This window comes from Fusarium redolens, assembly GCF_020744475.1.
Source record: "Fusarium redolens strain MPI-CAGE-AT-0023 chromosome Unknown BKA55scaffold_14, whole genome shotgun sequence".
In the NCBI taxonomy this organism is placed as follows: Eukaryota; Fungi; Ascomycota; class Sordariomycetes; order Hypocreales; family Nectriaceae; genus Fusarium; species Fusarium redolens.
The window spans coordinates 9,473-144,565 of record NW_025763677.1 but is presented as its reverse complement, the minus strand read 5'-3'; the positions used below and the strand labels follow the sequence as shown (position 1 = coordinate 144,565).

Sequence of the window (135,093 nt, the reverse complement as noted above, 5' to 3'; positions counted from 1 at the left end):
TTAGTATAGCCATCAGCCATAAAAGCATCATGACACATACCTCAGCGTTGTGAACACCAATGCTACTGATAGCACCGAACGAGCGAACCAAGTCAAATGCTGTTCGAAGTGCTGGCGAGAGCCCGACCACTTCCACCACTATATCAGCGCCTCTGCCATCAGTAACTGACTTTACGCGTTCAATCATTTCACCCCTGCTCTCCATGAAGTTGAGAGGTTCAGCACCAAGCTTCGCAGCCTGCTCAAGTCTGCTCTGAACGCTATCCACAGCAAACAGATGCTTTGGCTTGAGTACTGCAGCAGCAGCAATGGCGCAAAGTCCAACAGGGCCACATCCAATTACCACGATAGTAGAATCTCGTAGCTCTAGCTTCGGCATCATCTCAACTCCACTCTTGACACCAAAATAACCGGTGGGGAAGATATCGGCCATCAGAATAAGGGCCTGGTCGTGGATTCCCTCAGGTGCCTTGATAACAGTTCCGTCTGCGAACGGTACGCGGACATATTCGGCTTGAGCTCCATCGAGATTGGGAGAATCAAGAGCCTGGCTCTTGACGCATCGTGCCGAGCCACCGTTCTGACAGTAGTAGCATTCACCACTGTGTAATGTCAATATTTGCATAGAAAAAGCTCTCATGACCAAAAGGCAATTGTAGGAAGTCTCACCAAGAAGCAGTAAAGGGGGAGACTACTTTGTCTCCAATCTTCACGGTCTTGACTTCAGAGCCCAAAGCAACAACAGTACCCGTGAATTCGTGACCCATGATAAAATCTGGTTCTGTTGGCTCAACGCCTCGGTACAAGTGTAGCTCTCTGATATCTTGTCAGCCCTCTATCAATGAGAAGTTGTTGTCAGATACTACACACGATCCACACAAAGCAGTCATGTTGACCTTCACGATGATATCCTGAGAACTCTGGACTAGTAGCAGTTAGCTAAGTTTGATATAGAAACCCATTTCAGCATTCCATACTCTGAGGAACGGGTCTGTCCCGTACAGAAATCTTATATGGGCCATCAAAAACGACGGCCTTCATCACTTCTGAGGTTGCCATCTTGGTAGAACAGATAGGGCTTAAACGTATTGTTGATTTGCACTTAAAGAACATACGTTATTTATCACGCGATAATGACAGTGACAGTAATAAATGACTTTAAGTGATAAAAGGCTTTAGGTCTCAACCTAAGTATACTCACTGTTCTACTTATGCCGCAATTATTTCTGCTAAGGCCGGAACTTCCAGATCTCCTAGGAAGTTCCTTAACAATTTTCATTGAGATTTATCCAATCAGCAATGCTTTTTGATGATCATGTGAGCGGAACTCCTTCTGGTTAGATATGGAGACAGAACAATCCACAAGTATGATTGGCGGAAGTTCAGCAAGCCTCCATTATTCACGTGCCATGTCTGCTCAGAAAAGCTCCGCGGAACCTGCTTTCTCCGCCCTCCACCATGGCTGACCCCTTCAATAACTAATCAACTCAATGACATCAGAAGCCCAGACCCGCCGAAGCCGTCGGGCTTGTGAGCCATGTCGGTAAGTACAGAGCTACTGTGAGGAAAAATCGGCCAGCTAACCTGTAAATCCAGTGGCAAGAAGTCAAAGTGCACTGGAGAGCGACCGATTTGCTCATTTTGTGAACGACTTAAACTTCCATGCAAGTATGCAGCAAGGGGAAGCTCATCGCAGGTTAGAACTACCAAAGTCGAGAAAGTTCAGAAGTCAGACGCTTCCAAATTTTACCCTCAGATTATTAATCTGACCGAAGTCGCAGGAAATCTACCAAAGACAGGATCCAGATGCTTGAATCGCAAATGTCATCTCTATCTGAGTTACTTAGGTGAGTAGGAAGCCACGTAGTGACGGATCTATAAATAATAATGAGCCACTTGTTAGTTCGCGAAAAGACAACGAAGCTGAGACTTCTGTAACTTCGCAGCCCCTTCCTTCAACGACAAGCCCGGATGGGAGTGCCCTCTTAAGTGGGCAGGTTGTTCCGAATGAGCGACAAACTGCCTCTTTCTCAGAAGCCCAGTACGACTCTTATTATGACTCATCTGCCATCAGTTTGACTAATTCTGATCTCAAACCTGACCCGCCACAAGATGTACTGACTCACTTTGTACAGAGCTATAGTAGGACAGTGCATCTTCAACCTCTACCATTGTTTGACCTCCCCACCCTAGGAAGGAGACTCGATAATGCCCCTCAGTACTTTCTGCATAGCTTCCTAGCACTGATGCTCGAATTCACAACTCATGAATACTACCGGAACAAACACTCAGAAGCATGCAGCTACTACAGCCGCTCGGCAGCTACTACCATACAGCGACTTGCTGCTGAAGGAAAGCACTGTGTTGAAGTTGTTCAAGCTCTATGTATGATGGCGCTTAGAGAAATTGCAGGGAAGCGCGATATGGAATCCTTTGGCGTGTTTTGCTAATGGATCTATAGTGAGCGATTTGCCCCGGGCATGGATGTCGATTGGCACAGCGACACGGCTGGAGAGTATCCGTAACCTCTGGAAAAACAATCCAACCCCAAATCAGGAACCAGAAGAAGACAACAGATGTTACTGGAGCATTTACATAATTGAGGCTGTGTTCTTTCCTCACATGCCACGGGCCACAACCCATGACCAAGTTCGGAAACATCCTCCCAGCGTTGAGCCTCCGCCACCGATCCCCCTCGATGCAAACGATTTCAATGCACCTGACTTCGATAATGCCGTTGGTTCATCTGAAGACCTGGGAATCAATACGCACGCCGGAAGAATGATCTCAGTCTGGAGTCAAGTTGCTTGCCATCTCCATGAAATCAGAAGTGGAGAGGTTCAGATACCCTGGCTGCCAGAGTCTACGTACTCCAAGCTCAATCTTGCTCTTTTTGAGTACGAGGCTCAATTTAACCAAAGACACCTGATGAGGAGCCTTTTTCCCTTTAAGAGAACTTCAGATGAGATACGGGCATACCATCAGTATTGGAATCCCTGGTTGACCACGCATTTAATATTGCATGCATCCCTCGCCCTATTAAACCATCCTTTCATTCACCTGGTAGCTTTGCGCCGTAACAGAGGTATGAGTCAGTCCAGACTGTTTTTACAACAAGTCGTGGATCAGGCTCTCTTTCACTCTGGATGGGTGTTCTGGCTTGTTGGAATATTTGAAGATTTGAACATCGAGATAGCCAACCCCCTCATCGGGTTAGCTGTTGCAGCAACATCGACAATTCCATGGCTTTACCAATTTGTGAAAAATGCCAAGGTTGCTTACAAAGCCAGCCAGAATTTAGCCAAGGGACAGAGATTCCTACAACGCCTATCGAAGACTTGGCCATGCATGTCACATAAAGTATGTTCTTCCACTGAGACCACGATGGCTACTAATCAAAATACCCAGCTCGAAAGTCTCCATCGACTGCAATCACTTGTCATTGGAAAGTCGCCCGAAGCCGGTGCTGCTGGTACCACGATTAACTTTCCACCGTCTATGATATGGGAACTTCTCGACCCAATCATTCATAATACCAGACTACCCGCTGATAGGTCAGTCCTACCCACAGACGGTCTCCCTTACGTGAGCATACATGTTACAACAGACTTTTTGCATCCTCTAGCGGATGACGAAGACGAACAGACATTGAGTCACTTCAACTGGGAGGACAGTCTCATGTATGGGAACGATCTTCTGCAGGATAATTACCCTGCATCACTTGTTCCCTTTGATTTCAGTGTCACCTAGTCTCCAGTGCAAGAATGACCATTTCTTGTATCTCATTGGTGACAAGAGTGAATAGGAAATTATTGGTACCAAAACCCTTTAGACATTGACATCGGGGAACGGGATTTAACAGTTCCGATTATTAAGCTAGGAACGGAATGTGCCGTGGCCGATCATAGAAGCTAATTGAAAACCCGCCCATATCCATCAGCTGTCATAATCACGCAACTATAGAGCTAGCGCAAGCTCAGAAATTTTCAACAAGCCTCGTGATTTAGGAAATGGCATGCAAACTTTAAGGGAGATGATAATTACTGTCGGTAACTCCATTATGACAATTCGCTTAGCTTATCTTGCAGCACCATCTACTGTGACGTAGTCACGATCTTCGGAAAAGCGTCATGTCGGCTCACTGTCAGAAGCTAATTACATGTGATGTTCGGGCTAGACTACAAAAACCTCGGGCACTAGCAAATCACCAACGGACTTCTCAACAATCAGATCATATCGTGAGAAGGAGTTTGCTTCCGTCCCGCAAACTGGAAATGAGGATAAATTCAAGGAGTTGGCCACAGTAGGTGAAGTTATTCTTAATATAATCATCACACATAAATCCCACTATATTCCAATAACTTAAATACCACTTCGCTCTTCACCATGTATTATAGCAAAGGCAACTATGAAGCCTTTGCGCGGCCACTCAAGCCTGAAGGCATTGAGTCCAAGACGGCATGGATTGTTGGCTCTGGCATCGCTGGTCTCTCAACCGCTGCATTCCTTGTGCGCGATGCCCAAATGCCAGGAAAGAACATCACCATTCTTGAAGAACTCAAAATCCCAGGCGGTGCCTTAGATGGTATCAAAGAGCCCGAGAAAGGGTTCGTCATCCGGGGGGGCCGCGAGATGGAATCTCATTTCGAGTGCCTTTGGGATCTCTTTCGTTCTGTTCCCTCGATCGAGCAGGATGGAGTTAGTGTTCTCGATGAGTTTTATTGGCTCAACAAACGAGATCCGAACTTCTCGCTCCGGCGCGCTACCATCAATCAAGGCCAAGATGCAGAGACTGGAAAGCTGTTTACTCTGACCGAAAAGGCCCAGTCGGAGATGACGAGACTTTTCCTTGCTACCAGAACTGAAGTTGAAAACAAGCGCATCGACCAAGTCTTCAGCGAAGACTTCTTCAAAAGTAACTTTTGGCTGTACTGGCAGACTATGTTTGCTTTTCAGACCTGGCACTCTGCTTTGGAGATGAAGCTGTACCTCCATCGCTTTGTCAATCACATCAAAGGCATGCCCGACTTTTCGACCCTGAAGTTTACCAAGTACAATCAGTATGAGTCTCTTGTGCTGCCATTGCATAAGTGGCTCGAGGATCAGGGTGTTGTATTCCAGTATGCCACTGAGGTACAGGACGTTGACTTCGATATCGAGGAGAACAAGAAGACTGCAACTTTCATTCATTGGATCAGAGACGGACAGAAAGGTGGCCAATCTCTCGGAGTAAACGACCTCGTCTTTATGACCATTGGTTCTTTGACGGAGAACTCTGGCTTGGGCGATCAACATACCCCAGCTATACTACATGACGGCCCAGCTCCCGCCTGGGACTTGTGGCGTCGCATCGCAGCTAAAGACCCTTCCTTCGGCCGCCCAGAGGTTTTCTGCGACAACATCCCTGCGACAAAGTGGATGTCAGCAACAGTCACGACTTTAGACAAACGTGTTCCCGAGTATATCCAGAAGATCTGTAAACGAGACCCATTCAGTGGAAAAGTTGTAACTGGAGGTATTGTCACAGTTCGGGATTCTAGCTGGCTCATGAGCTGGACGGTCAATCGTCAGCCTCACTTCAAGAACCAGCCCAAGGATCAGATTGTTGTCTGGGTCTACGGCCTTCTTGTCGAGAAGAAGGGTGACTACGTCAAAAAGCCTATGCAAGACTGCACTGGCGAGGAGATCACCCAGGAGTGGCTATATCACATGGGAGTCCCAGAGAGCGATATCCCTGTTCTTGCGGCTGAAGGCGCTAAATGTGTTCCAGTAATGATGCCGTACGTCACATCCTTCTTCATGCCACGAAAAACAGGTGATCGTCCCGATATTGTTCCAGCCGGAGCAGAGAACTTTGCCTTCCTCGGGCAATTTTCAGAGACTACACGCGATACCATTTTCACTACAGAATATTCTGTTCGTACGGGTATGGAGTCAGTATATCAACTTACTGGAGTGGATCGTGGTGTTCCGGAAGTGTTTGGTTCGACCTACGATGTGAGAGTTTTGCTTGATGCGATGTGTCAGTTACGAGATGGCAAGGAGTTGGTTACGTGGCTGCCAGAGCGTATCCGAAGGTTTCTTGTCAACAAGTTGGAAGGATCACAGATTGGCCAGTTGATGCATGAGTATCATCTTATTTAGATAAACATTGTCTATGAGAGTATATGTATATATAGAGTTAAATATTGTCGTTATGAAAGCATGATCTCGTAGTCGGAATAACTTTAGACCCTGCGACAGTTATGCTTAACCTCCGTAAAATAACGGAGATGAGTCTAAGTTTAAGAGAGCCCGGTTGCTGAATATCTCTATGGGGCTCGTGGGATTAAGAACGGGCCTCCGCTATTCGGTTAGCTGTTATGCAAGGGATGTCGTGGAGATCCTTCAATCATTCTTTTATCATAGATGCAGAAACAATCCCAACTCAGTGATTGAACGAGGATAATACTATTTGTGCTTATCTAGTTATTTTATTGATTAGTTTAGATGGATAAATAAAATCGTGGGACCACAGTCTGGGAATTGCGTTATACTTGCTAAGACGTTCAACAAGCAGGGTTCAGCCACAAAGCCCAAGGCTTACCCTAATTCAGGGGACCATGAGATGGAGGCGTGCCAATTCCGCCAACTCCCCTAAGTTTATTTTTAAGCTTATTGCTTGTTTCCACTTTGAGCTTTACTCACATCACGCGCTGAAATCTGCGGGTTTGGAACTTTGGTATGGATTAAGAGGAGAGCCAGCTGAAAAGAAGTCAGTCTGCCATGGTAGTTACGGTCTAGACCCCCGTATAGACCGCCAGCCGCCTTGGCAGTTTACCCTGCCAAGATTTTATTCACTACCAAAGCTTATGCCACATTTATCGCACAAGGTCATGAGCCCGAGAAAGTCATGCAAAAGGATAAGAGGCTGTCTCAAGGGGCCTAGCTAGACTTTTAAGTTTAACGCCACCCAATCTCTGACAGCTTACCTCGCTTAATGAACACTCTTTTGAGCGACTTCCGCTTCCAAGGGCTGAATACCATTTCGAAACTATCGATTATGGTGGAGGAGCTACATGCGCCACCGAGTTCAGCTTGATGGGCTGGCGGTGACCAGACCTGGGAAAAGTCTCAAATTGCCAACGAGGCACTTTCACTTATTTACGGGGTGTTCACAGCAGGCAGTGAGATTGATACAGTCCTGCATTCATCCAAAGTCCCCTCAACGATGAAAGTCTGCCTTATTTTGGCTCCGCTGGTGCTGCTGGGTGATGTTGTTTCAGCACAAACCAGTTTAACTGATATCTGTACTGGCAGCGCCAACAATGGCTGTAAAACAACTATCACTGTACCAAACGGCTTCAAGATCGTCACAACAAAGAAGAAAGTCGAGACAGTATGTTTCATATGGAGGGAAAGCAAGAAGTGAATACTAACAAGTTACCAACAGCCAAACAAGTGTAAGACCAAAAAGCAGGTCAATTACAACTGCGGCACACAGACAAAGCCCAAGACATGCAAAAAGAGTGTTTGTGTAGCAGGTAAGAACGAATTGTACAATAGATACATTATACTCACAGTCTAGGCGTCGACGTCACGAACAAGAATGTTCGTTCCATCCAATTCAACTACATCAAGGTCAACGTCTGCGATCAAATCCGTAAAGCCCTCGGCACAACGCTCGGCAACAAATTCCTCAAGGCCAGGGACCCTATCTGCAATTGCTTCACCAAGTTGCGCACTCTTAACTCCGAGGGCAAGTTTGCGTCTTCCTCGGCTGGTAACTTTGACTTGGCGAATAACTACTATCTTGATCAGGCCGGGACCCTGGAAAAGGTATCGCTGCAGCACGTTTCTTTCAAGTTGTTTCCAGCTAACTGAGTCTAGTGTTTGACGGATGGCGGTCTTAAATATTCTCAAACTCGTGATGCTACCTTGAACAAACTCAAGGCGACCGGCTGGGCAGTTGCCCTAGGGGCTGATGTACGCATTCTGTCTATACCTCACATAGCTTGACTGACTTTCTTCAGATGGCCCGCGGAACCTTCCGTGCCATGATCACCGTGATTCATCCCTGCCGAGTCACAGGTGTCTGCAACTCCGAACAAATTTATGCTGTCTTTAGTAATTACCTCATCGCCTCGTACAGAATTCTTCTTGTCCCTATCATCCCCATACTCAACCGCTGGAGAGACAACCTCGACCTCATCACAAAGTCTACTGGTTACGTTATGACTGCTACAGACGAGGTCAAAGAAGCCTTTAATGGCGTTGAGTCGACCCTTAGCGGCTATTATGACTCAATTTGCAACGGCCTGGACTATTGCGGGAATGATCGCCCCAATGTCAAAAGATTCATGACAAATGTTCAAACCGTTATCAATTTGTCCGAAAAGCTCAGTACAGCTAGGCAGATATTCAGTTTCAACTCCAAAGCCAGCAATTTGTTAGACGATGTCAACAAGCTCAGGTCAAATTGGGCTTATATCCCACCAGTCAATGAAATGATCAGCAGAATTCAGAACAACGAGATCAAAGTCGCCAAGGATGTCTTCAAGTTCATGCCCGTCGTTGACGGAATGTCAGTTACCTCTAAGAAGGTCGCCACTGAGCTTGCCCCCCTGAAGTCATTTGTCACCGAATATCTGGCGGATTCCAAAGCTCTTCATGAACTGATCACTAGTATGTTGGCCATTGACTGGGAAAAGGTCAATCAGGCGGAATTTGATAATAGCGACCAAAATGGCTATTACGTGCGCAATGGTCTCATCTCAATCCAGGTTAACATCAAGAAAGAGCTCGCTGAGGCAGTCAAGCTCTACTTCTGGCTTATTCGGGCAACAGACGCTCAGTTGAAGGAATTCACCCTGACCAATGGTCGCTGGAAGATGGAGTACGGTACCGTGGCTTTCCAGCGATGGAGCACCATTGATATTGACATGCCTTGCACCAAGATGACCACCAAGACGGAAAGGAAGGATGGTCTGACGAAGACATCTAACCAGTATCGGACCTACTGGAAGTGTCATTTTGGTCCTCACACGTCTCAGTATCCTGCCGCTCATGTTCCTTATGTGAGGATGTATGAATGATCTGAGAGCTATGTTTACTTGGTACATGCAATCGCGCCTAGCCCGGCTTGAGCTGGCTATACAGAGCACCGCTTTAAGTCATGTGCATGACTTTCAAGAGGTATCAGGAGAAGCCTTCCAAGGTCAATTGCTTTCCTCCCAAGAATTAAGGATAGCTTTAGTACTTAAATTTAGTTACAGTATATCAGTCACCTTGACTTCGTATTCACCAGTGCGGGCTACAGTTTGATCCATTTTCTGAGGAGATAGTGATGAGGATTACTTTTATTGATGTAAGGCGTGAATATGATTTCCTGTGGTGCTTCTCTAAGTAGCCGATGCCGTTGTAGCTTGACTGAGAGCAGGTGTGGCTGTTGCTGTTTGTGACGCAGTTGCACTACCACTAGGCTCTTCATCGTCATCGTCTCCAGAACCACTACCGCCACCCTTTACGACCATGGCTTGAACAATCTGACCAGCTTTATTAAAGACAATGTTTACAAGAGCACTGAGCTCCTTATACTCATATGTCCTTTGCGTAAGACCATTATTCAGAGTCTTCTCATCGCCAGTGAAAGTCATATTTTGCTTGTAGTTTCCGATAATCGAACTAACAACATCGCTACCCGTTTTAGTGACTTCTTGCACAATGTTTCCAAGATTGTCAATAAGAAAATTGAGCTTCGTGTCGCCTTGGGTGATAGAGCCAAGTAGACCATCTACAGCGCCGATAACGCCCTCGACTATGTCGCCGACCGAGTCGAGTAGGTTGATTAGAGCAGGGTTCAAATCGAGGGAAGCCAGAGTGCGGTTGACAATCTCGACCAAGTGGCCCAAACGGACAACAAGCTCAAGTTCGGCCTCTACATCCGCGATCGTGATGTTGACTTTATCGATCCCGATTTGGATACCTGCGTTGATCTGAACGAGCTTCGCGATATCAGCGTTGAGGTTGATATCTGCATGGAGATTGTCGACGTCTAGCTCAATGCGGCCAACAGAGAGTTCTGGGACTTTGAGATGAACATCGGGAGGACCAAGTGAGGAGTTGCTTGAGCCTCCTCCTCCTCCAGGCGCAGCTGTTGGTTGAGCTGTGCTGTCGCTGTTGGTATCACCACTCCCAGACGGCGAGGCTGTTGGGGGAATCGAGATGCTCTCTGCAGTAGTAGCTGGATCTGTTGAATCAGGTGTTTGGGCAATGCCCAGACTGAATAGGTGAGCAAGGACCAAAGGCTGAAAAATGGAGAGACGCATGTTGACGTTTGATAGAAATGGCTTTGGAAGATAATGGTCAAGTTTGATACTATAACGACGAGACAGTGTTGGTATGTCGAGACATTTCTTGCTCATCGTCCTTCCCTAGGTCTTCGATGATTACACCCATGCCATAAAGTGGACCTTTGTCACACGGCCTTGGAACCAGCGCAATCTCCCGTCGGATCCTTAGCGCTCGGCCTTATGAGCTTATTCGGATGGTTATATCGCGGGTGTTATCCGTCCTTTGAGCTGCAAGCGATGGAAAAAACCGGATTTTGGTAATTGGAAAGAAATTACTGATATGTTTTACGGGGTAATCGATCGAGATTGAGTTCATGCATTGACGTTGTGACAGGGGTCTGTCGGAAATACAGCCCTCTCAGGCTTCAACTACACCGAATATGCTCCACTCGTTGTGATTGCCCCTGCATCAATGAAACCTTGGAGGCTGGAGATCAGGGCCGGAACTATCCTACCGGGGTTACATCTGTTTCAAGTTCGCTTGCCGTCTAATCTGTGCCCTCCATCCAAGCTGGATTGGGTGATATATTACCATTATTTGGCAGGGATCTTTGGGTACTACAAGCTTGGTTGGGATGCTCTGTGAAGGAGGGTCGCTTGCGTTTCTTTCTATTCTACGCCTTATGCCCGTCTGAAGGGTATCTCATTCAAGCCTGCACAGCTGTTTCATTCATTCTCACTCTTTTTTTCACCAGCAGCAAACTCAAATTCACAATGAAGCATTATTCAGTATTCGGCGCTTTAGCTTTAGCCTCGTTCGCAAGCTTTGCTACTGCAAAAGCGAAAGGCGACGGCTACTATGGCTATCGTCTGAACCGACGAGGCGATGATGAGTCCGCCATTTACGAGACCGAAAACACCAACAGCGGTGTTGCGCCTCTCAACGAGGAACCCGACGTCTACCTCAACGCCAATGTCTCAGTAGGCGAGATCTCTATCGAGGTACAGAACATTACTGCCAAAATCAACCTAGACGCAAAGGTCCTCAATCTGCTTAATTTCAACGCTGGTGTCGATCTCGGTATTGATCGCGTAAAGCTCGGCATTTATAACGTCACAGCCAAGGTCGAGCTCGAGGCGCGTCTTGGAAATATCCTGCGCATGGTCGATGATGTCATGGAAAGCATCGACCTGAACCCGATTATTGCCACTCTGGGTGATACTGTCAAGGACGTCGTAGATGATGTAGGCGATGTCGTCGGCGGAGGCAGTGGAGGCAATGGATCTGGCGAAGATGCTGAGGCTTTAGAGAAGAGAGATCTTACTGTCCGCCTCGAGAAGAACATTCTCTACTCCGTCAACGATTTTTCAGGCTCGACAAACAGGAACCGTGTCTTGACACAAGACGGATTCCTATATGATATCTACCTAAACAATAATGGACTCGAGAAGCGTCGAAAGGAAGTTGGGTTTTACAGTAAAGACATGAAGTTTACAGGCCACAACAAGACAATCACTGGAGATGAAGGGGTGGAGTATGAGCTGCAGTACACATATGCACCGTATCATGGTCTCAGTGCTTATTGTAACATCTACACCGATCAGAGTGGGAAGGTGTTGAGGACAAAGATTGTTGCTGAGGCGGAGGGTGGAGGTGCCGCGACTATTGTGAATAAGGAGGAGGAAATTTAGTTATTCTTATTAGAAGTACCATTAACACTGCTGCTGTTTCGCGTTCAATGGCAATGCCTAGGCAGACAAGATGCGCCAACTATATGCCCAACAGACTGTGTATTGCGCGACGCTCTGTGTATAATAGCAACCTCGTCCAGGCGTGTGAGCAATATGGTGTATTTAATAAGTATAATAAATAGAGCTTGTAAGTACTACTACTTGGTGGGACGAGAGGTAAAGACAAGGTGAAGGTTTGGGGTAGCCAATGTAAATGTATCCATCTTGGACTTTAGGAAACCCTCTTGAGTCTGTCCATCACCGAGACTCACATCGAATGCCCGTATAATATGTGCTATAACATATCTTACCTCCATCAAACCAAGCTGCTTCCCAACACAAGAATATCGCCCTGACTAGAGTCAGCATGGATTTTAAAGGTAGACATATCCAACTTTACCAATTGAGAAAGGTGCATAGACCGTCTTATCTTTGACTAACTCAGGAGATGTCGTCCAACGCTCTGGGATGTACTCCAGTGGTCTCACAAAATAGCGTTCATCTTATTCAACCTGATTAGTTGTTTCTCTGTAGATAGACATGTGGGATACAACCTACCTCGTTGAATTGTATGCATGGGAACCTGAACAATTGTATTACCTGGTATCATAGTGTCGCCTACCATCAGTCCTTGGGGAGGAGTAACTCTCTGCAAACCTGAAGGGACAGGTGGATGCAAACGAAGGGACTCATCGATGACAGCATTTAAGTGAGTGAGGTTGGAGAGTGATGTATGATCTACGTGTTCTCTCTGACTGAAGTACCTGTCAATCTCTTCTCTCAGCTTAGTAATCTGAGAGGGATTCATTGCCAGCTCGAAGAGAAGACCAGTCAAAGTCGCAGAGGTTGTGTCGCTGTAATTCAATAAGTCTTGAGGCAAGCCTAAGTGCTAACATTGACATAAAGTACATACCTTCCAGCAACTGCGATTAAATAAGCCTCGGCCTCAACATTAAGCTTTGCTTGGTGTGTTTTTGGATTGCGCTCGTACTCTTCGAGGATCCAAGCGAAGACATCGGGGTTATCAGGCTTCATCTACTCGTCATCTGTATTAGTTCTGTCACAAGTTTGCCAAGAGAGAGAAGTGTACCTTTGATCGTTCCTCAACTTGACTCTCAATCCAAACCCAGAACTTTCGGTCCTCAGCACTGACTGCAGGGATGAGCTTCAGGATGGGGATAATCCATGATATATGAGCGAGAGCCCCAACCATCTTCATTGAGTCGTGCAGTGAAGTCAGGAAATAATGATTCACACCGTCACGTAACATATTAAAGGACTTGCCAAATGCAAGATCGCCCATAACGTCGAAGCTGTAAAAGTTCAACCAGTTCGAGGCGTTAATCGTCGTACCTTGCATCTCATAAAGGCGATCGAGTAACTGTGTAGTGTACTTCGTGACGCGAGGTTCGTAGTCCCGTAAAGCTTTCTACTTGTTAGCTGATCAATAAGTAAACAGACAACGAGGATTGCTCTCACATTTGGAGCTCAGCGCTCTGTCCCAAATCTTCCGCCTGTGGCTGTGCTCTTTGTGATCGCGAATCATATGCAACGAGACGCGAGGATGGAGAATATTGTAGAATGGGCCTTTGGTGCATGGTGATTTGGCAGAGTAGATCGCTTCAATCGCCTTGGGATGAATAATAGAAAGCTGTGATGGTCCTAGTGCCTAATTCTTAGTTCAACGTCAGAAACTAAATAGAAGATACTGACCTAGTCTAACAAAATCACCGTATTTATGATGGAGCTGCTCTACCTCTTCATAGAGGTGCGCGTTCTTGGTAGTGAGATAGGTCGGATACAAGTTTGATACTCGAGCACGGAGGGGTCCAGGGAATCGGTTCAAGGGGTGAAATATCATGCGATAACAGAGGATACTGCTCAAAAGCCCCGCAATATGGGCACCTTCGAGCACTAGAACAGATGCAGCTGAAAATCTGATGTTATTCTGCCATCCCTTGATTTCAGCCAAGTGCAACAACCCGCTCACAATAATCGGCAATGCAGCATAGGCCTGAAGGATACGAAGGGCAAGCAAGTCCCATTCTCCCCTACGGTAGCAGAGAATGTGTAGGATGCAGCCACTTGCGAAAGCGACCGCAATGGCCTCGGGGCTTTTGGGTTCGACCATCATGGTCTGGTCCATGTCGAGAAGGTAGTTTAGTGAGAATAGCTTTTGAAAGGAAATATAAAAGAAGGTTGATTCAATTAATCGGACAAAAGGGCTGTTGAAGGGCGGTTTAAAACAGCGATCTCATCCATGGTGGTGATACAAACGCTAGATCAGGTGAACCAAGCCAAACGTTGGCTTTGTGGCATGAAATTTGGCCTCGGCAACTTTCATTAGTTAAACTCAACTTGATAAGGGGAGAAACTGAGGATCGTCACGCGGGGTCATCTCAATAGGCATAGCACAAAGATTAGCGTATACTGGGGAATTGCGGGGAATCTGGGGAAGAGTGGACTGAGCAAAGGTGCTTTGATTCGTAAAGGCGATTCATGAGTGGCTTGTTTTGTGCCGGTAACCGTGAGCCGTGAATAGTGACTCACTAACTTGGCTAAAAAACGGAATTGCCGTATGCACTCAACGACTTGCAACGGAGCAGTGGGCATGAATAGTTTGCTTGTTCTTCTTAAGATGCTTGGCTTAAATATTCCCAGCTCTCTGAGTAAGGAAAGGTGCAAAAAGTACTTCACAGTTGCATTACAAGTTGTTAAGTATATACAGTGGTTTAGGCGTTAAAACATCACCCCAAGTGTTTTAAAATAAGTGATTAAATCTGTTTTCACGCCATAATAATCCGTGACTGTCTACATAGTGATTCTACTTGGTTCTTTTAATAAAAAATGTCTTGGAGTTGCAATAACCTCGCAGTCCATCAACCCCCCATTCGCGCCCTAAACCGCTCTTTTTGTGACCTCCGAACGTAGCTGTAGGTTCAATGGCTAGATGCTCATTGAACCAAACACTACCAACATCAAGACCCTCAGCGATGCGCATGCCAAGCTCCTCATCAGCCGTCCAAATTGAAGCTCCCAAGCCCATGTCACTTGCGTTGACACGGGATAAGACCTCGTTTACACCAGACCACTTTAGCAAAGGCACTACTGGCCCGAATGGTTCCTCGGTGACGATTTTGCTATCATCCGGCGGGTTATCCACAAGGGTGGGTTGGATAAAGAACCCTTTCTGCTGACCCTCTGGCATATCTCCACCCTGCAAGACAGCATAATTGTTTTTTGCTATCTCATCCAGGTGTACCTTCACACGCTCAAATTGGAGTTCGTTCTGAACTGGCCCCATAAAGGTGCCATCTGCGAATCCATCGCCGACTTTGAGCTGCGATAAGTGCCTGATGAGGCAGGCCTTGAAAGTGTCATATATATCTTGATGCACGTAAATGCGTTTGACAGCAATACAGATCTGGCCTGCATTCATAAATGCAGCTACTGCAATCTGAGAAGCTGAATTCTCTACGTCTGCATCTGGGCATACAATCGCAGCATCATTTCCTCCCCTATCTCATGTCAGCTGTTGTGTTCTGCCGTGATAGGCTCAACTGGACTTAGATGTACTTACAGTTCCAGAGTAACTCTAGTCAGATTCTTGCTGGCACTCTCCATGACCTTTTTACCTGTTGCCGTCGAGCCTGTGAAGCTGATCTTGTCAATGCCTGGATGAGCTGTTAACATTGGACCTAGATCATCGCCTCCACTGAGGACCTGTACTACGCCAGGTGGGAAGAAATGCTGTGCAAGCTCGACGATTTTGATGCCGCAATAGGGTGTAAAGGGAGAAGGCTTAACGATGATACAGTTGCCTGCCATCAGTGCCGGGCCAAGCTTTCCGCACAGAAGCATAATGGGATCTACAACGCCAAGTTAACTTGAGACTTGAAGACGAGACAGGGCTCTCGAGACGTACAATTCCATGGAACGATTCCGACAACCACTCCCAGAGGTACATAACGAGTGAAGATGCGTCTCTCTGGGTCGTTATCTACCTCGTCCACAGGCATCTCAAGCTCGCAGGTCCCAGTAAGCCAGTGAGCTCCCCGGACGATCTCATGGTCGGCAAACATAGTCTAGAGTGAATCTGTGAGCTTCTTCGACCTATCATTTAAACCAAGATTCTAGACTTACAGGCTTTCCCTGCTCCTTTATAAGCAGACGTGAGAAATCTTCCTTCTGTGCCAAGAGTGCAGCTGCCAAACCCTTGATGTTCTCTTTTCGAACCTCAATAGGCGTCGTTTTCCAAAGTTTGAATGCAGAGCGGGCTGCTTGTACAGCTTCTTCAACGTCTGCTTGGGTTGACACGGGACATGGTGGCAACGTCTCGAATGTTGAAGGGTTGACACCATGTCGTGTTACCGCGGTACCTCTGACTTGGCCATTGATAATGTTGGAAAAGGTTGAGAAATCCAGCTTCTCTGGATAAGTAGCGGCAGTCATTGTGGTTCCTATAATTTGTAGGGTTAATAGTTCGGGACGTGTCTTCTGCTCAAAGAAATGCCTTTGAAAGATTGGTAATAGGTAGTTTATGTATATCACTTCTGCCTCGAGGCTTGATATAAGTCTTCTTTACTCGTGCGAAGTTTAGCCAAGGCTTTACCCCGCAACCCCAGGGTGCCTCAGCCGACAGCCATATCCATAATGAGCTAGTTACATGCCATCACGAGACTAAGTTATTCGCCCCGGTTGGCTTGGTATTTCTGCCGAGGGCTTTTCGCGTCGGTTGAACTGAACCGTGGGGATAAGATTCTCACTAGCTTGATTTAGGCTAGTCATGTTGCACATGGTTTCTTCAATAAATCGTGATCCTTACTTGTTTAGAGACATCAACTTAAATTTCGTGTCCAAACAGCTTTGTCATTCGCAATTATGAACACCAAAATCATCGCAGCATACGAGCCTCAAGGCACTACGCCTGACTTGAAACTCGTACACGGGTCTCTGCGGGCAATTCGTCGCAGTGAACTCCTTGTTCGAGTCGTTGCTACTGGCATTTGTCACACAGACCTCATCTTTGCCACCTGGCCTGCCGATCAGATCCCATACCCCAAAGTCTTAGGGCACGAAGGTGAGGTCAAAATATAACCCTGTTCTTAGCGCCATGATAACTGATATTCGTGTTTAGGTGCAGGTGTTGTAGTGGAAGTAGGGCCGGGGGTAACGAAAGCTCGCGCTGGTGACTTTGTGCTTCTCTCTTTTCACAATTGCAAAGACTGCCATGACTGCAAAGAAGATCATCCGTCTTTTTGCAGCAAGTTTACCGAAGTCAATTATGGCGGCGAGGATGCAACTTATACCGCAGAGGGGTCCGATTTGCGTGGCAACTTCTTCGGTCAGTCGTCCTTTGCTGAACTGGCAGTTGTCAAGGAAACGTCTGTTGTAAATGTGACCAATATCATTGAAACTGAAGAGGAATTGAAGTTATTCGCGCCGCTTGGTTGCGGATTTCAGACTGGTGCGGCGACAGTTGAAAATGTTGCCAAAGCAAACGAGAAAGACAGAATCGCAGTTATAGGTCTTGGGGGCGTCGGATTGGTTTCGATAATGGTGAGAGATGACGCTCAAGAACGCGAAGGACAAGCTAATGGGTCTTCCAGGCAGCAAAGATGCAGGCTTGCCAGACTATCATCGGTATTGATCGCGTACCGGAGAGACTGAAATTAGCGTCAGCCCTTGGAGCAACTCATGTGATCAACACAGCTGATGAGAACATTGACATAAAAGAGGAGATCCAAAGAGTCACTGGTGGAAGAGGATCTTCCATAACGATTGACACGACAGGGAATATGGGCCTCATCAGAGCAGGTCTAGATTTTACTGCCAACAGAGGCCAACTAATCTTTGTTGGAGTACCACCACTCGATGCCATGATGGATCTTCATCTTGTTACATTTATGCAGGTATGTACTCGATATTATTTATCTTTGAGATGCTAATAGAAGACAGACTGGGAAAATCATTCGAGGAACTATTGAAGGCGATGCTATCCCTTCCGAGGTACGAACTCAAACATTACAGGCAACAGTCCGGGCTCTAATATAATTATAGTATCTACCATTAATGATCCAATGGTATCGAGAAGGAAAGCTCCCAATCGATAAGCTGATTAGCTTCTATAAGGTGTGTCTATTTATTCTTATAGTAAGTAAGGTGAACTAACAATCCTGTAAAGCCAGAAGATTTTGAGACTGCTTTAAAAGACATGAAAACTGGAAAAACAGTTAAACCAGTTATTACTTGGTAGTTGTTATCTTACCGCCATTTCATTATAAACTTGTAGTTATTATAACCTTCTAAAAGTGAAAGCCATAAAACCCAGATCCCAGATATGGTTACATTCACTGACGTTGCCTCAGAGCTTGAGATAGTCCTGGCTGAGGGTTTGCATTACTGACTCTGAAAACATGAATTGATTGGCAGGAATTCAACCTCGGCAGAAAATGAGTGCTCAGGTGTCAAGTCTTGTGGCTGATGTAAATCTTGTTTTGCACCCTGACTTACTACTTTAGGAAATAGCGTGGATTGGCAAAACAGAGCGGAGTTAGAACTCACGCATGCTGACTCAATACAGTCGAGTCAACAGAGCAAATTACTGAATTTAATAGAGAACATTACTTTGTAGCTAGACTAAGTATGGATAGAGTTTACGTTTCCCCGCGCTTTACCCCGCGTTCAGAAGTGGTCTCCTTGTTGCCGCGAAATAGTTTAGGAAGGGGGAGTTCAGAACTTTCACCTAACTTACTTGATCCAAAATCCATCATCATCGCTACCGAAACATTACTCAGAACCCACAATGCAGGAAGTGATATCCCCCAGCATAAATCCCCGGCGGAAGCGAGCCAGCAAAGCTTGTGTAGCCTGTCGCTCTCGCAAGGTCCGGTGCGATGTCACCCATAGACCACATCAGTGCACCAATTGTGCCCTTGATAACATTCAGTGTGTTGTCAAAGACAGACGCACCAAGTAGTAGGTTTCCTGGATAAACAGCACCAACATAAGCTAACCTAGCCAAGTCGCAAACGGCCTCCAGTCGTTGTTGAAAAACAGCAGCGGACACAGTTCAGAAACAGCTTGCAGGTCCTTCTACCAAAAGACCCAAGCCTTCCTGCATCAGATGATGCAGATTCGCCGAAGGATTCATGTCTAGAGCCGGGGCTCTCAGTAGAATGTGGTCCCGAAAGCCCATCTATGTGCTTTGAGGCAATCTGGGATCAAGCTGAGATAGATTACCCTGTTGAAAGACTCATTCAGGGTCCAGCAGAAGAAACCGATAAAGGACCTGGCAAGTTTGAAATGACTATAAACCATCGCAAAAATTCTGATCTCACAATTATCTCAGAAAGTCCAAGGTTCCATCAAACCGAGCCCAAGCCAACCTCAACCTCAGATGCGAAGCTATGCAGTCAATCCCACATCATATACTCCTATTATTCTTTTCTCGATCTTGATCTCTCCGGATTATTACCCGATGATATAAACTATCTTGAGGCCCAGGGCTGCTTTCGAGTCCCAACTCCAGAGGCTTTAGATGAGTTCGTTAAAGAGTACTTCTTACATGTTCACCCAGCGCTTCCGCTCTTGGATGAAGCCTGGTTCTGGGACATTTATGGACGACCTATACGCTCCAGATCAAATTTATCTCTCTTTGTTTTTCAAGCCATGCTATTCACTGCATGTAGTGTATGTCACGAGCTCTATGTTTCTTAATACTGGATTTGCTAATTTTATAGTTCCTTCCTTTTTCAACTCTCCGAAGTCTTGGATTTGCCTCAGTACACAATGCAAGAGACACGTACTACCGTCGCAGTAAGGTAGGTTCATCCTAACTGTTCCCTTGACCTGGCAAGCGCATCCCGACTGACCTACAGCTGCAGCTCTTGTTCGATCTTTGTAGTGAGAGGAACCTTGTGTCTAGCGCGCAGGGAGCACTTCTACTCTCTTATAATGGAACAATGAAGGACCGAAAACGCACCAATTCTATTTGGCTCTCGACTGCCATCCACCTAGCGCAGGCCGCAGGTGCAGATCAATTTCATACGAGCTTGAACCAGAGTTTGACTCCGGTAACTGAGTTAAAACGCCTGTGGTGGTGCTGTATATTACGGGATCGAATTTTGCCTCTTGGTATGCGAAGACAATTACATATTACGTCGCTCGATCTAGCTCAAGGGAGCTATTTGCCTACCGAGAAAGACTTCGCACGAGAGATTGACGGGTCTCGGGTCTATGGATCACAGACAAAACGAACCCTAGTCCGGTTATTTATCACGCTATGTGAGCTGGCTGTTCCGCTCACTGATGTCATTAAGATCGTCTATCCTACAGGCCGCTTAACTGGTGTCGAGTCCCCAGTGGTCTGTGACTCTCAACAAGCAAGCAAATCCCTGCAGTCTTGTGAAGCTGGCTTGGAGGCTTGGTTTGAAAGAGCAACTATTCAGTTTCCAACCCCTGCTGGTATCATAACTCGCGAAGAATCTCTTGTTTTGTACACAAACTTACTATATATATACTATTAGTAAGTAACCTCATCAAGGTATATTTATGTAGTCACTCATCTCTAACAATCACAAAGCGCTGCTTGCTTTGCACTGTATCAACACAAGGCCTTCATTATCAGTCAGGGGCTGGCAGAAGCAACTTCAGAACTGCAACAAACAAAAAGCAGAATTGAGGATGCTGCCCTCGGAATTACAGAAAATCTCAAAGAACTTATCCAACTGAGGTTGGAAAGGTTCTTGCCAATTAGCATGTGAGTCGATACCTGATTTGTAATTTACTATTGCTGATATTCTATCGCTAGTGCTGCATATATCGCTGTTCCACTGGTGCTACATATCCTTGATGTTAGACTTGCAAAAAGGCCACTACAGATAGCCCAGAAGCAAGGAAAGCTTAATGTATATGTTGAAACAATGAAGGCTATGCAGAAGCTCTACGATGGAGTTGATGATGTATGGACCTTTATCAGAACGGCTATCGATTATGCAACTGTACAGGATGCCGAACATGAGACCGTCTCCCAGAACGGTCATAGCAGAAATGCCGTTCAGTATCTCGGATTAAAGTCGCAACTTATCAACGATAGCGAGTATGCCAATGACTGGGGTAACGTCCTTGTAAAAGAACCCGTTCTATACTTCCGGCTTTCTCGAACTATTGACCACTCGTTAGCTCTCGGGCGATACTCAGAGGACTCAACGCTTGGCCTCGCTGCAACTCGTTCAGCGCGTTTGCCATCTCCTAGACTATTTTTCATGGACATGGGTTCCCCGGATCAAAACGTCGATGCTAGCACTTACGAGCATGATAAGGCTTGTGCAGATGGGGATAAAGCGTCCGAGGAGGCCAGCCAGGATCAGTTTTCACTGACAACTCAAATGCTAGAGGATATAAATGAGTTTGTCACCTATGACTTTGGAATCGATGATCTGCAGGTTCCAATAGAGTTTGACAGGTCTGAGCTGGAGGTTGGAGAAGTTGAGAGCTCTATTGTATAGTAAATTATGAATGAGGCTTTGCATTTTCTTCTACTTCAACAGTGCAGTTAATTTTCAAAATGAATCCGCTAGGCTTTTATGGATATATAGAAATAGGTACATAGGCGATGGAGTTTATGATTTATTCATGGAAGAGGTTGCAGATAGTTAGAGACTCAAATTTAGTCGAAGACGCTGGGTCTTTTGTATAGCCGAGCATACAAGCGAAAGAATAAGGTTTCCGGTAACCATGAGCTACGCACAACAATAAGTCCCAGCAATCCAAAGAGAGGACAGCGCATTTTGGATGCCGTTGATGAGCCGGAAACTTCATGATTCAAATTTCCAAGAGTCCATTGATTTTACTCTGTCCTTGCCAATTGCGGGGTGGCTACAGATAGACCAGCGAATGTTTTTGGCGAGGAGCTCTTGTCCAACTACCCCAACTCAAAAGTCATTCTTAATTGACGCCGAAATGTGGATGCTTGGTATGAAAGCTTGAAGAAGACATGCCTCGAAGTCTTCAGCTGGCTTATGCGGGTGCTAAATTGGTTCGACACGAGTATTTGATGGCTTTAGTGGAATTTTGAACTTGTTATGAAGGACTCCTACAGAGGAGACTTCGAGCAGTATGGCAAGCAAGTTTTTGAAGAACATTATAAGCGGCTCAAGAGAAGATTGGCAGACGACCAGCGACCCTTCCTGGAGTGGAGCGTGGAAGACAAATGGTAAGTCCACCCATTCGATTGAGCTACTAGAAAAAAACCCGTCTCACATTCTTGTAGGGAGCCACTTTGCAAATTTCTGGGAACGGCTATTCCTGATGTTGCGTTTCCCGATGGAAATAAAGGAAGTGGGCAGTTCCAAGAAAACATGGAAGAGGCCACAAAGGATATCGTGATGAACGCGCTTCGAAATATGGGTATTTGTTTAGCACTTATCCTGTCTGTAGTAATGGGATTTATATACATTAACAGGTAAGAAGCCTAATAAGATATAAAATATTATCAGCAGCCTATAATAAAGTTATCTCTTTGACCGGCACAAGACTGCAAAATGTAACTTACCCCGCTTTTTTTCAGGTACCTGCAGGGTACGTAAAGTTCCCCGTCAGACAGCTGCTTCTTTCAACACCACCAAAATCATCAAAATCCTCATATAAATTGACCCTAACAAGTCTCAATTGAAACGATGAGCTCCCAAGAGATACATATACTAGATGATCATAGCTTTGATAGCCTGCCTTTTATAGCAGCTGCTAATGATCCCACCGGCGCACCTGATATTCCGCCCGAAGAGGGCTGCGGTGATGATTTTCAACCTTTCAGCCTAGAATATCGTGATTTTCCGACTGCCTAGCTTGCAAAGGCTTCCGGCAAGGGCAGCCTCGACCCTTCAAAAAAAGAAGCAAACAAGGAGGTTATCTACAGCCAATATCAGGAAATCAGCAGCGGTCACAGACCCGATACGGCTGCAAAGTATGTAAGGTAGCTATTTGTAACACAGCGAGCTGCTGGTACTTCTATTACACGCAAAATTAGGTGCGTGGGGATGTACCTTGAGTTGTGCTAATTTTGATTGGCTCTAGACCCCTGTCGTGACCCCGTTGCAGTCTTGTGCCAGTCAAAGAGATAATATAAAATATAAAGTTTAATATTAATATAAAGTTAGGCTTTAAGAGCAGTGCTCTGTGCTTCTTGCGGAGCCCATTATGCATGTATCTCTTCTACGGTCACAAGTCTACCACGGGGTCACCCGTCCCACTTTTTCCGCTTACTAGGCTAGTACCTGCGGGGTACGAAAGGTTCCCTGTCAGACAACTGCTTCAAAAAACACCACCAAATTCATCAAAATCCTTATACAAATTACTCCTACAGTGTCTCCAAGGAAACAATGAGCTCTCAAAAGATACAAGATTTCATAGACGATAGCAGCTTTAACCCCCTGCCTTTAAGAGCGGCTAATGACCCCACCGGCGTGCCTAATTTTCCGCCCGAAGAGAGCTGCGGCCGTGATTTTCAACCTTTCCACCTGCAGTATCGTGATTTCAAGATCGAAGCCCTGCCCCAAGAACCACTTGAATTATTCCAGCTTTTCCTACCTATTTCCCTTATACAGTCATGGATTAAATACACCAACAGCTGGGTCGCTTACTTGATCGAAAATGCCGTTATTGATAACTGGAACACCCCCCTGACCGAACATTCGCGTATCCTCAAGTGGGAAGGCCTCTCTACTGCAACAGCCTATGTATGTCTTGGAATCATGATTTACCTAGGAATTCATAGGGAAACAACGATAAGGGACCATTGGAAATCCCCTAGCCTAGGAGATCAACGCCCCCTTCACTCAATCATCAAGTTCATGCCCCTGACGAAGTTCGAGCTTATCACAAGGTATTTCCGTACCTTTGACCACACCAAGCTTGATGTGACGAATGAGGGGGACCTTCCAAAGACCTTCCAAGCGGCTGAAGAGTGGTCTAAACACATACAAAAGGTGTCGTGTGAGCTCTATCATCCTGGGACTAACCTCACTGTAGATGAGTGTATGGTCCCTTTTATAGGCAGATCAAAAGAGACAACAGTCGTCAAGAATAAGCCTACGCCGGTAGGCTTCAAAGTCTGGGCTGTTGCGCAACAGGGCTACTTTTTACAGTGGCTTTGGCATGTGAAGGCATCACCATACAAAGCTGTTATCGTCGAGCTACCTTTAGCGAAGCCCTATGGCAAGAAAGGAAAGCTACAAACCGAGATTTCTCTAAGCAATACACAGAGCGTCGTGGTTCACCTGCTAAAAAGGCTGCCTACTCAGACATATCACGTCTTTACAGATAATCTCTTCTCATCGCCGCAGCTCTTCCGTCATCTTCGGCAGCTTGGTATCGGGGCCACAGGCACGGCACGGCCTAACTGTGGTATCAACACCAAGATGAAGCAGATAAAAGAGACCGGAAAGGCCCCTGATGGCTCTATTTTAAAGTATAATGAGGTAGTATTTATCCCTACAGAAGATGACAAGGTAAAGACATCTTCTCTATATATTTCCCTTACTGATCTGTCTCTTTGATGTCCCCCTAGGTCATCCAAATTGCTTGGAAAGATAGTAATATCGTGCTTTTCCTTTCGACTGTGCATAGCGGAGCTTCTCATGAGCGCACACCAAAAAAGAGGAAAATGCCCGCCAAAAGAGGCACAAAGGCAGAGCAACAACGCCTACAAGAGTACTTCAACGGGGAAAGCTTCAAGATAATCCCTATCCCTACTGTTGCTGCTCAGTATAACGATGAAATGAATCACGTGGACCGCAGCGATCAGATACGGTCATATACAACGTATGAGCATCGCTTTCGCCGAGGGCCTTGGCAGGCGTTGCTATGGTCTTTCCTCCTTGAAGTCACACTTGCGAATAGCTTCATTTTACAGCGAGAAACGACACAGCCCCATTGGAAGCCCTACACAACACTAAAGGATTGGAAGGAATGTATCTATAATGCCATTTTTAATAAGTATGCTGCTGAAGGTCACACAAGAAAGAGAGGTTGCACAGGGAAAGAAGAAGACACCGAGGATATTAAAGCACGGCAAAATCACATACAAAGAGATATTAATCATGTCTACAGAGGCAGAAATAACCCTTCCCCTTGCCTAGCTTGCAAAGGCTTCCGCCAAGGGCAGCCTCGACCCTTCAAAAAAAGGAAGGGAAAAGGGGGCCCTCTACAGCCTCTATCAGGAAATGCGCGAGGCCCACTGAGCAGGTACGGTTGTAAGGTATGCGATGTAGCTTTATGTAACAATGCTGACTGTTGGTACCTATATCATACACCAATTTAGGTGTGAGCAGAGGTACCGGCTGTCACGGTCATTTTGATTGGCTCCCCGCCCCAGTCGTGACATCGTGGTAGACTTGTGACCGCGAAAGAGATAAGAACTTGCAAAAAGGTTTAGGCGTGTGCCTGAAGGATGCTCTGCCACGTGTTTCGGCCATCTAAGCCCTTTCCCACGATGCGATAGTCTCTTTGTGAGACTATGTCTTTATGGTTAATTGAAGTGGGTATAGCTCTGGTGGCTTTGCTGCTTGCGGCCCTGTATACTCGCCTTCTCTCCAGCCTGTCGCTTCCTTTACTGATCGATCTGCGTGATCTCGGTATCTAGTCTTTGCGATCGGAGATCGTCGATCTGTTGCGTAATCCTCTTGAGCAGGTATGCGCCTGATTTGCAAAGGCTCAAGTCAGGACACATTCAGTAGCATTGCGTAACCACTTATCTTGAGGTCCGGAAGCACTGGGATTTAATGCTTCGCCGCTAATTGGCCGGCTTTGTTGCCTAACAGTAAGCACTAACAAAACTTGAGCAGGCTTATTGCGACACCAAAGTCCTTTACTTACGCCCCCACTCAAAATCCAAAGTTGACCGACCGCTCCTCGCAGTACCTTATTTCTCAATCAACTTCGGGTTGTAATCTCATCCGATATTTTCACGAAGTTCACTGGAGAATTCGTATCACACCAGCTGCATTAACACTTAGCAGACCGAGATGGGCCACACCGATGGAAGCTCAGTCATTGGCATCGCCAAAATCTGGTGCTTCCTTCTATTCACCTTTGCTGCGACTCTTGTGTTTGTGCCAAAGAATGCAACTCTCCTTCGTGTTGGAGCAACTCTAGCCCTGGGCTACCTCCAGTACAGCTTCTACATAGCGGTCTTGGATACGTCTATTACCGCCGCCCAGAAATCCAATATCTGTCTCCTCAGTTGGGGCTTCTTTACTAGCAGCGCGGAGCAGATCCTCATTTCGCAAATTCATACCGTCGATTTATTCACTAAGACGGAAAAGGACGGCGTTAATCACGTCAGCACTGTGGCGCTTCTTTTTCGGGCTGCAGGTATGTATTTCAATCTGCGGCGTTTTGGGGTACGAGGCGAGACCTCAATGATTCACCGACGCGCAATAACACGAGCTCGTCTCGTATATACCAAGGTCGCCGAGATTTTCATCTTGTATCTAATTATGGATGCGGCGATGAGCGGACCACCTCCAGAGACCCATCTAATCACGAGAGAAAAACAAACGCTTTTCAGGCTATCGAATTTATCATTAGAGGATTTGCTATTTCGATTCTTCAGCACACTTGGGTACTGGTTGGTAACATTCGTCTGCAACCGACTCAATCATGCTTGCGCAGTTGTCGTATCCCTCGTGATTGGCTTGAGCCACCCAGAAGACTGGCCGCATCTTAATGGGCCAATAAGCGCCTGTTACACTGTTCGTGGTTTCTGGGGGTAAGTGATCTATCCACTGTACCAGCCTTTGGGTTACCTGCTAAAGTGTTTTATAGAAAGTTCTGGCATCAGCTTTACCGCAAGACATTCACAGGTCTGGGAGATTTTCTTCCAGACAAAACTTTTTGCCTTAGTCGTGGCACTCTCCTCTCGCGATATACACGCCTTTTTCTTACTTTCCTGGTGTCCGGCCTCATGCATCACTGCATGGGTCGCTTGTATTCTTTTGCCGCCGATGAGGCTTTTGTTAGTGAAAAGTTCTATGCCCTGCAGGCCGTCGGGATTGCGTTCGAAGACGCCGTGCAAGCAGTGACTGCGGACGTTCCTCTCCCGATGTCAGTCCGCCGAGTAGTAGGGTATATATGGGTTCTGATGTTTCTATCGTGGTCGACACCGACATGTTCATATCCCTCAATGCGCGCGGGAGATATTGGACAAATGGTCCCTTTCCGAGTGATAGGCCATTTGATACAGTCTTAGAAAAGACAAGCCCAAGTTCTTTGTCAAATCCAGGAGGTTTTATGCTGCATTTGATCATGATTGTGAATATGAACGAGAGAGAGCCTTAGCTACGATGCAGCTGTCGACACATCACAGTGATTGAAACGTGGCTTTGCTTGACCATGGAGCGCCCTATTTACTTCAGTATTTAAATCCTTGACAGAGTTAGCCGCCTATATTCCTTAGGGCTTCTGTCATGTTCTGACTTGATTTCTGTATATAGTTCAAAGTCAATTATCCGTGAGATACCTTGTTACTGTTCTCTTAAAGTATTTTTTAGGTTTATAAGGCGATGCCCTAAGTATGTATATCTACTAACACTTTTCCGTTGTTTAATAGCTGCTTGTGATCTTGTTGTGGCGAAGGAAGGCGTACAACTTTCCGATGAGCTACATCTTTATGTCTTGGACTATGGGTGAGGTATAGGATTTGTACGCCTTATCGTCATCTGTGGATTTGTAGGGGATGTAGATTATATAACGACGCGTTTTGTGGTAGAATGGTTATTTTTCTTTATTTATGATTGAGCATTGATGTTGATGGTGGAGATGAAATTGGGGTTGTCAAGCCTAGGGAAGCCTTCTTTTATGCTTATGGATTTAGGGTACTTGTTCAGTTGAATTATAAGGTTGAGGCATTAGCTGTGTGGGCAGCCGATAACTCTAATGCGAAGGTTATTGCGTTTATCAAGCGTTGGCGCATCAACTCCACCTATTATGTTATAAATCTGCTGTATTATTTTAAACGTGATCTCCCCAACCTAAGTGCTGTGGAGGAACTACACACATTGAATAGAGCTAATATTTACTAATTACCTATGCTAAACATAAACACTGACGGCTTCGAGCTGGCAGTTTGGGCGGCAACACGCCACGTCTTTTCGAGGGAATGGTTGCCAGGACTGTAGATCTACCAAGAAATCATGCTGGCTCGTAGCATTAGTTTGTTTTGTGGCCAGGAATGTCTTGATTGGGAGGACCTTGACAACGCTTATAAGTTGCTGACCCCGTTACTTTCTCCCCACAACGGGCTGTATCGCGGCAGTGTAGGTACAGGTCCAGCTGTCGTCATGCAGATGTCTAATTGAACGTCGATGGTGGCCAATCGTGCATGGGGTTCTCAAATACAGCCAAGAATGCTGCATCTTGTGCAAAGCTGTTTAACCCGACAGAGTACTGATCCAAGAGACCGCTTTTGCGCGGTCTTGGGATTAGCAAGTGATGCTCGCGATTTGGGAAACTTTCTCATACGGTTTCAGCCGAGGGAGTCTTCGAGAACTTTGCTCGGAAGATCATCAATCAGGAAAAGCCGCTTAAGCTTCTTTCTTATGCGAGAAGCGAACTCATCACCCCAGAGGAAGGAATATTGTGTAATCTTGATTTCTCTATTTAGGCATCTCTTGTACCCCATTGGTATTGTGGAACGAAGTCATTTAGGATCGATCGGACTTGTTACCAAGCTAGAGCATCGGTACAACCATGCTTTCATTTTGAGCCGAGAACACTCCTTATCAACGGATTCATGGAATACATGGTCAGCGAGATTGTCACCCAGCCTTTTCTATCCAAGGAGAAGTTTTTTTTACTCTGTTGCGTTGTGCATCTAATCTGTACGCACCGGGCTCCAAGCGGTCGCCAACAGTCCAGATATGCGTGCCCTGGACTACTTCATGATCTTTCGATAGCACTGCAGCTAGCTTCTCAGTTCGTCTCTTATCAGTTGAACTTGGAAACAGTGAGGTTAAAGCCAAACATCTGTCCCATATTTTATCTAAAAATTATGCGCTATTTATCCAGCTGTGGATTACGGATGTTTATGAGGCTCGATTAGCCCAGGTAGCTAAAACGAAATTGTTCAAAGTGGCTCACGGATCTGACAAGCCCCAGCATCAAAAACCGCCGTATTCCAATCTTCGAAAAGCCCCTGTTGGGCACTTAGATCGAGTGCAATAATCGGCACTGTCGTTGAATCCGGTCCTGGTCCCATCACAGGCGTGCCTGCTAGAGTCGACTCTGCTCTAGTAGAACAATCACCGATCAGCGACGGAGGTTGTGAAAAGCCCCCATTCTGCATAGCCGTGAACCTCTCTTTGAAATTCTTTGCTTCTAACCTACAGTTAGGTCAAACTATTTAGAAGATCAGAAAAAATACTAACCTTCATCTGTCTCGAACGTTATGTGCAACTGCCTCGAACCTCGCTGAGATGGCATGAGATTAACTGAGTTGGACTCGACTCGCCTTCCAATGTCCCACGACAGACGTCGAATACGTGGAATTGTGACAGAAGTTTGGAATTCAGCTAGGTTAATCTCATCATATTCTCCAGCAGAGGTGCCTGATGATATGTAGTAGGTGACGGTGTTAGTCATGGTACCATCGCGCTCAGCCCTATGCCAGAATCGTATCATTTGTCTTCGAGCAACGATCCGACCATTGACTTTGATCTCGACAGCCTCAAAAGCGCCGCGGACTTCTCTCTCGCGAAGTGTTGACTGGAACCTATCACATGCTTCATGGTCCTCGAATTTGTATTTTGGATCGAGGCGATATATATGGTAGCCCTCGCTGTCGACGACGGTGACGAGATGTTTCTTGAGGAAGGAAACTCTCTTGGAGGACTTGTTGCGAGTCCAAGGTATAGAACCGTAAGGTACTGAAAGCATCAGTCAAGGGTCTTCTCTGGCAGGACGTAGACAACGGTACCGACGTGTGTGACGTGTATAGTACAATCGTCATTCTGATATTGCAAGATGCGAGACGCATCATCTCGAGCCATAATATGAAGTCGTCTTAGACGCAGTCGTCTATGTTGTTGCGGCGCACTCTCCAACTCCCTGAGAAAGGTCAGTGAACGAGGGACTATGTCGCCACAATCACGTACAATGTAGTTGGTGCGTCTTCGTAACTGAGTGTTGATCGACCTATAGTAAGTACAACCGTTAGTAAATCATCCTTAGCACTCAAGTCTAGGAATAGGCAGCCATACGTTTAATGTTTGGCATTGGGTAGTCGATGAGATCGTCGAGATCCTCCTCCACTAGGCCCAGCTCTGTCCAGCATGTTCTCAATCCGTAGTCGATGCTTCGAAGTGTCTCCTCGATAGCGTCCTTACCGTCGGCAGTCTTGAGCTTCTCAAGCCTTTCGGTTATTTGTTGTATATGCTCTGGCGCGACTTGGTATTGCGATGGCGATACATGCTGCGCTGAGTCTATCAGGGTATTGTTGTAGATTTCTGTGGCGGCGGATGTATCATCTTCCTCGCCTAATAGAAGAGGAGGCTTGGGATTATGCCTGCCACTAAAAGAAACCCTATTAGTGACATGTTTTGGAGTGAACTGGTGGAGCAGGCTTGCCTTAAAGAACTCAACCAACACGGCACCAAAATCTGGGTATAGTGCGTATCAATACGAGTCTTGTACTTGACAAGCTTCTGATTATTCCTAAATGTCCAAACACCTCGGATAACAGTCGTGACAACCGGGCCCTTCGATGAAGTAACCTGTTGCTGAAGAAGGTCTTTACACAACGTCAGTGTCTCTTCAATCTCGTGAACATCATCCTCATGCAAGATATCTCCCGAGGGATAATATGAAACATCGTTTTGGAAAGCCTCGAGATGGCGCTGCAGGCGCACGGCAGATTGGCGAAAGTCTCTTAGCTCCTGTGGAGAGTTTTTTAGTCGCTCGAAGCTCTCGATAACTTGGTCCGCTAGTTTGATGACCTGCAGTACCAGCGAGACAACCGCTAAGACAGTCCCAAGTTCCATGTCTGCAGGGACATGTTGTAAGTCATTGCAATAAGCGCGGGCTTGTGTGATGGGATTGTCGAAGTTAAAGTCGCTGAGGGTCCGTGAGGAAATCAGGGTAGCGATCGTCCTGTCTCAGAACTGGGGGCGAGGGATCCATTTCTTGGTCACATTATCACCTCCGATATAATCTGCCTTGAAGCGGCAACCAATGCGGTGCCAATGCAGCCACTTTGTTGCGGTTCTTATAATATCGATGGCGATAGTCCAATATCTAACCCACGGGGTTGTGTGGGGCTCTGTGATTCGAGGGATAAATATGTCAGCAAGGCGCTCTGCGACTAGGTGGAATGATTGCGGCTGAGAATGCAACAGAAGGCAAACCCTTGTCAGCCTAAGCGACTAATTGATCAGTTAATTAAATCAGGAACCCTTTGTCCTTCCAAATGTCGCTCATCATCTCTATCATGCATCAACTTCACCATGGATCCCCATCCTACTCATATCGAGTCTAATTCTGCAAAGAAGTCCAGAAGACGATGTCGCTTCTGGATTGACTACAACGAGGAAGTGAAACATTTGGTTGAGATCGACTATGTAAGTGTCCACTATCCAAGCCGATGGCTTCTAATCCTCTTTTAGAGCACGCGTGAACGGGAAAAGCAAATCACAAAGATCGTCGACGATGGCGGCTTCAAGATCAGAGTCTTTTTCGTCGCTGCTTCCGGCTTCCTTGCATCCTCTTACTCTCTCTTTTCCGTTGACATCTTATCCATTGCCCTCTTTTATGTCTTTCCACCCTGCAACAGACTCGGACAGGACCCTGGCCTTATCATCGATGAACTCACCCTGACCGGTACGATCTTGGGGATGCTCTTGATGGGGCATCTTGCTGATCGATCGGGAAGAAAGAAGTGGTACGGAGCCGAGTTGACAATCTTGATCGTCGCTACCATCGGCATGGTTCAAGCTTCTGAGGGCTATACAGCCGTCAAAATGTCAAAAAGCTCAATGAATATCTATTCCTGGATAGCCTGGTGGAGGTTTCTACTTGGATTTGGTATAGGGGCAGAAGTAAATCTCATTTCCATCTCGAGAAACAGGAGCGCGAGCTAATCAACATTTATAGTATCCTCTATCCAGTATCATTACTGCAGAGTGGGCGTCGACCGAGTCCAGGGGAGTTATGCTCTCAGCAGTCTTCTCCATGCAATCGGTGGGACGTCTCCTATCTTACGCAGTCAGTCTGGGCGCCTTGCGCGGGTCACATCCGGGTGATGATGAAGAAACAAGAAGACTAGCGATAGACAGGGTGTGGCGATGGACCGTTGGAGTCGCTCTCATTCCTGCAGCAATAGCTATATTGCTTCGTCTAACTATACCCGAAACTCCGAGATTCCACGCTGGAATTATGAAGGATCCGCGCAAAGGTGTTTCCAACGCGATGAAATTGTATGGTCGGAACAAGAACATCCAAGAGATTGGTACAGACAGCGATCTTTCGACAGGTGGACCAACTGATGAAGATGAGCCATGGTACACTTGGTACGGAAAGGCGTGTGACTACTTGACTGGACCAAAGAAAGGATGGAGACCACTGGTTCTCATATCTCTTCTCTGGGCTATTATGGATGTTCCCTGGTACGGCTTGACGATGGACTTGAGCAATACGCTGGCCACATTGGTTCATGATCCAAGTTCCCCCACTGGAGTGATGCACCACTTTCGACGGGCTTCCGATAATGTTGTTAAAGGATGTGGAGATGACCCATGGAATAAAGACTATTGGAATTCTAACAACACCATCTCCAACATGATCGAGCAGAATGCCCTCAGATCTATTGTTATTGTTTCTATTGGCTCACTGGTCGGTAGCATCGGGTCAATTCTCATTATTGACTTCTTCCGAAGAAAGGTGATTCTGATTGCGACATTCCTGGCCATTACAGTCCTTCTTGCTATTGCAGGAGGAACGCTGGTTGGTAGTGAAGCTAGCGATCGTCACCATGTCGCTGTTGTCTGTTATGGGATCCTTCAATTCTTCTTCAACTTGGGTCCCAACACCCTCATTTTTGTGCTCGCCGCGGAGATCTTCCCAACTACCTATCGAGGCACATTCAACGGCATAGCTGCAGCTTCAGGAAAGGTCGGTGCCGTTATAATCCGCGTTATCATCTTTGCAACGAGACACGGGGACAAAGAAAAAAACCTTGGAATAAGGCTGCTCGCTCTGATGCCTTTGATGCTTATATCTGCATGGCTGTCTTGGTATCTACCCGATGTGCAGGTCGTTACAGAGACTAAACCTGTGGAAATAGTGTCTGAGCAGCACGAATCAGTTGCTGAGAACTTGCCTCCTTCACATATGCTTCAGGTTGAGACCCCTTACTCGAATGCTGCCTCGGTAACCTCTTCAGACAGTGGCTCTTCGTCAGTTCCAAGGATTGAAGACAGTAAGCGGTCTCATCTGCTGAAAAGGCTTAATAATATTCCACTTGAGGATATTGCGCGGAATCCAAGTCGGTATCATATGGGTAGAAGGCTAAAGAGAACAACCGAAGTGACAGTGGGAAGTGCAAACTGAACTTAATATGGCAGTAAGTAGTTTCTTGCTTTTTAATAATATAGCAATTGGATACCTTAATACTTTACTATATTGGTAATATTGCTATCTCTTAAACTGTAAATGTTAAGACTGGCCACTAACATAGTATATACGCTTTAAGACGAGGCAATATGCTCTATCTCCTTAAATGATTATTATCTAGTTAGATGACCTCCACTTTCCGCAATACCCATTGCTCAATGAAAACAGCTATTTGCCGCTAGACCGAGAATAATAAATCCCACTGAACTGACCAACTCTGTGCGCCACACATAGAAGTGCTGCGTTGGAAAACGAGCTAGCATTTATTACTCAGATAAGCTGCAAGGAATCTGCTGAAGCAACCTCTGCACTACATGCGCTAATGGCAACAATCTTCCAGAGATATAATGGCTGCAATATAGGGTTAATACTATGAAAAGTCTACTTGAGGAGTATAAAATACAGTTAAGATAGGTAGTCCCCTTTAGTAGAGTTAAGGATATTAATACTCCGGTATGCTTAATAGCTAGTAATAAAATTAGAACTTCCTTTTATTTATTTATTAAGCTATACCTAATAAAGAATTAATTAAGGCAACTTAAACGTGTTAGCAACTTAAGTATTATTAAAAGGCAATTTAACTTAAAATATTTAATAAAATAAATTATCTTACTTATATTTTTAAGTTAAATTATTTAAAGTAGAACTAAATTACTAATTAATTTAAATAAATTTTATTTTATACTTAAAGTTAATAAATATTATTTAAAGTTAATATTTATAAATTAAAATTAAAATATTATAAAAATAAAAGATTTAAATTTATAAAAATAAAAATAAAACTATTTATCTATTTATTTTATATTATTAAAATATAAGATATAATATTAATTAATATTATATAATATTATATAATATAATTAAAATTATTAAATATTAATATTAAATTCTATTAAGTAGCTATTTAATTAGGCTTAAATATTAAATTATATTGTTTTATAAATATTAATTAAAAAGCTAAATACTTAAAGATATTAAAATTTACTTTAATATTATAATAAGTTAATTATAAATAAAGAAATAAAAGTCTTTTTAATTTATTTTTTTTACTTTTAATTTTATAAAAAGCTATTTAGCTTTATAGATTTTTTACTAATAACTTTAAAAGAGAGATTATTATAATATATTATTATAATAAAGGTTAATATTAAATAAGGTTTATTTATCTTAATAATATAATTATTACCTTTATTAAATAATATATATATTAGCTTATAATAGTTAAATTAATTATTATAAGATAATTATTTAGTATTTTATATATCTTATATTTTTACTAATTACTTATAATTAATATAAAATATAATAATTACAATTCCTTAAGAAATAAACTAATATATATTAAGTCTATATTATAAAGTTTATAAGGCAAATACTAATTAAATAATAATTATTATATTTATTAATAATTATATAATATATTTTAAGCTTGTTAATATAAGAAAGTCTTATTAATAATTAATAAGTTAGAATTTATAAAAGTATTAGTATATATAATTTATATATTAAAAGTAGTTATATAGCTTAATAAGAAATAAAAGTAATCTAAAAGCTGGATTTATAAGAATTAGAAGTAATTTATAATAATTTAGCTTTAAAGTATTTTAATTTAAGTAATCTAATAGAAGAGGGTTATAAGTAAGAGAGGTAATCCTTATATAATTAATAGAATTTATAGGAGCTATATATTATAGCTGCAGGGGTGGTAATAAAAGGTAGGAAGCAATATCAAGAAAATACAACATAAAATAACTATATTATATATCTTCTTAACTACAAGCTGAATTACATCCTGTAATTCAGGTTTAATTAAGACCGGGTTTTCTTTACATGATATAAAACAGAATGGTTAGTCTATTAATTAGAAGTTAAGTTAAAAAGCATATTGAATTTGGTATAAAAAAAAGAATTAAAAGAAGTATGTATCCTAAGCTATAACTAGAATTGCATCCCTTTTGCCTATTACTATAGATAACTATGTAATTTCTCTATCCTAGCTTGACTTTCTTATCCCTTGCATATTTACTATTTCTGTTATAATACTATGTATTAGTATTAAACTAATAAAACCTAATAAAAAATAAGTAAATTAAAACTTTTTAAAAGAGTTTTTAAAGGTATTTTTAATTTTATTATAAAGCCTAATTATAATATATATATAATATTATATATAATTAACTTTTATATTATATATAAACTAACTATAATTATAATAATATTTAAATTAATTATATATTTAGGCTAAGAGGTATATAAATATATTAAGGCCTTAAAGCTAAATAAGGCAAGGGGGTTAATAAAGGCTAATAAGGTTAAAACCATAAAGAGATAATAAAATAGGCCAGTCTTAAAAGAAATAAATTATATTATTAAAATAATACTATAAGCTTATTATATAAATATCTTTACTTTATTAATTATTATTAATTATTATTAATTATTATTAATTATTATTAATTATTATTAATTATTATTAATTATTATTAATTATTATTAATTATTATTAATTATTATTAATTATATAATTTATTAATAGTATTACTAAGGCTTCTATCTACTATATTAATAATAATTATACCTTGGTAAAGGGCTGCAGTGGGTAACCTTGCGCTTGGTATAACTGCTGAGGCGGCGCATTGAAAGGTTGAGATTGATGATTAACGATGGTTACAGGAGGTCCTCCAGGGAGAGGGCATGCACCAGCCATGTCAATGTGCTTGTTGCCATTTTCCTTGCTCCACGCCGATGGTGACATAATGAGGCTGCTTGAGTCCGTATGGAAAATCGACGTCAAGAGTCGCCCAATAGCTACTTGCTTAAGTCTATGCCTAAGGAGGTCCAGGCTCGATTTGCCTACCACAGTCATTGCCGTAACACTAAGAATAATGAGGCCTATGACCAAGACAAGGATGAATGCGGGTATGCCGAAAACCCAGTGGTACTTGATCTTGCGAACAGACGGTATTACTTTTAGTCGAGCTGCTTGATCAGGCTCCTCGTTCCGGGCCCCGAGTACACCCTTGGATCCCACCAAGGCGGAAGCCGCAAGGTCATTCCAGAGCAGCTTAAAGACCATAGGCATCGAGTCTTCAGAGGAAGAGAGCCTTTTCCACTTCAGCCACAAACTCATGCTTCGCTGAGCAGTGAAGTCAATGACTGGCTCTGAGCTATCGCGGCTATTGACAATAGTCGCGAGTGCAGAGATAGGTACAATTGACCCAGGGATGTTCATCTCGGAGAACCCAGGGTTGAAGCCCGACGTTCCAAACAAATTCTCTTGGGCTGATCCAAGCATAAATAGCGATGGCGCTCGGAGAGTGCTAATGTTGCGAAGGTCTTTGAACACAGGATCCACTATACCCCAGATTGGTTGAAACTGAGCGAGGCCCAGGGACGAGTCCTCAACACCCCAAAGCGGCATGTCATCCACGTTCTTGTACTCCTTCTCCTTCACCTCCTTGATAGTCAATCGTTCGACAGTGTCGCTAGTACCGTTGTGGAAGAATGTGACTGCCTTGACGGTGGCCTTGACAGCTGAAGCGCATGTATACAGGGGCGAAGACCATTTGCTGCCATCTTCGAACAGGTTTGGAGGGCCATCATCAACCCTGTTGGGGACACCGCGGACTAGACTGCAGGATACATATGTATTGTTAAGCTTAGGAGGAGCATTAAGTGTGGTGGCTTGGCAAATGAATTCTTGAAATCTAGGTCAGTAACGCAAGAAAATGACTCCGTATGCTAGGGAGAAACTTACTTGCAGCGTCATAGTCTGCAGCCGTGATCGTATAGGGATTATCATAAATTTGTTCCGTTTTTGAAGAGTTACCCGACGACTTATCCACACCCATCATGTTACCAAACTCGTTGAAGAACTCTAACGACTGGTAGTTTGTATGGTAGATCTCTGTGATAGGCAACTTCCACTTTTTGCCCATCTTGGAGTCAATTCTGTCGAATGCCTTTACCCCTTTGATCTTATCGGTAGGGTCCGAGATATTCATAAAGAGCATATTGATGCCATTGGTGTACCAGGCCGCTTGATATGCTCGTGTTTTTAGATCTGGCTTATTGCCGTTGTTCTCTGCGTCATGCTCGGGGTTGGTCTTGTTGATATGAACGAAGCCACCGTGGTCGGTCATGAAAAGCTTGGTGACGGCTATACCAGAGCTCGACTTGGAGCTGGTGCTAATCTCAAAATCTATAGAGACATTGAGATTCACGCACTCTGTCTCAGGCTCAAGGAAAAGCAAGTCTTCGGTCCAGGTAGCGCCCTGCGTGTGGCCGACGGGTAATGTATGGTTCCTTAGGCCAACGCCACCATTTTCGCTATCGACGATGAGACCTTCAACTGGTCGAATGTCTTCTCTCAATGCGAACGACTCCAGGGGACGGAAGACACCAACTGCAATAGGTGTGCCGTTGTTGTAGTTTTTGTTATACTGTGCGGTCAGCTGGCGCCATTGGATGTCGAAGTAATTGGAGATGGTGGTTCGACGCTTCTTGGTTCCGCTCATATAGATGTCGTGGAGGATGTTCGGCACAGTTGTATTAGTGCCGTAGAGTATTGAACAGTTAGACTGCAGACCGTCGGATGAAACAATGGTGACATCAGAAGTGTACGGACAGGGAGCAAGGCACATTGGTGAATAATTGCAAGTCCGTGTGAAGGTCTTGTTATCGCGCGGTGAGGTGCCTTGCAGGAAGGTACTCGTGTCTTTCACGTACTGAAAGGTTGCTGAGATAGATTCGCTGGCATTTTCATCTTGTTCATACAATCCCAGGGGAGTGATCACACCAGCAAGGGAGATGAGCAAAGCCAGCAACGGTACCATCGAGGCCATCAAAGAAATAGACGTGCGGACACCCTTTTGTTGGGTCGAGTCGGCTCGGAGAAGGGTAGGCCAAAGGGAGCTTTGAAGAACCCGCCCTGCAGTCGTCCTATACTTTGTCAGACTACTTCAAAGTAGGGAGGGGTTGCACGAATTTACCATGTCCCCGCTGTCTCACGATCGCGCAGCTGGCCAGCAATAATTAGGGTGATGGCTGTTGGACAAAACAGTTGGGCTGCCAACCGAGTTAGCAAGCCTCTGATGTTCTTATTTTCGCGCAAAAGTCTTCTCAGATCAGGAAGCAAAACTTACCAATCACGATGCCAAAGGCAATGATACCAGCAACGTAGCCCACGGTCAGCTCAGTCATTGTGTTTCTGGACCCGGCTGTAACGCCTTAGTGATCAGTACTGTTCAAACTGTTTTCACTGTGAAGTTTTGAGTTCTGAGTGACAAGAGAGGTGTCTATGTTAGTAATTATTATAAGCGCTCCTTTTTGGCAGCATGCTGGTCCTGGCTTAATTTAGGAACCTGTGCGAGATTTACTCTAGCTGTTCGCCTTACATGGTTCATTCAAAAACTAGTAAGCCATTTTAATCATATTTCTCGGCTGGTGGACATTACTGACTGACCATTAGTCTTCGAGAATTTGACCTTTCTCCAGTTTTCATGAAGATCAGCTATAGCCACTAGTGATCCAAGTGCCGACAAGATGTGCGACTCCTGAAAAAGTGTCGCTGGAAGAAGATTGGGAGCGTAGTATTTGCGAGTATCATAGTAAGACGGGTTGAAATTTATCCCGTCATGACCCATATTTGCCCTGGCGCGGCACAGATAACCTATCAGAATCAGAGTAACATGCAGCTAAACGTAGAAAATAAAGCCGGGCGTTTGGGATCAACGCCACCAATTTAAAGCTTGCAGACTATTCCAGGGACCTTCTCAATGTGTCATAAAGCGTGGGTTTAGTCTGCCAGGGCTGAATTTCTTGTGGCCAAGGATCGATGCTTAATTTAACGAACTTGAAGTCTTTTAATAGATCGGGTATGTGTACACAGTTTTCAAACTCTCACATTTACAGGATCGCAACTGAGAGATCATAATGGGGCTAAGCGTGTTTCGTAGAGTGCTAATTAGCCTCTTCATCGCCCATTTGTCTATCGCCTTGATTAGTGAAGAGGGCCGCGAATACTGCACAGGAAAAGGCTCTATTTGCGAAGCATACAACAACGTCGATCGAAAATGCAGAGATGAGACCGGCCCCAAGTATTATGACTGCACCTGCAAGTCAGGATGGGTTCCTTTGCAGAAAGCGTAAGAGCAGCCGGATGCCAAAGTTTACACCAAAGTCATTGTTAACACCAGAGTTGTAGTTGTTACGATTGCAGAAGCGTTATGGGTGAATTCATGTTCGATACAGACGAGAGGAACCGAGCGAGCTGCAAAGATGATGGATATACGGTTGCGCCAATCCCTTCCAGCATTATCTCTCAGCAAAAGGAATACAACAAAACTGCCAAGCTCCCGATAATGTCAGCGACGGATTCATCGACAGATTCTGCAACCGAGATCAACTCAGCTCATGCAACCCTCAGTCATGATCCATATACAATGACATTATACGGGCAGAGTGCATCAGTCACTTTACCAGATATTCCCGTTCAAACTGAACAAAATGAAGATAAAGAGAATGCAGCAGGAGGCAATGGCAATGGTGTTTTAATAATATCTGTTTATGCAATTGTGTTAGTAATGTTCATTACTTAATGTTGGATGTCTATTTTGCCTTATACTTATATATATTATTTTTTCTAATTACTTTATTAATGAATACTTTTTTAACTAGCGTCTTTAATATAATCTATTAAAGTTTTAGTTCTTAGAATTTAAATAATATTATTATGTCTTAGTAAATATAAGAAGGGAATAAATATAGGTTGATTTAATATTATATTAATTAATTCCCTAGTTTAAATTACTACCTTTTTACTAATTTTACTTTATCTGTTTTTATATATAAGGTTAATTAGTTACATGTCTTACTATATGTATTTAATTAATTAACTTTTAGTACCTAACTTATATAAACAGACTTAATATAATTCCTTTATAAAACCCATGTTATTACCTTGTATTTATCCTTACTAATTTAATAGCATCTCTCTAATAATATTAGCTGCCCTTATAAATATACTAAGAAGCTACTCTTTATATATAATTAAATTTAGGCTTATAAAGGCAATAAGGAGAGCTGCCTTATCTAATTAAAAAAGAAAACCTCCCTTTAGAACTATTTCTAAATCTTTAAGACCTAATATCTTATTATTAACTTAATTTAAATTAATTAAATTAATATAATATCTCTTTTTTATATAATTAATTAATTAAATTAGGCTATAATTTTTAATAATTATTTTAATAAAATTAAATCTATTATTTAATAAGAAGTTATTTATAATAATAGTAATTAGTATATATATTATATTATAATTCTTTTATTAACTACCTTTAAGGTAAGTTTAATAATTAAATTAAAATTATAGCTAATTATATAATAAATATAATTATATACTTATAAGTTATTTTATAGAGGTATTAAGGTAGTATAGTTATTATACTATTAGTAAAAAGGGTTAAAAGAGAGAAGGCTAGCTTAGATAATATACTTAAGTATAATAAATAAATTAGATATAATATTTCTTTAAGTAGGTTTAAGAAAGAAAGTTATTTTAGCTATTAAGAAACTTATAGCTAATATTTATATTACTTAATTAAGATAGTAATTATAATATTAAGGCAAATAAACCTTCTTTAATATTAACTTCTATTATAATAGCCTGCTATAAAGATCTCTTTATTTAAGTTATTAGTAAAACAGCGAAAAAGCTAAATAGCCTTTTATAAAGTTAAATATAAAAAAAAAAAAAACTTAAGGGTATTTATTTAATTAAATCTTAAGATTTAAGGTAATTATTATATAATTTACTAAAACTTAATATTAAGGTTATTATATTTTTTTAATATAATATATAATACCTTTTAATATTATATTAAAAAAACACTTTTATTATATTATTTTACTTTTATCTATTTAGCTTTACTTTTTATATTATTAAATTAGTATTTTAATATTAAAGTATTCTTTTTTATATTTTTTTTTAAAGTTATATAATATACTATTTTTTTAATTAAACTTAATTAAACCCTAGTTTAAATTATTACTTTTTTACTAATTTTATTTTATTTATTTTTATATATAGGGTTAATTAGTTATATGCCCTATTATATATATTTAATTTATTAAGTTATAACTTTAAGTAAATTTAACGTTTACTAACTAATTTATATAAAACTTAATATAATTTCTTTAAATTTCTAAACCCTCCCTTTACCCTGTATTTATTTAACTTTATATATAAACTCCGTGTCTTTATGCTCTTATAATCTAAGACTATAACTTGCCTAATTTATATATTATTTATATCTAATAAGAAGGATATAAGATACCTATTTTGCCTTTATAATTATAGTAATAAGCTACTTTTTGTATTAGGCTAAGTTACTTCTAAAGGCAATATTTATTACTGCCTCTTTTCCTATTAGAGGCTAGTTATACCTTAAGGCTTTTTTCTAGCTTTTTTAATTTAAATAGCTTTTAGTTAATTTAAGCTAGAAATATTATATCTCCTAGATAACCTAGATTTATATAACTAATTAACTTAATTAAATTCTAATTAAAAATAGCTATTTTAATTAGGCTAGATTTCTTTTTTAATAAGAAGTTCTTTTTTATAGTTATAGCTATTATATATAATATAAAGTAATTTCTATTTATAGCCTACTTTAAGGCTAGTTTAATTATAATAATAAGATTATAATTAATTATATAATAGCTTTAATTAGGCTATAGGCTATTATAATTAAATATTATAATAATAACTATAATTAATATTAATAAGTATAACTAATAAGTATAAAAAGTTAAGTTAGGTAATATACTTTATAATAAATAAATTAGGCATAATATTCTTTTAAGTAAGTTAAATAAAAAAGATTAATTTAGCTATTAAGATATAACTAGTATTAGTACTGCTTAGTTAAGGCAGTAATTATATTATTAAGGCAGATAAATCTTATTTAATTTTGATTTTTCTAATAATAGCCTGCTATAAGGGTCTTATTATTTAAGTTATTAATAAAAAAGCTAAAAAGCTTAATAGCCTTATATAAGGCTAAAGGTAAGGGAAAAAAAAAACCTTAATTAAAAATAATTATCTTTTTATAATATTATACCTTATAATATTAATAGTATTATTATTTTAAATAATTTAATAATAAATATACTTTTTATTTATTTAAATTTATAATATAACCTTATTATAATAGTTATATAAGCTATTAAACTATAAGGCAAAAGATTAGGCTATAATTATTATATAAGTAATTATAAATTATAATACTTATTTTATTAGATTATTATTATTTTATATTTTATTTCTTTTTAATAATAAATAATATTATTTTATATTACTTAAAGATACTTAATATAATTATATTTTTTTATTATTAAATGTTATTAAATAATTATAGTATTATATCTTATAAGCTTTAAATTACTTAAATTTACTAAATCTCTTTTAATATAATAATTAGTAATATTTTATTATATATTATTAATTAATTAATATATTTATTAAAAGTATTTTATATATATATTTAATTAATATATTATTATATATTTTTTATAACAAAGTAAATAATACTTATTATTAATTTTAATATACTTATTTATTATAATTAAATAATAGTTAAAGTATATATATTAATATTATATAATAAAGTAGTAAATATTATTATAAATTAATTTTATATTATAAAACCTTTTTTATTAGAATATTATAAATTTTAAAGATAATACGAACCTAAAATAACCCTAATTAACATTAAATAGAAAATTTAACTAATGAAAAGCTTAGCTTAATAATAAGTAATATTATAATAATATATAACTTAAAGAATTATATTTATATAAATAAGTTTATTAAAATTATATAAAAATAGATCTTTAGCTATTTTTGCCTTATTATTTAATACTTTTATAGTTATATTTTAAGTAATTAAGTTATTAAAATAACTTTAAAAAGCTAAACTAAATATATTATATATCTTAAATAACTTAAATACTTTAATTAGTAATATTATAGTCTAATTAAGAAAAGCACTTATATTATATTTACTTTATAAGAACTTACTTATTATAAGCCTTGCTTCCCTAATTATAAGCTATTATAATATATATATATATATATATTTACTTAATAGTAAATAAACCTTAATATACTAGCTATTAATAAAATCTCTTTATAATAATAAGCCTAACTTATATTACTAAATTATTAAGATATAAAATAATTTATTAATACTTAATATAAATACTTTATAACTTTATAAATATAAACTTAATAGAAACTAATTTATTTATTTTAAAGCCCCTTTTATTACAGGTAAATAAATACTTATTAAAAAGGCTAATATTAAATACTTATTCTTAATAAGTATAAGAGCTATATTAATATAAAATATAATAAATATTATAAGGCTAATAATATTATACTACGTTGCTTATTAAGTTATGTTATATATTTAACTTAGCCACTTAATATTAGTATTATTAACCTATTAAAAAAGGTATATAATAGCTAAATATTATTCTTAGCCTAGGCTAATAATATATATGCTAATAGACCTATATTTACCATTATAAAATTAACCCTTGTCCTATAGCTAATAACCTTAATAAATTTAATTTTATTATATATAATATAAAGTAAAATAAATTAATGTTACTAAGTTAATATTAGTTATATTAGGGAATATAATACTTAACCAAGAGTTACTTTATTATAATATATTATACTATATAATATATAATAATATTAAATTAATTAAAATAAAATTTTACTTTTAATACTCTTTACACTAATAAAATATAAATTAGGATTTACCTTAGCTAGATAATTAAAGCTAATTTTAAGACTTAAGTTATATTTAGCTAGTAAAGTATAATAATATACTTTAGAAATAAATATACTTCTTTAACTTAAAACAAAACAAACCCAATAAAATAAACCTTATAATAACCCATGTGATACAACTAATGGCTGCTCTTCATCGGACCTTGTATAAGTTATACATTGTCTACCTTGTTGAAACAACCACTTAATTCCATAAGACAAGTGACAAAGAAGTGCCATAACCATCGACGAAAGTGCGACATTCTGAATAAAGCTGGACAGTCCATCAGATACTAAACGAACCGTGATCACGGTGAAACACCCATTAAAAAGCATCCAGTGCGGTTGTAACCGGTGAAGAGTTACCGCAGCAAGTGTAAAGAAAGTGATCATCACCAATACCATGCGTGGCGTCGAAGGGAATAAAAACCGGCCGTAATACCGACGCAGAAACCTATTTGCCGGGTCGTCATCACCTACATTGGTTAGCTTGACCCGTTAACAAAAATAAGTTTCCGAATAATCCGTACCCTTATCTTCTTCATGGTAGCTCAGTATCGGCGGTGCGAGAATCCACATCAGAACGACGAGGATGGTTGTGATAAATGACTCTATCCACGTTCGGCATGGCTCGTCTTGATTCTCTTCGGATGGGCTCGACAAGGTGGTCTGGGTGCCTGCAGTCCTCGGAGGCGCCTCTATCTGAATTAAAGCATCTCCGCTATTGCTGGATGGGAGATTTGATTTTCGATCGATTGCCATGGCTGTCGTTTGGACCGCAGACTATCCTGCCCAAGATGATTTTGGATGCCTTGAGAAAAAAGGTTGTTGCGTGAGGGGTAAGAGGTAGAAGGTTATATATAGGCTTAACAAGGCAGACTATCTCCTAAGAGGTCATAAGGCTCCACTCCATACCCTGCCCCACCCTATCCCTATTATTACGCTAATACAAGCAGAGTACCAATATCTTCAATTTCTGTTAAACCGACCACAGGGCCAAAAACTAGGCGCGCCACTTAGTTAGTAACCTTCTAGGTATTTCGGTATATCTCCGGTTCAACAATTTCCAACCTTTCACAGCCAAATTACTATATAATTCACGGCAATTCAATTAATAAATACATCTTCAGATCCCGATTAAAGACAGGAGGTTAATTCTTATAATAATAAGAGCTTCTACAAGGAACACAAGGGCCCCTATATAGACCCTAAGAACTATGCCAGGGCTAATAATTTTCTACTTAATAAGACCTGCGGCTTTAACTTTAGCCTATTTATGATATAAATTATTAAAAAGTAGTAATAAAGGAAGGATAGTATAACTGGGGATTAGGTAATATAGAATATATAATAAGACTAGGCAAAATATAAAAACCTATTAAGAGGGTATTAAAGCCTTTAGAGATAAGTATATTAACTTATTTTAATTTATTAAAAAGCCTATTATATTTTTATTTTAATTTCTATATTAAAAGTTAAGATTTTTATTATAGTTATATATTTATAATAGTTACTTATTTATAGTAGTTACTTATTTATAGTAGTTACTTATTTATAATAGTTACTTATTTATAATAGTTACTTATTTATAATAGTTACTTATTTATAATAGTTACTTATTTATAATAGTTACTTATTTATAATAGTTACTTATTTATAATAGTTACTTATTATATATATATATTACTAATAACTATTTTTTTTAAGGTAGCCTATTTAATATAAAAGATATATCACAGTTTAATATTAAGTAATGGTTTATTATGTTTACCTAAAATCCAAACGCATTTTCCTGCGAAACTACCCCCTTACGAACCGCTGCTGCCATAGTGCCCAAGGTATCCCCGATAATAACCAGGTTGCTGATTTTCAGGCCGTGTGGCCCGCTAGAATCCTCCACGAAGGTAAGATGATAAGCTCTCGGAATCTAAATCACGTTTAGTAGTTGGCCGGTGGACTCGCATATCCGAAACAATATACTAACCCGCAGCTCCCAATTAATTCCCTTATTATCCGCATAGTTCTTCTCTCCTGGTTCTATGAAGTTGGTGTATATATTCCCGTACACCATACCATCATATCCACCTTCTGTATCCTGGATGAAAGCGGAGAGGGGCTCCATTGAAAATTTGTCATAGAACCTGGACGTATGAACCAACCTCTTCCAGGCCTCCTCTCCTCTAAGGGTCTGCCCACTTTGGGCTTGGAACTCGAAGTCCTGGGTGAACCACTTAGTATGCGGCTCCGAGTGGGCAACCTTGGTCTCGCAGAAGTCAGTGTTGAGGTTGCTCAAGTATCGCATAATAGGATGTTTCAGTGCCTCATCGTCCCAGCCCTTAAAAGAACCGACGAAGCAAGGCTTGGTTGGGTAAGACATCGCGACGAGGAGGAATGAATTTGGTGCTGAGCGAGACGGAAAGCCTTATTTGTTGCTAGTGATAGATTCTAAACATAGAAAAGGCGGAGAAGATTATAATCTTGGAGGTCTGGGGATGATGGTTATATATATGACAGAGAGACTGATCACATGCATTTGCTCAGATCGTATTTTCGTTGCTCATCTAGTAAATGTCCTCTAGACCACTATTGAATGATTCTGCAAAGCATATACTTTCTCATTACGTATTTTACATTAATATTTTGTCAGGTATCTGTTACCTACTCTTCTCCTTATTGTAAACCTTCGATCCACTCCAAGAGGAAAAGCCCTTTAGCTGTATTTTGGATAACAGGGCGACATAGACCTCTTGGTATTCTTGACATCTTCTTGCTACTCAAAGAGGGAAAATCACATGAACAAGACTGCCGCTGACAACGAAGATAGTCAACGTAATTAACTGATCATTCTCCCAAGCCACTTACTCTCGCAGCAGGAATGAAGGCGCGCTTCCAGCCCCGAAGCCTAAACCTCCCAAGGATTCCTACAGCAGCCACCTGACTTGCCCATAATTCAAATGAGTGGATGAGAAGATTGGATTTTCGCAAGATCGAGAGGGTGGTATGATGACGCAACCAGGCGTTAATTGGACGCAAGAGACTCGTGTCAATTAGCCACTGGCCGTCTAGATTTGATATAGAAGTAAAATTCAAAACCTTATTAAAAACGTTCATCCGCTTATTAGCCGCCGATTGCGAAAAGAGAGGTGCACGGGCTATAAAAATCGGTATTGGGGTCCCATTACCAGTGCTAATTAGTATAGTAAGGATAAGACGCAGAACATCGAATTTGTCACGTTGTATATTTTACATAATGGGGCGTGCGATTATTATAGCAGCAATACTCCAGTCAGACCTAGTATAAAGATGTATATAGGACTTAGACCCGGGAAGCAACTGAACCAAGAATATACACACATCCAATGAGATATATCAGAGAATCAGGGCTCGTGACAGAATTCACACAATTCATCCAAATATCTGATACCAACGAATAACAAGGCAATATTTATGTAACAGATCAGTACGATAACGACCCACACTACCCTCTGACACCTGTGTGCCAGCCGCTCTGCCCCCGTCAATGCTCGGAACTTTCCATGTTGTCTGAAGAATGACCGCCGCCCTTTATCGCGATTCGGTCCCTAATCAAGGCTGGTGGGCAAATGAGTCACTGCACATGCTCTCCCTTTCTCTGCGCGTGATTAGTGGAGTTTACCGCGCCAGCTACTGCTGGACTGCCCAATAAGCGTATTCCAGTCCTAACCCAAACGTATGTGTACTAGTGCCTCTATAAGAATGCAGCGCCACATGCATCACATGCTTGTATATAGGGCCGCGAAGTAAGATATAAGAGACTGTAACTTAAAAAAGTACATTTTCAGTCTTCGCAGGGCGTAGCAAAAGCTTAGAATTCTCCAAGGGTTCTGAAAAGAGATGCACCTGCTAAGGTTTAACGATGCGTATTGGCAAAGCTTTATCGAGTTTTAGTAAGTGGGTATATAGACGTGCCCCATCTCGAATCTAGGCCCAAAAATCCTCCCAGCAACAGTGTTCGTTTCTAGATCGACCGTTTTCTCATTACTATAACGATATTACCCCCCCTATACCGGTAGCTTCTATAGTTACCTATCACATACAAACGTCACACAAGTATCCCCAGCATGCCATCGACAGGTGGCACACACGTGGCCGATGCCGAGAAGGACCCCAAACAGGATTCGCCGGATACGCCTTCCACCGTAATTACAGAGGATATCATAGCAAGAAATCCCACCAATAGCGTGCCGATAAATATAGATAGCGAAGCACAGATTAGCAACCCGACACGCAAGACAGCTGCTACTGAAGGAGATGGCGGCAGCGGCGATAGTCATGAGTATCCGTCTGGCCTGAATCTAGGGTTCATCATCATCGCCCTATTCCTCAGCATATTCTTGGTGATTCTGGACGTAACTATCGTTGCTACAGCGATACCGAAGATTACAGATGAATTCCAACGCCTCGATGAGGTCTCTTGGTATGGTGCTGCCTTCCTTATATGCAGTGCTGCCTTCCAATCAACTTGTAAGTGACCCTGCCCTACTTATTGAAATGGCGGTTCGTTGTGTCCCAAGACTAACGCCTGAATAGGGGGCAAGGCTTACAAGTACTTTCCTCTCAAAATTAGCTTCCTGATCTCCATCTTCATCTTTGAAGTCGGTTCCCTCATCTGTGGAGTCGCTCCTCAAAGTGTGACGTTAATTATAGGCCGCGCCATTGCTGGTATCGGCTGCGCTGGTATCAGCTCGGGGGCATATATCATCATCGGTTTCAGCGCCCGTCCGGCGAAGCGCCCAGTCCTCACAGGTGTTCTAGGGGCGTCCTATGGTATCGCTTCGGTTTTAGGGCCCCTGATAGGTAAGTTCATCCATTTTTTTGGACTCTGGTCTTTGTCACCTATTACACGGCTATTAGCGTATTCAAATAGTAACTGACGTTCCGAACCAGGTGGCGCATTTACTGACCAAGTGAGCTGGCGATGGTGTTTTTACATCAACTTACCAATCGGAGGCGTCTCGGCCGCCATCATATCGCTCTGCTTCTCTACACCGCCCCAAGCCGTCCCGTCGGCTGCACCTCTTCGGGAGAAGTTCCTACAGATGGACCCTCTTGGGACGGCACTTATCATGGGCTTTATTATCTCCTTCCTGCTCGCTCTGCAATACGGAGGCATCCAGCACCCTTGGCACTCCTCCGTGGTCATCGGCCTCTTCACCGGCTCCGGTCTCATGCTTGCAGCCTTTGTGGCACTCGAGTTGTTCCAGGGCGAGCGATCAATGATTGCACCTCGCCTCCTCAAGGATCGGACGCTCTACATCTCGTCTTTGTATGCTTTCCTCTTCGCCGGTGGCTTTTTCGTTTTGATTTACTATCTTCCCATTTATTTTCAGTCTATCCACAATGTCTCACCAATAATGTCTGGTGTTCGTAACCTACCGTTCATCATAGCAGTCACTATCGCTACCATGGTGTCTGGTGCTTCAATCACCAACACCGGAATTTATGCACCGATTTTAGTCACTAGTGCAGCTATTGCGACAGTCGCAGCGGGCTTGATCTACACCCTTGATATCGGAACCAGTTCCACCAAATGGATTGGCTACCAGGTCCTCGCCGGTCTTGCCTGGGGTGCCGGCATACAGGTCCCAATGATTGGCACCCAGGGAACATCGAGAGATTTGGACCTGGCTTCTAAGACCGCCATCCTACTCTGTAAGTCTCCTCAGCTACCCTTATCTTGATATTCTCCCATATCACTATCGACCTCAACAACTAAAAATTCTCCAACAGTCTTTCAAACTGTAGGAGGTGCCTTCCTCATTGGTAAGTTCATGTCGATCAGCTATGTTCCTTAAATATGCTCTAGAAACGAGGGTACCGTGTCCCATCACCGAAATCGCGTATTGCAATAAATGCAAGATATTACGCGTAGTTTCTACCTCATATACTCTCAAGATCCCTTAAAAATTGTATATATTAACTCTTATAGCTGTCGCTCAAACCAGTTTCCTCCAAACCATGCTTAAGCAGATGCGCGAGATGGCACCTCAGGTCTCCCAGTCGCAGCTCGTCCAAACCGGCGCAACTGAAATCCGGTATATTTTTGATGCAAACGTAATACTATTGGTTATTCGAAGCTACATGGATGGACTAAAGGTTGCGTTTGCCCTTGTCATTGCTGCTACTGGTGTTGCATTCGCAGTGAGCTTAGGGTCGAGATGGTCGAAGTTGGAAACGAGCTAATTGGTGGTGCGCCTTTAGCACCCCCTCCACTGACTGATTAAGGGAACGAGAGGGAGAAGACGTTTAGGCAGTTGGGTTCGCGTTGTTAAGTGACGCAGTGATAAGTGCATAAGATGAGTATGATTTAAAATAAATAAATGAATTAACTTAACAAGGTCTAAAATATGTTAAACATCTGCTAAATTAATAAAATAAGGGGCTTAATAGCTAAATATTTATTCTAATAGGTAAATACTCTCTCTTAAGAGCCTATAAAACTTTAATTTATACCCTGCCCTTTTCATCCTTATTACCCCAATTCGATACAACGTCGTCGACTTATCGAAGGCCATTCACATTCCCCTGATCTTGTTACGACACGACGTGCGCTTGGCCTCCAGATGGCGGCTGCCACGTGCGTCGGAGGAGCTGTCAGATAAGAATCACGCCTGAATTACAACGAACTTTAAGTGAGCCAACAGCAGAATCAGCTCCCAGGACTCGCTCTTGCGATTGTGACTGACCTATGGACCAGGCGATACCCTGATCCATCCGCAATATCGAATCCGACCTTCCTATCTTCCCGAAACAGAAGCAATCAGATCAGCAATCAGATTAGCATAAGAGGTTAAGGCGGGATAGCGCCGGCAAAACCTCCCGCTTTTGATGCTGCTGCGTTGCCTAAGCCGCGCCCCCGGAAGCGAGGCGAATTAATGCAAGATTGCCGAAAGCTTAAGATTGGTTATGAACGGAATCTGGCTGAAGTCCGCGGAGACTTTCCTCCTCTCCACCAAGCGTACGAGCCAAAGGAAGCCTCGCCCCCCTAAGGTCAGCCAGCGCCATTCCCCAACCGTTCTGGCGGAACTTTGCCCCGGTAACTTATGGTCCATTTTATGGCATGGGGTATTATGCGGGGGGGATAAGAACTGGGGAACAGAGGATAGTTACGCAACTTTGGGGTAGCTGTCCAACGTAACTGGGAGTCTTCCCCGCACTCCCTGACAAAACATGGTTGACTAATGGCGCTAACCATGTTTCATGGGTATGCCGGCTCATAAATCGAGAGCAAATCTGTCACAACAGCTACGAATAGGTGGATTCTAACTCGTGATCTTGCGCTAACGCCCCAGACTCAGACAGCAATCCGGGGTGGGCCCACCCAAAGACCAAGTATATAAACAATCTCCACCCTTCCCCAGGACAACCTTCTTAATCAGAGGCATTCCCCAGCTTCATGAAAGTCCACTACAATTGAACTCAGAACTTTGGCAACATGGCAAAAGAACTTAAGAGCTCGCCTCCCGACCTGCACGCCGATCATGCTGGTGGGATGGTGGAAGACGTCGAACACGACGCCGTCTTTGGAGAAATCACCGAAGGGGGCCCCAACTATCGCAATGTATGTAATCTGACCCCTTATTCCGGCTGTGTTCGCAATCTGACATATCATCTAGGTTGGTTGGATCGGCACAGCAGGCTTGATGATGAAGACTCAGATCGGTCTGGGTGTCTTGTCATTCCCATCTGTGTTCGATACACTTGGTATGATTCCCGGTGTGATTGTGCTCTGCACCATCGCCGGCATCACCACCTGGTCAGACTATATCGTCGGAATTTTCAAGCTTAACCATCGCCATATTTACGGCGTGGACGACGTTGGGCAACTGATATTTGGACGCACCGGGAAAGAACTGTTGGCTTTCGCCTTCATGGGTCGTGAGTATTTCCTAGAGTTAGCAGTGTCGGGCGTCTTTTGATAACCGTGATCAGAATACGTGATGACGGCCGGATCAGCCATGCTTAGTCTTTCGATTGGTCTCAACGCTCTCTCAGAGCACGGGGCCTGCACCGCGATTTTCGTCGCCGTCGCTTTCATTCTGGTTTTTGTTCTTTCCAGCATCCGCACACTCGGCCGCATTACTTGGCTCGCGATAATCGGTGTTGTCGCCATTATTGTTGCGGGTAAGTAAACGTATCCCTCTATTTGCCATTTTTACTAACAGTGTCCCAAAGTCTTCATTGTCACGATCGCCGTAGGCATCTAGGGCCGGTCTCCGACTGCCCCTCAAAATGTCGAATGGAAGTCTGACTACAAGCTCTTTGCCAACCCGACCTTCCCCCAGGCCATTTCGGCCGTCTCAAGTATCATTTTCGCGTACGCCGGTACGGGTGCATTTTTCCCTATCATCCCTGAGATGAGAAATCCTCGTCTCTACACCCGAGCCCTGGCACTCTGCCAAACGGTCGTTACTGTCATCTATTTGGTTGTCGGTATCATCGTCTACTACTACTGCGGATCCTATGTTGCCTCCCCTGCACTCGGATCCGCTGGAAAGATGATCAAGAAGGTCTCATATGGTATTGCCTTCCCTGGATTGCTCGTTAGCGGTGTCCTTCTCGCTCATGTAAGCCCCATCTTCTTACACCCTGTAGTGGGTATTGATTAAGTTTGATGTTAGGTATCAAGCAAATATATCTTCGTCCGTATGCTGCGTGGATCGAGACACCTTACGTCCAATTCACTCACTCACTGGGCTACATGGCTGGGCTGCAGCTTCGGTGTCTGCCTCGTCGCCTACATCCTCGCCAGCGCTATCCCCGTGTTCAACGGCATCGTGTCCCTGGCCGGAGCGCTCTTTGGCACCCTTCTATCATTCCAGCCCATGGGTTGCATGTGGCTGTATGACAACTGGAGTCGCGGTAAGGAGAACCCTACTATGCGCTGGCGTCTGATGGTCGGCTGGAGTATCTTTGTCATTGTTTCTGGTACTTTCCTGATGATTGCTGGTACCTATGGCGCCATTGTTGGTATCATTGATTCGTATAACGCTGATGGAGGGACGACTGCTTGGTCATGCGCCGATAACTCCAACTCTAGCTAGATTCTGCATGTCCGGAGACCTCTACTATCTTCTGTATTCAGTCTGTCCGTACCGTCTTTTTTCCCACCCGCCTGGGCTCCTGTCGCTGCAGTCCAGTGGCGGCGGTGAGGTTACCACAGGGAAGCGGAATTGGACCTATTCTTACTTTCGTTGATCGCAACCCAGCCTGGGTGATACTTTTTTGTTTCGTTCCACTCTGAACGTGCTACCCATCTGGCCACCTCAAGATCCGACATGTTCAGAAGGGACGAAGTGATCCATGTCCTCCCATGTGTATTCAAGCCCTTCAGTGCTGTCGATAATCCTTCGATTTGGTCTCGGCCGAGGAGCCAATCTCCGTCGTCCACAACACCGTCCCGGTAGTACCTCGCGGCACGTAATCGTATAAGCTCGCCACTTCCTCTACCGATTCCTCACCCTGGCTACGCGATGCGCCGGGGGACGTCCGGGCGGCGATGCCAAATAGCGCTAGGTCGTCGGCGTTGTCAAGGACGAGCAGCCATCGCGGCCCGCTTTCGATGCGCTCGCGAACGGCCATAAGCAACTTTTCGCCATCTAGATCATCCGCAACGCCTAACCTCCTCGCAATGGTCTTGTAATCCTGCGTGAACGTTGTCTCGTTAGCGGCCTGGACCCAGAAGACGGAGCAAGCGGGATCGCGGCATCGGCGGTAGGCATATTCGAGCGCCACCTGGGTTTTCCTTTTGGTGGTTTGTTAGACTGGAATAGCTACTGCAGGAGCATTATCGACGTACCCGGAGCCGCTGGGGCCGTAGAGAGCGGCGCTCTGGTATTCGGAGGTCGGCGGTACGAGGGTCTCGAGCTAGGCGAAGATGTGGGCGCGATCAGTGATATGCTCGTTGCGGGGGAGGGGCATCACGAGGTGGGATTTGGGAGGGCTGCCTGATCCCACACAACGTTAGACACAAAGAACTTCCGAGTAGGAACATAGAACTAACTCTTAGTATGAATATTCTTCACACGAATTACTATATACTCTCGACATTAGGACTCCACGTCGTCCTGCTCCTCTCATGCAGACTTCTTGGGCGGGATCGTACCAAATTCTGATCTCCTTTCGCTTAAAAGTAGTTACCGTCGACGTTTTTCTGCGTGCCTGCCCCGAAATTGTTATACTGGCGATTCCAGTCGCCGTACTGGTTGGCACCATTGGGGTTGCTCGAGAGTGGTGGATTCGCATGGCGTCTCTCGGCTGCGTCTGCGTCTCTGAGCCACCGTTGCAGCTCTCCACAAACAACCACAAGCCCAGGATCATTCGTACTGGCGAACTTGGTCATACCCATATTGTCGCTGTGGATTCCGATGGGAACATACCCAGGTAGAATCGCTGAATCTTGTGGCACAACCTGTTGCCGACCGTCAGCATTTGGGGACTAGCCTAACTTTGCCTGACTTACTAAACCAACTCCCGGCAAAGGCAGTTCCTCGTAGAAGCAACTAATCTCGATCGACGGCAGTCCTTCCGTGGCGCGTGCCTTGACCATGGTGTGAAAGCTGTCCTGGATCCGCGCAAGCACCTCAGAATCGCGTCTGGCTGCTTCTAGGTTGCTTAGGGCGGCTTTCGTCCAGCAAACCTCGACAGCGACATTTCTCAAGCCAGGTTTTGTCGATCGTTTCGGCTAGCCGCTTTTCTAGGCCCAACTCGTTACTCCATAATTTCCCCAAAGGCAACCTTAGCAGCCTCAATTTGGAGCTCCTCATAAGGGCTTTGAATTACGCAGACCAGATGAACGGCATTCATGATAAAATCAACACCTCAACTGGTTGCAAACGCTACCACCGGCAGAAATCATCCAAACTTGTGGCTACGCGGGACGGACTGTGGATCCTTTGCGCAACGACTGCTACGGGCGGCTGCTTTCACCGTCAGGCGAAACAAGCAGTGGGCTTTAAGATTCTGGTGATGTTAAACTCAGACCAAGTCTGCGTTGTTGTCTGTTAGTATAGATTGGATATAGATATCAGCCACTGGATGGAAAATCGTGAGTTTTCACTTGTCAATGCAGTTCAGACCGAGTCGCAAAGAACTGTGAATACTGTCACTCGTGCCAGCCTCTTCTCACCTCTCTCCTCACCTGCTTTACCAGGCACTTTCCACTTCCAACATGACAGAGCCCTGCGATTGACCTGGCGCAGCTGCATATCCCATTGCTCGGCAACCCTATTGGGCTCACAAACTGCGCCTAGTTACAGGGGGCCCTTTCAGGGTCGCGAGCGGAGAACGGTTGCGCCGACTCGACGGGTCTCCGTTGCGGTGGCGGGCGGGCGGGCTCGGCGTCGTTAGCCGATGGTCAGTGGGCGATGACATTTGAAAGGCGGGCTTCTGTCCCCATATGTCGAGCGTAATGCCGCCTCATTATGATATTATTTTTCTTACCTCTGGTGGCGTCTCGCTTACACAACCGCGTCCGTTCTGTTACGACGAATGCGTGATAACGGTGTTCCCCAGCACAGCCCAGCTGTTCCGCCGCCACAGCTACAGGAAAGCCATGATTAAGAGTTCCTTACGAGTGGCTGCTTTCAACGCCAGGGGAAACAAGCTATTGGAAATGCTAGTGATAGTAAGCTCAGGCCAAGTCTGTCTGTTGGATTGTGGTATCGGGTGCAAGACATGGGTGTCAACCACTGGATGAAAATCATGGGAAAGCGTTCACTTGTCGATGAAGTTCAAACCGAGTCGCGAACAGAGAAATAACATTTATCTTCAGGGAGTCTTGATGTCCTATCGAGCCAACCTAATGTCTGACCTCATCAACCCGTTTTGTTTAATTTAGTCAAATACCGGACTTGGATCGAGCCCTGGGAACGATGGGGAAGGGCACGCTGTATCTCGGCCCAAGAACGATCACCTTGTTTCATTCTGCGCACAGTATCATCCTCTTCTGACGTCCACCTGCCACCAGACGGCGTTGCAGTCGAAAGCAAAGCCTTAGGCGGTCCTCTGTCCTTCTTAGGATGCGTTACCGATCGGTCAGCATATGGTGGCTAACATGGCTCAAGGGTCTATTCAAACTGCAATTAAAATGTCGCCTTGTTGCCCTCGGTAATGCATTTTAATAAAACATTACTAAAAGGCCATTCCTTGAATCGAGCAAGAAACGTGCTGGCCTCGGAGGGGACTGGTCTTGCCTGTGATAGTGTTTGACTCTTAATGTCACATATAGACATTCGGCGACCTCTCGGCAACTCAGCGGTACGTCTTGTCGATCGTCTTTGGCGAGGGCTCCGAGCACTAGCAGGGGTACTGCGAACCGAGTTGTGGGGAGATTGAGATACCCTGCGACGCTTGCGACCATGCTGTTCTTCATCATCGGAATCGTCTCCAGAGCCATGTCCCCGAACTTCCGCAGGCGAAGGACAATAGTCCTCGTCACGCACGCATTCTAGAACGCCGAGGCCATCCTCACTGCCAGAGCCTTCAGTGTCTACATTGCTATCCTTGTCTTGCACTGTTTCATATGCATGTGAGGATCTGCGACGAGAACGGCGCTGGGACGGCAACTCCTGAGACGGGGGAGACACTCGGGCTCCGAATGGCGGTCCGGATCTAGCCTCCCTGGCCTCGGACTCGGCATCCCTGGACGCGCAGCTTGCGTCATCCGGGTCTTGTTCTCGATACGGTTCGGGTGAGTATCTTACGGGAGTTAGGGTACCGGCTTCAGGAATGCCATCATCGCATGAATTGCCCACAAACGCTTCGTTCTCCTGGAGTGGCGGCTGGGCTTCCTCCACGGGACTGGCAGTATGTGGATAGTGTGTGCATACTGAGGGGGGATCCGGAGGACTCTGGGCCTCCTGACAAGGCCCCTGGTCAGAGATAGCATCGGCTGTCATGATGCCCGGCTCGCTGCTGGCTCCGGTGGCAAGCTGTTGTTCGTCTGACACGCCCAGACGTGGCTGACTGTCGGGGCTCGTAGGCGAGATGTCGAAGCTGGCATCTATACAAGCCGCCGTGTCTCCAGCGGACGTGAAATTCGTCTGGCAAGGAGATCGCTGATTCGGTACAGGATCAGGAGGAGGGTCGGGACTATAACCTGTGATATCTATAGATAGGATGTCAGGGCCTACATCGGAAAGAATCACAGCGGGGAGAACTTACCCAGATAGTCCACAGTGCTGATCGTCGTTGTAGGTGTTGCGCGTGATTGTGAGTTGTCGAAATGTCGACCCTCATCGTCGTCCTCATCTTCTGTGACGCTTTCGTCGTCAGAAATCCAAATAGGGGTGTCCCTGGATTCTCCGGCAGCTGAGGATGCCTCTTCGTCGCACAGCGATGGAGCGACTGCTGGAGAAGCGGCGAAGGTGAGGCTTTGCTGCGGCTTCTGCTGCCTGGCATCAGAGGTTGTCGATGTCATGTTGGATTTGTCGTGGGTTTGGAAGTCAAAGGACAGGTCGAACCCTAGATGGATTCTGGTAGGGGCATCTAAGAGCTCCTGTTTGACCCTGTCCTTCTTATACTCGTGCATTTCATCCAACAGACGGCTTATCGATTGCCGAATCTATGGTATCTGGTCAGATAGTTGAGAGTGAAAATGCCAGGTAAGTTAGAAGAATATATTGCTAACAAAAGAAAAAGGAATATTGGTATTGATCAGCAGTCCTAGGCTCAGTTCTCGGATTACCCTGACTCTTGCATGCGGCATGGCGCTGTACTGCAATCGCCGTCGCTTAGGCCGTTCAGTTTTATTGGTTAACGGATCTGTATTAGCGCCTTTACTGCTCTCGAAAATCCTATGGGATCTACATTGGTCAATGGTGTTCGAGCTCGCGACGTCACATTCACATGCTTACAGAGGTGATCAGCTGCCGAACTCGTAGCCGCAGCGGCGAAGAACTTAGGCTGACCTTTCGCATCGCATAAACGACAGGCCTAGTAAGGGCTTAGCAAACTATTATTAGTATTAATCTTAATAAGAATAAAATCTATGGTGCTTAATCCAGCTCTTCCGGCCCTTAGAGCCTTTCTGATATAAGGACTCTTCCAGAATATATCATTTGTTCCTCTATACTGCTTACAGAAGATCTGTAATAGTAAGATAGTCCGGTAAAGGCACCCATATCGTCAGTTCGAACTGACTCGCCAAATCTCTTGGTGGGCGGAGAGGAGCCAAGGCGGAAGGTAGAGGCGAAGGAAGCATGATATCGTTGGATTCCATCGGGTTAGGCGTCGATCGGTAGGGAATGGTACGCATCGAGAAGAGGTAAGTCAACAGACGGGCACTGATGCGCTCGACAGCTTGGCAGATACGATCCTCAATTATGTATCGTGTATCATGCATCAAATATACTAATTGTTATTTTAAATCCATGGAATTGGATTTGTTTGTTTGATATAAGATCTTGGCATATTTGATCGGTATATTTTGCAGTTTGTTTGATTGCATTTGATTTGTTGGCAGCGCTAAAGCCAGCTCACCGGCGTCTACCGTCACACCCACGACAGCACCATTAGCTATGAAGAAGAACAAAGCAACACGATTCACTCAAACCCAACACAAGCTGTTGAATCAGTCACTTCGAAGCAATGGTACAAAGGTACATTTATGATGCTGCAAGGGGCCTTTGGATTCAATTAGCGGCTTCGAGCCAGTAGTCGATGGCCAATCCTAGCTTTGAGCCATTATGTAGTATAACCCTGTCTTCGGTCCATCTACCTCGCGTCATTTTCATTGTCTGTCCAATTCGTTCTGGGCATGGGAAGGAAGCAAATGCTGTACAAGGCTTTACACCTTTCGTGTTCGAAGATCCGAGGCGATCTCAAATCATCGTTAGATCTACAAGGCAGCAGTCAGCAATCTTTAAGGCACGAACACGATTACTAGGTGAAATGCGCAGATGCGTTAGCGACTGTACCTGTCGAGGGCCACAAGGGCACCAGCGCCATCCATTAGAGCCAGCGGAGCCAGCACAGATACAGGCGCGCTTCTCGACATCACCGCGAGCTTCGAGGGCGGGCTCGGGGTTAGTAGCGAGGAAATTCTTGATTTCGTCCACCTCGAATGGAGGACAGACCGACTGTGCGGACTTGGGAAGTCCAACCGCACAGCTGGAGGCGACGAGAGCGCTGAGAAGCCAAACGCACTTCATGTTGAGACAGACGAATGTGAGAAAGACAGATTGGCAAGAGGTGGTGACTTCGTATGAGCGATGGTGACAGAGTTGGGAAAGGTGTATGTTATGGGAAGGTGACGTGTTGTAGGCCGCAACTAGGGACGGCCTTAAATATATTTTGGAGGTGTATATGCTTGGAAGGCAAGAGTCGCAGTTACAACTCCTCTGAGTCAAGTCAGTTGCTACTGACTAAGGCCTTAGCCTAGATGGGAAACCTTACGGCATGCATATAATCCCATACTCGCAAATGAAGGTTGCGGACATTCCCATCCCAGTTGTTCTCAGCTCTATTGCTACCACAAGATGCTTCCGGGCCGATGAAGCGGCCGACAGCACCAATGATCAAGACGTGGGTAGGACGGAAAGCTCGCGATCGAGGTCAGCACTCGGACATCACTTCGTAATCCCTAGGGTTCGATATGAGCGACTTACAAGGACTAGATGATTACGGAGGGGTTGGTAATCCGTCGAAATGCTGGGGCCTGACAAGGCTTTCACGGTACTTCACCGCTAACACCGAGGGGCCTTATGGAGATAACGATGAAAATCGGGCATTGTGTGTAAGCATCAGTAACTAATGTCCTATCGGCTAGAGCAAGCCGTTGATTGTGGTAAATTGTAGTGTATCAATGTAGCGACCTCAGTAGCTCTGACAGTTTATTTATATCGTGACGCTATGCACCAGCTCGATACTACTGACGTCCTGCATAGAATCTTCGCTACTCAGTATCAAGGGAGCAACGTTATGATGAGCTGCCCCCTCGTTTCCTTCATTATAGTCTGCACATTTTGTATCGCCCTTCTCATCCCGTTGGGCGTCTCTGTCTACAGACCCATCCTTCATTCTTCCCATCTTGGCATTTCCCCTGAAGCGTTCATTGTATCTGGATATGGAGAGCAAAACGCGTCTCATTGCGGTCCTAATCGTGCCTCCGCTCTTGATAAAGGGTGTCGTTTTGACCCTATGAGCTTCTCCTGGCTTCCCGTCGCCTGTTACGACCAGGATCTAATTGACGATTTTCTTGACGCGGACGACTGGCGCTGGTATATGGACATGCATATGAGTAAGCAGGCCGACCGGGCCGGGGTGCTCACAGGTCAGCATGGGTCCCTCTATGTGACGCACAGATACCACATGTACCACTGTCTGTATATGTGGAGGAAACTACACCGGGCGATGGAGAGTGGCAGGCCCATTGATGGTTACATTCGCGACTACCACCACACAGTGCATTGTGGTGAAATGCTTCTATTGAACGACACCGCAGACCAGGACGTGGACTCCATCATCGTCACTAAATACCCTACTTGTTTAGGATGAGGTTAGATTATATGAAGAGTTGGTACTGGGAAGTGGCCTCCAGATACTTCGAAAACAACCTACCAAATCTACATTCATAATAATTCGGGTTCAATCATGTCGGAACTGCCGGTGTCGGTCGCAGTCTCCTCAAACCCCTAGTCCAGGCAGAGGAAGCACTAAAATGCCATCTATGCTCTTAGGAGGAACAAGCACTTCTTCTCGTGGCAAACAAAGCCTAAGAGGAGAATGTCGCCCAATATCTGACACTCGATTACTCAGCTACGGCTACCTCATCCGACCCAGCTATGATAAGGACCGGAAGCGCGGTCACCCACCAAATTTGCTATGAATCTGACTTGCAGTGTCGATCAAGTATTTGTCAATTTGTAGCGATGGTCGAGCTTTAGCAATTAGATAGGCGGAAGTATGAACTTTTTTTTATATGCCGGGGATATTAAAATGTTTAGGACTTGGTGAATCTTTTTATGAATTTGGACTCGAAGGACATGAAAACGGACGAAAGACTATCAGATGATAAAGTGCATCCAGCTCAATTTGATTCACCCGAGTTATCCTCGCGGGCAAAATGCTTTCCTGGCCGAAACACGCCCAGAAGCTGCAAGCCCCCCTCCGCCCTCAAACCATACCATCCAATAACGTGGTAAGACAAGAAGATGCGACCGAAACCGAGAAACCGATCACCAAGACCCCCTCTGGTTCAGAAAGAAACCAAAAAGGTTGCCACAAAGTACATTGTCTATGATGTAAGACAGAGTGACATGCTCTTCCATTGATACAGGAAAATGAGTTTACCAACAGTAGGCACTGGGAGCACCGAGTGATCGGCAGCACTTGACAAAGAGCCCGCTGTCAAGGCAGTTGGGAGAAACCCCGCCAGCGGAACACTGGAGCTGGAGGATCTCCCAAATTTCGTTGCGTTTTACCCATCTGGTGATGTTGACTCCTGTGATATTTCACGGTGCCGGACGCGCAACTGTGAGCAAATATCATACCTAGTGACACCATGATAAAAAGCCAAGAAATGATCGGGGTATATTACTAAGCCCAGGGCTCCAGCATCTGCCATGCAGAGTCGGAGCTGCTTACTGAAATAGTGTATGGATGGATACATTCGAGTGGTGACGATGGCCTCATTGCACATCCAAGCACCTACTCGTCATGGGTATGAGGGCCCATATTGTACGTCAGGGAATTCACAGTTGAGTGTCATATTTGAGCTAGACTAGATACTACATTGGGAAGAAGCAATTGTCAATGAATTGACACGGAATCACCAGCCATCTTTTCCAAGCTCTGTGTGGCGCTCTCACTTTCATCTAGTCCCCCTCGGCATGGACAAAGCGCACCCTTAATATCTCAGCCCGTTTTACCAGACTCTCTTGCATTAACTGGGTAAGCGTCTTTCGGGACACGGTCTGCACTTCTTGCGATCCAGAATCGCCTACTGGAGCACAGGACGTGCTGAGCTAAACTATCTACAATCGCTGCCGTACTGATCCTCGCTCAGGTCATCTGCAAGGCCTCTTGGAACGGAGCCGTATACATGCTCGAGCCTTTTCTCTACTCAACACTCCCAAAAGGCACCTCTCTACTCGTAGCCAGCCCTACAGTAGTTATCGGCGAGGCACGTCCTATAGGACATCAATACAGCTGATCTTAGCAGAGCTTCCCTCCAGCAGCGCCTCCATCTAGTTCATCCAGCATATCATCGGCACAAAGGCGCATTACTTCAAGAGGGCATCCCGTCAGCGGGAACACATCCCTCTCCAGCCAAGAATTCTCTTACACAGATAGATCTTTCCACACCCTGGGGCAGGAAATTCATGACCCCTAAGATCGCCAGTAGCTGCAACCTAGAACCGTGCATCCTTGGGGAAAACCCTCACAGGAGAAAAACCCAAGGCGGCCAGAACGCTGTTCTGTGGACAAGGCATTCGCCTCGTTCCACGATCTCCAGGTAAGCTCTATACCATTTCGACCCAGCGGTTATGTCTAGTCGTCTCAGCCAGTGAGACGAATCATCGAGGCCTGGTTATGTTCCGGGCGGCAGCCGAGGCTGCAAAGGAAAAGAGGTTCTCTGGGCAGTGTACGAACTGCAGAGGTCGGTTATGTAGCTTCCGAGCTGCAAAAAGGGCAGCGAGCCATTTGGGGCCCGTGCGTCGAGATAGGGGCCCAAGAAGTCAAGCAGCTGACGGCTGCTGGTATTGTTCGGGCAGCAAAAGCTGCCGAGGTCGGTCGAGGCAACGTAAAGCTGTAGGTGAGGGTGCGATGACCTCCAATGTCGAGCGATAGGATGCCGCGAATGTCGTCTGGGCAGCCAGGGCTGCAGAGGTCGGTCGTACGGGGAATCGAGGGCGCAGAGCCCGGATGTCGAGGGCTCGCGAAGCCGGAATGCCGAGGTAAAAAGAAGCCGCAAAAACCACGTAGGAAATAGCGCCCGAGGGCGATGTCAGGAGCTCGCGAAACTCATTGTCGTTGGGGACACTCGTCACGAAGAAAGGTCAACTCTCTGAATCCCTTTCTTCTGGTAGCTATTAGGGCCCCACAGCTGCACTTACTGATTTTGGCCTGTAAAATTTCTTTGCCCTAGCAGAGCGCTAACAGCGGGTGCCAAGGAAAACATTTTAAAGGAGAGAGTTTCCTCACCGAGATAATCGAGAATTGCTCGTATTATAGGGTAGTTTAGCCGCACCGATGCCAGCCTGTAAAGCAAAATGCTGGCGTTTTGGAATCGATACGAGAAGTCATATCGTGCTGCCGTACTTAATTGCATTAACATAATCCAAAATCTGGCGTGAGACTGACTGAGACTGACTGGGGTCCGAGTCAAAATCTTCGTATGGTTGAACACATGGATTCATTACGAACTCTCAGTTTTGCGAATCTGTAAATCCTTAAGTATATTAAATAATCTACTATTAGTCTACTCTGTAGTGCTTAAGAGTTTAATAATAGTAAGAAACCGGGTAATAGAGATATAGAGCAGATTGTGCCTGTAAGTAACCTACTAGAAGATGTCTTAGCTGACTTCACTCCGGCTGTAGAGCAAGTCGAAGTCTTTGACTTTTCGATGGTAGATTATACAGAATAACTTGACTACACCAGCTCGCTCGGCCTAGCCACAGACTTGCAACCTAACTCCAGTTTTAACTCTAACTTAATACCTTGTTTTTATAATGCAAACTCCTACTTTTAGGATTAGGGTTTGGATAGGGTTAGTATTAACTATCTAAGCTACTTTGCCCAAAGGTTTTTTTTAACTAAAAATATAGCTTATAAGATATAAGGAAAATAAAAGAGAGACCTAAGAGATAGAGAAAGTAGGGGAATAGCTAAGAAAGAATAAAAAGTAAATAACTAATAGAGAGATAAGAAAGAGGTAAAAAGAGAGATATAAGAATAAGAGAGAGAAGTGTTAGGGTTAGAGAGTTAGTATTTACTATCTAAGCTATTCGGCCTATGGGTTTTCCTCTAACTAAAGATATAGTTTAAAGAGAATAAAATAAAATAAGGAAGAAAGATAAAAAGAGAGATTTTCTTTAAAGATCCTCTTTGAGATCCTTATCTCTTAAAAGCTATTATAAGCTAAATATAAGAGAGAGCCTGCTTCCTACAGCTATAAGAGACTTAGAGTCGGCAAAAAGTGGTTTTATAAAAGGCACGACTCCAGGCCTCACACAGCCAAGGCAGCTAGCTTCTCCTAGCCCAGCCTGGTATTGTATCCATTGAGCAAGCTTAACCATCGCTACCTAAAAAGGCAACTAGGCGGCTAGCTCTAGTCTCCTTCCTCTCTTTTCCACTTACTGCTAGATTCTCTGCTAAGAAGGATAGAGCTAGATCGAAGAATAGGAGGCTCTTTTAAACCTCCAGCCTTATATAGCCTAGGTCTCTTCTTCCTAACCTCTAGCTCTTAGTAGGAGAGAGGGGACTGAAAGAGGTAAATAAGTGGGTAGCGAGAGGGGTATGTATGTATGTATATTTTTCGTCCGAGGGCCATAGGCCCCAAAAAGTTCCCTACTTGGGCACTGGACGTGCTGAGCTAAGGCAGTCTATCTCCACACTAATTACAAAATGTCATTGTCTGCGAAAAGTGTCAACAGACCGCACTATCCAGCATATCGCCGGCACATACGGCGCATCGTATCAAGCTTGTTACCCGTCAGCGGGAGGACGAGGCGCCACTCTAGTAGAGTTAGTTTTGTAATTATTAGTATAGGGTACCCCTGCCTCCTTTCGCCTCAAAAGACAATTCCTGCTCTTTCTGACGAGTCGGATCTTATTTACCATTATCTTAGTTTCAGCTCGGTAGGATATAAGTTCGAATACTATGAGACTACTTGCAAACTATAAAGGAATCTACTCTGAACGATGCATGGCTCTCCTTTGACAACCGCCCTGATCCCTAGGCCCCCGCATTGCAAATAACATCAAAACCCGAGGCCAGCAATCCTCCAACGGCAGGAACTTTTTCGAGAGCAGTTTTTACTGCGTCAGCCGCAAATGAACCGCAGCCAGGATTTGATGGCTTCGAGCAGGAAACATCAATCGACACTTCCATCTGCGCCTTGTTGTTTCCCGCATCATCTTGGAGAACCACCTGGATGAAGCCTGGCATTTGAGCTTCGGCCAGGTCTGGGTTGCCGAACCCGTCAACAGACGCATGGTCAACAGAGCCTGCCGTGAGCGCAGACGTCGAGATAAGCTGTGTCATATAATCGCGCTCGTTGGTGTTGTCGTAGTTACCGCGGGCAGTGCCAGTCACTATGCACTTGCTGGACCCAGGGAAGTTCTTAAGTGTTCTCTTGAATGGCGCATTTGGGTCGCAGCCAGTGCCGCCGCAAGCACCCTTAAGCGCCCCGTCTGTAATTTCGAAGGACTTGACTTCGTTGAAGTGTACTATAGAGCTGCCAATGCTGACTTGAGCCTTGATGTTCGCAAGTGGGTTTTCAAAAGACTCTTGGCTGAAGCAGATGGCGCCCCGCCCGATGAGGGTCTCACATTGAGAGATCGATTCGACGGAGGCCAGAAAGTTTTGGCAGGCAGTGTCTGCGTAAACATTACATTTGAAGCCTGAATCGACACTGGCAAGCCCAGCTGACTGGAATGTACTTGTGGCAATGCAGCCGCTCCCGGCATGCTCATTCGCCGGGTTTGAGTGAACGTTGCTGATGATATCTCCGGTGCACTGTGCGTCACTGAAGAGTAAGAGAGAGACGTCGGCCGCCGACGTCAGGCCAAGGAGAAGGGAGGCGTCCAGAAGCCCACGCATGACGGTGAAAAGTATTTGGGCGATAGCGTTAAAAGTTGTCGGGTGTTCTCGCGTTGCCGTCAAAGACCAAATACGAGGCGAAAATTGCTCAAGCACGAATGAAGTCCAAGAGTGCTTTCCGCATCGGGGAAAAAGTGAGTCTTTATAGTCTGACATAAACTAATAGCCCTGTGAAGACAGCCAATACAGCTTTAGCAGGTATTCGTTGACATGGCCCAATCTGTGCAGTCTAGGTACATGTAGTCTAGAGTACGAACTGGCTTTGCCTTGCTAGGCTCACCTTAGCTTACTAAGTTCCAGAGAACATGTACTCCTTGTAAATTTCATTTCTTGCTCCTCGTCTAGCTAGGTTGGCTGCCCTCAAGCTTTAGTAAGCACCTCCGAACGACGTGAGAGTATAGTGCGCTAAGACTCCTTTCATACTGGAAATTGGGACTTTGGTGCGGGTGGATCCTGTCCCTTGACCTTTTCTTCACAATGGGCGTTCTGGTTTAAGTGCCGCTTAGCCGAAAGATCTGGGATACAGTGGGTCAGTAACGTAGCCAAGATGTCTAAATATAATTGGTGGCTATGTGATTGAGACTCAGGCGCAGGAACCCGTCCAATGACGTCTAGCTGGCTGAGCTTACCGTTCGATAACTAATCAAGATATTATAGGGTGGTCTGGCCATACGTGGATTCTCAACCTTAGTGTCGATCCGCAATTGACCATAATGTCGGTTTCGGGTCTCTTGGTGCTCATCTCAGCAGTTCCGACCTACTAACACGCTCTAGACCCTTGTTGGTTCCGTCAGGCTCACGACAGTGGGGGCAGACACCTCTGTTGACCCTAGATGGAAGCCTGGGGTTAGCACACCAAACACCGTCAGACCAGGCCCGCCCAGCTGGGCCTTGATCCATGGATGTGCATGGTATAACTAGATATTTCACAGATCGATGCCTACTCACTTTGTCGCCAAAACCAGCCCGAAAGACAACCTACCTTTTCGCTTATTTAACAGTTGCCCAGCTTTCACGCCTCTACCACGCTTCTAGTTGCCACAACAATGGATTATAACCACAATACCGCATATGAGCCTTTCGCTCGCACCGCTTATGCCGTCGAGGAACCACAAGATGGCCCTCTAGAGCTTAACACCGACGAACAGCAACTTATTAAGAAACAAAATACACGCCGGCGCAAAGTGCAAGCTCCGTCCAGCTACTCCAGCGCCTTCGCCCGTGGTATTTCGCTCCTCATTGCTACTACCGTGGCAGCGGTCCAATCCGGAGCTCTCTCTGTGTGGTTCAGAACACGGAACGACGCCATGACTAATCCCCAGGGCAAGTTCAAGCCTAAGGCGTGGCCAGCTGTTCTTGACGTTAAGCCAACTCATACCATACTCTGTGTCGCCCTCATTACTATTGTCTTTCAACTGTTCGCAATACTAACTCATGTCGGCCCCGTACGTTACCAATTTCCATGTTGACGAAGGGTTATGATGCCTCGAGTTTTTCTTTGTTATTTGCCAACTAACGTTGCGCTAGTTCCGAGGTCTTCGTCAGGCTCGGTGGCACTCTATTGCGACTTACTTTTCTTCCAGTGTCCTGATTGTAGCCTGGATTGGTGGATTGGTCTACTTCAAACTGGCTGATACGTTGGCGGCGAAGAAGAGCATTTGGGACATCTGGTCCTGGAGCTGCAAGCGCAAGTCGGCCAAGAACCCTGATATTCCTTGGGCCACGATGTGCACCACCAACGTACGTTGCTATATGCGCCGAGCCGTTGTCCTCAACTCCTTCGCCTCTTTATTAAGACTCCTATGCATAAGTTCGAATGCTAACAAAAATATCACAGACGTACACCTTCTATGTCGCCATTGCTGTGGTAATTTTGGAGATTGGCAGCTTGATATACTTCATCATCAAGCAGCGTCATGCTAAAGCTTGGAACAGCAAAGCCAGCTACCCTTACGCTAATATTACTAAGGCATCCGTTACTCGCTAAGCCAAATGCTGAGCTGTTAACGAGGTTCCCATTCTCCAGCAAAGGGTATGTTAAGCTGTTCATGTCTTCGGAGTCTCTCATATTGGCAACCACAAACTCTGAATTAGTGCTACGAAACCAAACAGACCGACAGTCTTATAGACGAGCCACGCTGTTGAGAAACATAATGTTCCGAACAATTCGAATGAAGTTCAGATTATGGGTTGCTCAGGTAACGGCAAACTGAAAAAAAGACTGTTTCGTTCTCCATCCTGGGCATGGCCATGGCGCTAGGATCGGTATCTAACAATTTTATAAGTCGGCAGAGAGGGTTTGTTATATCTTTTGTGTACTTAGCAAGTCTGCCAAGGGCTCCCAAGAGGCGCAGGAGTCACCTGATCCGTGGAGGCAGGTAATTAAAGGATGGGTACTGTTGCAGTTTCAGACTATTCTAAAGTTGTTCATGGTATTCTCTATTGTTGGCAACATTTTTACGTGGTGTTGAAGACGTGTTTGTCGAGAGCGAACTCGATCAAACGGTGAAAGTGTATCTATATATCGTATATGAAGTCGAACTAATAAGTAATTTCCTGACTTATATTAGATCCTGCATATTATTCGAAAGAGAATTAGGGCCTATGTTATCGCATTTTATACTGATTATTTTATGCTGTATGTTACCGCTTGGCTCACCGTAAGTGTTGAACAGTGCTGGGGTATCACGTCGAAGCAGGGATACTAAGATTAACAGTAAAGCCTTCAAGGGGCAGATTTTACACACAACGCAAGATGAATACACCAACCTGCATCAATGGACCGAATACACGTAATGTCTGACACCACCTTACGTCGTCGACGGGACCGTGTCCCTGCACGACGCAACTGCACACCTAGATCTCGAAAATGAACTAATCGAGAGGACCATCGAAGAACTGGTCAAGTTGAAAAAGTAAGCGATAAAATGACATGCTTCTCAAGTGGCCTTTGGTTATTAATCTTTTGGTAAAAGTGAGGGCAAGATCAAGTACATCGGTATCTCGGAATGTTCCTCTCAGTCACTGAGCAGGGCATACGCAGTTCACCCGATTCACGCAGTGCAGGTTGAGCATAACCCATGGACTCTGGATATTGAGGGAGCTCCCGGAGCTCACCTTCCGCAAACTGCGCGTGAGCTAGGTGTCGCCATTGTAGCGTACTCTCCGCTTAGACGTAGCATAATGACAGGAAAGTACACGTCGATAGATGATTTTGACAAAGATGATTTTCGTCGTCTGATCCCGCGGTATCAAGGCGATAATTTCGCCAAGAATCTGACGCTCGTTGACGACTTCCAGAGGATAGCGATGGAGAAGGGAATCACGCCAGGTCAGCTGGCTCTAAACGAATAACATCAAGTACTTGGAGGATAACACGGCTGCCCTGAATGTCGACTTGTCTCCGGAGGATCTCAAGAAGCTAAGAGACCTGGTGGATGCAGCGGATGTTAAGAGTGCTAGAGGTACTGGTGGTATTCCTTTCGCCGATACCCCAGAACCTTAAGCTAAAATATAGTACCTCAGAAATATTCTGAAATTCAAGTTTTGAATTGAACTATATTATTATTATTTCTAACTCAGTGACTCTATGATGAGATTGATAACAGCTTTTATTAAGGTACGATAAAGTTAACACATATTAAACCATATTAATAGATTTAATAGATACTTCTAAATATCGCCTTTAAAGGTAGGGCGTAGAGATATCTTATTTCATTAACTATTTACCAGACAATTCAATATGCCTTAGATATTCAACTATTCATCTGATTAGCTTCACCTTTCCTAAAGTCATCTTAGTAATTAGAAATAGATACCTCCAACAGCCCATCTCTCGCTGAAGCAGCGAAGTGTTGGCAATAATTCCTCCAAGTCTTCCACTACCACATCAAGCCCTAACGAGTCCGATAGGACTACAGCAGCTCGAAAGACATAGCACATCCCAACAAATGACAATTGCGACACACTGGACGGATTGATCATTTCCATGGAAACTTTGCATATCTCCCAAGCCATGCGCTGTGATGACCGCAGAGCCAAGTGCTCCTGAGAGCCCAAGGGGGCGTTTGCCTGCTTGACCACAGTCTGGTGAAGAGCTAGAAGGCAGCTTATATGTATAAACAAAAAATAAGTCTGTGCTAGGGATAGAAAAGTCCTAAGAAGATCCTTACCTCAAACCCATGGCAATGCCGTCGCAAAACATCCATGAATGACTCTGCTTCTCTCTCATCAAGGCCGCTACCATATTTTCTACCCTGCGGACGTGAACATCAAGTTCGGTTGATAAATTGTTGCCGTCTTTGACTTCATAGAGGTACTGAAATGCTTGCCCAGTTGTCAATGCAACTTGGCAAGTCAACTGAAGCCTTTTGAGTGTGTCATCCAAAGACATTGACAAAGTCCTGTTTAGAGAGGGTAAATCAAATTGGAAGCCCTCATCAGTGGATTCTTGTGGATAGCAATTGAGGGGAGTTGGGTGGTCCAAGCCAGACCAAGATATCGTCCTAACATCTTGTTAGTTAAAATATGTTGTAGGGCGTATGATTATACTACCTGTCCAGTATCAAGATTATATTTTCGTAGTGACTAATATCTGGGATATATGCCTCACTGGACCTTATCTGTCTCATGAAAGAAGAGGCCAACTTCTGCAGTGCGACGCTCGAGCCTAGTGTCAGAAATGCCTCGTTGGTCAATCCTTGCCCGTACTCATATAGGGCAATCAGGAGATTGCATTGGAGAAGATCACAGCACGAATCTGCAACCGGCCTTGAAGTCACCACAAGTTGTTTGAGAGTCGTGTATAACACGCTTGTAGTGGGATGTTCTTCTGGACCACAGGGGTGACGAGTAACGAGAAGGATGGCCAGAAGACGTAACAGTGACGACGGTTTCGAACCTATAGACAAGGTGGAACAACTTTCCTGTAATAAGTTCCTTCCGAGCACTGGAAACCATGGATGGATTTTGACGAAGTAGTCCTGAATAAGGTGAGGAACGGTGACTCCGGTAAGGTCTAAAATGCGATATACTAGATTTATGAAGCTGGACTGTTGAATTTCATATACCGCCTGAAGCAAACCGGCTGAGCTTCGCCAAGACAGGTCATATCCAGAAGGACGACGCTGTATGAGAGCCTCAACGGGCTGGTCGTTGTATGCATGGCATGAGAGGTTGGTGTGTACGGTATAATCGCAGTGTTTTAACTTCCTGTTGTTATGTCATTAGAAAAATCGCCGTCGAGCCTTGAGCCTAAGAATTCATGGTAGAAAGCTTACGCAGCACATCGAGAGCATTTCGGGAGAGCCCGATCGCATTTTTGTTTCCGGACCCGGCAGGACAAGCAGACATTGGATGCTTTCACCGATACCTGGATAGAAGCTGCCATGGCGATGTCTGATTGATTTCACACCATATACATCGGCCGTTGCAGGTTTCCAATTGACCTTCTTCTCCTCACAATCATGCATCGGTCAACGTTTTTCGCCCCCCCGTCTAGTTCTTTGAGATGCCGATGGAGCCGGGCTTACAAATGAAAGGCTGAAGAACAAGGTCAGCAGCCCCACTAATGAGCGACTTAAGATGGAGTGTGCAGGGGAGAGGCCGATGCATGGCTTACAGTAACTTAGTCGGCTGTTAGCGGCAGTCTAGCCTGTTGTCAATGCTGATAGAGCCATCTTTCGAATGGAATCCGTAAAAAGGAATGGGGCCGAGTCTGATGACTAAGTTGTTATTTGAGTGCGCAGGGGAGCGGCCGATACAGCATTTACTCTTGTCAGTAAACATCTGGTCCATACCAAAGCTAACTGTTGAGATGCAACAAGGGCATGGTAGGCTAAGAAGGTTTAGCTTTGTACACGCGTATATATTGGGATGTGTAGCCGCCTTGGCCAAAGGTACAATCAGGATTCCAGTTTCCAAGCCAAGTTGCAATGTCTGTCATCAAGAAAGTTGCCATCCTCGGCGTAAGTCCTATATATAAGGGAACATGATATGGCGCCTACTAACAAGACTTTCTGATAGGCCTCGGGCAACTTGGGCCAGGTCATCGTCCCAGCCCTGCTACAAGCTGAATTCGAGGTTACAATCGTCGCACGCCCAGGAGCAAGCCAACATGTGCACACGGGCATAACTGTCAAAAAGGCCCTCTATGGTGACCTACCCGCAATGACTACTGCGCTCCAGGGTCAGCATGCTGTTGTCGAAGCATTCAACCCTGCGGGCGCTGCTCACCAGGAGACAATCGTCCTGGCTGCGCTAGCAGCGGGCGTATCTCACTTGATCACGCCAGATTTCAGCTCCGATACGTTTAATCCCCATGCGGATGAGCTCCAGATCTTTGAGCCTAAGAGACAGGCTCAGCAGAAGCTCGAGGAGCTTGTATCTGGTTCAAACGGCACGCTTGCATGGACGGCCGTCATTGTGGGTGGGTGGTTTGACTGGGGAATCAAAACCGGTAAATTCTGGATTGATCAAAAGGCTCGTACTATCACCAGATTTGGATCGGGGGATCAGAAGTACAGCATGAGCCGTCTTGCGCTCACGGGAGACGCTGTTGTAGCGGTGCTGAACGACCCTGCTCGGTTCCACAATAAGCCTGCATATTTTGCAAGCCATACTGTATCGACCAATCAGCTGGCAGCCATAATCAAGGAGTCGTGTGGCGGAGGTTGGAAAGTCATTGACATCCCTCTAGATGGGTTTGTCGACAAGGCCAGGGTACTTTGGGAACAGGACACAGTTAAGGGGGTTAAAGACCGAATCAATTCCCCAGCGTACCAGATGCTTGGGACGGCAGCATTATTTGACGAGCATAACCGCTACGGGGCTAACTTCGGCGATAAACTAGAGCCTGGATGGGACGAAGGCGAGGACGCTTTGAGAGACAATCTCAAACGACTCATTAACTAGATGAATTAGCTCAGTGTTTACCGGTAATATCTAGTGATAGACGGAACTGGTATTAGATGGCCATGAAGATGTCAGAAGATGAGTTATATGAAGTTGTGATGCCCGATTGTTTCCGTTTATCCTCATATGATCAGACACTACTACAAGAAACACTGAAGAGTAACAAATCATCAACCAATGTACTAATCAGAATCCTAGGGCAGCTACTGGGAATACAATAGGCTGCCACAACACTCCATCAAGCGTCAATATTAGTAGAGCTAAAAACTATCCTCGTCCCAAACAGGGCGGAGAGTGTTAAAGGATGTATGGCACATCAGGGACTCAGAAGCGAACGATCTCATGCACAAGGAAATCAATGGCCAGTTCATATATTCTGCCGTCGTGGTTAGAGTACCCTTACCAAGCCTACCTAACACACAACGTTTTGTTGTTAAGCAGCGCGCCCTTCGAAACGCCCGTCTCGTTACGCTTGATCCCTCGTTCTGTGAATAATAGCAGCGACTTATAATTGCTTGCTTCTTCCCAACAAGTTCTAGATATTAATGCCCTAGAAGACTTAAGCCCTCCCTGCTGTGTGGGGGGCCTTGGGAGGTCCTGAACTTTTCGGATGTAGTGGACATACCGGCTTATCAGCATCAGCGAGAAGAATGTGGTCCAGCTCGCCACGACTATGGAGATGTATTAAAGCTGAAGGTAACTAACATTGTAAGAACTCGGAAGGGGATGTTTTGTGTAAGGGCCGAAAGAAAGCTATCATACGGTGCGCTGATTCTCTGATAGTAGCATATAATAGATGTTTTAAAAGTGCCTTGATCAGGTAATCTGGAATCGACGGTTAAGTTTGTAACCTGCAAGTTAGATATTATAGTAATATGGAACAAGAATTTGTTAACTAATACGTGGAAGGGCTTTTAAGTCGCTATTACATACCTAGATCTTATCCTTTATAATTTTACCCTATGTTAAACTTCTGGTTTATGGCAACAAAAGTCTGGGCACACCCTGACAGGCGAGACGGTCATAGTATGCCCAGAAGATAACTATGAGAGCAATTTTTAAACCTTTTGAGAGTCAGAGCAAGCGATGTGGGCTTGCAGCGGCGATCTGTAACTTTAGTGGGCTTGCACTGATGCCATTCACACGCGCATAACGAGCCCTCAGTGTTTGGTAGCGAAAGTTCAGCTTTCCAAAGGTTTAATTTCTGATCAAGCAAAGAGGAAATATCACGCAGGTGCTGATAGTTATTGGCCATTCATAGCCTTGCGCCAGGTAAATAGCGACTTGATATAACGTTGAGTAGAGGTTATCTGATCTCACCAGATAACTTGGGTACATATGCATAGATTATATGCGTTCATTTGCTGGTACCGATCAGATCAATATCATAATTACCCTGGTCAAACATTTTTATCTATTTATCTTTAACTGTATCAGTATGATTGCTTTTCTACTGTTGTTTTAAATATCATCGGCTGTGGTATTGGTGTGGCTTACGCAGCGTATACGCACCTCCTCCGCATCTTATTTCTTCCGCTGTAGCAGCCCTTCAGAAAAGCCATTATAGTAGCTCTAGAATAATCTAGATGCAATGAGCAAGAGGTGCCTAGTTTCCCACCCAATGCATACAGTGCTAAAAGTCCTGGCAGTGCTAGTTATCACCTCGCACCAAGCACTTTTATACCTACTTCTCGTGTCTAGCTCCTGTTGCTCTGATTAAACTAGAATAGCCCGGTAGATTGAGGTATCTGATGAAGAGCTAAATCATTAGCCCATAAGAAACGAAATGCAATTCAAAAGGCACGCTCTTATGCGCATCTTATGCATAACTTGTATACGAGATATGCACTTATATATAAACCCCATATACATGGCCATGAGCATGTCATCAAGGTCTCTCAAATCACTCATGTATATACATACCTTAGCCTAGTTAACTACCAAAGCCGCTAGTTATATGTTCCACCTAGTCGAGGCTAGGCTTTTATCAAACAGGCCTCTGACTGCTAGCCCCGATTATCTAGAGACCCTCGAGCCAGAGCCATAAACAACAGTAACAAGAAAAAGGTATATACCGACTCTTTGATAATAAAGGCTTGTTCTTTATATGCTATACTAGGCATATGACCACAAATAAGCAGGTCCTACCAAAAACTGTGGTAGATTTAGTGCAGGCAGTAGCAATAAGTGCGACCCAGGGTAGTGCTGACTCCCAAAAAGAAGACTTTCGCCAGAGGAGGCAAAGTGCCAGAGAACAAAACATGCCGTGGCCACCACTCATGCTACTAATAATGATAAAAATGAGAGTGATGATAGAGAGACCCGCCGAGAGGCAGAGACCAATAGAGGACCTGAGACGGAACCTCTGACGGCGGCCTGGATCTTGGACACATGAGTTGTGACTATAATTTTGGATATATTATACATGGGAATAACAAGATCAATAGGAGCAGCATCATTTATAGGATTAATACCATGCATGGAAATGCATGCACTATAACTTACTAATACGGTTCTAAAAATAACATCATGAATGGACATCGGGATGGATATGGGCACAGCATGGAACATTGAGATATCATAAAAACAAGCAAACACCAGTCAGAACACAGTACAGCTAGACCGGGCATATTATAGGGTTGATTCTTTACCCTAGCATAATAAAGATACCCGAGCAGTTACTGTCCAATGCTTGGCAACAACGGTGTTAGTATTGGTGATAAGTGCAGCGGGTAATTTCGATTATTCAGTTGTTCTACGGGCTTGTTCCCATTACTGGTCGTTAGGCAATCTACTAACTAGCATATTTACAGAAGCAATGCTTGTATGAATCGCATCGTCGGGGCCTTTGGCGCCAAAACCTGACAGGGGGGAGGTGCGTCAACGATATTAATGAGCTTGACCCGGAAAAGACGAAGAATTCTGGCCTTGAAACTACACGTGACTATACGAATGAAGGCTGTAATATGTGGTGGGAAAAGTTATCGTGGCAGTTTCTATTACTAGAACAATACTCTTCGAAAAGCCACAGGCATCACCATTTCAGCTGTTGTCTCATATCGTCTGGAGCAGAGTGTAAAGACTTGACTTTGGGCCTGATGGCTCATTCGCAAGTGTTGTCCTTATCTAATCAGCCGATATATCACATCGTTTCACCAAGGCCGCTCTGACATACGGGCTGTATGACCAAGAAGAGTCAAAACTTGGATGAAACAGATCGTAAGGAAAACTTCACAATAGCTGACGAATACAATCTGATCTAAGAAGGTATAAAACAGAAGAACTTCAGTCATTCAGTCAGAGATCAAGAGCTTCAACGCATAGTCAACATCCCTCGTCAATTTTGATACGATATAACTCGCCGCTCCTACACACAATATCTAAAGTCGGAATTCTCCCCATTGGTCAATTCACTATATTAAGGAAGCAGATGGCATAATAGCCAATAAACGTGAACTCTGCAGGCTTCCAGCTCATAGCTTGAAAGGTCTATGGCCTGATAGTATTACCTATGCAGTAAGCTATTAAGTATATAATGACTATTATGGTTTTCTTTATATAGCCTCTAATATTAGTAGATACTAGAGATAAAATAGTAATAAATGGATAGATAGTAGCTTAGTTTAAATAGAAGTAAGCTAGTTTGCCGATATTGCTATACTCTAGAGAAAATATAATTAAAGGTATTCCTATAATAGTAATAAGAAGGCTAAAGGAGGTTACTAGAAGATAAGTATATAATTAGTCTCCTAGATAGCCTAATAGTTATAATCTAAATAGCCTTATTAGGAGCACTATAAAGTAATGTATATTCTGCTATATATTTAAATAAGCTAATAAGAGGCAAGAAGAAATTAGTTATAGCCCTATTTAGGATTAACTTTATAAATAGTAGTATATTTAAGAGGGAATATAAGAATATGCCCAAGGTATTCTATCTTATTATTAGATTTATCTTAGCACCCCTTACCTTAGGTATTTTCTAATATAAATACTTTAAAAGTATAAAAGTTTATATATAATATATACTTATAGCCTTTTTTTTAGCTTTAAATTTAAACTTTCTTAAACTAGTTTTTATATATACTTTAAAAGTAAAAAGCAATAATAAAAAGAAGACTATATAAAATAATATATATTAATACTTCTTAATTATAAGCTAAGTATAAACTATTAGTTAAGTTTAATTAAAATAAGGTCTTTATTATAAAATAAAGAATTAAATAATTAATTTAATAATATTAAATATAAAGGAAAAGAGTATAAAATTATATATAAAAAAAGCATAAAAAGGAAAAAAAAACATAAAAGTATAAAAAAGTATATTTATTAAAGACCTTAGGGGAATTTATCCCTTTATATTAGTTATTATAAATATCTACTTAACCCTACTAACTAGCTTAGACCTCTTACCCTAGAATGCTTGCTATAACTATTATAATATCTTTATATATATATATTAAAGGCCTTAAATACTTCTTTTTAACTTATCTCTTAATAATTCTTTTTTTAAATTAGGCCTTTTTAATAATATTTAAAATAGCCTTTATAATCTTATTAAGGGACTTTTTTAATAGGCATAAGACTTTATTTATAATTAATCTTTTATTTTTTAGATATTTTTAAATTTACTAATATATACTTTAAAAAAGCTAATAAAGTTATAGTAATTAAAGTTTAAATTTCCTTTTTATAAAGTATTTTATAGCCTTTTTTAAAATATATCTTTTAATTATTAAAGAATACTAAGATTTATTAATTAAAGTATATAAGTTAAATAAAAAAGAATGTAAATAATAAGAATATTAAATTTTATATAATATTTCTAAAAGGCAAAAAAGCTCTAATTAAAAAAGCTGTTAATAATAAATAACTACTATATAAAATCCTCTTTAGCCTTTCCTTTTATATTTAAAGGATTATTATATAAAGTAATAGTATTAAAAAAGCTTTTTAAATACTTATTATACTTAAACTATATTTTAAAATCTAGCTAATAATATTAAATTACTATAAATTTCTCTTAAAACTTTTAGTTAAAGTTTCTTACTTATTTAAGTATTATATTATTATTTAAGAATATTATATTTAAGTATATAAACTATATCTTAAAATCCCCTTTTATATTTACTTTTTTAAGTATTAGAAAATCTTTAAAAATAAGCTATAATAAAGTAGTTTTTTTAATAGTATTTCCTATATTAATTATAATATAAGTTTATTAATTATTAAGGAAATATATATTATAACCCTAATAGTTTTATTATATATACCCCACATTTTCCACTAATTACTATATCTCCCACTAAAGACAATTAGCACTAAGACTTTATAATTAGAAATAATCTACTATAATTAGTATTAATCTACCTAAATTATTACTAATTCCTTAATAACCTTACTAATTACCTAAAGATATATTTAATATATAGAGTTTACTTATTAGCACTTTTATAGATTTAAGCTTACTAGCTATTAATAAAATATCTTTATATTAATTAAGCCTAATATATATTAAATTTACTATTAAGATATATAATACTTTAATAAGCTTAGTTATATGCCTTATATAATCTATTAATAATAAACTTAATATAGCTTAATTTAATATAATTAGACTTAACTATTATATATTAATAGCTCTTATTTAGACTGTATTATATAAAGGCTAAGTAATATAAATATAATAGCTATACTAGTTACTCCTATTTAGTAAAATGCTATTATTAATATTGCCCTAACTCTAGTTAATAATAATTTACCTATTAACTAGGATATAAGAGAAAATAATAATAACTTATTTAAAAATAATAATAACTTTAATATTATTTAACTTTAATAGCAAATTACTAATATAACTATTAAAATAGTAAAGCTTTATTAAATACTTACTATAGTAATAATCCTTTAAGCCTAGCAGGCTAATAGTAACTAAAATAGACTTTAGAAAATATATAACCTTCTTAATATTATTATTTATAATAAGGATACTAGAGAAATCCTTAAGCCTAACTTACTTAAGATATTTAATAGAACTTTAAGTAAACTCTTTATATTCTTTACTTAATATTAAGCCTTTATATCCTACTATTTAACTTAGTTTATAGAGGAAGTAAATAAAACTAGGTATATATTAAGATACCTTAAAAGCACTGCTATATAATAGTTTTAGCTACTTCTTAAAAACTAGACTATTAAAGGAGACCTAAAAGCCCTTAAACCCTAAACCTATATACTATATATTAACTACTTAGCTTTTAAAAAAGCCTTATAATAAGCATTTAGAACTATTAATAAGAAAGAATAAGCTAAAAGAAAAATTAAAATACTTAAGTAAACTTAATTTATATTTAAGCTTAAAGTAAAATTCCTTTAATTAGTATTTAAACTACCTTAAGATTAAGATATACTTATATTATTTTTCTTTAATATACTTAAAGAACTAATATAAGCTAAATTATATAAAAAAGATAGATTTAAAACCTTAATAAACTATATTAACTAAGCAGTTAAAATTAATAATTAGTAATTTACTTAAAGAACTTAAAACTCTTAATATAATAAATAATAAGATAATAAACCATATTATAATACTAATTAAAGATAGAAATATAATAATAATATATCTTATAGTACTAAAGCAGGACTAATAAAAATTAAAAAAATTAAATAAAATAAGTTTAAACTTACTTACTAAAACTATAATAAGAAAGGATATAGAGAATTAAAATATAAAAACCCTATTAAAACTAATTAAAAATATAAATTAATACCTAAAGGAAAGAAATATATTAATATTATAAGAAGGAATAATAAACCCTAATTAGTAATTAAAATAGTTAATATAAATAGGAAGGATAGATATAATATATTTAGTATTAATTTTACTATAGCCTTAAGATTATTAAAAGTATATAACCTATTTCTTAATAAAGAAAAAACCCTTAAAAAATACTATCCTAACTTAATACTAAAATAATAACTTATTTTAAGATATAAAATACTAATCCTTATAAGGAAAAGGAAAACTAAAAAAGAAATACTTAAAAAGAAAAGACTTAAATATATTAAGGAAATAAAAAATCCTAAAAACTAAATAAAGAAAAATAAATAATAATAAGGCTATAGAAGTAAATAAAGTATTTAATAAAAAGAGAATTTAAAACTAAGGATTAAATAATAGAAACTAATACCTATATAGAAAAATTAAAATAATAAATATAATAAGGTTATAATTATAATTAGAAAAGGAAAAAAAGTTAATCCTAACCTAGATAATAAACTAAGTATTAAAGAATTTAATTAAGGTATTAACTAAGTATTAATATAAACCTTTAAAAAGAAAAGAATACCCCTTAAGATTTAAGATAAAATAATTATATATAACCCTTACTTAATAATAAATAATATTCTTATTAAAACTATATTAAGGTAACTTAATAAATATTATAAAGATTTAGGCTATATTAAAGTAATTAAGATATAAAAAGAACTTAATATTAAGAAAATTAAATATATAGAGAAATAAATAGTTTAAAATGCTAAAATTATATTATAATATAATAAACTTAAAAACTATTTTAAAAATAATAAATACTAGAAATATGCAGAACATGCTAGAAAAAGAGTAATTATAAAATAAGATAATAATATCTATATCTAGGCCTATATAAAGGAAGTAATAAAAGATCTTATAACCTTAGAAAAATATATTTAACTAAAGAGGGAACTATAAAGATACTTATATTACTTAAACTATAAGTAGATATTATAGGTATTAAATATATAATATTACTATTTATATTATTAATAAAATAAAGTAATAAATAATTACTTCTTAATTTAAATTAAAAAGTATTAAAAATAAAAGCTATATTTAATTATTAATATAATAAGATATTAAGTTATATAAAGATATAAAGGATTTTATATAGCTAGGCTTAAAGCTTATATAGAAATATATAAAAGAGCCTTAATATATATCTAGAACTCTAAATATATTATATAATAGAGATAATAAGTATAAAATAAAGTTAACTTAAAAGAAAATAAAGCTATTAATAAAGGTATTATTAAAGTATATTAAGATATAACCTAATAGGAGGAAGAACCCTTTAGAAAAGAATCCTTAAAAGATATCTTTAAATAATTTAAAAAAGAATAACTTTAATACTTACTTATAATAATAAAAAGGGAAAAAGGAAAATCCCTTATTAATTAAAAAGAAAAAGACCTTATTTTAGATTATAAAATAAGAAAAATAGCTTATAGAAAATACCTAATAATTATTAATACTAATAAATACCTAGATAACTTAAACTATATTTATAATAAATATAATATAAATTACTTAAGTAAGTAAGGAAAAGGTCTATATTATTTATAAAAGAGTAATAAATAAGTAAAGAGCTAGAAGAGCTAAAACTCCTAAAAAAAGCTTTATAAATAATAATAAAATAAAATTAAAAAACCTACTTATAACTAAAAGTATAAATTAAGGGCAAGTAGCTTAATATACTTATAGATAGTAAAGCAGATATAAATATTATTTTCCCTAATATAGTAAATAAGCTTTAAATACTATAGAAATATAAGGAAAAAAGAAGAATCTATATTATTACTAATAGAGAAGGAACTAACTATAAATATAAAAATAAAAAAGTTATTAAAGAGATTAATTACTTTAAGGTCTTTATAAATAGAAAAAACTAAAGAATTAACTTTAATATTATCTTAATAAATAGTTTTAACTTAATATTTAAATACCTATAGCTATAATACTATAATCCCTATATTAATTAAAGAACTAGCTAAATAAACTATAAAGAGTATCTTTTAAATAATAAGTTAATTAATTTAGAAAATAATAATATAAGATCTTAAACTTTAACTAAAGAGGATAGTAAAGTCTGGCATAAAGAATATTTACCTATTTTAATAGGAATATAATATATATATAAAAAAGGCAGAAGAAAATATATTAGAAGAATAATAGTAATCCTTAAAGGTTAATTTAGATAATTAGATTAAGATATTAAATAAATAAAACAGAATACCTTAAAGGAATTTAATAATTAACTTAAGAATATATTACTAAAGTATTATATCTATAAGAAACGGTTTTAAGAGGAACTAGATACTAAATTACCTTAATATATAAACTATAATATTAAAATTATATTAAAAGATAGAAAGGATTTAAAATTCTTCCTTATTTATTACTTATTTAGAGATAAGCTTAATATACTTAAAGAATAAATAAATAATATACTATAAAAAGGATATATTTAATTATTAAAATCCTTAGCTAAATATTTAATTATATTTATACTAAAACCTAATATAAATAAACTATAACTTATAATAGATTATAAATAACTTAATAAAATTATAAAAAAAAACCAAATACCCTTACCTCTTATTATTAAACTTAAAGACTGCCTATTTAGTAAAAAGGTATTTATAGCTCTTAACCTTAAATCTGCTTATAACCTTATTTAAATTAAAGAAGGTAATAAATAGAAAACTGCCTTTAAAATAAAATATAAATTATTTAAATATCTAGTTATGCCTTTTAGATTAACTAATATACCTATATTATTTTAATATATAATTATAAATATACTTTAAGAACATCTTAATATCTTTATAATATACTACTTAGATAATATCCTTATCTTCTTTAATATAGAAAAAGAGCATAAATAATATATCTATTTTGAAGGTGAAGAGCAACAACAAAGAAAAGACTGCACAAGACGATATCTTCCAACACTTCTCAACTGCAAGCTAAGTGTAGACTGCCAGTTAGGTTCAATTAAGACAGGGTCTTCGTCATAAGATAGAGAATCAAACGATCAGTTCAATGGTATTAAATACGAAGAAAAAAAAAAGAATAAGAATTAAGTCTGAAGAAGCCTCTCTAAAAGCATGAGGAAAGTCTTTAGTCCTAAAGGGATGTCACCCTTTTATACCTTGTCACCGTAGACATCTATCTGGCCCCCACTAACGAAGCTTAGACCTCTTACCCTGGAATGCTTGCCACAACCGTCACACTATAAGGTTTTAAAAGCATTATAAAATACTAATATACTTATTAAATTAATAAAAAGTTACTTTTATAAGTCTTAAGTAACTTACTTAAGATATAAAATTACATATAATAAAATTAAAATAAATAAGTAAAAAATTATTATAGTTATTAAATAGAGAATCCTTATATTAATAAAGGAAATATAATCCTTCTTAAGATTTGCAAACTATTATTAATAATTTATTAAGGGCTTTAGTAAAGTTACTATCCTTCTTATAGAAATTACTAAAAAAGATAAATAATTTTAATAAAGTAACTAAGTATAAAGGGCTTTTAAATAGCTTAAGGAAGCCATTACTAGTAAACCTGTTTTAGTAATATTTAACCTAGACCAATAAGTTAAACTTAAAACTAATACTTTTAACTTTACCTTAAGAGGATAAATAGGATAATAAGATAATAATAATATATTATACCTTATTGCTTTTTACTTTTATAAGATATATAAAGCAAAACTTAACTATCCTATTTATAATAAAGAATTCCTAATTATTATTAATTACTTTAAGAAATTTAAATACTATCTTAAAGAAGTAAATATTTAGTAAAGGTATTTACTAATTATAAGAATATAGCTAACTTTATGATAATATAAAAGCTAAATTAATAATAATTAAGATATATTAAATACCTATATAAATTTAATTTTATAATTATATATTATAAAGGTATAGATAATAGATATATAGATACTATTAGCTAATAACTTAACTTTAATATAAGAACTATTAAAACTAAAAAACAACTCTTAGAAATTAATCTAAAAGGAGAATATTAGTTTACCTAACTAGTTAAAATAATTATAAGAATAGCTAAAACTATTATTTAAATATAGAAAAGTATAAAATTTAAAGAATAATTTAAAGAAGCTAAAACCAGAAAACCTTATAACCTATAAGAAATAACCTTTAGTAACCTATATATATAATTCATTCTAGATAAGTTTAAGGAAGAACTAATATAGGATATATATAAATATCCCTTATATAGCCACTAAGCCATTATAAAAATACTAAAAAGAGTATAAGAAAAATATAATATAAAAGGGATAAAAGGAATAGTAAAAAAGGTTATTTAATAATATAATCTCTGCCTATAAATAAAGGCATAAAGATATAAACCTTATAGATAACTATAACTACTTCTAATAGTATAATAACCTTAAGACTTAATTATAATAAACTTTATTATAAAATTACCCTTATTAAAAGAACCCTTAATTAGAATCTTTTATAATAGTATTATAGTTATAGTTAATTAATTTACTAAGTTTTCCTATTACTTACCTTATAAAGAAGTAATAGATATAAAAGAACTCTTTTATATCTTTTATAGATATATTATTAGTATATATAGCCTACCTAGAGAAATTCTCTCTAATAGAGGACTTATATTTATAATAATCTTTTAGCAATTACTTATAGCATAACTAGGACTAAATTATTAACTTATAACTGCATTTTAACTATAAGTTAATAAATAAATTAAATAAATAAATTAAGTACTTAAATAATACCTATAATATTATATTAACTATAAATAAAATAATTAGGTTAAGAAACTACTAATAGCCTAACTTGCTTATAATACTATATATAATAAAAGTATAAAGCTTATACTAGCTTATACTAATTTCGGATTTATACTAGATATATATTATAATATATAATAAGAAAAATCTATTAATCTAGCCACTATACTTAAAAGTAATAACTTTAAAAATTTATATAAAGAAATAAAAATAAAACTTAAATTTATTAGAAAATATATAAAAAACTACTATAATCTAAAACAGTTAAAGGGACTAACCTTTTTAAAAGGAGATATAATCTACCTAGCTATAAAAAACATTAAAATAAATTAACTAAGTTATAAATTAAATTATAAATTTATTAAACCTTATAAGGTATTATAGAAAGTCTTAAAAAATAACTATAAACTAGTCTTATTACTAAAAGTTAAGCTTTATTTAATCTTTTATATTTTATTACTTAAATTAGCAGTTAATATAATATAAGTTAAAACTAGTAATAAACTATAAGAAGTTTAAGGACTAGAAATCTATAAAGTAAAAGTAATTAGGAAAATAAATATAATTTATAAATAAAGGATATACTTAATTAAATAGAAAAACTACCTAAAAAACAAAAATACATAAAAACTACTAAAATACCTTACTAATACCTAGTAACTCCTAAAGAATTTTTACTAAAAGCTAAAGAATTAAAGAAGGCATTAAGACCTACTAAATCTTACTTAAACTACTTAGTAATAGTAAACTAGTCCTAAAAAGAACTATTAATTATAGCATTCTTAAAAGCAACCTGCTTATCCTGCTCTGCCTTTTTAAGCTTATTTATAAAGTTAAAACTATATTAGATTATATCTAAACCCTTTACCTTAACTTAATAATACTAATACCTTAATTAAGTAATTTTAGCAAATTAAGTATTTATTATATTATAAATATAAGTAGACTTTGCTTAAGGACCAATTAGTTCCTCCTTAATAGCCTCCTCCTCTCGCTTTAAATAACACTTCTTATTAACAATCTTCTTAACTAATAACATATTAGCAAAACCTATAAAACAGTCTTATAATAAAAACATACCTACTACTACAGAAAGACTATAACTATTATAAGATATTCTAAATCTAATATAAGGATTATACTAATTTGACTTTATAAGGTTAAGGATATAAAAATCCTTTATTTTCTAATAAATATAGTTAAAATAAGGCATAATAGGATTCCCAAATACTGCAATAAGGATATAGAGAGAATTGCAATTTTTAATAAAAGTCTTCTTAGCCTTAGATATGCAGTTAGATATCTTAAGGGGATTATAAGATTAAGATTAAACTTACTAAGAGATAACTAATAGAAAATATATTAACTAGGCCTTAGGGATAAGGCCTAAGGGAGGGGAGAGATTATATTATAACTCTAATAGTTTTATTATATAACGTGCTTGATAAGCGAGTGAGCCAGACAAGCGAGTGAGCCACATATCTTAACCTTCCAAATTAAATTCGCAATAAAAACACCACAATCTATCTGATCAATTAAAATTAATTGTTATACTATTCCCTATTGACCTCAATTGCCTCCTGACAGGTCCTTGCATTATGCCCGGTCTTTCCGCAAATACTACACTGCCGAACCTTTGCTCCTTGTGACCTTCCGCGACCACCTCTCGAGGATTCAGCTGTTAGCTGCGCATCAATATCTATCTGATCAATTGCTTGTAATGCTTCCCCTATAGTTAAAGGCCCTTCTTTCTGTACCTTAGTCCTTTTTCCCCTCCGGCGTCGCCCTACTGTCTTATTCTCTTGTTCAAGTTGTCGAACCCTATCATCTAGTAAGACCATCTTATGCATAAGAACAGTTGTTGCCTTCTCAAAATGCTTTACGGCTTCAATTATTGACTCAGGGGAGCTGCTCTTATGATTTCTGATCCTTCCTTGCAGATACTTAGAATGCGATTGGGCCTCTAGCACTGTCTTTGGGGTCCTTGCAGTCCAAGGGGTCGATGGTATTATGACCTCTACGGGAGGCGTCGGAGTCCGTAGCTGCACATCAAGCTTCGAGATGACATTTTCTGGGTTAAAGGGAGCAAGCCCAGCTCCTCTGAAACCTCCCTTGATATTGCTTTCTGTAATAGCAGCTTGGTGGGCGGCGTAAAAGGCAGGAAAGAACTCAGTCTTCTTAATATAGGTTATATTGCATCTGATCAGATGCTCTATTTCTCGACCATATGCCTTTTTCAGCGGCCCAAAGCACCCTACGTCAAGAGGCTGAAGTAGATGAGAGGCATGAGCAGGCATACAGAGCGTGATAATCTTGTTCTCTTTGCAATATTTCTCGAATTCGACGGAGTGGTGACTTTCGTGACCATCAAGGATCAAGAGGCGATAGCGACTGTTCGTTCGCTTAGCTGTAGCCCGATCAAAGTGCTTTAGCCACTCGAGACCCAGCTTATTATTAGTCCATCCATTTTCGCTCAATGCAATAACCCAATCGCCGGGGAGGTCGCATTCTTGGTACCAATTGGCAAGGTGATCCTTGCCTGCACCAATGATAAACGGCGGGATCGATTGACCGTCCGCATTGATCCCCTCGATCACAGTAATCCATTCGCGGTTTCCAGGCTGTACTTGCTTTGGTCTTCCTTGCCTGTAAGAGCTTGTGACGACTGTTCCGGGCTCAATTACGCCCATCATAAAGCCGGTCTCATCAAAGTTCCAGATATCATCTGATCGGATACCGTATTTCGCGATTGTATTCTCTACAAGCCGAAACCAGCCACGAATAATAGTCGGATCTTCGCATTTAGCTCTCTGATAGTCATACCTCCGAGATAGACGTGTCTTTAGCTCTGGTTGTCGCTTGACGAAGTTATAAGCCCAGCGCTTGCCGACGTATGGCGCGTTGCGGTTGGCAAGTATAGAATTAGCTATATCTTCCACATATGATAGTCGCGAGGGAAAACCTCGCAAATCTAGGTCTAAAATGAATTGGACTACTATCTGCTCTTCCTGATCAGATAGTTTCCGTGACTTTGTGGGAGTATCACGCGTTGAAAGAATGCCATGCTGGCGGCGACCTAAGGTACTACGGTTGACATTGTAGATATTTGCCGCCCGTCGGACTGTAAGTTTAGGGTTATCTTGAAGGGCCTGAAGGGCAAGAAGGATTCTAGCTTCATTTGAGGACTGTGGCATATTTGTTGGTTGAGATATAGCTGATTGAATTATAATGTTGTAAGGTGAGGGATTTTTGGCTCACTTGCTTGTCTGGCTCACTCGCTTATCATACACGTTATACCTTATATTTTCTACTAATTACTATATCTCCTGCTAAAGACAATTAGCGCTAAGACTTTATAATTAGAGATAATTTATTATAATTAGTATTAATTTACTTAGATTATTACTAATCCTTTAATAACCTTATTAATTCCCTAAAGATATATTTAATATATAAATTATACTTATTAGCACTTTTATAAATTTAAGCTTACTAGCTATTAATAAAATATCTTTATATTAATTAAGCCTAATATGTATTAAATCTACTATTAAGAGATATAATACTTTAATAAGCTTAGTTATATGCCCTATGCAATCTGCTAATAATAAACCCAGTATGGCTTAGTTTAATACAGTTAGACCTAACTGTTATAATATACTTTTATTATAGTCTTTTTTTAATATATATAATAAGGTATTATATTTACTTTTATAGTATTTTAACTTTAATACTTGTTTAATTAGTATTTTAAATTTTCAAGGTGCTAATTTTATATCTTATAATAACCTTATTAAGCTACTTAAACTATTACTTTATTTCCTTTATACTAGCCTTTTTATACTTATAATATATTACTTTCTTTACCTTTAATATTAAGGTATTAAGCTTAAGATAAATATTATAAAAGTGCTTATATTATATTTTCTTAATTAGCTTAATATCAAGATTATAATAGCTTTTTATAATATTAACTATATTTATATTCTTGCCTTTAAAAGCTAGAAAATTAGACTTTTAAATTTAAATACTAAAGCATATAATAGCCTTATTTTTATTATTTAAAAGAAGTTATAATTAGCTAATATTTAGCTAAATAATAAGCTTATAATTAAAGGTATTTATATCTTTAAGTTACTTAATAATCTAAGTAATAAATAACTTTTTAAAGCTAGGATATTATTATTTAATAGTATAAAGAGAGAGAGCCTTTTTTAGCCTATTAGAAGTATTATAAAATAAGCCCTTTTAGAGTTATTAATATAAAAAAATTAACTATTTAAGTAGCTTAAAGGTTAGGATTTAATAATATAATATATTTAAATAAAATTAATACTTTTTTTACTAATTAGTATTTAGATTTAAGTAGAAATTATATATAAAATTAATAAAATTTATAATAACTAGCTATAAGGGGTTATCTTACCCTTTTATACCGTCCTACTATGTTAGGCCTAACTAAGCTTGCTTAGTTAGCTCGCCCTGCCCCGCGGCATGAGTTAACAGGTAAGTGTAATGCTGGCCTGTAAGCTACTGTAATCTGGGGGGTTATAGGGGGGTTATGGCAGGTTATAAGGCATATACAGCAGTATAACTACTGGTAATATAGAGGTTATTATAGATCTTTTTAGTCTATTATATAAGATTTATATACTACTAAACCTTATTATAATTATAACCTCTTATACTAGGTCAAGGTTACGGGTTCGATTCCCTATCGGCTTACAACACCTCTGCTATGGCTCGTGCCTTCCTTAGCTTAGGGCGCCTTATGCCTTATAGCTGCAGCAAGTCTTAGGGGTTTACACGCTTGTATTATCGCCTATTTATGCCTATGGAGGGACCGGGGCACCCTGAAATACAGCAATGTAATTGGCTTGGCTGTAGGGAAGTGCCCTGTAATACAGCGCGAGGCCGCGCTATATAAGAAGGGGGGGATAAATATAACGCTGGCCTGTAAGCCACTATAATCTAGGGGGTTATAGGGGGGTTATGGCAGGTTATAAGGCATGTGCAGTAATATAACTACTAGTAACATAGAGGTTATTATAGATCTTTTTAGTCTATTGTGTAAGATTTACATGCTGCTAAACCTTATTATAGTAAGTACTTTACCTAACCTTTATACCTTAAACCTATTTTTTTAAAAGCTTATAAAAAGCTTAAAATAAACCTAATATAGCTTAAATATTAATAGCTTACTGCACCAGTATACGGGGGACAAGCTTAAGGAGATAATAACTTTCTGCACTAGGAAGGAGTTTTAAAACCTGACTAAAATACAGCTGCTAAAGAACCAAAGCAAGGCTATCCCTCAGCTTCTAAATCTGAATGGTTTTAGCGACAATTACTGCGAGTTTTTGACCATTAACTATTCAAATATTATAGGCCACTGCAGTCAGTATAATCATTATGACCAACAAGCTGGTCAAAAGGGGTGGAGGCGTGTCAGCCTTCAGAGATTTGTGAAGGGAAGTAATGCGCAATTTTGGATTATGGAATAGTAGAGTTTTTAAGTATTTAGAAGCGGTTTACAAGTATAGCTACGATTGGTCATTCTCATTGCAATTTTCTAATCTTGATCCATTTTTTCTACCAGTATAATCTATAACTTCCGCAGGGCGGCCAGAGGATGCATAGCTGGGGCAGATGATGATATTGCTCTGCGACCGGCTCGACGTTCTCCTATCTCTGCTCTGCTCTGCTCTGCTCTGCTCCGTAGCTATCAAGCCCGAACCGGACAAAGTTGAGCACCACTATCGCAATCGCCACAAGACTACCAGGGAGCCGCTGCGAGCCGTAATCGCAATTGCAGAATCATTCTACATCATTATTCCAGCTCCAGATTCAAGTAAAAAAGGACTTTTACGCATCTTGATTAGGCCATTACCCCTGTTTTCCTCTTTCACTTGAAAAAGGGTATGTAGTGAAACTGCCACGGCTCTACTTTCAGTTACAGAGCGGGGCGCTTAACAGCCTGATTGGTTCTTTGCTTCCAGCCCCGTATTGTTTTCATAGAGTTTAATATAGATTTTCTGTTTATAGATCTGCTGTTATGGCTAGGCCCCCTATAACAGAAGCTTCTAGGAGGAACCCGGTGTACCAAGTTAATTACTACGATCGTGATTAATGCCTAATCTTTTACCCCTATAGTATCTGCCGGCATTTCTTTTAACTAATAGGTAGCCGGGATTTAAATTTCTAATAACCTACACTTTAGTTACAGCGTCTTATAATTCTAAAACATCAGATTAATCCATATCTATTTTTGTAGCCATTATGTTACTACTTGGCTGTCTGGCAAGAAATCTAGCTAAGCTTATAAAAGTACACCACTATTGGCGCATATGTGGCGTTCCCGTATATATCGCCGCCATAGTTTAAGTAACCCTGAACGTCGGGTCTCTTAAGATGCATAATATCCTTCATATCACCATAAATCCAGACAGTCTGCATACCCTGTATCATATATTGCAAAGTATGGCAGTGCACCATCTAAACACCCGGGTCGTTGATCCGAAGTCTCCAAACCCTCCACCTAGCCTTCTTATTGGGTTTAACCCCTTCCTGGTACCTATAGAGGAGCGTAGTATCCCTAAGTACAGGGTATATGCCATTAAGACGTTTCTCTACTACATCAGGATCCCAGGCGCCTGGACCACCTCCTATATCCCAATAATAAGCGCCATGCGCATGCCACAGGTACGTATCCAATTAACCGCCAGGCGTTCCATCCTCTAAACGCGACGCAAGTTGCTAGAAGACGATTTCTATAACCTCTCCGAGCTTGGCTGGATACGTGCCTGTCTTAGGATCGAGACCACCGTTGGCAACTGCGGCATCATAGTCGGGGAGATATCGCGATTGATTATTGTATAGCGCGACGAGGTATGGTTGAGAAGAGCTGGTATGAGGTACCGGATCGGCTTGATCCTCAGTCTAGGTGTTATTGTTGACTTGCCAAGCGTAGTAACGGTATGCCAGCAGCTAGGTGTGGATAATAACTCGGCGAGTTACCTCATTAATAGTAGGAGGATTGGTATGGCGGAGCGGCCGGAGGTTATAGTCGAGGTAACCGCTAATAGTCGGAGGTAGAATCATTAGAGACTTGGACAGGTTAGAATGCTCCGGTAAACGCTTTTAAGACGGGAGGTTACAGGTATTCTTATATCGCAAAATGCCATAACTGGAGACTATCTCAATTCTATCCCGGTTCTCTACCTGAATATAGTAGTCAAGCTTTTCGAGTTCATGCAGTTCTTGGCAGGATTTCATGCGCAAAACAGCATCATAACGTTGGCCGGTGCCGATTTAGATAAGGTCAACGGTATATGGCTGCATGTAGTGGCCATCCGCTGCTATAATATCGAATTGGGTGTGATTTTCAACTCCAATCATCGCCATAAAGAGGGAAGTTACGCCGATAAACCTTAGACGATATGCCTTGGCGGGCTCTACCTCAATCACCTCGAGGGTTTTAGAGGCTCGTTGCAGAACGCCACTACTAGCGATACCCTTGCCGTTGATGAGGAATCCTCTGGCCTTACCGGGCCATCTTATAGGAGTATCCTGCATTTGTTCCTTCACTTCCTGATCCGTCTCCTGCCAGTACTCCGAGAGGAAGAACACGCGCTCCAGGTTCCTATCGCATGATGTTGCACCGGGGTCCTCCACAATCAAGGGCCCGCCAGCCGTGCTAGCTTGGAACCCGATGTGTGAGTGATAAAAATATGTTCCCGCAGTATCGACTTCGGTCCTGAGCTCGTAGTCGAAGTAGTGCCCCGGGGGTATGGGCCACTGGCTGGCAAGCGGTATGCCGTCTGAAAAGGGATATGCTGACTGGCTAAGGCCGTGCCAGTGCTGCATGCAAAAATCAGTAAGATTACTTTTCATCTTTCGGGACGTTCCATTCTTTGGGGGGAGAGAGTAATGGTCTCGTACCATCGTCAAATTGTTATCCTTCATGTCGTTATCTACTCGGATCTACGTGACCCTATTCTCTATAATTCGCACTTCAGGACCCGGAGAAGTTTCGTTTACCAACGTGGTGTATCTGTTGAGTCCCCCGATCGTCACATTATGTCTGGTGACTCTGAGCACTTCGTCTGGGGTGAAATTTGCGTCATGTACGTGATGCTTGAACCCGCTTACGGTGCCAAGAGCGCAGTAGAGCGCAACGAAAATTTGCTGCCATTGCATAGCAAAGTCACCGTTTCATTCTTGAATTGTTCGAGAAGGTCGGATGGTAAATGAAGGCCCTTTCTGCTCGACAAGTCGCTTTTATATCAAAAGAATATCCTACGACTAACAACGACTGGGTAAATTCGCCTTGGCTCGGTCGGTGTATTGCAAATGCTTAGACGGCTGTCACCCCTTGTTCAATTTCCAATCTCCGTTCCGAGACGGGGCGACAGCTGTACATTCTTGCAAATTGCTGACAAGGTGAAAGAACGGGTACCGGCGAATCGGTATAAATACGAAGCTTAATTCACCGGTACATTCCGACCAGCCTCATACCAGAAGGTGGACACGGGTACAAACTTTCTCCTCCCCCCGATCCCGGGCTTTTCTAATTTGTGGCACCTAATTTCACTTAATCGAAAGTAAAGCCCTAAATTGTTAACCCTTCACAAGGTGCTAGGAGCTAAAGAGCTGTATAGACTAGCGGGTTCTCGTCTTATTGCTACTCCTCGGATTTATTCGCGATGTGCTGTTCCAGGGAGTTCTGTAAGAGGTATGGTGTAGACCGTTAGCTTCACGCCTACCGAGTGCAGTGTAAGTTCGCCAGCCATAGAAAGATTCCATAGAAAGATTTAACATTTTCTAGCAGAAAGCTCCTTGGACTAGTCAATTGGTAATAACGCCTGGCTTGGAAATGTTATACCGGTTAACTCGATAGCTGCCCATGGCCGCTGCGAGGGGAAGAGGGCCGTCACTCTAAATATTAGGTATCGACAGAACCGAGTTAGTGAAATAAACTATATTAAAACTCAGCTGTGGTTCTCCTTCCATGTAGTTTCCGAACGCAGACTTGGATTCGGCAAAAGTGAGCTTAAACCCAGAAGTGTCAATGCAGAGATAACTTCAAAAGTTAGTTATCCTTCAAAATTCTCATTGTAGTCAAAAATCATCATATCAGCCTTGATACAATTGGAAGAGATAGCAATGGTATTTTTCGTGCCGTAGATGGTTCTGTTGCCAGCTGCCTCGTGGCCAGGCGCATACGCAAATAGCACGCGGCCTGCCTGAAGCAGCCGAGTTGGTGCAATGGAAGGAACCATAGGATTCAAGGCAGTAAGTATCCCAAGAAGATTAGAAGATTAGCGAGAGGTGTAGCAATGAATGACAGTTGGAAAATAAAAGAGAGTTAGTGAGATGGCCTTGCTGCGAATTAATTGCTAAATTGCATCAGCTCTAAATAATACGAATTATAGCTATAAAAAACGACCAGGTAGGTAAAGTCAAATGCGCAGCCTCGGCTTTTGAGGTTAGCGGTTCTTGACACATCGATGATTCCATTTCCCGTGCGACTTGACGAAATCGTGTTAGTTCAAACTTTAATCTTGACGGAGGTTGCTGCAGAACGAGGCTAAACGAGGCTAAACGAGAGCATACGAACGAATGGCTTGACCGCTGAACAATGACTAAAACTTGAATTGAGTTTTCATGCGCCGAAATTAAAGGTGTGGAACTATGCGATATCTCGCTTTGACCTTGCCCGAGCTGTTGACCACACCTTCGATATCCCAGCTTGGTAGGTGACATTGCCCATCGCCGATCTCAATTTGGTGGAGTTCAATAATAATGACAAGGAATTACAAGGACCGTGTTCTGATCGATTTCGCGGTATTTGACGTCATGTCTGACTTTCAGGCCATCCTTGAGAATGAAAGGATATCTGAGCCAAGCCAACCTGGAGCTCACAGCGTTGCACTGGACTGCTTAGATTAAGTTCGTCGAGTTATTCAAAACTCATCTTACCTATCGACTATAAGATGGCGGTTATGACGTAATTCTCTGTAACAGTGCTGTAAGGTTTCTATAGGTAGCTGTAAGCGCCGATAAAATAAAACACAGAATATATTGGGACGCACCAAATAGAATCAGGCTACTGCGGACAATTTGACCGATAAGATTAGGTAGAGGTGGTTTAGCTTACTGTTATGGGAGATCCAGTAGGGGCGGAGATTATGGCAGAGCAGGACTCTTATCCTTTTTTCGGTGCCAAAGCGACCGGATTAAGTAGTAAGACCTATAAGTAAAGTTTAAGATACCGTATAGTAATTAGAAAACACCCCTAAAGAAGTGTAAAAGAACACCTGCTAGATCACGTAAACTGTGCCTGCTAAAGAATAAGTTAACTGACTACTAATTAAAGTTTAAAAGAGCTGTAGCAGCGGCAGTAATAATAAAACGGCAATCCTATAAAAGGCTCTAGATCTCCCGGCAGAGTTGCATAGGAAGACCAAACGTGCTATAGCTTGGTTTACTATAAGCTCCTATAAGCAGCTATATACACTACTGTAATTGTTATAATAGCATTTATTAGCCAATCTTTTGCCCTATAGCATAGTAGTTAGGTGTAACTGTTATAAATTAGCTATAGGAAGTACTAGAATGTAATAGAAAGGGTTTTAAATAGGTAAACTAGTCTATACTAGGTTTAATATTTGCAGAGTTATAGGGCGTTATACTAAGCCGTTACAAAATATTATATCTCTTAATAGTAAATAAAGCAGGTTAGGCATATTTAGGTAAAGAAGTCTTATTAATAGCTAGTAAGCTAGAATCTATAAAAGTGCTAGTAAATATACTTTATATACTTAAGGTTATAATAAGAACTAATAATAAAATAGAATTAGTCCTTTATAAACTAGTAGTATTTATATATTAGTCTAGATAGATTATTAAATAAAAGTCTTTAGTCCTTATCTTATTAATAAACTAAACTATTTAGAAGGCCAGTCTAACCTGCTAAATTAAGTCTTTCTTTATAATTAGGGAAAAATAATAAGGTTTATATAATATAACTACTAGGGTTATAATATAATCTTTCCTCTTTATTAAGTCTTATCCTTAAGACTTATATATCTATCCTTTTATTTATTTATTAATTATAAGTTTAAACTTAATTTTATTTTTTATTTTAATATTAATAAAATATTAAGTTATATTTTAAAGAATAAACCTTATTTAAAAATACTAAAGGTAGTTAAACTTTCTAAATATATTATTAAGTTTAGTAATAAAATTATATTATATTTTTATTATTTCTATAATAGCCTTTCTTATTAGGTTAAGGGTAATTAGTCTTATTAATATTAGAACTGCATTAAGGCTAAAGTAATATATAATGGTTTAGGTATTGCTTTTTATTATAAGTTTCTTATCTTATTTATTCCTTTCCTTTTTAATTTTTTAATAATTAAAAAGAATATAAAGGTTTATATTAAGTTAGAAAAGGAAAAGGAAGAAACTAAAGCAGTTTTAAAGGCTGCTATAATAAAGTTAAAGTATATTTATAAATAAAAGTATTTATTAAAGCAAAAGGGTAATAAGTTATTTATATAGGAAATGCAATCTTAAGAGGAGTTAGGTAAGATTTAGGAAGAATCTGTAATTATTTTTAAGGCTTAGTCCCTAAGTGCTATAAACTTAATTAATTAAAACTTGATTTTAGGTAATATTCCTTTTAAGCTTATTAGTAAAAGTTTTTTAAGAGTTATTAGGTATTAGTAAGGTATTTAAATAGTTCTTATATGTTTTCGTTTTTTAGGTAGTCCTTTTATTTAATAAGGTATTCTATTTACTTATTAATTCTCCTTATATCTTTAATTACTTTTGCTTTATAGACTTCTAGTCTTTTAATTTCTTTTAGTTTATTACTAGTCTTAATATATATTATATTAGCTGCTAATTTAAGTAATATAATATAAAAGATTAAATAAAGCCTAACTTTTAGTAATAAGTCTAATTTATAATTATTTTTTAAGATTTTTCTTTTAACTTTATATAGCCTAATATACTTATAGTCTAATTTATAACTTAGTTATTTTATTATAATGTTTTTTATAGCTAAGTAAACTATATCTCCTTTTAAGAAGGTTAGTCTTTTAATCCTTTTTATATTATAGTATTTTTTTTTTATTTTTTAATAAATTTTAATTTTTTCCTTAATTCCTTATATAAAGCTTTTAGGTCTTTGTTCTTAATTATAGCAGCTAGGTTAACTGTTTTTAGTTCTTATACTATATAATATAGGTCTAGGGTAAATCTAAAGTTTACTATTAAAGGTATTATTTTTATGCTTTTATTATATACTATATTATAGGCAAGTTAGGCGCTTAGTAACTTTTTTACCTAATTATTTTATTTATAATTAATATAATATTATAAGTATTATTTTAGTATTTAGTTTATTTATTTAGTTTATTTATCTATTTATAATCTAAATACTATTAATAGTTAGTAGTTTAGTCTTATATATACTATAAGTACTTGCTAGAACTTACTTATAAATATAGTTCCTCTATTTATTAAGATCTTATATAGTAACCTATATTTCCTAACTATCTTATTATAAAAGATATAGTTAAGTTATTTTATATTTATGGCTTCTCTATAAGGTATATAGTAAGAGAATTTAGTAAGTTAATTTACTATATTTAAGATATTATTATAAAGGATTTTAGTTAAGGGTTTTTTTAATAAGGGTAGCTTAGTTATATAGTTTATAATTAAACTTTATAGTCTTTTTACTACTTCTAGTAGTTATAATAGGCTATAAGGTTTATATTATTATACTTTAGTTTTTATATATAAGTTATATTATTTAATAACCTTCTTTATTATCTTCTTAATTCCTTCTTAATTATAATATATTTAAATACATTTTAGGGTTTTTATAATGCCTTAGTAGCTATATAGGGGATATCTATATATATCCTATATTAGTTTTTCTTTAAACTGTTTAAGTACTTATAGTTTATTATTATAAGTAGGCATTTTGGCTTTACTTTTAATAAGATCTTAAATATTATATCTTATAATAGTATTTTAAATTTTATTTATTTATTCTTTCTAATTTATAAGTTTATAATTACTTATAAGTCTTAAAGTTTTTACTTATTAGGTAAATTAGTATTTTCCTTTATTATTCTTTTTTAGGAGTTATTCTTTTACTTTTATTATATTAATATTATAATTTAGGTATTAACTAATAGCATTAGCTTATTTATTATTTAAACCCTTATAATAAATAATTATAAAGTTAAATTTATATAGGTATTTAATATAATATAATTATTATTAATTAAGTTTTTATATTATAGTAAAGTATAAAATATTCTAATAATTAATATAGATTTTAACTTAATATATACTTCTTATAAGGTAGTATCTAAACTCCTTAAAGTAGTTAATAATTACTAGAAATTCTTTATTATAAATAAGGTAATTTAGTTCTGCCTTATATAGTTTATAAAAATAAAATACAATTAAGTAAAGCTTTCCTTCTTTATCTTATTATCTAATTTATCCTCTTAAAGTAAAATCTAATAAGTTAGTTTTTAGTTTTATTTCCTTATTAAGGTTAAATATAATTAGTATAGGTTTACTAAGGATAGCTTATTATAATACTTTAAATATTACTTATATATCTTATTTTTATATAAATTTCCTATCTTTTTTTATAAGTTTTATAAGTAAGTTTATAATTTTACTAAAGTCTCTAATAAACCTTTAATAATAGTTAATAAATCTTAAGAAGCTCTAAGCTTCTTTAACTATTATTAATAAGGGCTAATCTGCTATTATTAAGATTTTATTTTATTTTATTTTAATTTTACTAGGTATAATAATATATTTTAAAAAGTCTATTTCTTTTATATAAAAGTGACTTTTTTCTAATTTAATTAGTAAGTTAGTATCTTATAGGGCTTTTAAAACCTTATAGATATGTTTTTTATATTTTTCTTTATTATTTAAGAAGATTAGGATATTATTTAAGTAGTATATTATAAAGATATTTAAGTATTATTAAAGTATATTATTAATTATTTACTAAAATATTATAGGTATATTAATAAGTCTAAATAATATTACTAAATACTTAAAAAGTTTAAATTTAATTCTAAATACTATTTTTTATATATTTCTTTTTTTAATATAAATTAGGTTATAAGCTTCTTTAAGATCTAAAGTATTAAAGATTTATTTACGTTATAGGCAGTCTTTAAGTTTTATAATAAGTAGAAGTAAGGTCCTATCCTTAATTATAAGGGCATTTAACCTCTTATAATCTATAATAAGTTATAGTTTCTTATTTTTCTTTAGGATAAATATTACTAAAAATCTTACTAATAAATTAAATATTTTAATATTCCCTTTTATTAGTTATATATTTAGGTATTCTCTTAAGGTAGTTAGTTTCTTTTTATTAAGGTTATAAATCTTCTAAAATAATAAATTATTTATTTTTAGCTATATTTCATAGTCCTAGCAGCTATACTATAATACCTTTATTTTAAGTTTTTCTTTAAATAGTTTCTTATAAATATAATATTTTTCTAAAATGTTTTTAAGTTTATATTACTATTCCTTTTTCTTAAGTTCTTTTTAATATTTTAATTATTTATCTAAGTTATATAGTTAAGTTTTAAAAAGACTTAAAATCTAGTAGTTTTATTATTTCTTACCTTTTATATACTTATATTATACTCCTATTAAAGGTAGTAAATTCTTTACTTTATACTTACTTATACTATCCTCTTTAATTAGGGTTTAAGATCTCTTATTATTTATTATAATTATTTTATTATTACTATTAGGGTTATTAGAAAAGGTAACCTGGCTAGTCCTCTAGTTAATATATAGGTTTTTCTTTTATAGCTAATTTATATTAAGGAGGATATTAACTTCCTTATTTAAAGGAAGTATATTAAAGTCTATCCCTTAATTCTTTTCTTAAATAAAGACCTTAAGGTAATTAATCTCTTAATTTATAATTTTATTATTATAATTAAAGACTTATCTTTTTACATTAAGTAATAGGTAAGGTTTTTACTTCTTTTTTTAAGGTAATTTTAGCTATATAATTATTTTTAAGTTAATAAAATTTTATTTAGCTTTATAATTAATCTATATATTTAGCTATTTTCCCTTAATCTAAACCTTTAGTATTAAGCATTTTAATATTAAGTCCTTATATAACCTTAAAGCATTTAGTAATTTAAGTTATTCTTATCCTTACTCTTTACTTATCTAACACTTTATTATAAATAATATATAACCTTTCCTAATATATCTTAATATATTTAGTTATAGTTACTATTATTATACCCTTCTCTATTAAGGCAGTTATTAACAAACTCATTATTAGCTAATTACTATTAGAAATATTCCTTTAGTTTTATATCTTATTTATCTATATATTATTTTTATATTAACTAAGGTATAGCTAGGTAAAGTCTATTTACTTCCTATTAGCATTATATTTCTTTAGTAATATTTAAACTTATATTATTATTTACTAGGTTATTTATTAAGTAGCTATATTATCCTTAGCTTATTTTTTCTTAATATTTATTTTCTTATTTTTAGTATTTTTCTTTAATTTTGCTAATTTTTACTTAATTAAATGCCTTCTTAAGGTTAAATATCTCCTTAAGGTTAGCTAGGGTAAAAATTCTTTCTTAAGTTATGTTATTATTATTTAACTCTATTTCTATTAATCCTTTTTTTAGGTAATTAAATTTTCTACTTATAATTTTTTTAAATTCTTTTTTAGCTTTTTTAATAAGTCTTTATAATTAATAAATTCCTTTATAAAGTTAGTTTACTTTATAAGTCTATTAATAGTAAGTTATATTAAATTATAATTTTACTACTTTTAGGTTTTTATATTATATATATATTAAATACCTTTTTATTTCCTTTTTTAAGTAAGGTTTACTATTAGGTATATTAAGAATTATTATTAAGAAATAATTATTATTAAGCTTTTCTTACTTATATATTTTATATTAATAATATTTATAAAATAATTATAATATTTCCTTATATTATTTTTTTATAAGGAATATTTAAATATTATCTTATTTATTAATTTTCTTCTCTTTATATAAGGGGTTTATAGTACTATTAATATAATAAGCTTTAATATTTAAAAGTTTAAATATATTAGTGTTTTTATATTCTTTAGCTCTTTATATATATCTTTCTTTAGGTAAGGTTTATATTCTACTTCTTACTTTATTAAATAGTAGTTTATAGGGTTATTTTTACTTTAGCTTAAGGCATTTATCTTCTTTATAGAAGTATTATATAGTTACTTGTGCTGCTCCTCCTTTATATCTTATACTTTAGGAATATTAATAATAATAGGCGTGAACTTTAGCTTTTACCTTTTATTCCTTATTAAAGGCTTTTTCTTTTTTTTATAGTTTAGTTTTAGCAAATTTAGGCATTTTGTTTTTTATAATATATCCTTTTTTTATATTTATTATAATAGTTAGTTTATCTTATTAGGTAATTATCTTTATAAGGATATTATTTATCTATTTAAATGCCTAAGCTTGTTTATTTATATTAAGGGTAATTACTTTCCCCTATCTTATTATTCTTAAGACTTATAGTTTTTTAAGTTTATTATTCTTCTTTTAGTTTTTTTTTTATTTCTAGTATCTTTTTCTTTATTTTTATTAGAAGTATTCTTTTTATTTTAAGTTTTTTATTTTTTAATAATAATAATTATTATTATTTTTATTTTTATAAAGTCTTTATTATTTTTCTTCTTTTTTTATAAGTGCTTTTTTCTCTTATCCCTTATAGGCCTCTAGTAATAGTTTTATAAAAGTTAATTTATAATATAAAACTATATTATATTTACTTTAGATTATTCTTAGTATTTATATATATATAGCTATTTAAGGGTTATACTATTTAATTAGTCTTAAGGTCTACTTACTTTAATTAAGGTCTTTAGGTTTTTTAGGCTTTAAGTACTATTATACTATATATTTAAACTAGTTATAGTTATAGTACTTATATCTAAATATATCTTACCTTTAATAATTATTATTATTACCTAGCTAAATAGCTCTAAGTATTATAGGTCTTAACTGCATTTTATATAAGGTATTATTTTACTAGTTGCCTTATTATTATTTTTAATTTTAAAAGTTATCTTAGTTATTATTATTTTATTATTAATTAAGGTAATATAAGTTAAAGTTATTACCTTATTTATAGTTAACTCTCTCTCTTTTATATTTATATTATTATTTATTAATCTTAATTACTATAGTAATATATATAATTAGACCTTCTTTAAGTTTATTAGCTAGGTATAATTTATCCTTAACTTTTTCTTTTAGTCCTTTATAATAGATTTTTATTAGGGCTTTATTATCTTACTTAGTTTTAAATATAAGTTATTTAAATTTAGTAAAGTAGGCTATATAAGACTTATATTATTTAAGTATAAGTAGTTTTACTATAGCTTATTATTCTTTATTAATTACTTTAAAATTATCTTTAAGAGTTTATTTAAAATTATCTTAGTTTTTAAAGATATTCTAGGTATCTTAATTTTATACTTCTTCTTTATTCTTAAGGAAATCTCTTAAGATAGATTTAAATTAATCTTTTATATCTCCTTAAATTAAGCTTATAGTATATAGGAGTTTCTTTATAAGGATATTTAGCTTATTCTTATAAAGGCAGAAGTAAGCCTTTATTTAAGTTAGGAATAAGATTATATTTATAGCTTAGCCTCTAAAAGGTTTTAGCCTAAAGGGCTTAAATACTTTATATAAGTCCTATTTATTACTTTCTTTATTAGTAGTTATAGTAAGATATATATTTATTTAGGCTTATAAGATATAGATAGTATTATAAAGCTATTAAACTTTAGCTATTATCTTAATAATATTAGGTAGTACTTTAGTATAAGGAGGTATTAAGCTAGTATTACTAAATATCTTAATAATATAATATTACTTAGTTATTAATATAGTATATTTTAAATAAGAGTTATTAATATATAATAAAAAGGGTTTTAAATAAGTAAACTAGTTTATATTAGGTTTAATATTTATAGAGTTATAAGGCATTATATTAAGTAATTATAAAGTATTATATCTCTTAATAATAAATAAAGCAGGTTAGGTATATTTAGGTAAAGAAGTCTTATTAATAGCTAGTAAGCTAGAATTTATAAAAGTACTAGTAAATATACTTTATATACTTAGGGTTATAATAAGGACTAATAATAAAATAAAATTAGTCCCTTATAGACTGGTAGTGTTTATATATCAGTCTAGATAGACTGTTAAATAAGAGTCTTTAGTCCTTATCTTATTAGTAGATTAAACTATTTAGAAGGCCAGTCTAACCTGCTAGACCGAGTCTTTCTCTATAATTAGGGAAAAATAATAGGGTTTACGAGACGTAACTGCTAGGGTCGTAATATAGAATAAGATATTAAGATAGCTAGGGAACTTAAGGACGCAATTCTAAAGTAAGAGTAAATTATTAATAAGATAGGCAAGTAAATAGTAAGAATTAAAATAAGATAACTAAGAAACTATAATAAGCCTGTAAATAGTTTAAAATATTATTATAAGGGATAATAGAAAGAATTAAATTATCTTAAGTCTATAAAAGTGTTACGATTCGTGCCCGTAACAGCGCTATAAGGCTCTATAAGCAGCTGCATGCACCACTGTAATTGCTATAATAGCAGTTATAGCCCGATCTTTTGCCCTGTGGCGTAGTGGTTAGGTGCAGCCGTTACACGATGCCTTTAGAGTTAGGGGATTTAAGTAATAGCGCTTTAGATAAGAGCCTTATCTGGCATAATAAGTATATTTTAATACGGTTTTAATTTATTATAGCTATAATTCTATCTGCTAGTTAAGCAATATTATCTTTATATAAGATTATAAGTAGCTATATTATTGCTGGCTAAAGCTTAATTATAGAAGAATAATACTAAATATTATTTATATTTTATTTATTTTAATTATTATTATTATATTAACTATCTTATCTTAGCATATAGGGGTTAATAAGTCAGCCAGCCTAGTTATTAAACTAACAATATCTAATTAGTATATAGCCCTAGTATAGGTTTAGTAACTTATAGGGAATTCATGCAGATCTAATATATAACTAAATCCGTTTGGTTTAGCAGTTCAGTGACCTTTAAGATATCAATAGTGCAAGTTGGATTAATGATAGGTTTAGGATATCGGATTTCGCTTGTGTCTGTGAGGACTCAGCCAATAAGGCCGCGCCTTGGATGAACAGCACCTATGTTAATTTCCAGGAACTAGTATGCATCGGTTTTAAATGGAACGCTATCACAGTCAAACGGCACGGTACCCCTGTTGTCTGATAAGATAAGATAAGGTATAATTGTTGAACAGGTGCTGGGGTCTTACGTGCAAGCAGGGATACTTTAAGATTGCAACCGAAATGGTAAAAACTCTAAGGGGCAGAATTCAACAGAACAAAGCATGAATACACCAATTTACATCAATGAACCGAATATATGTAATGTCTGACATTTTTAAATAATTCTTAAAAATTTAAATTAAGCTTAAAATAGCTAAGATTTAATAGCTTATAATATAGTTAATAAGCAAGTTGGCCAGATAAGCGAGTTGGCCAGCATATTGTGCAGCTAATAATAGCTTACCTTATAGCATTTTAAAGCTTAAATAAATTAGCTAAAAATTAAATAAAAGGTTTTCCTAAAATAGTATAGTTAACTTTATTAAAAAGTATTTTTAAAAGATTTTTAAGTATTTTAGTTTATATAGAAAACCTTAAAATATAGTGTATTTTATACTATAAATAGACTTTAAAGTTTATAGCTATATAGGATTTTTTTAAAATTCTAGGAAAGTTAATACTTGTCCGAGGACATGATCATTACAGGAATCAGGACGTCAAGGCTTGTGGAGCAGGTGACAGTACTGACAAAGTCAATATGGTTTATAGAATAAGTGCGCAGCCTGGTACTCAATAACAATATCAACTGTAGTAGTAGAATTGGTTTTCTCGTCCAACTTGGCTCCTATCTTCGTGTCAGTGTCAGATACCGTACAGTAACAATGTTCGGTTGAAGGTGTCTCAAGAAATGGTTACCCTAAATATCTCCACGGCCCATTTGTGGTTTTTGGTTGAGCTCGCTTTGGTGTTTGTTTACTGGGTGTCCTCCACTAAATCTGGACCTGAGCCGCTGTTCTTTCCGGCCAGGTGATTGATCATTGGGGTGCCGTTTGTAGCCGTCCACTCAGATACCATGTTGGCTTGAACATTTTGTCCCACGAAAAAAGTACAGTGCAAGGATTTATCAATCAATTACAAATATGCTAATGCGCACAACAATTTCAGCGAGCACAATAATACGTCAAGATGGGGATTTACGATGATGCCATTCTATTGTGTTCTTGAGTTGGACAACTCGGTTTAATATCTCATTTCACACAAAACCCAATATCTCAATCTTTGGAATAAATCCAGATATCTAAATAAATTCGGCTCCTGCAATTTGATTTGATTTGATTTGATTTTATTTATTTGTTAACAAGCCTGGGCCAGATGATCTGCCCGAGGCTCGTTGTGTTATCTTAAATAGCCTTCCTATAGGCTTGATATTTAAGGGACTAACTGATAGGTAACCTCGACTCTTTAGTCTTGAATTAATCCTGCATCTCTTCTAATGCTTAGGCCAGAATATTAGCCTTATTAAGCTTAACTGCTAGTAGAGCTTACTTACTAACTAGAAGCTGGCTTATTTTAATAAATACTAAAAGCTTAGGTATAAAATTAGCAGTATTATAAAGCTTTTATATAATACCTATACTTGGTTTAGTTGCAGGTAGACGAATTGCCGACCATAATACTATTATAGATATCTCTATATAGCTTATAGTCTAGGAGAGAAACTAGAAATAGTAAGTACTTATTATTAAGCCTTTTACTTAAACTCTTATATTAGTCTAAGGGTAATCTTTTGCTATAACTCTAGGCTAGTTTAGCTATAGTGCTAATAGCTTTAATTATTAATATTTTTTATGCCTTAATAAGTTAAAACTTTATAATTAGCTATACCTTTTATTAGGTAAGATAAAAGATATAATATATTAAGTACTTTAATACTTAAATATACTTTATATATATCTTTTCTTTTAAATTATAAATTAATAGCTTTTATAATAATTACCTAGTAATAAAGAAATTAAGCTAGTATTAATTAAAGATATTAAGCTTTCCCTTTTCAAGTAAGCTTTATGCCTAGGTAATAATATAATTAATAAATAGAAGAATAATATAAAGCAAGCCATCTTAATTACCCTAAATACTATAGTTATATAATTTATCTAAATTAAGGAGGAATATAAGGGCTATAACTTCTAATAGCCTTTCCTAATAAGGCTTTAAAAAGTAGGGCTATTTAATAATATAAAGCTATTATAATTAATATAGTATATCTTAAGATATTAAATTAATATTAATATTACCTTAACTTATTAAGCCCTCTTTTAACTTTACTAGCTAAAGGTTAATTAAGTATTATAATTTACTAGTAGTTAAATAACTTAAAGTTTTACTTACTATTTTAATACTTAAGTTAAGTAAGGGCAAGGGTAATCTAGGTTTATTTTTATTTTTTAAATAGTTAATTATAAAATAGCTATTTTAATAATTATAAAATAGTATCTAGTAGGTTATTAAGCCTTTTACTAGCCTAGTATAAATTAAACCTTTTATATTACTCTTAGTATTATTACCTAGTAGCCCTAGTTTATATATTAGCTAATTATACCTTTTCCTTAGGTGCTTTTCTATAGTAGTATAGCTATGGCAAATATAGCATAAGCTTAATTATTCTTATAAAGCAGGCAGTATATCCTATTATAGAAGGTAGTAAGAAACAGAATAGGTATAGAGTCTAGTAAGGGTCAGACTGATTTACTAATCTTATCTAGATCCTATATATAAGGCAGATAGTCTATTAATTATTTAAAAGACTTATTCTTAGTAGGTTTATAGGTATATAAAGGGTTATAAAATATATTAATATACTAGTAGTTATTATAATATAAGAGATTATTTAAATTTATAGTAATTATATTAAAAAATTAAATCTTATAAAGAGACTAAGGTTAAAGAAAGATAAGTAGTTATAACTTATAAATAAGAGCAAAAGTAAGAGCAAAAGTATAAGTATGCGATTAGTTGCGTTCTAGATATAATTATATAAATAATATAATCCTAGTACTATTTCTAAAGCGGTAAGCAAGTAGGAGAATAGAGGAGACTAAAGTTTAGATCTTCTGCTAGAGATAAACAGGCGTTAGGGTATGAGGCAATTTATAGGGGGTAACTGATGAATAGGGGCGGGCGATGATCTAGAATAGAAGAGTAGGGCTAGCTAATAGGTAAAGCCAAGTATTAGAAGTCTTCGGAGATACTAGGACGCTAAGCGGGAAATATCGGAAGATGTTTATTATTAAGTCTGCAGAGCGCCCTTATGGCAGACGGTCTATTTTTACGCCGCTTACCTTCTTGTCGTGTGTCTATATATTTGATACCTCTTCTGTGTGTCTTGCCCTTTGAATTCTTCAAGAGCTCATGCTCCTGACATAACGCATAGGATGCTGTCTCTCCAGACCCTCGCCTTTGTCCTCGTTCTGCTCCTGTCGACCTATCTTACTGTACTCTGCTCTACCCCGCCAAATCCCACCCCAGCCCGTGTCTGGAAAAAGGACGCGCTGGGGTATTACGCCAGCTCTAGCGCAGCTAATATTCGCCGCATTCTTATCACCGGATTTACTATCTTCCACGTTGCCCTCATACTTGCCTTGCCTGGCGCCGAAGCTATCTGTCCGCATCTTGCCAATTTGAATGCTCTGCTTTTCAAGTGGAGTACGTACACCTTAACTTGCTTCCTCTTGATTATCTGTATTGGAGCTCCTCTACGGTTCATGTCCTTCCAGAGACTGGGCAAGAACTTCACTTTCAACCTCGCACAGCCTGACCGGCTCACCACGACGGGCATCTATCGTTATGTGCAGCATCCAAGCTACACGGGACAAGTGGTCGTTCTGGGGACGAACTCGGTACTGTTCCTGCGATGGGACGGCGTACTGGCCTGCTGGATCCCGGAGACCGTGTCGGCAACCCTAAACGGATGGGGCTACATGGCCTTCAGTCTGGCCTTTCTACTGATGGCATGGAAGTTGGCTCAGCGCGTTAAAGATGAGGAGACAATTTTAAGAGAGACATTTGGCCATGAGTGGGAGAAGTGGCATCATTCGGCTAAACGGTTCATACCTGGTGTCTTCTGAGATCCATTCCGTATCTCTGTGGACACTGGATAGCAGCTGGCCTTACAAGCCAGAAGCCCAAATCCTTTTTAGGTCGAGGAGGCTCTATACGGGTAATTGGGATGCCGTTATGGCGGTCGAGTTGTTTTACGGCTGCGCGGGACGCTACATCCTTATTATCCGTCCCATTTTCAGTAAAAGAGGAAATTCACCACCTCTCATTAGCTTATAACGTAATCCACAAGCGAGCGCCGCACACAAGCGAGCGCCGCACTTCTCCACGCGACGCGTCTATTCTACATTCAACACCCAAAAACCGCCATAATAAGACATATCTTCGGTTCCGTACGAAGCCAGGGTGAATCTAGCTCTCGAAGCTATTCAGAAAGACCAAAATCTAAGCGTACGGGCCGCAGCGAAGATCTACAGGGTGTCTGATAGAACCATTTGCCGACGACGCGATGGCTCTGCTGCATAACACGATACTATACCTAATTCGAGGAAGCTTATACAGTTAGAAAAAGAGGTCATTATCTAGTATATAATTGAGTTGTATATATGATCTTTCCTGCCTAGATTACGTAGCGTAGAAGATATGGCTAACTAACTGGTTTGCATATGCGACGCGTCGGCTGTTGGCAAGAACTGGACCTCTAACTTCATTAGATGCTGGCCAGAGCTTTGTATGCGTTTTTCTCGGAAATATGATTATCAGAGAGCTAAATGCGAAGATCTGAAGGTTATTTCTGAGTGGTTTGTACTTATATGGAATGTTAAAGCTAAGTATGGCATACTAGATGAGGATACCTATAACTTTAACGAGACTGGGTTTATAATAGGTATTATCTTCGCATGCATAGTGGTCACTACCTTAGATAGCCGTAGCAAGGCTAAGCTAGCATAGCCCGGCAATTGAGAGTGGGCAACGGTAATCTAAGGTGTGAATGCGTAAGGCTGGGCCATCCTGCTATTCATTATCCTGGCCGCGCAGTACTATCTAGCCAACTAGTATATAGAGAGTAACCTTCTGGCTGACTGGATAATCATAACTACAGATAATAGTTAGACTACTAACGAAGTAGGCCTGGATTGGATCAAGCACTTTAACAAGTATATAGCGAGTTGTATAAAAGGCACCCATTGGCTGTTAATCCTTGACGGCCACGAGAGCTACTACTCTACCATTTTTAAGCTCTATTGCAAAGAATATAACATTATTATACTCTATCTGCCTTCCTATTCCTCTTATTACCTCCAGCCGCTAGATATTGGGTGTTTTAGGCTAATAAAGAAGGCATATAGTCAATAGATTGAGCATTTAATGCGAGCATATATTACATATATAAGTAAGGTTGAGTTCCTTTGTGCATTTCGCGAGGCCTTCTTTGCTTTTATAATAAAAAAAAACATACAGGGAGGCTTTATGGGAGCTGGACTTGTGCTGCATGACCCGGAAAGGGTTCTTTCTAAACTAGATGTACGGATACGGACTCCAATACCTACACTACCCCCTTCAACCTTAGCTGACCCTTGGATCCCTAAGATGCCCCAGAACCCCTTGGAAGCTAACTCGCAGTCAGAACTAATTAAGACTTGTATCTCTAATTACTAAAATAGCTCCCTGATATTGATAATTAATGCAGTTAATTAGTTTGCAAAAGGCGCAAAAGCAATAATATATCAGGTGGCCCTTTTAGAAGCAGAGGTCTCCTCCTTTTATAAGGCTAATGAAGCTCTTAGTAAACGCCGGAGAGCTAAAAGAGCATGCGTGAGGCTAGGAGGATCACTTACTGTGCAAGACGCATAGGATTTGCTGGCTAAAAAGGCTGCAGATAATAAAACACCTTAGGAAAGGCAATAGAATGGTCGTTATGTGGGAAGTGCCTGTTTAAAGTCGCGGCGCTGTGGCACTTGCGGTAAAGCTAGGCATAATGCGCGAACTTGCCTAGAGACTACAGAATTATTAGCTTTATCTATTTCTGATATAATTGTTGTTGATTATTAGTGTAATGGCGGGTATAATTGAGGATAATTGCTAAGTAGTGCTGGAAAGTGCGGCGCTTGCTTGTGTGCGGCGCTCGCTTATGGATTACGTTATTGGTATGAGAGACGAGAAGAGTATCCACGTCTATCACATATGGCTCTCGATGTGCTCTCTGTCCTTCCTATATCTGCTGATGTTGAGAGGTTCTTATCAATATGCGGTCGAATGGTTCGAGACGATCGTGCCAGGCTGGGCGCTAGTACGATAGGGATGACACAGACGGTGAGATCATGGCATTGCGGAGGCTATATTAAGAGCACGGAGAAGCTACTTGAGGATGTAAAGGTGCTAGGGACTGATCTGTTAGCTGAAATGAGCTTTGCGGAGGCCCGGGAGGCAACGGGTGGGAGGATCACGTTTACTGTACCTTTATAGCGTCCACGCATTTCCATTTCCACGTCTATCCATTCCATGGGCCCACTCTTAGCGTCCATTTCCATCCATTCCCTCCAAGGTGGGCCTAAATGGACGTCCATCCATTCTACAAGAGGCTGCGTGGATGGAAATGGAATGGACCGCCAGCCTGGTTGAGGTGAGTTAAGCTAAGGGTGTCAGGGAATCAAATGTGAAAAGCGATGGAACTGAACAGCTGAAGCGTCAGGGGCCAGGGGAGGCAAGGTTTCTGCCACTTTCTGCGCTTCACTCTTCCTTCTCCGAAGGCGTTTGTAGGTGGAGCATTATGTGTGTCCAGAACCATTTGTGTTGGAGATCACAAGTGTGAGGCGACCAAGGCGGTTGCAAGGTGTGGAAGAAGGAGGAACATTCTACAAGAGATCGTGCCTGTACATAAACAGTGGCTCCCCTGCTGCACTTTTACGACGAATTAAGCAACAAGCATCTTCTCATTTCAACAGAAAGATCCAAGCGAGGGTTGTCACGCTCGCGTCTTTGATTCTGTACTCTCTTTCTTTCAAGTCTTCGAAACTGAGCGAGTCAAGGAATCGTTGATCGCGCACAACCTCTTCTGCCTCCTTGACAAGCTCTTCCACATTGGAAACGACTTCTGCAAATCCCCTGTTGTTGGACTCAATCTACGTCTGAGATAACTGTGTGACATTTTTGATTAATTCATCTTTCACCATGGTTAGTCGACTGTTGGTGTTTTGTTGACCCCGCTCGTTCATTTCCTGTAGATTTCTCAGTGACAGCATTGCATCGGAATGTTTGTCTCTGTCAAGAGTCAGTCTTGATTGAAATCCAGGAATTAAACATCTTACGTCAATATCTTGATTATTTCGCGGCTGACCTTCTCTTCTATAACCAACAGACGCTTCTTCAGGCCGCGAAGGGTATTAAAATTGCATGAGGCCACAATGGTAGCGCGCAAGCTTCCAAGTTTGGGAAACCGTGACTTCTTCGTAGCCTTAATCTTCCCCAGAGTGCTTATAAGACTGTTTATGTAAGGCTCACAGGATTCTATAAGCTTCAGGGTTCTTTTGGGCGGTGCCTGTCCACTGCTGCCACGGCATGTTGCTTTCATGCAGTTGTGCCTATCTTGAATGGACTGTATAACCGTTTCGAGTTCCAGGTTCTCCTGCTTAGCTCCATCTACCGACTCATAGATTTCGCGGCAGTACGATATTAGAGCCAAGGCGTATTCGGTAAACTGCGCTATGTTTGTGGCTATTAAAAGCGCGGCAAATTCTTCAGCCATGCTTCTGTAGGATGCTGTAAGCTTATGATGAGATGAAGTTGAGAAGAAGATGTTTTCCCTCATACGTAGATGGCTGAAGAGCTGGGGGATTGAAAAAACCTTGGCTTAATCACGCTGCGCAATGCTCACGCACTCAGCCTTCAAATGACTGCCAATGACAGTGCAGCAACTACATCGAATCGGCTCACTTTATCTTACGTCATAAAGTTATCTTTGCTTTGCATTTTTATCTGTTTGTCACCAACACAGCTGTCACCTCTCCCGCAACCTTCACCCACTTCATCCTTATTATACCAAGATGCCTCAACCTGAAGTGCAAGAATGATTTGAAACTCTTTATTAGATTTTGACATATTTGGTGGTTGAGAGGTAATTGATTTGATAGAAGAGGTATATGAGGGATTTTTGATCCACTCGCTTATCGTATACGTAAAAGCATTTTACTCCTTTCTTTTATTTGCACTATTACGTCTAACATGTAACTCACCGGCCCTCTTAGTTTTATCTTAAACCTAGCTACTGTTTCTTTAACGGCTGCAACAGATCATTTTATAGTTTATAGCGTGATGAACCCTGTGAAACCATTTTGCTCAGAAGGCCCTGGGGGCTGTGATTGTCATATTTGCATGCACCAAATTCCTGGGTATAAGTCGCGTCCCTGCACGTAAGTACTCCTTCTGTTGCCTTATGGCTATGTTTATGGAGAACTTATGAAGCTATAACGTCTAAAATGACTACCTCCGAATAGCTAGTACGCAAGGCCCTCCGTGAGACACATCAGAATCGACACGTCATCTGCCACAGGAGCATTTACACCCATACCGTTACGGCCAAAGGGGGAAATCAGAAGACTCGAATATTACTATCATTCAAACTTGGGCATTGATCTGAATCTGTTTGATACTGTATTTAGTTGAAGTATAGCATTAATACTATTGCACTTTTTAACGAAGATATTGCCAAAGGTTTATCTGCAGACCCAACTTGTGAATCACTCTGGCCATCTACGGTCGGATATACACACGATAAGATCCGCAGATTATAAACGCAGAATCGTCGCTCTTGTTTTTGCAGCAGACGCTGTAAGAGACCGCTGCAAACAGACACCCCAGATAACCACCGGAGGCCTATCTTGCTAGAAAATGGCGTCTCTCCTATGCATGCTGCCCCTTCGAGGTGAGGTTTGGCGGACCGAGCACAGCTACTAGCTTCAGAGTGACAGATTCCTTCTTGGCTCGAGGACGGAAAGGTTTTGAGTGCCTTCAATCCGCCGCCGAGGACCATTTTGGTACTCTCCACGGAAAACTGATTCTAATCGTTGAACGGGCCGTACGTACGGAGCCTGCGGCCAACGATGGGACGGAGCCAGCTCCATTTCCTTGAATGAGGATCGAGACAGGCCTGTCCAATTGCGTCGAAGAGCAGTCGAAGTGGTCATTATTGAAGTTTTGTTAACTGGCTGGTATACACACTGATAATTGTAAGTTATTCCCAGATGAAAACTCACATAAACGCACTATTTATTCCATTAACGATTTAGTTTACGATATAATATACACGATCCCAAGTTATGTAAGATCCTCTAATGGTAAACAGACTGATCTAATAAATCTCTATTTAGTGTACATCTCAAAGGGGAACAGTTTGGCCAAGTGTAAGTGTAACAGGTGAGCCATTGAGCTTCACCCATTGGATTGGAGGCTCAGTGCCGACCTGGTCCGCAGTAGCAGAGCCGCCGGAGGCAGTGACAGAACCCGAGGGGATGGTAACGGGAATAGGAGTGCTGCACTGATTGCCATCCGCAGTAACAGTTATCGACTTGATAGACAAGCCATTGTCAGAGAAGGCGTATGAGAGCTTTGGATGACAATCATCAACCGCCTTTCTGTTGAGGAAATACTCTGCGATGTCGTCATGCTTGAGTGAAGTAATGGGCCAGTTGGTCAACCGGGTCATCTCCTGAGTAATAGTCTCAACCCATGACATAACGAGGGACATTTTGCCGGTCTGATCTCCCACAGTGATAGTTGGCATATCGGTCTGGCGCAAGTTTGCCTGATGGAACATATAAGGGTCGGACATCAAGGAGAATAGGTAACGCGTGTTATCATTCTTAGCCTGGGCTAGGAGGTCACTAAAACCGCCGCTGCCCCCAGATGTTTGAATCCACTCCAATGTGGTACATTCAGCCGTGTCGCAGTTGTAGTAGATAGTCGTTGAAAATCGAGGCAAAATGACGAGGCCATCATAGCCGTTTGCCGCGACAGTGCTGATCAAAGGCCAGAACTTGTTGCTCGGGTTGCGCAATGGGGCGCGGGTGTTATCACCAACGACGTAGTAGATGCCATTATCTAACCAAGCCTTAATAACATCGGCGTTGTGCAAGCCAGTGATAGCAGGGGGGATGAGACCATGTGCAGAGAATCGAGTCGCTTTGTCAATTCCCATCTGGGCCATCCAGGCCTGGTTGAAGTAGATCTCTCGAGAGGCATCATGGTATGTGGCATTGTTCAGCGACAGATGGGTGAAGGTGTGAGAGAGATGTGCAAACTGATTAAGGTTGTCTTTGTTCAAGAACCATTTGGCAAAGGCATCGCGCTTGGCGCAAGTCAATGACCAACCATACTCAACAAACTCTGCAGGCCAGAGATCCGTGCCAGTTCCAGGAGGCTTGACCCATTCAAGGGGAGTGTTGGGGGGGATTTCAGGGTCTACCGCGTAGTCAGGAACGCACACATTCTGCTCGTTCCCGTTGCCGCCTGTGGCAGCTATGATATCTCCATTACCATTATGGGCAAGCTCCAATCTGAAGTCGGAACCAGCAGGCAATCGGGTCTTGAGGTTATTCTGCCAGTTGACGTGGGCGTCAAGATCATCAGTCCGGATCTTGAACAGCTGACCAGCTGGATAGTAAAGTTCAGCGTGGAGTTGGATGTCGTCAATTTGGCACCCCAAGTGTATCTTTCGCTTGCCAAGGAAAAGACCTCGAGTCATCCAGTGGATATGAGTATGCTGAAGGAATGCCGAGGTCTGTGACCAGTCAGGAGCCCAGCTGAGGAACCAGACAAATTGCTCACGGCCGTTGAAGTTGTTGATCACAGCAGCAACGCTCTTGCTAGAAAACCCTTTGGCAGTGCCAAATTCAGCGACCTGACGAGTAGTGCTCGTGTCGGTAATGGTTGCGGGGACGTGGTAAAGACCTTTGGTAGACAATCCTGCGTTCCTAAATACTGTTAGCGAAAGTGTTCCCCTCGAACCAATCATCGACATTAACAACGTACTTCTTGACATTGGCAGTAGCGAAATCGCTGGTGTCGGTGATGCTAACTAGTTGTTCCACGCCGTTGTCACAGCATCCGCCAGCGATGGCACTGGCACCTATCACCTTTATTAGTCACCACCGAGATTGGTTTAACTTCTTAGCTGCTACTTTACCGAAGCGAGGGCCGGGATACTCATTGATACGAACCATGCGGACATGGAAATTGGCCTGGTACTCATAGAGGGTGGTCCACTGAGTATCAGTAAGAGCGCTGTGCCAGTTGCCATCGTAATTGTACGAGACAGAGCCAATGACGATGATGCCACCGTATTTGCCGTGCGAGGCAGACGAGTTCATGGTTGGCAGATCAATGCCGGCTTGAGGAACCAAGAGATTCTCGAAGGGAATGCCATAACCCTGAAGACCTAAACTAGCAGTCGAGGCCGAATACTCATCAGGGGCAATGATGAGGACTGTAGAGTCCAAGGTAGCAGCGGAAGCAACAGTGACAGGAGTATCAGAAGATGTCTGAGCGTCGCTAGCTCCCAGTAAACCGAGGGCAGCGACGACAAAGCCTATAATGGAACGCATTACGACTTTGGTATCGAAAAATGACAGAATGAGTGACGAAGTAACGACAAAAACTCAAAGGGTGACAACACAGGACGAGCCTTTAAGGAAAGTGGAGTTATTAAGCCAGATGAAAGAGTGATGATGAAGAAAAGAGTGATAAACGAGTGGTGAGTGAAGGAGGCTGAATCTCAGCGTATGGCTTCCTTAATAAAGACACAAGCCTAGAGTAGAGAACAGAGGACTAAAAAGGTTCACAACGGCTCAAATTGTCAGGACTCAATAGTCAAACTGTTGTAGGTCAAAAACGGACAAGTCAAATAACCGTCAGGAGGGGGCTTATACCAAAATGGCCACGGATTAGATATTAAAGCCATAGCTCACCGGTGGTGGCGGTTTTGACTAGGCAACTATGATTGAACAGTGACGAGGCTCTCTTTCAATTAAAAGATGATCCAAACTTCGTTATGATCTGGTTCCCACCGGTCAAATCAGATAATTCCCACGCTAATAGCCGCCTATGCACTAAAGATGCGCATGCTTGTTCTTAGTCTTGGCACGCAGGTGAAGCGTCCACAGCAGACGCCAACGTCTCCTATCCATGCGTGGCAGTGCATTGCGGGAGCATAAGCCGTGCGCAGAGCCTACGCCGAAACTCGACACTTAAAGTCGTCCGGGTGGTCTCATCTCAAAGCGGCCCCTGCGTTAGGCGCGGGACATAGCGATGGCGAGCACTTTGGTGTACCCTCAACACGGATCTTTTCCAGATTAGCGGCTTGTAAGTGGCGTTCGACTAGGCGAGGCAGCAGCAAGGATTAATAACTTTCATATCTAAACCTTATTTTATTACGCTAGAAAGAAATCACAATTACATCAATGAATAGTTCTAGATCACTCTTTTCCTTAGCGTCTTACTTTCTCAACCCTCTCGATCTATTATTAATCTAATAACACGTTTTGCACCCTAAGCAACTCCCTTTGATAGTTAGTTAGTGGGGTTGCTAAACAGATGCAACGTGTCGGGCTATTATGTCCGGTGGCCCGTCGCTCTCTAATTGTATCGTAAACATGCATTATTAATAGTACCTCGGGGTTTTCCAGTTCAATGTTTGACAACCGCTTGCAATGCGATAGGAAGTAGTACCAAAGGCTCCCAATCCTTTACTGCCGCTTTTCTGCTTCCGAAGTTGTTTCTCATTCCCCGTCCTGTACAAAGCAGTGGTTTTTCTTTCCGAACCATGGCCGCTGCACAGCTTCCTTTTGGCAAACGCCTCGCTGCCAAGACCTCTTGGCCGATGTGGAAAATTCTCCCTCTCGTCGGGCTTTTCCTCATCATTACAATTCCTCTTGGGGCAGTTTTAGGCGTCGTCTATTCCCGCAAGAATCATGGGTCAGAAAAGCATGATCTTGCCCCGAACAAAAGACACAACAAAACAGAAATCTGGCAACCTAAGGTCGGGGAATCTTGGCAGATTGTGCTTCTCGATCCTATTGCGATTGATGATGAGGGCAAAGTCGAGCCTAATGTAACAATCTACGATGTAGATCTCTTCGACAATGATGCCAACACTTTCAAAGCTTTGCACAAGACTGGCAAGAAGGTCATATGCTACTTCAGTGCCGGGACCTATGAGAACTGGAGAGACGATAAGGACCAGTTTGAAGAAGCTCACTTGGGAAAAGAGCTTGAGGGTTGGTCTGGTGAACGTTGGATCGATGTTCGCAACAGAAAGGTGCGCGACATCATGAAGAGACGCATCGAGTATGCTGCAAAGAAGGGCTGTGATGCTATTGATCCCGATAACGTCGATGGTTTTGTAAGTTGGCCCTCATCTCACCGGTTGTGCAGTCGGTAGACGATCTAGGTATGTGATGCGTTGCTAACTGATGCATGTTAAGCAAAACGACAATGGTCTTGGCCTTACTCAAAACGATGCTGTTGATTTTGTCAAATTCCTGTCCAAGGCAGCCGCCGACTATAATATGTCTACAGGTCTGAAAAACGCTGGGGATATTATCCCTGGCGTTCTTGACGTCGTGCACTTTTCAGTCAACGAACAGTGCATCGAGTATTCAGAGTGCGAGACATTTGCGGCCTTTATAAAAAACGGGAAACCCGTGTTCAACATAGAGTATCCCGCAGGAGCTTCCGACAGGGTTCTAGACTCAAGGGTTAATGCGATATGTGGCAATTCGAGCAACGCCACGGGCACCGAGGACTTCAGTACGGTTATTAAAAAGATGAATCTCGACGGTTGGGTGCGATATTGTGACGAGAGGTCATACACAACCGATCTGAAAAAGTCTAATTGAAAAGGTCTCATGTAATTTTCTTGTGTACTTTTTTCATAGAAAAACTGCTATTCACGGGTCGTTAGTAACGCGGGGGGATAATAACAACAAAAGCAATATAAACATAACGTGGTTGATAAGCTTGCGTGACATACAAATATGCGTGACAGTATACTGTATAACTAGAAATAACCTACCTTAGAGTACTTTTAAAGCTTAAATAAAATAGCTAAAAGTTTGTAAAAAAAAATACTTTTTATAATAGTATAACTAACTGTATTAAATAGTATTTTTTAAACATTTTTAGCTATTTTAGTTTATATAGGAACCTTAAAATATAGTGTATTTTACAGTGTAAATAAACTTTAAAGTTTATAGCTATATAAAGATATTTTAAAAATATAAGAAAATTAATATGGCATATTTTAAGACTTAAATATAAGCTCTTAAATTTATAGCTATTTTAGGCTAAATTTGGCTTTTTGATGGATTTCTAAAAAACCACATTTAAGGTGGAAATACAAGTGTCACGCATACTTGTCTGTCACGCAAGCTTATCAACCACGTTAATTTCTTAACGTTAATATAGTTATGGAAATATTATTACATGTGTTCATAACCTAAGAGTATTCTAAAGTATCGTGTTTCTCAAACATGTATTTCTCTCAATACTTAGTAGACACAAATATTGTTATATTAAGAAGAATACGATTCGGTAGGCCTATAATAATATATTAAATTAACGTATATGATAAGCGAATGCACCAGAGAAGCAAGTGCACCACTATACTGTGCAGCTAAAAGTAGCTTACCCTAGAGTATTTAAAGCTTAAATAAAATAGCTAAAAATCTAAAAGAAATATTATTTATAATAGTATAGTTTTTCTTAGTAAATTATGATTTTTTTTTAGATTTATAGGTATTTTATTTTATATAAAAAACCTTAAAATACAGTTTATTTTATAGTATAATTATACCTTCTCTTATAACTTTATAAAGATTTTAATTATATTTCTTATATAATAACTATAAGAAGATATAATAGTAAAATATATTTTATTAAGCTTTTAGCTATTCTAGGCCTGGCCTGAATATTATATAGATTTTTAAAAATTAGCTTTAAAGGTAAAAAGTAGGATAGTGCATTTGCTTGTCTGGTGCATTCGCTTATTATACACGCTACCTTATAAGCACCTTATCCTATTATAAATAAAAGAAGCTATAAAAATTAAGTAATAATCTTAATCCTCGTTATTGAAAATATTCATATCTGATATAAGAGATAAGTTACCCTATAACAAAAAGCAACACCATTATTATAAGGCTAACTCAAACTCTCTCCTGTAAAAAAACTTTCCTTGGCACCCGCTGTTAGCGTTTTGCTAGGGTAAAGAATTTTTGCAGGCCAAAATGGCAGCAAAAGCAACTGTGGGGCTAACGGGACCCTAACAGCTGCTGGAAGAAAGGGATTCAGAGAGTTGACCTTTCTTCGTGAAGAGTGTCTTCAACGACACTGAGCTTCGCGAGCTCTTGATATCGTCCCCGGGCGCTATTTCATTTGTGGTATTTGCGGCTTCTTTTTACCTCCACTTTTTCGGCTTCGCGAGCCTGCGAAATTCTGGGCTCTGCGCCCCTTGATTCCCGTACGATCGACCTCAGCAGCCTCGGCTGCCCAGACAACATTTGCGGCATCCTGCTGCTTGATATTTAGGGCCATTACACCCTCACCTTCACCTTCGCCTGCAGTTTAGCGCTGCCTCGGCCGACCACTGCCGCTTTGGCTGCCCGAGCAACCCCAGCAGCCCTCAGCTGCTCGACTTTCTAGGCCCTTTAGTGCCCCGACCTCGACGCACGAGCCCCACATGGCTCGCTGCCCTTTTTGCAGCTCGGAAACATAACCGATCTCTGCAGTCACATACTGCCCAGAGACCCTCTTCTTCTTTACAGCCCCGGCTGCTGCCCGGAACACAACCGGGCTTCAATAATTTGTCTCACTGGTTAAGACCACTTGACAAAACCGCTAGGTCAAAACGGTACAGAGCTTACCTAGAGACCGTAGAACGAGGCGACTACCTTATCCACAGAGCAGCGTTCTGGCCGCCTTAGGTTTTTCTCCTGCGAGGGTTTTCCCCAAGGATGCACGGTTTAGGTCGCAGCTACCGGCAATCTGAGAGGACATAGACTTCCTACCTTAGGGTATGGAAAGCTACTTGATCTATCTATGCAAGAGAATTCTAGGCTAGAGAGGGATCTGTTCCCGCTGACGGGATGCCCTCTCGAAAGTAAAGCGCCATTATGCCGATAATATGCTGGATGAACTAGATAGAATAGCAGTTACATGGAACTTTGCCAGAACTACCTGCTTTAACGTCTAAGATAATATGCTTGAAACTACCGTAGGGCTGGCTACGAGTAGGAAAGTGCCACTTGGGGGAAAGGACCTGCGAAGCTCTCCATTGATGCGAGTGGACATTACAGGTGTTCTAGGTGGAGTCGGATGCGACAGCAATTATAGATAGTTTAGCTCAGCACGTCCTGTGCTCCCTTAGGAGACATTTCGGGGCCGATGCCCCCCCGGACGAAAAATATACATAGATACATATATATATTATAAGGCCGACTACGGCGGTCAACCTCGCGATAGGAAGGGACTTTAACAAGTACATCAAGTTAACCAAATCAAGCGCCTTCTTTGAAAGGATTTGCACTTATTACTAGACGAGGCAGATTAGAAATACATTTGCGCCTTGTCCTTTCCATCTATGTTCATTTCTCTTCCATTTCTTTATTTCTCTTTTTATTCCTCTAGCTCGGCCACCTTATATAATTACAATAACACCCTCTTCCCAGTCGTACTAAAGCCTGACTAATACAGTGGCTACTGCTATAATTCCTATACCTAGTTGTCCTGCTAATAGGTAATAGGCTTAACAGGACATACCTTTCCCGCCTATCTCCGCAGCCACCGTGGCCCACATGACTGGCCACTTACTGAAGCCACCACCAACTTGCTCCGTTAAATGGAGACCCCCAAAACCCAGTAAACGTATCTCAGTAGTGAGCCGGGCCGCATCATCAAGACTTTCCGTTAAGGAGTGGACGATTGCAACAGCTTTAGACCTCAATTCTAGGGACACCTGAGCGATAGACTTCTGAATTTCTGGACTTCTCCAATGAAACTCAGACTGTTCAAAGACCACCACCAAATCGGGGTCTACAAAGTAGCCTGGGTCAACGACAACGCCCGGATTGTAAACAATCAAACTTGAGCGATCAGACGTCTGTTGCCATTTCTTTCTCGTGTATCTGGCAATAGCGGACATGTATGGAAGTAATGTCGGATCCGATGGGGTTTCGTCGACGAAAATACCCTCTAGCCGTAAGTCGTGATTCCAGCCATGATAGACATCAATGTCTCGAAAGACGGCATCAAGGCTCCGATGGCCATAGCTGCAGTGAATATAGCCGATTGGTCGTATATTAGGAACGGACCTCAGCCTCTGCAGAACTGCTGCGTAACTTGGGTCCGGGAGCGCGTCCGTGCCAGGCCCATTGCAGGGGTTTATGATTGCGATAAATTGAACGTGGGGCATTGAGCACGCAATGTCAAAAAGCGGCTGCCAAGCGTTTCCCAGAGGATAAATATAGAGAGGTACGAGAACAAATGGCTGACCTGGGACATGGCCATAACGTGGTGTTGTGATTTTGGTTGTGGTCATGGCTCCGCTATGGTGAGAAGTGGCCCTTGCAGGTCAAACATCGAGTCGTCTTGGGATGACGGACGCTATATAATTTTCCTAACGCACGGGCAGTAGCCTAGGCGCTTGGGCGATATGGCATCAAGGACGCGGACCCAGTAGGCCAGTAGTGTATAAAGCTAGATCTAACCCCAGGTCTGAGTTGATGTCATTGTGAATGCTACGAAACCCAAGATCATAGTTTAGTACAAGATAATTTTACTTTATACTTTAAATAGATCAAAAAGGAAATCCACAATAAAGAAATAACTAAAAGACATAAAAACGATATTATTACATTAGCTCCCTTCTTTTCCTACCCAAACCCACACTTGAAGTTTAAACTCTTGATGTTTGATTAGTCAGCCCATAGCAAATGGACGATGTGGCTGTATTAGCGCCTCATATTCAATTCATATCGCCAACTTGGGGTGCTCGATCCACTTGCGCTTTTGAAATAAAGTTCCAAAGGTCAGCGGCGCATTGCGAGATGCTCTCGGTGGCAGACCAGCCGAGCTCCTTAACCGACCGCCCGTTAGCTGCGACACACGAGCCGACGTCGCCATCTCGGCGTGGAGCCAGTCGCACTGGGATTTGCTGGCGCGATGCTTGTTCTAGGCTGGCCACTGCTTCCTGGACAGTGGTGCCATTACCTGTGCCTAGGTTGAAGCTGCGGAACGGCGTGTTAATGTCGGCGCTGAGGGCTGCAATATGGCCACGAGCCAGATCCGAGACATGAATAAAGTCGCGCACCGCAGTGCCGTCCCTTGTATCCCAGTCGGTGCCGAAAATTTCCAGCTCCTTTCGCTCACCCGTAAGTACTCGGGTGATCATGGGAAACAGGTTGCTGGGCACACCCCTAGCCTCCTCTCCAAGGAGACCGGATCGGTCACATCCGATAGGGTTAAAATATCGTAAGGCAACAATGCGCCAATCAGGATCCGATAGAGCCATATCTGCTAAAATGGCCTCGCAGAAGTACTTGGATCTAGCATAGGGACTGAGGAGCCCTTGAACCATAGGCATCCTAACCTGTTCTTTGCCGTTCTCGTCCATGTACATCTCAGGATGGTGAATCAGATCTTCCTCGTGGAGCGGGTGCCCCTCATCTGCCTTGGTACCATACACAGTTGCAGACGAGGAGAAGACGAAAGTGCGGATGTTGTGCTTGCCAAGAAGGTCAATGAGTTCCACAAGGCCACACACGTTGTTGCGATAGTATTGGGCAGGCTTCAAGATGGACTCGCTGACGGACTTGTACGCAGCGAAATGGATAACTCCCGTAATCTTGGACCTGTGCGTCAGGACGGGAGAGCCGTGGGGAGAGCTTGAAGGGACTGTGATCAAGTCCGAGTATGACTCGAGCAAAAATCTCAGCGACTTGCTGCGGTAGTCAAGCTTATGGAAGTGCAGGATAGGCATGCAGCGCTGACTTTCATGGCAGAACTTCTCAGCAACCTTCCTTACGCGAGTGAAGACGCTGTGGAAGCTGTTGCTTAAGTCATCGACAATGATAACGTTGTGACCGGCCTTGAGGAGCTCCAAGGAGGTGTGCGATCCAATGTATCCGAGGCCACCTATGACTAGGATAAAGGTGGCAGTTGAAGTCGACGACTCCTGGTGACCGGCAAAGCCATCGCCGAAATCAGGCTCCGGGGTCGTAAGAATGGAAAAAAAGGAAAGTGATTCTGATGGGGAAGACGAAGACAACATCCTCAAGTGTAATCGGATAGAATCCGTGTTGTGATTGGTGATTGAATTGCTTGGATACTTTTGAGTGACAGTTTAAGGCTCCTGGGGCAGGATACTGATGAAATGAACAGATATGAAATGATAGACTAAGCGAGAGATTTCAGCTGCTCAACAAAGTCTTCGAGATTTCTGTGCCAAGACTTGAACTTTTCGAGTGGGCGAACTCCTGAATTTCAAGACTTGCTGCTAGGACGCATCTCATGTTGGAATAATGCATAGCGCCATCACGATGAAGAAAATTGCGAGTCCAGAAACCCCAACAGTCTGCTCAAAGATCAACGGTGATGACTTCAGTTTAGCATCACAAGTCAATGACCCTCACTGTACGCTCGGATATCTAATCTAAGCTAACTCATACGCAGTCCGTTGGTAAATCGTGGAATTGGGTAGCTTCGCTAGTAAATGAGGCTTCACAAGCACTCATAGTCTGAATACTTGATGCCAGAACGTTTTGGAAATTAGTTGGTATCTTTGAAGATAGTACTTCCTCAGCCATTGAGATTGCAGATGGGGCCATTTTGGCAAATGCTGTATGTCCCGCCGTCTTCTTTCGGAGTTCCGGGCCATCGAAGCCCACGCCCTCAGTCTGCTGCCTCACCACTAGCCTACCATGAGGATGGAACTGTGTCTGTTCGTATGCCCATGCGGCAATTTTCATGGGTCTGTATGTGTAATGTGCTATACTAGTCTATCGTTGGATGTAACATCTCACGATTCCAGATTCAACTGTGCTTGGACCGTCGCTAGTTGCTGCAGCTCAGACGGCAAAACCAGGACTGGTATATGCATGGTCTGTGCGTGTCTAGGCAACTAGCCGGGGGGGTTATGTAGGTGCTGTTGTTATGGCTTAGCCTGTCCATGGTTTTAGCGTCACGCTGAAACTCACTACTGATGGTTCTCTCCCAACCACAGAAACACTTAATCTCCGAGCTCTGTTCCTGCTACAATGATGGGGACGTTGAGGCCCCAATGCCTGCTGTTTAGGTTTTCCCCGAAATGAACGGACGTTTTTGTCCGAGAAGATGCGCATATCTATGCCTGTGACTTCATTGGCCTGAAATAACCAACGGAGGGGCTTAAGAGTGTAGTATCGTGTTAAGAAATTCTGCTTCTCCGCACTCAATTCTTTTCTAAAAAGTATCATATCCTTTTCGCCCCATACATCCGATATTTAACGTTGGCATGCATTCTTTTTTCTCAGCTCGGTTGTTTCCCACCTGTTTCATGGATATTTCTAGAAACACTTTCATTTAAGCACATTGTTTTCTTGACCTTAATTGCAGTTTCCAGCCATGTGCTAACGCCAGTGAAACTTTGCTTTCATTGCTCCAGTCTCTCTGGCTGTAGGAGCTGATTCTTCGTCCCTTCGTTTTACTTCCTTTTCTTTGTTCCGAAATGGCTTCCTTCTTTCAGCCTGGGTCATTGAATCCTACCTTTGATGACTGCAGTAACTCTAGGTTTAAAGTGTACTGCAACAGCATCCTTCCGGAAAATCAGAGATTCGTCCATACGTTCCAGTTGGTGAACATCTCACTTGCTCTCAGCTCCTTCTTGGTACCTGTCTTATTCTACTTCACGTATTACATCATCACGTTTCTGTTGAAGGATGGTCTCAAGTCACTGTGGTAAGTCGATGGTGCGCTCAGTGCTATCTATCGGTGCTGGCTAACAGCTTTCAGGACCTCAAAGGAGAAAATTGACAAGACAGATGGCTCGAGAGATGACAGCAGGCCAGCGTTACATATGTTCCGCTCTAACAAATCATTCACCTTCCTATCAGAACTCGATGTCCAGTCGTCCAATGGCTCATATCGGGAATACGATCTGGTGGTGCTGCCCCTCTATATGGGAGGAAGTGTCAGAGGTGAGCCTGGTGACTCACACTCATCCATATGCACCGTGGAACACGTCGCCTCCAAGATGAGTCTAGCGAATATTGACATTGATGCTTTTGGTCCGGACGCTCTCGAAGACTCACACATCGAGGAAACGATCGATTTTCTCCTCAACATTCATCTTCGCAATGAGCTGGCCGGATTTGCGCTTCAATACTCTATTCCCAAGAAGCCCGGACAGGTAAATTATTTGTTGGAACGACTTTATTCCTTGAATATTCCCGTGCTTCTCTCATGCCAACATGATTCCGAAGCGCTGGATTCCATTAGTCTTACACACGCTTCGGGATTGATAATTGAGAATGCGTGCATCCTTCCAAACGGGGAGCGTCGCGACTATTTCAAGGCGAAGCGACTCCGTCAGATTGTGGCCAGAGTCGGCACGGAGCGGGAACAGAGAGCTGACTTTTTCCTTGGCTTCTTTGACAAATGGGACCGAAAACCCCATCCATCCGTAGTTCGTCGGGCAGCAAAGCTGGCTGAACACTTTGGCGCAGTGATTGAGCATGGACCAAAGGATACGAGTGTGTTGCTGAAGGTCACAAACAGCTGCGCAACTCAGACGCTCAGTGGTTTCGAGTACCTGCGTCGACCAGAAATTATTGAGGTATGAAGGTCCAACCCTTTCCCAGGTTGATAAGAATGACATAGCTAATACCCTGGGCAGCTTCAAAAGTCTTGGACATCTGAGGCCAGGAAGGTTTGGATTCCCAACGGATCGTCTGATAGCAAAATCGCACAGTTGCCTTTGGAAGACCTGGATACATTGATTACTCGTGCTTCGGAGCTTTTGAAACACAATCAATTGGCTCCCGAACTCGAGTTGATACGTACTCAAACGGTCAAACTTTACTCATCACCCGAGTACGTCCATCGCGCACCTCCTCGGGCAAGCTTTTGGGATTCCTCCCACGATGGCAAGAAATTGTCAGCCCTGGGATGCTTTCCAGTGACCTCAGAGCCCAGGGCACAACATTATCGGGCCGTTGTGGAGACTCAAGTCCATCTCAGAAAGCTGAACATGCTGCATGCCGTCGAAGGAAACGAAGAGGAGATATTGCTGAAGACTTGGTCAACTCTAGCCAAGCGTGAAAAATGTGACAGGGCCGTTCACGACCTCGTTTCATTGGCCAAATCTCGCCAAGTCCGCATTTATAAGGGTCTGGATACTGGATTTGGCCTTGCGGACGGCGATGCTCACTTTTGGGGTGTTTCTCACGAGCGCAATGAAGCCCAGGAGCGATGTGTTGATATATACATTTCACAAAAGGCTCCCAATGATGCTGCTGCCATTTTTCACACCTGGCTGGCGCATCAAGGAACTCCCCGAGAACAACGATTCGAGCAAGAATTGGAGCTGGAACTAGCTGACAGACCCAATGGCGGCTCGAGCGTGCCATTGAGTATCCGAACGGCGATAGAAAGAGCGACATACGCCGAAATCCTTGGCTTGGTTCAAAAGTTGCGCGTGTCTCGCCTCAATCACCCGATTGGGGATGGTATCAAGAGCCTCTGCCATTCTATTCTGATCAACGAGACCTCCAAAGCATCATGGAAACAAACATGTGCTCAAAGAGTGCTAGATGGCTCTTCAAGCATAAAAGATATCCTCCGTATGAGGTTGGAGCATTACGTGCGACAGGGTGCAACAGAGCTGCCATCTTTGGACAACTTGGTGACTCTCCATGATCTCACCAACGAAGCCGTTGAAGATGCTCTTTTCTTTGGTGAACGGAAAACCCTCCGCTCACTGACCTCTGTTCTCTTGTCAGCTTATGATCCATCCAATCCATCCAACGATTGCGGTTATGTCGACATCAATGCGGAGCTGTTCGCTCTCATTTTCTTTAGCGTTCTCAGAAGGGCTGCATTCGAAGATGTCTACATGGAGTCGACAGATCGCTGCCCACTCTTTGCCTCACAGCCCGACCAAGCCGCCGTTTTCTGTGAGCTCTGGGCCCTTGGCTCGCAATGTGAGGTGTACTTTGGTCTGCTCCCTCGGGACCTTGGCAATATTGTCTACAACAAGTACCGCACCTTTCTCGAAAGTTCCCCTCCAACTTCAGAGGACCGCAACGGTAACGAAATTATGACCATGTACTCCAAGACCGACGCGACCCCTGCTCCTAAGGATAGCAATGATTCTGCATCTACCTCCGAGAAGCTTACCCGTCATGAGACCGTTCAGCTCTGGAGAAAGAGACTTGCCGAAGCTGGTGCCATGTCCATCTTCTGCGTCCCGGCTATTGTGGACATCATCCTGCTTACCTTTGTTGGGCGAGGTTTGTTTATGACTGCCTTCATGGACCCGGAACATCTCGAGGCTGCTGGCTATGCGTTGCTCCTCTCACTTCTGTTAACAGCTGGAGTCACGGGCTGGGTTGGCAGTACGGGAAACTACTATGCCGCACACTATGCGTACGAGAATATGGTATACTTTCACGTCCAAAGACTCTCTGGCGGCTTCATCCTTACTCTAGTCGTCGGCTTTGCCGGTCTTATTCTTTTTTCCCTCCGCTTCTCAGTCGCCACTGGCTTCGTTTTCGTGGCATTTCTTGTTTGCATTACCACCTACTTTAACCTCTTGGGTGTTATGAGTGCCATGCATCAACACGAGAGCCCAATCCGATCTGGTCGCAATATTCTTTTGAAGGTCATGCCGATACTGCTGATTTCGCCCATCGTCTCTACCTTTGTCAACGGCTATGACATGGTAATCTACCTTCCTGTCATGTATACCTTTCTGTTCGTGACATTATATAGATTTCGAAGACTTTGTCACGAGTGGATCAGCTGGATGGACCGCATCCCAAAGTTTACACACAATGATATCGTTAAGTGGTATCAAGCTCAGGAAGTCCCAGAGTTCCGTGATGACGAGGAGAAGGGTGAGAAGAAAGACGAGGCTGCTATGGCACAGGAAGCATTCACCATCGCTCTTGTTTCTCACCAGAGGCGAACCAGGGAAGCTCGAGTCTCCGGTGTCTTGGCCGATCCCCTGGTGTCTCGTGTGGCAGAAGGAATGCCGTACATCGACTGGCTGTTGAAGAAGACAATGCCCACAGGGAACCGCCCTGATACCTTCAGTACTGCGTGGTTTACCTTGATCGCCGAGTCAACCAACCAGCAACGTCAACTATCGCGAGGTCTCAAGGATCACAACCCCTTTATCATATTCCGTCTCGCCCGCTTCGACATTGGACAGAATCTCGGGCTGTTCTTGGTTGCTCTCATGGATCGTTGGTTGATGATGGTGTGGAGCGCAGGAGGCCCATATCCCAGCATTTACACCGATCCTAGATCCCGTTACGGCCTGTGTCTCTGCATCGTGTACTTTTGCGTTGGCGCCATGTTGTTGGACTCGACGCTACATGAATACTGGGCGCTGAAAGATAACATATCTAAGGAGAAACTGCGTGATTTGGAGCATGCCCAGGAACTTGCGGCTAGGGCTGAGGCTTATCGCCGTGTCTGCATTTTCAAAGCTCTGACCGACATCATGGCCAAACTCTTCGTTACTTTTGGCATGGCTACTTTGATGCTCTACGTCTTTGTTGATACCTTGGAGACGACTCTTATTTATTACATGTATGTCCTGGGATACACATGTGCCATCGTATTCCAGTTCAACAGATGCTTCACCACAAACGTCAACGTCCATATTACCATCATTCTTTCCTCTGCCGCTATCGGGTTCATCGCTGGCTGCATCTTACATATTGTTCCCGCCACGGCGCAGTCCCTGTATACCGACGTTATCGCGCAAAACATAGCTTCGGTTTGCGGTGCCGCTGGAACGTCCCTTTGGATCTGGAAGGATTGGACAGCAGCCTCACGCTCGGAGTCCACTAGCAGCACTCGTCGAGATGAGTCTAGTGTCCTTGTTCAGCGGAGGCTTGGGGCGGAAGTTTGTCCACCTTTCAAGACTCCGAGCACTACGACGCTCAAAGCCTTGAGTGGCTCAACGGTCCGGCATAATGACGGGAATGTGACTTCCGATAAGGTCTTGGAGCTATTGCACCACAGCCTTGAAACCCAGCATGGAGTTGCCACCGATGTCCCTTGGTCTCTTGAGCTTCTTCAAACCACTTTGGAAATGTGGTTGAGTCAATCAGTCGTCGTCAAAATCGCCAGCCGCGAGGAATTTGTACGAGCAAGCTTGTCAGATGTTACCTCCTTCAGCCGGAAAGAAGACAATGTCCTTCAGGTGACGATTGGCTTAATAGGAGAAGCTGAAGTCGCTAGTCCCGCCTGGCACAGTTTCCTGATGGCAGTGATTGGCGAATGTCTGCTGTACCACGTAGCACGTTCGCAACTGAAAGCCTCCCATGCCAAAGCGATCCAAGCTGAGCACTTGCTTCATAAGACGGGGGTTTTATCAAAGCGCATCGATATGGAACTTGCCCTGGGAGATGTACAACATACGACACGACTCGTCCTCAAGACAGAAGCAGAGCTGATGAGACACCTCTGCCTGGACGTCAACGTCAACTGTGAGTGGGAGAGGACCCCTCAGGTTGTTCGTGAAGCCATTGTTCATCGCATTTCTGGTGATGATGTTGCTGTGTCCCCCGAGATGACGCAGTGGGCATTAGCGGGTGGCGTCGACCTGGAGACATCGGACTTTCACATCAACCTCACTCTTCAGGTGTTTCAGAAGTGCCAAGAAAGACTAGGCCAAATTCCAATCTTACCGAATCAGGGGCTTGGAGTTGTACCGGAATGCCCAGCTGAGTTGAGGCCTATCAATATCGTTGGCAAACCAGAGCCCTCAGGAATGCTCCAGGGTTTCTGGAATGTACTGCTGGTAATCCCACTGCAGTTTGTGAAATGGGTTGCTATCATCTCCAGTGGGGGCTCCAACATAGAGCGAGAGCTTGCTTATTGTCTCGGAAATGCACCCTTGAAAGATGGCGCCATCCGGATCATCCTTTTCATCTGGAACATTTGCCGAGCCATGAAGAACATGTGGCTTTATTGGGTATTGATCTATCATCGACCCTCCCTTGTGGGCCTCATGCGTATTGCCCAAAAAGGCGCACGACGCAAAATTCAGAACAACTCTATCATCGTCGAGATGCCCCGGAAGGCTATCACTGGATTTGCCTCGATCAATGACAACGGGACAATGACGCTGAGAATATATTCCGGGACACTTCAAGAGCAACTAGCTGATGATGCACCGCTTTCCATTGACACCTACGACGATCAAGTCCGCCTCAAAGTCAGAGAGAATAAGAATGGTAGTATTTCCACGTACGAGTATGATGAGAATATTTTTTCTCGTTGGCCACTCACCAAAATGGTTTCTGAAAAGGACTTTTGCAGCGTTGGCTACTATGATGAGCGTGGCAGAGTAGTACGTGGAACTGTCAAACATCAGGACATAGTGTTTGCTTTCCACTTCCACTACAAGTCAGACATGAAGGACAGTTGCGATGTTCTACGAGCCGATTTCACGCTAGCCAACTCAGATTCCGACAACATGTTATCCGTATTTTGGGGAACCCCTGTCGACCCTGAGGACTACAGCTGGGTTCCGTCTCAGAAGGTGGGACGCATTGTCAGGAAGGTCGACAGCAAAATATATACAAGCATCTACGAGCACCTGCATCGACGTGATCCGATCATCACGACCTTTCTGGATGACGGTGATGGCCTTAGGACAGCCCTGGTCAAAGCTCCTGAGGTGTTTCCCCAGGAGTCTATCTTCCTGAAGTATCCAAAGGATGTGTCGTTCGATTATGATGATCTCCTCATATACCATGAGACAAATCAGATACGACAGATGCAGCAGCATGCTATTAGGACTCGGAACGTTCTCTCGTCTCTTAACCCGGTTTCATGGATTGGGTTTTGGAACCGACGCAGGTACAGACGCGTACCGACCTGGCACATCCGCACTGCGCTGTGGAACAACTGGCTTAAGAGTGGCAAACTCGATGCTGTTACCGCCTGCTGGATAGATGAGCTCGTTCTTCGTGAGGAGCGTCTACTTCGCAAGTACTGGCATGCGAGGGATCGTGGCCGCCTGGACGACGCTCGCCGAGCTTTGGATGAAAACATCCATCAAATTGTATCAGCTATTGATATTGAGACAGATGTGTCTGAGCTCTGTTTGCTTAGACTCAAGACTTCAGATCTCTACGCCATGGGCCTTAGCAATGACGCTACACCGATTACAGCCCGCCCTCAAGACTGTTTCAAGGACACAGAGGATCGCGTTTCAATCATATTTAATGACATTGGTTGCTGGCCAGTAGCACCTGGGGGTGTTTCCAACTGCCGACGTGATCTGGTTAATGGGCATAGTACAATCCGCAACCACGTCCTCGCGGAGTGTGCCAACGACTACGGCGTCCCGCGTTTCCAGATTGAGAAGAATGTACAATCGCTCAAGCTGTTACCACTCTGGGGCATTGACGGCGGCACAGCAAATCATGGTGTCATTGATAACCTCCTCGAGTCTCAGGTTGATGAGAAGATAGCTAACACTCAAGTCCAACGGGATATTATCGATACCTTTCTGCCGCTCCTCACAGAATTTGTTAAAGGAGCTCGCACAAAACATCTCTCCCGCGCCGACCTTATCAAGTACGGCAACGTTATTCTATCCATGGCCAAGTACTATGAATATAAGGATTATTCTTCCACCTGGACATCACTGCATCTCGAGGAAGGGTGGGTGGCGGCTTGGCTGAAGGAGTATGACGACCCTAATATCGCCAGCCCATCCCAGTGCTTCGAAATCGAGCGACCCAGTATCCCTGATTTCCGCGATGCTCTCGGTATCTTTCGCGCTTACTTCTTCATTTTCGCGGTTCAGGTGCCTGATGAGTGTCCTCGTGCGTTCCAAAGCACTCATCATGGTATAAGTAGTCTCTTTGGCCTAATACTCAAATATCGCCGTGGCGCTCACTTCAGCATCTGGGACCATGCCATCCTTTGGCGAGAGACCTGCCTGAATATCAGCCCTGCTCAATGTGAGCTCCCCGTTGCAGTGCAGTCGATGCTACTTGCTGGTGTTGGTCTTGCTACACGCCTCGCTTATTTTCATGCCGATGTGATTTCGCCCTGTGCGTCACTTTTCAACCCGTAAGTATTATTCCCACGAGCAGAGATGATCCTGGTATCACTAACTCAGTATTCTAGTATGTGGGAAATTGAAATTGGTACAGACAAAGGTACCGTTGGTAATCGAAACATGTTTAGTCGCAAGATCGACCCAATCGTCAACGGCATCAGCAACATGGAGTCCTTCACTCCTGTCGATAAAATCCGCACTTACAAGCCCACTGTTGTCATGCTGTCCAACGTACAGGTAATCAAGGGCGTCAAGGTGGCCGCCCAGGCCGCTGAAATCATAATCAACCGCTTTGGCTTTACCGACTACCAGCTGGTCATATATGGCGCAAAGGACCGCCAGCCAGCCTACGCGCTGGAGATGGAGAAGTTCATCGTGGATAACAACCTTTCGGACAAGGTTATCCTAGCGGGATTTGGCGACCCAAAGGAAGTCTTGAAGGACGCGTGGCTGTTCATGAACTCGTCCATCTCTGAAGGTTTGCCGCTAGCCATTGGCGAGGCAGCTTTGGCCGGTGTTCCTATTGTCGCCACCGAGGTCGGCGCCACGGCTTTGGTTTTGACGGACCCGAAGAACCCCGAACAACAATATGGAGAGGTCGTACCTCCCAATGATCCTCTTGCCTTGGCCCGTGCCCAGATCAGTATGCTAAGTATGGTTGGACGGTGGAGTCAGTTTACAGATGAAGCTGGGAGCCAGAATAGTGTTCCCGAGTTGCCCGATGACATTACCCCTGAGGACGTTGACTGGCTCACTGAGCGTTTTTACAGCAAGAGCGAGTATCGCCGGACGCTCGGTATGATTTCTCGTCAGACCGTCCTACACAGCTTTCACGGCAGCCGATATCTACGGGAGCATGAACAAATGTATTGGATCCAGTGGCATCAGAGTGGGATGAGGGCAGAGGAGAGGCTCCGAGCCTTATCCCATCGACGCTTCAAATTTGGCAATCCACTACCACTCCGGTACACAGAGGACGATGCCAACATGGCAGTTGAGAACGTGAAGCCTGGGAGGAAACGGTCAAAATCAACTGCGCTTAAAGAAGCAGAGGATACTTTTGCGGCTGGAGTGAAAAACGGGTTTAGTCTTAGCATGCTTGTGACCCCTGTGTAGGGGACATGGTAAGCCTGTTCCAGCATGTATGACAGAAACGCACTGCGTTCCCTCAGATAGCGCTAATAGCATTGAAATATCTTAAATGCTAAAAGCGTCTTGTTTCCTTGTCAGTCATTGTAACAACAAACAGGACCTATTTTACTATTTTTTTTTATCGAAGGGCTTGGCTTGGCTTTACAACTGGAGGTTCTGGAGGACTAATAAACAATGAATTGTTGGTAACCCATACTCGTACGCAGCATATCTCAGTAATAGATGTAAAATTCGCTGAAACAACCTAAATAGTCACTTCTGCCGTTTAGGCCGACTAATAGAACTAGTCCAGGTAATCAAGCAGTTGAAATTTGGCAACAGCAGCATCAGAATAGTAATGGAAATATGAATATGTCGCGTACGACTTGCCCAGCCTAACGTGTTTGAGAAGCGAGCGCCGCACTACCCTATACACCTTAAATCCGGTTTTTAAAAAACTCTTTAAAAATCCAAACTAAGCCTAAAATAGCTATAATTTTAATAGCATATATATAAGTCTTAAAATAAGCTATTTTATCTTCTAAAGAAATCTAAGAAAATCCTATATAGCTATAAACTTTAAAACCTATATACACTATATAATATACTATATAATTAATCTTTTCTTTATAAAGGAATTTTTTTCAAAATCTAGGAAAAATATATAATATAGCTATTATTATACTATTACTAAAAATACTTTTTCTATGTTTTTAGCTATTTTATTTAAGGTTTTAATTACTATAGGGTAAGCTATTTTTAGCTATATAGTGCAGTGCGGCGTTTGCTTATTAAACATGTTAATGCAATAGTTGCAACAAAGTGAAGAAACATGGTTTTATTCGAGAGTGAGGGCCGTTTAAGTAAAGATGCCAGCGCTAGTACCTGAACTAGCAGAAGAGCTGAGGCTTTTTAAACCATTGTGAGTTAGTGCTCGTGGTAAGTTTCGATAGCCTTAAGCTGTTAGACATTACATATATTCGGTTCATTAATATAAATTGGTATATTCATGTTCTGTTCTGTTGAATTCTGCCCCTTAGAGGTTTTACTATTTCAGTTGCAATCTTAAAGTATCCCTGCTTGCACGTGAGACCCCAGCACCTGTTTAACAGTAAGTCGCTGAATTAGACACTTTAACATTATAGTACTAACATATATAATAAGCAACTAAGCCAGACAAGCGAGTGAGCCACTACATTTCTCACCTTAAAAGCCCTTTTTTAAACTTTTTATACAAGGTTAATTTAACTCTAAAATAGCTAAAAAATATAATATAATATATTTAACTACTACCCGTTGGCTCGAGCCGGGGGGGGCCACTAAGCAAGCTTAGTTGGGCACAACAGTCCGGGACAGTTATAAAAGGGTGGGACACTAGTTAGGTCTGATTTTTAGTGTATTTTGCGGCATTTTTAATATATCTTTATTCTGAAGGCGTTAAAAGAGGTGAAATTGCTATATCTATTAAAATAAAG

General features: G+C 40.8%; 37 protein-coding genes across 37 annotated transcripts in view; 19 read left to right on the top strand and 18 right to left on the bottom strand.

Annotated features, from left to right (window-relative positions):
• BKA55DRAFT_576777 (chaperonin 10-like protein) overlaps positions 1-1,257 on the bottom strand; it is a 1,704-nt gene extending 447 nt beyond the window's left edge. The window contains exons 1-4 of the mRNA XM_046193511.1: positions 978-1,257; positions 871-925; positions 670-816; positions 41-602 (exon numbers count right to left, since the gene is read on the bottom strand). Of these exons, the coding sequence (XP_046045720.1) occupies positions 41-602; positions 670-816; positions 871-925; positions 978-1,113 (900 nt within the window). The 5' untranslated portion in view covers positions 1,114-1,257. The remainder of the gene's footprint in view (positions 1-40; positions 603-669; positions 817-870; positions 926-977) is intronic.
• Positions 1,258-1,454: 197 nt separating this feature from the next.
• On the top strand, positions 1,455-3,750 carry BKA55DRAFT_706213 (uncharacterized protein; the record flags this gene model as incomplete). Its single annotated transcript, XM_046200684.1, has 6 exons — positions 1,455-1,543; positions 1,597-1,728; positions 1,782-1,847; positions 1,904-2,440; positions 2,466-3,360; positions 3,409-3,750. Exons 1-6 carry the CDS (start codon positions 1,491-1,493, stop codon positions 3,748-3,750), a joined length of 2,025 nt encoding a protein of 674 aa, XP_046045719.1. The 5' UTR covers positions 1,455-1,490.
• Positions 3,751-4,386: 636 nt separating this feature from the next.
• On the top strand, positions 4,387-6,144 carry BKA55DRAFT_542523 (oleate hydratase; the record flags this gene model as incomplete). Its single annotated transcript, XM_046190491.1, has 1 exon — positions 4,387-6,144. The coding sequence occupies one exon, from the start codon at positions 4,387-4,389 to the stop codon at positions 6,142-6,144; it is 1,758 nt and encodes a 585-aa protein (XP_046045718.1).
• Positions 6,145-7,210: 1,066 nt separating this feature from the next.
• On the top strand, positions 7,211-9,074 carry BKA55DRAFT_519581 (uncharacterized protein; the record flags this gene model as incomplete). Its single annotated transcript, XM_046188354.1, has 4 exons — positions 7,211-7,369; positions 7,588-7,818; positions 7,870-7,965; positions 8,013-9,074. The coding sequence occupies 4 exons, from the start codon at positions 7,211-7,213 to the stop codon at positions 9,072-9,074; spliced, it is 1,548 nt and encodes a 515-aa protein (XP_046045717.1).
• A 306-nt stretch (positions 9,075-9,380) lies between these two features.
• Positions 9,381-10,307, bottom strand: BKA55DRAFT_596570 (uncharacterized protein; the record flags this gene model as incomplete). Its single annotated transcript, XM_046195966.1, has 1 exon — positions 9,381-10,307. One exon carries the CDS (start codon positions 10,305-10,307, stop codon positions 9,381-9,383), a length of 927 nt encoding a protein of 308 aa, XP_046045716.1.
• Positions 10,308-11,045: 738 nt separating this feature from the next.
• BKA55DRAFT_519118 (uncharacterized protein) lies at positions 11,046-11,963 on the top strand (the record flags this gene model as incomplete). The annotated part of the gene is made up of 1 exon (XM_046188316.1): positions 11,046-11,963. The coding sequence occupies one exon, from the start codon at positions 11,046-11,048 to the stop codon at positions 11,961-11,963; it is 918 nt and encodes a 305-aa protein (XP_046045715.1).
• Positions 11,964-12,160: 197 nt separating this feature from the next.
• On the bottom strand, positions 12,161-14,148 carry BKA55DRAFT_693465 (cytochrome P450; the record flags this gene model as incomplete). Its single annotated transcript, XM_046199920.1, has 7 exons — positions 12,161-12,354; positions 12,403-12,504; positions 12,561-12,856; positions 12,916-13,037; positions 13,093-13,427; positions 13,482-13,664; positions 13,716-14,148. 7 exons carry the CDS (start codon positions 14,146-14,148, stop codon positions 12,161-12,163), a joined length of 1,665 nt encoding a protein of 554 aa, XP_046045714.1.
• A 678-nt stretch (positions 14,149-14,826) lies between these two features.
• Positions 14,827-16,454, bottom strand: BKA55DRAFT_693464 (Aldehyde/histidinol dehydrogenase; the record flags this gene model as incomplete). Its single annotated transcript, XM_046199919.1, has 4 exons — positions 14,827-15,520; positions 15,583-15,871; positions 15,928-16,087; positions 16,146-16,454. The coding sequence occupies 4 exons, from the start codon at positions 16,452-16,454 to the stop codon at positions 14,827-14,829; spliced, it is 1,452 nt and encodes a 483-aa protein (XP_046045713.1).
• Positions 16,455-16,760: 306 nt separating this feature from the next.
• Positions 16,761-18,636, top strand: BKA55DRAFT_114648 (chaperonin 10-like protein). The gene is made up of 5 exons (XM_046184746.1): positions 16,761-17,082; positions 17,140-17,561; positions 17,612-17,914; positions 17,961-18,011; positions 18,063-18,636. Exons 1-5 carry the CDS (start codon positions 16,884-16,886, stop codon positions 18,171-18,173), a joined length of 1,086 nt encoding a protein of 361 aa, XP_046045712.1. The 5' UTR covers positions 16,761-16,883; the 3' UTR covers positions 18,174-18,636.
• A 26-nt stretch (positions 18,637-18,662) lies between these two features.
• BKA55DRAFT_114597 (uncharacterized protein) lies at positions 18,663-21,572 on the top strand. The gene is made up of 6 exons (XM_046184745.1): positions 18,663-18,980; positions 19,028-19,694; positions 19,745-19,825; positions 19,889-20,529; positions 20,587-20,763; positions 20,815-21,572. Exons 1-6 carry the CDS (start codon positions 18,808-18,810, stop codon positions 21,509-21,511), a joined length of 2,436 nt encoding a protein of 811 aa, XP_046045711.1. The 5' UTR covers positions 18,663-18,807; the 3' UTR covers positions 21,512-21,572.
• Positions 21,573-26,026: 4,454 nt separating this feature from the next.
• BKA55DRAFT_519253 (membrane bound O-acyl transferase family-domain-containing protein) lies at positions 26,027-27,252 on the top strand (the record flags this gene model as incomplete). The annotated part of the gene is made up of 2 exons (XM_046188327.1): positions 26,027-26,772; positions 26,829-27,252. The coding sequence occupies 2 exons, from the start codon at positions 26,027-26,029 to the stop codon at positions 27,250-27,252; spliced, it is 1,170 nt and encodes a 389-aa protein (XP_046045710.1).
• Positions 27,253-29,127: 1,875 nt separating this feature from the next.
• On the bottom strand, positions 29,128-31,039 carry BKA55DRAFT_678328 (uncharacterized protein; the record flags this gene model as incomplete). The annotated part of the gene is made up of 6 exons (XM_046198133.1): positions 29,128-29,378; positions 29,429-29,926; positions 30,001-30,107; positions 30,155-30,194; positions 30,260-30,582; positions 30,693-31,039. 6 exons carry the CDS (start codon positions 31,037-31,039, stop codon positions 29,128-29,130), a joined length of 1,566 nt encoding a protein of 521 aa, XP_046045709.1.
• Positions 31,040-31,402: 363 nt separating this feature from the next.
• On the top strand, positions 31,403-33,652 carry BKA55DRAFT_620901 (major facilitator superfamily domain-containing protein). The gene is made up of 3 exons (XM_046196767.1): positions 31,403-31,615; positions 31,661-32,092; positions 32,148-33,652. The coding sequence occupies exons 1-3, from the start codon at positions 31,502-31,504 to the stop codon at positions 33,600-33,602; spliced, it is 2,001 nt and encodes a 666-aa protein (XP_046045708.1). The 5' UTR covers positions 31,403-31,501; the 3' UTR covers positions 33,603-33,652.
• A 2,585-nt stretch (positions 33,653-36,237) lies between these two features.
• Positions 36,238-38,867, bottom strand: BKA55DRAFT_519387 (uncharacterized protein; the record flags this gene model as incomplete). The annotated part of the gene is made up of 4 exons (XM_046188339.1): positions 36,238-37,364; positions 37,423-38,606; positions 38,657-38,732; positions 38,810-38,867. 4 exons carry the CDS (start codon positions 38,865-38,867, stop codon positions 36,238-36,240), a joined length of 2,445 nt encoding a protein of 814 aa, XP_046045707.1.
• A 553-nt stretch (positions 38,868-39,420) lies between these two features.
• Positions 39,421-40,429, top strand: BKA55DRAFT_576744 (uncharacterized protein). The gene is made up of 2 exons (XM_046193510.1): positions 39,421-39,811; positions 39,871-40,429. Exons 1-2 carry the CDS (start codon positions 39,600-39,602, stop codon positions 40,262-40,264), a joined length of 606 nt encoding a protein of 201 aa, XP_046045706.1. The 5' UTR covers positions 39,421-39,599; the 3' UTR covers positions 40,265-40,429.
• Positions 40,430-44,536: 4,107 nt separating this feature from the next.
• BKA55DRAFT_576742 (uncharacterized protein) lies at positions 44,537-45,350 on the bottom strand. Its single transcript, XM_046193509.1, has 2 exons — positions 45,042-45,350; positions 44,537-44,987 (listed from the first exon to the last, which is right to left on the bottom strand). The coding sequence occupies exons 1-2, from the start codon at positions 45,271-45,273 to the stop codon at positions 44,629-44,631; spliced, it is 591 nt and encodes a 196-aa protein (XP_046045705.1). The 5' UTR covers positions 45,274-45,350; the 3' UTR covers positions 44,537-44,628.
• A 932-nt stretch (positions 45,351-46,282) lies between these two features.
• On the bottom strand, positions 46,283-46,968 carry BKA55DRAFT_706181 (uncharacterized protein; the record flags this gene model as incomplete). The annotated part of the gene is made up of 2 exons (XM_046200683.1): positions 46,496-46,968; positions 46,283-46,438 (listed from the first exon to the last, which is right to left on the bottom strand). Exons 1-2 carry the CDS (start codon positions 46,886-46,888, stop codon positions 46,283-46,285), a joined length of 549 nt encoding a protein of 182 aa, XP_046045704.1. The 5' UTR covers positions 46,889-46,968.
• A 1,643-nt stretch (positions 46,969-48,611) lies between these two features.
• Positions 48,612-50,733, top strand: BKA55DRAFT_519126 (major facilitator superfamily domain-containing protein; the record flags this gene model as incomplete). The annotated part of the gene is made up of 5 exons (XM_046188317.1): positions 48,612-49,014; positions 49,081-49,347; positions 49,549-50,202; positions 50,281-50,313; positions 50,480-50,733. The coding sequence occupies 5 exons, from the start codon at positions 48,612-48,614 to the stop codon at positions 50,731-50,733; spliced, it is 1,611 nt and encodes a 536-aa protein (XP_046045703.1).
• A 1,252-nt stretch (positions 50,734-51,985) lies between these two features.
• Positions 51,986-53,594, top strand: BKA55DRAFT_596558 (transmembrane amino acid transporter protein-domain-containing protein; the record flags this gene model as incomplete). Its single annotated transcript, XM_046195965.1, has 5 exons — positions 51,986-52,111; positions 52,167-52,428; positions 52,483-52,667; positions 52,758-53,117; positions 53,172-53,594. The coding sequence occupies 5 exons, from the start codon at positions 51,986-51,988 to the stop codon at positions 53,592-53,594; spliced, it is 1,356 nt and encodes a 451-aa protein (XP_046045702.1).
• BKA55DRAFT_741014 (uncharacterized protein) lies at positions 53,407-55,144 on the bottom strand. Its single transcript, XM_046201459.1, has 4 exons — positions 55,013-55,144; positions 54,698-54,961; positions 54,350-54,417; positions 53,407-54,295 (listed from the first exon to the last, which is right to left on the bottom strand). The coding sequence occupies exons 1-4, from the start codon at positions 55,097-55,099 to the stop codon at positions 53,881-53,883; spliced, it is 834 nt and encodes a 277-aa protein (XP_046045701.1). The 5' UTR covers positions 55,100-55,144; the 3' UTR covers positions 53,407-53,880.
• A 1,489-nt stretch (positions 55,145-56,633) lies between these two features.
• Positions 56,634-57,970, bottom strand: BKA55DRAFT_542505 (uncharacterized protein; the record flags this gene model as incomplete). The annotated part of the gene is made up of 2 exons (XM_046190490.1): positions 56,634-57,658; positions 57,715-57,970. 2 exons carry the CDS (start codon positions 57,968-57,970, stop codon positions 56,634-56,636), a joined length of 1,281 nt encoding a protein of 426 aa, XP_046045700.1.
• A 2,672-nt stretch (positions 57,971-60,642) lies between these two features.
• BKA55DRAFT_475236 (uncharacterized protein) lies at positions 60,643-61,038 on the top strand (the record flags this gene model as incomplete). Its single annotated transcript, XM_046186167.1, has 1 exon — positions 60,643-61,038. A coding segment is annotated over one exon (396 nt), but the record flags the coding sequence as incomplete, so codon positions are not given.
• A 4,033-nt stretch (positions 61,039-65,071) lies between these two features.
• On the bottom strand, positions 65,072-66,534 carry BKA55DRAFT_576736 (uncharacterized protein). Its single transcript, XM_046193508.1, has one exon. It carries the CDS (start codon positions 66,473-66,475, stop codon positions 65,453-65,455), a length of 1,023 nt encoding a protein of 340 aa, XP_046045698.1. The 5' UTR covers positions 66,476-66,534; the 3' UTR covers positions 65,072-65,452.
• An 831-nt stretch (positions 66,535-67,365) lies between these two features.
• On the top strand, positions 67,366-68,306 carry BKA55DRAFT_519003 (uncharacterized protein; the record flags this gene model as incomplete). Its single annotated transcript, XM_046188310.1, has 3 exons — positions 67,366-67,764; positions 67,847-68,059; positions 68,157-68,306. 3 exons carry the CDS (start codon positions 67,366-67,368, stop codon positions 68,304-68,306), a joined length of 762 nt encoding a protein of 253 aa, XP_046045697.1.
• Positions 68,307-69,074: 768 nt separating this feature from the next.
• Positions 69,075-69,673, top strand: BKA55DRAFT_693449 (NADP-dependent oxidoreductase domain-containing protein; the record flags this gene model as incomplete). Its single annotated transcript, XM_046199918.1, has 3 exons — positions 69,075-69,111; positions 69,180-69,234; positions 69,295-69,673. The coding sequence occupies 3 exons, from the start codon at positions 69,075-69,077 to the stop codon at positions 69,671-69,673; spliced, it is 471 nt and encodes a 156-aa protein (XP_046045696.1).
• A 190-nt stretch (positions 69,674-69,863) lies between these two features.
• BKA55DRAFT_576731 (uncharacterized protein) lies at positions 69,864-71,826 on the bottom strand. The gene is made up of 5 exons (XM_046193507.1): positions 71,599-71,826; positions 70,874-71,530; positions 70,492-70,824; positions 70,138-70,427; positions 69,864-70,078 (listed from the first exon to the last, which is right to left on the bottom strand). Exons 1-5 carry the CDS (start codon positions 71,706-71,708, stop codon positions 70,041-70,043), a joined length of 1,428 nt encoding a protein of 475 aa, XP_046045695.1. The 5' UTR covers positions 71,709-71,826; the 3' UTR covers positions 69,864-70,040.
• Positions 71,827-72,064: 238 nt separating this feature from the next.
• On the top strand, positions 72,065-73,231 carry BKA55DRAFT_741011 (uncharacterized protein; the record flags this gene model as incomplete). Its single annotated transcript, XM_046201458.1, has 2 exons — positions 72,065-72,285; positions 72,344-73,231. Exons 1-2 carry the CDS (start codon positions 72,253-72,255, stop codon positions 73,229-73,231), a joined length of 921 nt encoding a protein of 306 aa, XP_046045694.1. The 5' UTR covers positions 72,065-72,252.
• Positions 73,232-90,507: 17,276 nt separating this feature from the next.
• BKA55DRAFT_542500 (uncharacterized protein) lies at positions 90,508-90,985 on the top strand (the record flags this gene model as incomplete). The annotated part of the gene is made up of 3 exons (XM_046190489.1): positions 90,508-90,706; positions 90,738-90,774; positions 90,901-90,985. 3 exons carry the CDS (start codon positions 90,508-90,510, stop codon positions 90,983-90,985), a joined length of 321 nt encoding a protein of 106 aa, XP_046045693.1.
• Positions 90,986-91,164: 179 nt separating this feature from the next.
• Positions 91,165-93,054, bottom strand: BKA55DRAFT_596556 (Cupredoxin; the record flags this gene model as incomplete). The annotated part of the gene is made up of 8 exons (XM_046195964.1): positions 91,165-91,314; positions 91,357-91,520; positions 91,575-91,590; positions 91,621-91,794; positions 91,861-91,992; positions 92,182-92,715; positions 92,797-92,814; positions 92,848-93,054. 8 exons carry the CDS (start codon positions 93,052-93,054, stop codon positions 91,165-91,167), a joined length of 1,395 nt encoding a protein of 464 aa, XP_046045692.1.
• Positions 93,055-107,363: 14,309 nt separating this feature from the next.
• On the top strand, positions 107,364-108,402 carry BKA55DRAFT_576725 (uncharacterized protein). The gene has a single exon (XM_046193506.1). It carries the CDS (start codon positions 107,526-107,528, stop codon positions 108,216-108,218), a length of 693 nt encoding a protein of 230 aa, XP_046045691.1. The 5' UTR covers positions 107,364-107,525; the 3' UTR covers positions 108,219-108,402.
• A 2,681-nt stretch (positions 108,403-111,083) lies between these two features.
• On the bottom strand, positions 111,084-111,895 carry BKA55DRAFT_542496 (uncharacterized protein; the record flags this gene model as incomplete). Its single annotated transcript, XM_046190488.1, has 2 exons — positions 111,084-111,272; positions 111,488-111,895. The coding sequence occupies 2 exons, from the start codon at positions 111,893-111,895 to the stop codon at positions 111,084-111,086; spliced, it is 597 nt and encodes a 198-aa protein (XP_046045690.1).
• A 1,472-nt stretch (positions 111,896-113,367) lies between these two features.
• Positions 113,368-115,923, bottom strand: BKA55DRAFT_576722 (uncharacterized protein). Its single transcript, XM_046193505.1, has 3 exons — positions 115,331-115,923; positions 115,177-115,273; positions 113,368-115,118 (listed from the first exon to the last, which is right to left on the bottom strand). Exons 1-3 carry the CDS (start codon positions 115,746-115,748, stop codon positions 113,525-113,527), a joined length of 2,109 nt encoding a protein of 702 aa, XP_046045689.1. The 5' UTR covers positions 115,749-115,923; the 3' UTR covers positions 113,368-113,524.
• Positions 115,924-116,965: 1,042 nt separating this feature from the next.
• BKA55DRAFT_519755 (glycoside hydrolase superfamily) lies at positions 116,966-118,040 on the top strand (the record flags this gene model as incomplete). The annotated part of the gene is made up of 2 exons (XM_046188364.1): positions 116,966-117,544; positions 117,627-118,040. 2 exons carry the CDS (start codon positions 116,966-116,968, stop codon positions 118,038-118,040), a joined length of 993 nt encoding a protein of 330 aa, XP_046045688.1.
• Positions 118,041-120,337: 2,297 nt separating this feature from the next.
• Positions 120,338-120,502, bottom strand: BKA55DRAFT_519041 (uncharacterized protein; the record flags this gene model as incomplete). Its single annotated transcript, XM_046188312.1, has 1 exon — positions 120,338-120,502. A coding segment is annotated over one exon (165 nt), but the record flags the coding sequence as incomplete, so codon positions are not given.
• A 135-nt stretch (positions 120,503-120,637) lies between these two features.
• Positions 120,638-121,763, bottom strand: BKA55DRAFT_576713 (Spherulation-specific family 4). Its single transcript, XM_046193504.1, has one exon. The coding sequence runs from the start codon at positions 121,736-121,738 to the stop codon at positions 120,947-120,949; it is 792 nt and encodes a 263-aa protein (XP_046045686.1). The 5' UTR covers positions 121,739-121,763; the 3' UTR covers positions 120,638-120,946.
• Positions 121,764-122,048: 285 nt separating this feature from the next.
• On the bottom strand, positions 122,049-123,652 carry BKA55DRAFT_576712 (uncharacterized protein). Its single transcript, XM_046193503.1, has one exon. It carries the CDS (start codon positions 123,467-123,469, stop codon positions 122,165-122,167), a length of 1,305 nt encoding a protein of 434 aa, XP_046045685.1. The 5' UTR covers positions 123,470-123,652; the 3' UTR covers positions 122,049-122,164.
• A 1,013-nt stretch (positions 123,653-124,665) lies between these two features.
• On the top strand, positions 124,666-133,638 carry BKA55DRAFT_706140 (uncharacterized protein). The gene is made up of 4 exons (XM_046200682.1): positions 124,666-125,133; positions 125,188-126,010; positions 126,071-132,498; positions 132,556-133,638. The coding sequence occupies exons 1-4, from the start codon at positions 124,904-124,906 to the stop codon at positions 133,601-133,603; spliced, it is 8,529 nt and encodes a 2,842-aa protein (XP_046045684.1). The 5' UTR covers positions 124,666-124,903; the 3' UTR covers positions 133,604-133,638.
• The last annotated feature ends 1,455 nt before the right edge of the window (positions 133,639-135,093 follow it).

Excerpts from the sequence above, each read along its gene's own strand:
- BKA55DRAFT_114648 (XM_046184746.1), top strand. The coding sequence starts at position 16,884 with ATGAACACCAAAATCATCGCAGCATACGAGCCTCAAGGCACTACGCCT. Across the intron at positions 17,083-17,139 it reads CAAAGTCTTAGGGCACGAAG|GTGCAGGTGTTGTAGTGGAA; the intron begins GTGAGGTCAAAA and ends ATTCGTGTTTAG. Across the intron at positions 17,915-17,960 it reads ATCTTGTTACATTTATGCAG|ACTGGGAAAATCATTCGAGG; the intron begins GTATGTACTCGA and ends AATAGAAGACAG.
- BKA55DRAFT_114597 (XM_046184745.1), top strand. The coding sequence starts at position 18,808 with ATGCAGGAAGTGATATCCCCCAGCATAAATCCCCGGCGGAAGCGAGCC. Across the intron at positions 18,981-19,027 it reads AAAGACAGACGCACCAAGTA|TCGCAAACGGCCTCCAGTCG; the intron begins GTAGGTTTCCTG and ends AACCTAGCCAAG. Across the intron at positions 19,695-19,744 it reads TGCTATTCACTGCATGTAGT|TTCCTTCCTTTTTCAACTCT; the intron begins GTATGTCACGAG and ends CTAATTTTATAG.
- BKA55DRAFT_620901 (XM_046196767.1), top strand. The coding sequence starts at position 31,502 with ATGGATCCCCATCCTACTCATATCGAGTCTAATTCTGCAAAGAAGTCC. Across the intron at positions 31,616-31,660 it reads ATTTGGTTGAGATCGACTAT|AGCACGCGTGAACGGGAAAA; the intron begins GTAAGTGTCCAC and ends ATCCTCTTTTAG. Across the intron at positions 32,093-32,147 it reads GATTTGGTATAGGGGCAGAA|TATCCTCTATCCAGTATCAT; the intron begins GTAAATCTCATT and ends CAACATTTATAG.
- BKA55DRAFT_576744 (XM_046193510.1), top strand. The coding sequence starts at position 39,600 with ATGGGGCTAAGCGTGTTTCGTAGAGTGCTAATTAGCCTCTTCATCGCC. Across the intron at positions 39,812-39,870 it reads TGGGTTCCTTTGCAGAAAGC|TTGTTACGATTGCAGAAGCG; the intron begins GTAAGAGCAGCC and ends CCAGAGTTGTAG.
- BKA55DRAFT_576742 (XM_046193509.1), bottom strand. The coding sequence starts at position 45,273 with ATGGCAATCGATCGAAAATCAAATCTCCCATCCAGCAATAGCGGAGAT. Across the intron at positions 44,988-45,041 it reads CTACCATGAAGAAGATAAGG|GTGATGACGACCCGGCAAAT; the intron begins GTACGGATTATT and ends TAACCAATGTAG.
- BKA55DRAFT_741014 (XM_046201459.1), bottom strand. The coding sequence starts at position 55,099 with ATGGTCAAGGCACGCGCCACGGAAGGACTGCCGTCGATCGAGATTAGT. Across the intron at positions 54,962-55,012 it reads CTTTGCCGGGAGTTGGTTTA|GTTGTGCCACAAGATTCAGC; the intron begins GTAAGTCAGGCA and ends GGTCGGCAACAG. Across the intron at positions 54,296-54,349 it reads TACGGCCCCAGCGGCTCCGG|GAAAACCCAGGTGGCGCTCG; the intron begins GTACGTCGATAA and ends AACCACCAAAAG.
- BKA55DRAFT_576736 (XM_046193508.1), bottom strand. The coding sequence starts at position 66,475 with ATGTCAGACTATAAAGACTCACTTTTTCCCCGATGCGGAAAGCACTCT.
- BKA55DRAFT_576731 (XM_046193507.1), bottom strand. The coding sequence starts at position 71,708 with ATGGCAGCTTCTATCCAGGTATCGGTGAAAGCATCCAATGTCTGCTTG. Across the intron at positions 71,531-71,598 it reads AAATGCTCTCGATGTGCTGC|GAAGTTAAAACACTGCGATT; the intron begins GTAAGCTTTCTA and ends ACATAACAACAG. Across the intron at positions 70,428-70,491 it reads GGCATTGCCATGGGTTTGAG|CTGCCTTCTAGCTCTTCACC; the intron begins GTAAGGATCTTC and ends TATACATATAAG.
- BKA55DRAFT_576725 (XM_046193506.1), top strand. The coding sequence starts at position 107,526 with ATGCTGTCTCTCCAGACCCTCGCCTTTGTCCTCGTTCTGCTCCTGTCG.
- BKA55DRAFT_576722 (XM_046193505.1), bottom strand. The coding sequence starts at position 115,748 with ATGCGTTCCATTATAGGCTTTGTCGTCGCTGCCCTCGGTTTACTGGGA. Across the intron at positions 115,274-115,330 it reads GTATCCCGGCCCTCGCTTCG|GTGCCAGTGCCATCGCTGGC; the intron begins GTAAAGTAGCAG and ends TAAAGGTGATAG. Across the intron at positions 115,119-115,176 it reads GCTACTGCCAATGTCAAGAA|GAACGCAGGATTGTCTACCA; the intron begins GTACGTTGTTAA and ends AACAGTATTTAG.
- BKA55DRAFT_576713 (XM_046193504.1), bottom strand. The coding sequence starts at position 121,738 with ATGACCACAACCAAAATCACAACACCACGTTATGGCCATGTCCCAGGT.
- BKA55DRAFT_576712 (XM_046193503.1), bottom strand. The coding sequence starts at position 123,469 with ATGTTGTCTTCGTCTTCCCCATCAGAATCACTTTCCTTTTTTTCCATT.
- BKA55DRAFT_706140 (XM_046200682.1), top strand. The coding sequence starts at position 124,904 with ATGGCTTCCTTCTTTCAGCCTGGGTCATTGAATCCTACCTTTGATGAC. Across the intron at positions 126,011-126,070 it reads GTCGACCAGAAATTATTGAG|CTTCAAAAGTCTTGGACATC; the intron begins GTATGAAGGTCC and ends TACCCTGGGCAG. Across the intron at positions 132,499-132,555 it reads TGTGCGTCACTTTTCAACCC|TATGTGGGAAATTGAAATTG; the intron begins GTAAGTATTATT and ends TCAGTATTCTAG.